At 38.1% G+C, this 126,798-nt stretch overlaps 3 protein-coding genes and 1 long non-coding RNA gene across 4 annotated transcripts; 3 read left to right on the plus strand and 1 right to left on the minus strand.

The window, feature by feature from the left end:
- The first annotated feature begins 8,967 nt into the window (after positions 1–8,967).
- Positions 8,968–59,126, plus strand: RUNDC3B (RUN domain containing 3B). The gene is made up of 11 exons (XM_058041925.1): positions 8,968–9,294; positions 15,943–16,058; positions 24,076–24,209; positions 26,258–26,343; positions 29,360–29,449; positions 32,579–32,659; positions 34,285–34,453; positions 39,080–39,237; positions 55,469–55,615; positions 55,982–56,097; positions 57,107–59,126. Exons 1-11 carry the CDS (start codon positions 9,191–9,193, stop codon positions 57,250–57,252), a joined length of 1,347 nt encoding a protein of 448 aa, XP_057897908.1. The 5' UTR covers positions 8,968–9,190; the 3' UTR covers positions 57,253–59,126.
- Positions 59,127–60,864: 1,738 nt separating this feature from the next.
- Positions 60,865–75,566, minus strand: SLC25A40 (solute carrier family 25 member 40). Its single transcript, XM_058041937.1, has 10 exons — positions 75,382–75,566; positions 74,518–74,577; positions 73,243–73,349; positions 71,426–71,493; positions 69,692–69,816; positions 68,309–68,482; positions 64,945–65,054; positions 64,549–64,630; positions 62,849–62,929; positions 60,865–61,126 (listed from the first exon to the last, which is right to left on the minus strand). Exons 1-10 carry the CDS (start codon positions 75,521–75,523, stop codon positions 61,011–61,013), a joined length of 1,065 nt encoding a protein of 354 aa, XP_057897920.1. The 5' UTR covers positions 75,524–75,566; the 3' UTR covers positions 60,865–61,010.
- Positions 75,567–76,670: 1,104 nt separating this feature from the next.
- DBF4 (DBF4 zinc finger) lies at positions 76,671–90,649 on the plus strand. The gene is made up of 12 exons (XM_058026799.1): positions 76,671–76,835; positions 77,924–78,102; positions 79,521–79,715; positions 80,823–80,873; positions 81,415–81,484; positions 81,614–81,690; positions 83,141–83,171; positions 83,448–83,490; positions 85,143–85,271; positions 87,726–87,840; positions 88,147–88,274; positions 89,416–90,649. The coding sequence occupies exons 1-12, from the start codon at positions 76,790–76,792 to the stop codon at positions 90,479–90,481; spliced, it is 2,130 nt and encodes a 709-aa protein (XP_057882782.1). The 5' UTR covers positions 76,671–76,789; the 3' UTR covers positions 90,482–90,649.
- Positions 90,650–98,713: 8,064 nt separating this feature from the next.
- On the plus strand, positions 98,714–118,209 carry LOC131089737 (uncharacterized). Its single transcript, XR_009115268.1, has 3 exons — positions 98,714–98,724; positions 114,536–114,612; positions 117,841–118,209. It is a non-coding gene; the product is annotated as an uncharacterized LOC131089737 (long non-coding RNA).
- The last annotated feature ends 8,589 nt before the right edge of the window (positions 118,210–126,798 follow it).

Here is a 126,798-nt window from a genome sequence, read left to right on the forward strand (position 1 = left end):
AGCAAGGTATAAAAAGATAGAGCAACTTACAACATGGAAATGAGGGTTAACGTAGGAAAAGTTTAATAACTGGAGCAAAGTAAAATATAACAACTACAACAATAAAAATAGTATCAATAATAATGAAAGAGAGAGGGAGATAAAACCCAGGAGAAATTAGTGATGCACAAGATAGTTGCTCACCACTCAGTAACTGATGTTCAGCCTGTCCCTGTGCTGCGATCAGCTCCTCCTAGCCAACTCCCCCTCTTACAGGACGTTCTGTGGTAGGAAATATTCCTTTGGCCATCTCGGGTCAGTTGTCTTGACTGTGCTCCCCCTGCTCCCAGCTCCTTGTGCAGCTCTCCACTGGCAGAACATAAGACACTAAGAAGTCCTTGACTTAGGATAAGCATTACTTAACAAGAGCGAAAACATCAGTGAGAAACATCCGAAGAAAATGAACTCTATCCTGACCAAACCCAGGACAACATGTCAGGATACAAACAGACTACACCAGAATACGTGCATTCCTACCTTAGTCCCACATACCATGCAAAGTGGGAGTAAGCATGGTTTCCTAATTCTAGACTCACTGACAAAGGTGGTTGAGGTAGTTCAGTAAAGATAGCTATAGCCAAATGTACCACCATGCAGGCATTTTTCATTGTATTTTTCAGATGCAACTTAAACCAATAAATTTATTTGAGACAGGAAACATATATTCCAGGGAAAATCATCAAGGAATTATGTGGAAGCCTGTGAAGAAAAAAAAGGCACGTGTTGCTGTGAACTTCCAGTTCAAGGTAAACTGAATGGCCCAATGGGACTTTAAAAATAGCACTAAAGCAAAAAGTGAAAAATTACAGGAAGGTTTGGGATATTGCATCATCTTGTCATTGTAATGACCTATGAGCCCCAGCTTCTCCCAATTTCATGTGATTTAGAGCTATGCCTGGGAGAAAAAAAGCCTGCCCAATGTTTTAACTGAAGAATAGCTACTGACCCTATCTAAACACATGGAAAGAGATTAATGTTGCTATAGCAACTCAGATGGGAAGGAATGCTCAATGCACTAATAAACAAGCAAGAATAAACCACTACTTTGCAGAACGGCAAGGAGGATGGTGAGTAATGTCGCATAATTCCCACTCAAGTTTACAGTCTAAACTGTAAATGGGATGAACTAGCTCCAATTATAAACAAAGCAGGATCTCATGTATATCAAGATAAACTCATAAATGGGAAATAGCCTAAATAGTTCCAGTTTCAATTTTAATTATGGCAAGGTAAATAAGCTAACAAAAGCTAGAATGTCATAAGTGCTGCTGTTAAAATTTAAGAGTACGTATGGGAAGTCTCACCAGAATTATAGCCAGCAGAAAGGCTTTTAAAAGATGCAGCATAAATTAATTATTAAGTTTGGTCTTAGCGAAGTCTGCCTGTTCTTATTTTTATTATTAACTATGTCAGGTTCAAAATTGTGACTATTTGCTTGCATAACAAAGGAAGTAGTAAGCACCCTGCTCTTTATTGATAATAGACCTTATCTGTAGTGACAGTGGAAAACTCTTTTGCACCAAAGACAATGAAACATTAGATACATGTCTCCACTACTTTAAAATTGTGGTAAACAAATGTGAGGGCAGAACATATAGACTGCTTTTATTAAAGGGCCATTGTAACACTGACCCAGAAATGGATTTTGTGTGACTGAGTACAACAAACCAAGAGTTTTTATGGGTACCATTTTTTTTAGAGGGAGTAGAAATGGTGACTGGAATTTTGAACACAATTATGTAGAAACTTTGAAACCTGATACAGATACACGTATTTGTTTATTTGTATATCAGTAGAAATTGTCAGAAGATTGTGCTCCGTGTAGAGAAATAAGTAAGCCATGCTTCTCATCTAAATAATTTTAGGTAGACATTTACAATGTTCACCTATACCAGCAGAATTATAATATCCAGAACATCAGCACCCTAGGGCTAACTGGAATCTTTATAATTAAAACATTAAGGAATCACAGAAAACTGAGCAAATAGCTGAAAAAGAAAAAGAGTCACGAGTAAGCACCAAGTAGTGAAAAGACATATTGCTTCAGAGAATCAACAACCACTAAGATCAGGAAAGAATGAAGAAACCTTGAATCTACTATGGTAATTTTAGAGGAGAGTCAAGCACTGTTACAAGAATACAATATTTTAGCCATAAATCATTATCTGTGTATTAACTAGAAATCTTTTTGTTACAGCTTGCAGTATGTCTTGCAGTGTGTGACATTAGACCTGGGGCTATCTGGAGCTGTTGCAAAAAAGACCAACACAGATTTTGCAAGAAAATCACAAGACTGAAGCAGGGTGACAGTGCACTTACCTGTTCTGAGGCAGTACCCAGCCTTGAGCAGGCAGAGTGTGAGACTGGGTTCAGAATCACAGAATTACAGAAAGGTTGAGGCTGGAAAGTCATTTGGTCCAACCTCTCTGCTCACACAGGGTCCCCTACAGCCTATTACTCAGTTTTGCATCCAGATGGCTTCTGAATAGGTGGTTTCCCTTCCAGGGAAGGAGACTCCACAACCGTTCTGGGAAAGCTGCTCCAGCGCTCAGTTACCATCACAGTAAAGAAGTTCTTCCTTCTATTTAAGGTGCAATTTCCTGTGCATCAGTTTCTCCCTGTTGTCTCTTGTCCTCTTCCTTGGAACCACTGAGAAGAGCCTGGTCCATCCTCTTGACCCCCTCCCTTCAGATACTGACAGACATGGATGAAGTCTCAGTTGTCTCTTCTCAAGGCTGAACAGACCCAGTTCCCCCAGCCTTTCCTTGCAAGAGAGATGCTCCTGTCCCCCGATCATCTTTGTTCTCCTCTGCTGGACCCACCCCAGGACCTTCAGGTCTCTCTTGTACTGATGATCTCAAAACTGGACACAGCACTCCAGATGTGGCCTCACCAGGCTGAGTAGAGGGGCAGGATCACCTCCCTTGACCTGTTGGCAATTCCCTCCCTAATGCACCCCAGGATGCCATTGGCCTTCAAGGTCACAAGGGCACTGCTGGCTCATGGACAGCTTGTTGTCCACCAGGACTTCCAGGTCCTTGTCCTCAGAGCTACCTCCCAGCAGGTCAGTTCCTGGCCTGTACTGATGTGTGGGATTATTCTTCCCCACGTACAGGATCCTGTATTTGTCTTTGTTAAATTTCAAAAGAGTAAGAGCCTGAATGAGAGATGCAGGACTCCAGGCAGCTCTTCAAAACACAGTTTATTACATCCAAGACAGTCCAGGGCGACAGAGCCTGTGCCTACAGCTGTCAGCTCCAGCTGCAGGCAGGCCTGGAGACCCTTTGGTTACAATACATTATATACTTTTCTTTGCTGAGCATCTTAATACAGAAGAACCAATCTATACCTTAACTTTTACCTATTGCCTGTCATAACTGCTATAATTACCATATTCATGTTACTATTCTCCAATCACTAAAAGTTAGGATGTTACAGTTTAAGCTAGAAGTTGTTTTTCAGTTTTCTTGCAGTGGAAAATTCTGAGACCTTTTTTCTACTTGCAACATTTGCTGGCTTGTTTGCCTGTGCTATCTTTCTGCTTGGTAAAAACATCTTCTTGTTTGAGGTGGGTTTATCCTTTCCTCTAAGTTATAAAAACCTCTTCCAACATACCCTTTGCCTTCTTAGTTATCCAGTGAGACTGGCTCAGCCATTCTTTTCCTCTATATCAAAACAATCTCTATTTCTTCTTCAGATTTTAAATTCAAAAATCTTTCTGCCAAGTATACATATCTCTGAAACTTTCTTGTCAAACTTTTATCCTTCCCAACACAAAATGTTCTGCTCTGCCAATCCCTCCAGCCTGTGAAGGTCCCTCTGAAGGGCTGCATGGCACTTCAGGGCATCATTCACTCCTCTCAGCTTCGTGTCACCAGTGAACTTGCTGAGGAGGCATCTGCCCCTGCATCCAAGCAACTGATGAACAAGTCAAACAATTCCAGTATTGAACCTTAGGGGACATCACTAGTGACAGTCCAACTAGACCCTGTGCCACTGCTCAAAACCCTCTGAGATCTGCCATTCAGCCAGATCTCAATTCACCTCACCATCCACTCATCCAGCCTGCTCTTCCCGAGCTCGCAAGGCATGGGAATTGACAAGAAGCTTGCCAAGGCAGAAGATTTTTATCAGTAAATATCCTAAGCATGATATAATAAATATTTGCTTGCCTTGAACCCAGACAGAAATACACTAAACCAGCAAACCCAGCAACAACAAACTAGCATTTTGTAATATAGCTAATCATACAAGATAATATGAAACCACAGAGGGACAGAGACTTGGGGTACAGTTTCCCAAAAGTGATACAGAAAATCGTTCTCAAGTAATAAAATCTGAAAAACAAGAATTAAAGATGCAGAACAAGCAGGAAAGAAGCCTGGCAAAATCAGAACAAATTCTAGTCCTAAAAAAAAAAAAAAAGAAAAGTTAAATTATTGGCAGCAGACAATCCTCTGCTTGTTTTGATTGAGAAGGGGTGTGAAACATTAAAACTTCAAGGATGGGAAAGCAAGAATGGAGAGAAAAATCATTCACCTAAATTCTACCCATACTGAAGAGCTCTTAAATCTGACCACCCCAACATCAGTGATTGAGATGCCTGAGAATTACAACAGCAATAGCCACAGCATGCATCTATTCATTGCAAAACGGGATATATTGCTCCTGTATCTGTAGGAAAATCATGTCAAGGTTTGAATTGCATACCCACGAAAAAAAGGGATCTTAACTTACATTTTTTATCTTCTATTACTGATCAAATGAGGCCACCAAGTGGCAATGCAAATATTTTAAATCACAAAGGAAAAGGGTAATAACTTTTAATAACATAACTTTAGAATATGTAAAAACAATAATCAAGAGAAATGAACACAGATCAAATTTTATGTGCCATGTCATAAAGCCATTTTTCTCACAAGTAATCTCATAAGCATAACTTTCAAAAGCTACAGTGTTTAAGTCAAGATGTCTTCAAATATTGCTTTCTTACTCATTTCAGGCAAGCAACCTTAAACCAACTTGAGTTTACAAACTCAGAGATTGAAATTTATATCCTTCCAGTCCTAAATCACAAATATACTTCATATTTCAGCGTTTCATATTACTTTTCCTTGGCCATCTCTACTACAATTATATAATTTTGTAAAATTCAGGTTTGTTCTTATTCTCCTTCTGTTCATGACTGTCACCCAAGTATGCTCTAAAAAGGTATATGGTCCTGTGCTTTCCTCAATTCCTTTCACTCCTTCCAAAGAACTAAGTATCAGCAGTATGCCAAAAAAAGAAGGTGGGTGGAATTCCATGTTCTAACATGCCCTCAAACCTTCCTTTTAAAGGCTCCTGTACAGATTAAGATATAAGGATAAGTGCCAAAGTACAAGATCTACAAATAACCTGAAAAAAATCTGAGAATTCTCGTAGGATAGAGCAATTTGGAAAAGTGCAACTACAACTTCAAATTATACCTATCATGTTTTAGTACAAAGATGTTGGCAAATCATATCTGTAGATACCCAGATATGCTGCCAAAAAAAAAAAAAAAAAAAAAAAAAAAAAAAAAGCCCAGCAAAGCAAAAAGTAAACCCAAACAATTTCAAACCATGACATTAAAAAGAGCAAGTGTGTATGCCTCCTACATATACAGAATCACAGAATTGTTCTGGTTGGAAAGGGTCTCTGCAGATCATCTTGTCCAGACCCCTGCCAAGACAGGGTCACCTGGAGCAAGAGACACAGGAACATGTCCAGGTGAGTTTTGAATGTCTCTGGTGAGGGACACTCCTTGACCTCCCTGGGCAGCCTGTGGCAGTGCTCTGCTGCCCTTGACATAGAGAAGGTTCTTCCCTTATGTTGAGATGAAATGTCCTGTGGTTCAGGTATGGTTCATACACAGAGCCAGGCAGCTGGCTGGAATCCATGAGAATCATTCTGAACTATCAGTATACTCAAAATGACCCTAAAGTGCAATAGTAAAATATATCACATCTCACACCAATTTGTGTTTTGCTCCTAACTGAGGGAGTCTTATGTGATAGCTTGAGATCATTTTCTCCTGCTATAAATGACAATACAGTGCCAACTTGTGGACTAATCCTGGTCAGCAGCTAAGGCCCACACAGTCACTTATTCACTTCTGCTCAGTGGGATGGGAGAGACAGAATTGTACTGGAAAAGGAGCAAAACTTGTGGGCTGAGTTAAAAACAGTTTAATAAGTAAAGCAAAGCAGTATATGCAAGCAAGGCAAAATAAGGAATACATTTACTGCTTCCAATGAACAGGCAAACCTTTAGCCACTTCCAGGAGAGCAGGGAACAGTTACTTGGGAAGTGTAACCAAATGGTGTAACTCAAATGTCCCTGCTTCTTCCTTCTCTCCCTGAGTTTTTACCACTGGACACAATGCCCTATGGTATGGTTCCTTTTATCAGCTGGAATCAGTTGTCCTGGATGTGCCCCCTAACAGCTTAAACATCTTTGCATCAAGAATCTTAAGTGCTTAAACATCTTTGCATCAGGAATTTTTCCCAATATCTGTCTTTTGTTGCAGCTTTTGGCAATTGCCCCGTGTCCATTTGCTCTGCACTCCTCAGAAAACCTCTTCCTCTATCCTCACATTGGATAATTGAAGGCAGTAAGATTTTTCCTTAGTCTATTTTTCTTACTGAGAGGCTTTAAAAATTCAAGACTTACCACTCTATACTTCCTGATAAACTTATTGAGCTTTCCAAAGCAGCTGATGATATTAAAATTATTATTTTTTTATTCTTTTGAAGTCTTCTAGTACCTTTTTACATTTTCTACTTTGATAAGACAGTAGTGGAAGATAAACTATGTTTGAAAGAAAGCAACAATTTTTAAGGAAATCCATTTACTTGAGGACAAAAACCTATTAATATTGAAACCTAAGGTTTGGTCCAGCAGACAAGTCTGTTTCAATCTTAAATCTCTTTCAAGTATAAAAATAAAAACTCGCAGTTTCTGGGGAAAAGGTGAAGAGAGAAGATACTTCTGGTTTTGATATATGTAGAAATCTTTTTTGTTAAATATCAGTAATTATCCAGTATGTTTATCATCAGTTCAAGAACAATAAACCTGGCACCTGAAGTTGCTCATCTGCAGAGATTAAATCTACTTCAGCCTTAGCTTGGATTTAATTGCAAGTTTACTCAATCTGCACAAATCTCTTAACAGAAGCTACAGAAACAATGGGCCTTAAAAAACCTCTGAGAAGAGAAAGAAACCTGAAGGCTTTTAATTTCTGAGAGGCAACAAGTAACACATGCAGCATTTCCCCCTGATAGTTTGAAAGAAAAAGTAAAGAACAACAGCTTGTTTCAATCTTGTACTGGTAAAGCCACCTAAAATTAATTTTAAAAGTATTATTCTTGATTCCAGTGTAGAAAGGATACCATCTTCAGATTTACCTATGCCTCTACTTCTTTATGATGTTTCTGGAGCACAGAGGAAGAGAGGCAGAAATAATGAACTACCTTACAGTGAATTTGAATGGTAATATGCTTGGGAAAAAAAAAACACTCAAGCAAAGAAGATTTACTTTAGAGAAGGCACCACAGTTTATTCACCATTTCATATCAAGTTCAATGAAGATAAAGATTAGGTCAAATTTACTCAGTTACATGTTGAGAGAGGCGAGAAAACAGCATATCAAGTAATATATGATGATATTGGATGTTTTGGTAAGTGGTAATACTAGAATCAATTTATGAGATATCTTCTGATAAAAAAAGTTTATATGCTACTACATTTGAAAAATAGCCACCTATATGATAATCTACTTTTCAAACTTCTTATGTCAACAAAATTCCTCTTCATGTAATAAAATTGTGCTGGACACGCTTCTAGTTTGACAGGAACTGTCAGAAATAGCTTCATATCTACAAGGGATATTCTCCAAAGAAACCAAAATCCAATGGGGTTTGCATGTCAGTAAACAGAAATTTTTATGTTTCATTTATAGGAATGGGTAGGTAGGAATTTAACAGAACCATTTAGGAGTATTATGTATGTAACTCAGTAGAAGGAAGAGTTGTGCCACAATTTATTTCACCACTCACTCTCATTGCAAACAAATAAAGTTTGTAAATCAAACAAAATTATTTTCTTAGGCTGAAAGGGAACTTCCTCCCATAGAGGAAGCAAATCAAATTAATCCATACCATTTCACACCTCCCCAGCTAACCAGCCAAATCTACTCCTTCACAGCCACAAACCACAATTATTTTCTGCCGGGCTTTCTTCTGCAGTGCTTTGTCTTCCTGTCTTCCAGTGACATGAACGTCACGCAATTCTGATGCCAAGCCAAAGCCCTGTAGCCAGAGCTCTTCCAAGCATGTCTTAGCTCAGAGCTGGGGCAGCCGTAGTTTGGGGGCAAAGTGTATTCCCACAAGCATGGCCTGTAAAGCTGATATATTTCATAAAACATTGTCCAGCACTGCAACAGACTGCCCAGCGAGGTGATGGAGCCACGTCCTGGAGGCATTCAAGAACCGATGCGGCACTTAGTGGTATCTAGGTGACATCGTGGTGTTCAAAGGTCGGACTCAACGATCTCAGAGGTTTTTTCCAACCCTGTGATTCTATGATCCTAATTAACGACTGACAGCATTTCAAACACTAAAAGCTACAACCAGGGAAGGTCTCACATTCGAGACGCCCGCGGGCTAAGCAGGGAGAGAACTGATCACAATTAAAGGAAGACCACAATTTCACGGACGCTTGCAGAGGCGCACGGCTCCCTCGCGGGCCCCCTCAGGTGCGGCTCTCCCCTGAGGAGAGCCCGCCGTCCCCGGGAGCGCCGCCAGGCGGCGCCGGCGCCGCGCCCCCCGCGCGCGCTGATTGGCTGGCGGCGCCGGCGCTCTGCGGCGCTGTGGCGGCCCGGCTGCCGGGAGCGGGGGGGCCGAGCCGCCCCCGCCGGGGGACCCCGCGCATCCCCGCCCGACCCGCCGCTGCCTCGGGCGCGCCGGGACCGGGCGGCGGGAGGAGGAGCGGGGAAAGCACGGGGGCCTTCTCATCCGCGTCCTTCTCGTCCGCGTGCCGCGGCGGCAGGCGCAGCATCCTGGAGAGCGGGAGGCCGGGAACAAAGGCTCCGCGCCAGCACCGGCGGCTCCACCTGCCCTGCCCAGCGGAGATGGCGTCCCTCGGCTTAGGGGGGCTCAACATCTCCGCCCGGAGGAAGAGCGTCCCGTCCCGCAACGCCGCGGTGGAGAGGCGGAACTTGATCACGGTGTGCAGGTGAGCCGCGGGCCGGGGCCCTGCCCCGCCCGAGGGGACCGTGCCCCTCGCTCCCGCCGCAGCCCGCGGGGCCCGTCCCGCCCCCGCTCCGCACAGGCGGGTCGGGGCCAGGAGCGCGGGGGCGGCCCCGCCGCAGCCCTGTCCGGGCAGGGAGGCCGGTGCCGGGAGAGCAGCCTCCTCCATCCATCCTGACTCAGCTCCTGGGAGCGTGTCCGGGTGGCGGGGAGTGCAGCGGCTCGCCGGGCAGTGCCTCTGCTGCGGGGCGGCAGTGGCCCCTTCTGAAGCGGGGGACTGACGGGTTTGTTGCCGGCACCATGCTTGCGTGCTCGGGCCAAAGGCGGTGCGGAGCAGGCAGGGCAGGGTGAGCGCTCGGCTGCGCTGGACTCGTGCGGGCACGGCTGCTGTAGCTGCCCTACAATTGACGGTCCGGCCGCGGGTCCGGTTCGGAGTCAGTGCGGTGAGGATCGGAGTTAATGGGATGGATCCAGGGGAAGAGATTCGGGCCGCTGACCGAGCGCTCCTGCGAGCGCGCCGGTGCCGCAGGACCATCCCGAAGAGGCTGCGCTCCGGGATATTTTTATCTGCGAAATCTAGATCAGGAAATCTGCAGTACTAGAGCTACTGTATTCAAATTTCTTTCTTTCTTTCTTTCGTTCTTTCGTTCTTTCTTTCGTTCTTTTTTTTTTTTTTTTTAAGCATCTTAGTGCTGAGCTTATGCAAGCTTAATAGCAGTTCTATGACGCTCTATTTAAGCGTTTCCACTGCTGTCACTGTGGAATTCATGCAGCATTTCCAGGTGTGCAGCAGTGACCTGTAACGTCATGGCAAACTTTTAAATAGGTGGATATGCTGGTAGCAATGGCTCCGTTCGGTCGTTTGTTTCAATTGCTCAATTTTGACGTTATTAAAGTAATTTGAATATTGTCTGGGAAAGGTTTTCAACAGATTCATGAGTGTTATGACATAATTTTAGTTGTCACAAGTCTTACTAAAGTGACAGGACAACTATTAGATAATTTTGTACCATCATCACTTAATGCTGCAGCAGGGTTTTTAAAAACCCATACAACCTCATATTTTCCACTCTCTTTTTGGTTTTTGTTCTCTTATGGTATACTGTTAGCAGGTTTTACAAAGGTTGACTGTATCATCCATCTCTTGAATTTGCTTCAGTATTCCTTCCAGTCATAGTGTCTGTGTTTGAGTAGCATCAGCACTATTCTGTCTTTTCCTGGGCTTGTATGCTTATCTCTACTCCTGCCTGTGAAAAAGATACACAACAAAAAAAATTTTAAAAAAGTTTTTTATCACACCTGCTGAAGCAGCTTAAATAATAGAAATAGAAGTTTTCAATTTCAGCTGTTTTTACAGGGATGCAGATACTGCCAATCTGTGTGCTCAGGAAAACACTGGTTTTATCAAGTAATCACACAATTGTAGAGGATATAAACAGTTCTTTTTAAAGAAATATATTGTATTCTACAGAACTTGGGGCTTTTTTTTTGCCTCCCAGTTGAGAAGAACTCTTCTGTACTCTCTGCTGTTACATTGGGTGGTTTTGGTTTATTTGATGTCCCTGTCCTGAAGTTGAAGTGATGGTGTAATATATTTAAAAATGCCTAGAAATCTGAGAGAACTCACTTAAACACATATTAAAAAAAAGAGCTACTGCAGAAACTGCTTGAGATTGGTGTATTTTTATTGTTTTCAGTAAAGCGACTTAATTTTGCTGTTCTTCACACAACTGGAAGTTCTCAGTTTGTGAATACACATAAGAATTTGAAAAAAATATTGAGGAGGGAGGATTTGCATTATTATGATGTATGTGCATTTATTTATATTTTTATTTTGCCAGTGTTAGAGTGTTTAAAATATCTCTGTGCTTTACTGTAGTTATTACACATTTTCTATTCTAGAAAACTGTTACCTGTTAGGAATAGCCAAGTTAGTATTGAAAAGTGTAAAATAATAGTCCTTTCCAATCAGAATTCTATGAAAATAAGAAATTGTTCTGGTAAAAAATAGCTCCAGTCAATTGAGTCAATCAAATGTAGATGATATGGACTGTTCCCCAGTGAAGGGGAAAAAGCACAAGGAAGATACTCCTCTGAGTTGCCATCTGTTAACAGTCTCTGATAATTTAATGAATTATTTTTGTCAAAGCTTCAATTTAGTATATTTTTACTTAAGAGTTATACCAGACTTTAAGGTTTTCATATTTTCTTACAGTGATGTTATCTAACTCCTCCTGCAGATGTGGATAGTTTCTTATATTTACAGTTTTGGAAGGAACAGTTTATTTCCACTGAAATGTTGAATGTCACTGTAGCCATGGAAAGTGACATAGATAGTTAAGTTCCACAAACCAATTGCATGTGAAAGTGAATGACTGTGGTTTTGTAACTGCACAGCCCTGATTTAAATTGGAATAATTCTCAGGACTTTTTGTGAGTACATAATGCATGTTCTAAGTTTTTTCTCTCCCCTTACCTGTTTTCCCTTAAGTTTGATCCCTTTCATGTTCCAGTAAGTGGCACTGAGATTTTTTTACAAGTTATAGATTGTTCAACTTGGTTTAATCTAGTCTTCAATAGGATCCATATAGATACAGAACAACTGAGACAGACCTCAGAAGTGACATTCATGGCTTAAATACAGACTGTTAACACAGAATTGAACAACTATTAGGAAATATGCTTTTAAAACAGTGATTTTGCTAATACACATAAGACCTGATGCAGTGACATTGACCCTTGGCTCAACTGTCTGGTTTCATGATTGCCATGTTTAGCCTAAGGCATATTGTTTCATAATCTTAGGGATCATTCTATAGTAATAGTTTGAATTCTTTAAAATAGTATTTTAATGACACTTCCCAAATTGCAAGCTAAATAGTAATGATAAAATCTGCTGTTTTGGAAATAAGATGTGGGATGTACCCACAAAATGTTTGGCTTTGGTTTGGAGTTATTCAAGAAACTTGGGAGACTTCTTGCACATCTTGCAAAGTTGTAGTGGAACAATGTACCCTAGAAAGATTGGTTTAAGTCTTTCTTATTCAGGAATGTCTCAATCTTACATAGTTCATAAGGTCTTTTTAAGGTTGGGAGAATGTTACTGTTGCTACATCTTCTTTTTGGCTCAAGCAAGTGTAGATTCGTGACAGAGAAAATGTGTAATAATCCAAAAACATCAGAGCTCATAAAGGTAATTTAGAAACATTGATATTGAAATCTCTAATTGCAGTTACTGCATTAAAAAACAAGTAATAAAAGTTGGGGAGTAAAAGCTGTTGCAGTAACACAATGAGAAATGTTGGATAAAATACTTTATTTTTAAAAAGTCTTGAAGCAACAGGTGTTATAGCAAGAGAAGCTACATTGCTCATCTGCTCTTGCACTCCCCTCAGAAGTTAATCTCTGATGTGTAAGCAGACTGCTGCTCTGGAGTGCAGTGCTGCTGTGGCAGCCCAGTGGAGAAAAGATGGAGTGAGGTGGTGCTTGGGCTTTTTCCCAGGTAGCAAGTGACAGGATGAGAGGAAAAAGCCTCAAGTTGCCCAAGGGAGGTTTAGATTGGGTATTCAGAGAAATTTCTTCACAGGAGGGGTGGTCAGCCATTGGAGCAGAATGCCCAGGGAAGTGGTAGCATCACCATTCCCAGAAGCGTTCCAAAAAAGTGTGGATGTGGCACTTAGGGACATGGTTTAGCAGTGCTGTTAATGGTTGGACTCCATGGTCATAAAGGTCTTTTCCAGCCTTAGAGGTTCTGTGAAGATGGGAGCAATACAGGGAACCAAGGAAACAGCTCGAGCTATTTGGACCTTTTTTCTTCATAGCCCTTGTGTACTTTAGACCTGACCTTCTGTTTCTTGGCTTTCAGTCTCCATGTGGCTCCACATAACTGTTCAAGGGCGTGGAATTTCTGGTCTGGGGCCCCACACACTGGAAACACCTTCAATGACTGAGGAGAATTGCTTACTTAGTGCTTACAGTGTAACCTTTCTTCAAAGGCATAACTTCTATATACCCTTAATCCTTTTTCCAATATACATGGTAAACATGGTGAAATGTGAATATCTAATATGCAAAACGTGCTCATGACTTTTAATTTGCACTTAAATATGTTTGCCTCTTTGTAGTATTTAGAGAAAAAAAGATAGCAAACCAGTATTTGCCTAAAGGGTTTTTTTTAAATCTCAAAAAAATGTTTCTAGTGAATCAAATTTTGCTTGGTAGTGCCGTTATCTTCCTGGTTTGTAGAAGTAAGTATGTACTTGCACTCCCTTTTAAGTTCTCCTAAAAGCCAGTCTAACCCAAGTTGACTATAAAAGTTTAGGGTTTTGGTGAAAGGGTAGAGTAGACAGATTAAAATTAACATTTCTGATGTTATGGGAGTAATATGAGCACTTAAAAAGCACCATTTTGATGATGAGCTCTTAGACTGCCTTTTATAATCAGACCCTAGATATATAAATTTTTTTTTTCTAGTATTTTTTCTTTAAATACTAGATATTTTTTTTCTTCAGTCAAGTAGCAGAATGCTTTAAAATGAAAAAAAAAAAAAAGCTTATCTATGATTTTTAAAGTGTTTGTGAAATTGCTCTTAAGTGTTTCTTCTTGAATATATCTCAATTTCTGAATAGGTACTCTATACAATATTAATTAGTGAACTTTCAGGTATGACATTGAATACAAGAGAAGTAGACATTGCTTTATATTGTACTCTACTTGATTTTGCAGTTTATGGATGATCTTGTCTCTGAGTTTTATGGTGATATTCCTGCATACAGGGCAGTACATCACTCTGCTAACTCACCGTCTATTTGTGTATGGGTCTATGAGTGCTGTGCTGCACTGGATCTTTTTCAGACCTGCATGGTGTGGGAGGACTCATCTTGTTACAGTTAATATTAGCTTAGTCATGGCATTGCTATAGGCATTTGTTTTTCAAAATGAACGCTTTTTTTTTTAATCAAAAATTTCTCAGCTCTGATATAGCTTTGAGGAAGCAATAAGTTCTGCCATTAGAAGAGTCAATGGCATTGACTGGTGGGCATGCATGTCTCTCACTTACTCAAAATGGGTTAAAAATATGGAGGAGTTCAAAACTGAGTCATAATTTGGCACTGCAGGAGAAGCTTCCTCCTCCACCCTAATTCACTCCTAATTCCTGTTCTGCAAAAAACTCTACAACAGTAGGAGGCTGCAGGAAAGGCAAAATAGGGAGTTGTTATTCAGAAGTTTACTGAGTAAAACATAATTGAGTGGAAACTCTTGAGCTGTGTGCCAGGTCAGTTTGAGCACATTAGTTTTGTGCATCAGAAGGCTGTGCTGGCTCCACTAGGCAGGTACTGCTGTAGTGCTGAGCATTTCAAACTACTACAGGTGTCAGGAGCTTCATTCCTGCCCTTGCTTATAATGCTGTGCTGCCTCTGCAGCTGTGCCATGGAAGTGCTGTGTTGAGATGCTGTGAAGGATCTTTTTTATGAATGTATCTGTATTTAAGAGTCACTTCTCCCCTCCTTTCCAGTACTGAAAATCTAGAACAGTTCATAGTGAGCAGCATAAAAAGCAGAAGTGGCAGAGCTGAGGAAGCCAGCGCTCGCTCAGGTGTGGGATGTGGGAGGAGCAGGCAGAGTGAGAACATCCTGAGTTGATACTGTTGACATCTGGGTGTTGTGAAAACTATCTCCTCAGGCTGCAGTATGGCTTTATTAATACAAATAAGATTGTTGCAAAAAAACATAGTAAATGCTTCAGATTTAATACCTTGAAGTTTGAGAAATTTGTCTTGAAACTGAAAACTGGAAGAACAAGCTGAAGAAAGGAAAATAAAAATGGATAATGATAAAATATTATGAAGGCAAAAGAAAAATAATTTTTGTCATATTTGTTGAGGTTTGAACTATCCTCTGAATAAGAGTAAAAGTTTGTATAAATGTAACTAAACACAGCAGGCTGGCCAGTTGACTAATTACATCTTGTCTGCATTTTACAGTGACTTGATTCAGCCTTTCCAATTTTAGGTGTTGGATCATTGAAATGGAAAGCTTTTCTAGCATAATAATGAAGTAATACAGTGCTGAATAAGGATTACCCTCATTCACAGGGAAATCAGCCTAAGTGAATGCAGATTTAACAATGCATAAAAATTCATTGTTTTATAATATGTCTAGATTATTTTTGCATTAGGATGAAATTAGTGTTCTCATAATAGGATAAACTTTGTATTTCTGATTATTGAACATAGATTTTGGGAATAAAAGGAGCCCTGAAAAAATGTCAAGCAAAAGTGTTTGTGTTTAGGATTACAAAGAAACTGATGTTGGATGCTTTTGGGTGCTTGTTTTTCTCCAACTGTGTTAAAATAGTTCAGAGAAGAGAAAAATAATTAACTCATTTCTGTGTGGAAAGGGTGGGGATTTTTGTTTTCTTTCTGTTCTAAAGGCTTTATGCCTGAGATCAACAATGCCAATTGCGCTTCCATGCTATATCTGAACATTTTGTGTGCTCCTATTGCTGTGACCGAACTTGATACATCAAGGTGGGTTCTGGTTCCTTCCTCTTGGTTTACACAAACTACTGCCCTACTGTAGAGGACTTCTAATTATTCATGTAATTTATGATTGTCCCATATTTTTTGCTCTAGGTTTTCAGTAAAAACTCTGATTGACCGTTCCTGTTTTGAAACTATAGATGACACTTCCCCTGAATTTAATAATTTTGCAGCCATTCTGGAACAGATTCTAAGTCATCGACTGAAAGGTATGTTAATTAACTTCCTTATTGATGATGATTTTGCCATGAGAATTTGTTTACACAAAACCAATGTGCATCTGTATGAACTCCTTGATGCTGAATGAAAGTATTGGCTTTCTTTGTGGGTCTGTCTTATTGCTGTTACCTTCCTGATTTTCTGCATTGCTATGGAAAAGTGAAAGCAACTATTTCTGTGAAACATATTTCCAATGATCTTGTTGGAAGCCTTCTGGGCTGGTAATTAAGCAAGTGAATGTTGCCATGGTGCTGAGCTCTGTCTGCTTTTCTGCTTTATGATAAGGCTGTGTCCTAAGAGTCTAAAAGACAATTATATTATCTGCTTCAATAGGAGCTACAGAGTGTATCTGGTGCTGCTCCCATTTCTTCCTCCCTTCCTTGCTTGCTCTTGTTGCCTTCTTTTCCAGAGACTGTTTTTAGGTCCTTTCATTCTATTGCCCCACCCCTTTAGTGAAGCTGTTTTTTCTGCTGGAAATGTCCTGAAAGAGATTGCTTTTTAGAAAGGTCAGTTGTTGATTTTCTTCCTGTATCAAGTTCTAGTTCCAGATAATGTCTGTTTGCATTTTCCAGTTGTTCTAGAGGAAGCTGCTTTGCTCAGAGAACAGTGTGTGCTTTAGTAGTAGCAGTCACTAGAAAAGGACCTAGGATGGGTCTTCTCTTTCCTCAGTTCTGTGTACAGTTTCTGAAATGATTTGAGGATTATGAAGAACATCATAATCATCTAAATATAGATGTGTAATATGACAATCTACTCATTTTCATACTTTTTAATATTCATAACCAAGCTTTGTGAACAATACTGTGTGTAGGCTGACATTTGAATAGCACAATTACTACCTGCTGTGGTTCTGTCAGAGGAGGAAAGAAATGGTGCGCAGTATGGTAGAAACATAGGGTTTGTCACATTGTGACAAAGATTTTTGGAGTGATTATGGGTACTTAGCAGCTTGACTCTGCAGGGAAATTGCTCTCTTTTCTCCTTCTCCTCCTCCTCCAGCTTCAGCAGTATTTGTACAAAAGTCATTGTAAATTCTTTTTTTTCACCAACATTCTTTTGCTTCACAGTCTTTTATTCAGAGCAGGCAGTACAGAGAAGAAGCCTTGACAAGTTGGCAAATGGAATTTGCAAGTAAAAAATAATTTCAAGTAAGAAATAGAGAAATTCAAATAGCTAAATTTTCTTTCAGTCTTCCCCTTGTAATTGCTAGTATAGTTTTCTATGTTTACAGAGTTAAAATTACAGAAAAAGGTGGGAACTTGTGGATTGTGTTGCAAATGAAGAATGCTTTGGTAATAAGCTAGTTGACTGCTTGTAATTTTTAAAGATTTTAAAATAATAAGACAGAAATTGAGATAAGAAATGTACTGTGACACTTCACATTTTAAAAGGGCATGTATTTTACAACTCAGGGCTTGAAAGAAATTGTATTTTATTGATGGAATTTACTAATATATTCTGAATGCATACTTAGTGTCAGTAGGAAGAGACTAAATGTAAACTAGTGATTGCAGTGAGTTGTATAAAGTGTTTTGAAACTGGCAGAACATACTTGATCAGTTAGTCTATGGTAAGATAAATAGCTTCTTTGTATCAAAGTTGTCAGGATAATCTCATGGCACTATAGTTAAATGGATGATCCAAATTTGAGAGTTTAAGTATATTACTTTAAGGCCATGGCAAACAACAGTTCTTAATATTTAGCTTCCTTTGGAAGTACTGGGTGAGGAAGGAAGAATAAAAAAAAAACCACTTTATGTTATTAAGTATGAAGTTTGCCTTATTAGAAAACTTTTACTGCTAACTCTTCTGACGTTAAATTTAATGTATTTTTAAGGAGCAAAGTGTAGTCTTTATGGAATATAGTGACGGTTTCTGTTTATTGGTTTCATGCTTAATTAGGATCCAGACAAAAAAATCCAAACCCAAAATGGCAGGAAGAAGGATGGTTATTTTAAAGGGAAAAGAGTTCAGCTACAAGGATTAGAATTTTATGCTTTTCCTAAAACCATTGCATTTAAAAATTCTGTAATAGTAGTTGTCCAAGCCTTATCTTCCTAATTGTTCTGGAAAAAATGGTTGTTGTAGAAACACAAGGACCATGTAAAATGGATTTTTGGTAGGTACCTGATCTGATGCTCCTGGTAGCAAAAGGGTAATGAAATAGCATTTTTTATTTAACCACCATGAGTGGTTTCGTTGTTTTGTTTTGGTTTTTTTTATATTCACTCTCATTGAATAATTAAGTTTTGGAAAGTTTTTAGAATGTCATCCAGTCCAACCACTTGCTCAAAGTAGGGCTGTCGCAGATTACTCATGACATTGTCCAGTTGTAGTGAAAAAGTCCATAACATTTCTTAAACTCAGTGCAGTTTGCTACAGATTTTTATTTTCCCCCTTACTGCCCAGCTTTGACTTTGCACTTACCTTTTCTGGCTCTGGGGCCTTGTATAGAGCCAGACCAGGAAGTCAAACAGGCAGAAAACTGATGACTTTCCCCATGAATGCACTTTTTAGCCCAGCTGCTCATATTCTTAAGAATATTTTACATATGGATATTTACTTAGTAGTAAAATGAGCAAACCAGCTCACTACAAAAGTTCTGTAAATGCTGCTTGAATATATGTATCTGTTTGTGTGATACAGAAGACTTGGCACATATGGCACCAAAATAGTGCCAAAAAAGGTAGCATAATAAGCTATGGCACTGCCTTACAACTACATGTGCTGCCAATAAGTATCAGTCAGGAATAGGCCACTGTTGACAGTAAAAGCAATCTGAATTGCCCTAAGGATGAGAGTTTGAGCAAGCTGTACTGACGGGTTTTTAAGGGACTGCCTTAAGCTCTGGAAAGGGGAGAGCTGTTTCCCTGTGCTGTGTAACACTACATGTGCAGTGTGCCTGCTACTTCCTACAAGTGCTGGAGGTATTGAGGACATGGAGTCAACCAAAGATTATAATGAGGAGTTTATAAGGCATGTGTTCTTCTTGTCATTGGAGTAAACTGCAACATCCCTCCTGGCAAGATGTGATACTACTGGACAGGGCAACTGAAAGTCTTGAAAAGGGAGGAGAGAAGTAGTAACAGAAAAAAAGACGAGTGACTAATTACTTTTATTTCTTCTTATAATAAGCTTTTTCATGGTTTTACAATACAGCAGAGATTAAGTGTTACTCTTGGAGGGATACAGGGACAATGTATTTGAAGGTCCAAATAAGACCTATAGTCCTGAAAGGGGTTTTACAAATTTGTGTACGTGTGTTTGATAGCCTTTAAAGCAAGGTGAATCATGTCATGTTTTTTCTCATACAGTTGTTTGGAATTTTTTCCATTCCTGACCACTCTGTACTGTGGAGATGAAGCTGTATCTTGTAGTGATCTGTGTGGTTTCTTGTTTTCATTTCTGGCCACAGATTTTTCAGGTATATTTCCTGTAAGTGTCTTTTTTATCAGGTAGTGCAGAAATGGTATGACATCAAAGGTGTTCAACAACAGTACTTGGGATTTGATCTCAGATATATCCAAGCTGATTTAAAACCTGAAGTAGTTTCAAAATTATGTGTATTATATCTTTACTATATAACTAGGTTGTATTTTTTCTACCTTTTCTTATCACTTTAAGTTAGTATTAAGTGAGTTATTACTGAAAAACATGAATAACTATTGTAGATTTCTATGGCCATAATCTCAAACATATCTCTGAAGACTAGTCTCCTGGATGTATTTGCTGCCTTACTATGTTTTCAGTAATATCCTTTGTGCAGCAAAAATGTTTGATATCCAAACTGCTAGCCAGTATGTGTGTTTAGAAATAGTGTCAGGCGTCAGTGTGTAAATGTATCTAGTGCATTTTGCTTGTGACTTGTGAAATTTTTGCATATCATGGTTACTGTGAACACATTTGTTATCTGTACACTTACTTGCATTTGCCACCATGAGGACACAGAAAATGTGCTGTACTGTGCTATTTTGACATGTTCACAGCTTTGTGTACCTATTTTCCTGTACGTTCAGGAGGCACTATAAACATGTCAAAAGCTTCTGCTAGGATTGTCCATGGAAGCTGATTTTATCTATCCAATTTATGTAACTCCTAAATTTCAGGAGTTCTTTGAGTCAGTAAAATGCCGCTTGTAATGCTCCTTGTTCTGAGAGAAACAAGTCTCCTGGATTAAATAATTTAGGTAATGGTGATATAATGGCAGTGAAAAAGGTAGGTTAAGGATATAAGAACTAAAGGCACTACTATTTTAAAAAGACAAAATAAACATGTGGTAGCCCTTTATTTGGTGCAATAATGTTGTTAGCAGAATAGCTTTTATTATTAGATTTAGTATCTATACACATATACTGAGTTATTCTTTTTCACTAAGAAGAAACAGGAAAGCTCTTGTGTAATTTGTGGTTTAGTTCATTCTTCTTGTATGGAGAAAAATTGTAAATGAACTCGTAATTGTCTTGGAGGACTGAGTTTATGAACTGCTCTAAGTATTTAATGACCAATTCTGTAGGCTCAAAATAAAGGTAGGTATCTCAGAAATTCCTCAAAGATCATGCCAGTTTGTTAGCAAGAAGTTGTACTAAAACTTACTTTTTATTGGATAGAAAAAATTGCTGCTAACTAAATAACATAGTGAAATAGGGAGGAACCTGTCTGTACCTTGGAACATCCTAGTCATTACTTCTTTGCAACTGTGGAACTTTGTAAATTAAATTGGACAGTAATTGGATAAAGATCAGACTGTTTAATCTTATTTGTGAAGAATTTACTGAGCATGAAAAGGATCTGCGATAACTGTGGATGTTTGTGTCTAGCTGTTGAAACAGAAATGGGTTGATACAAGTAGGTATGCAGCAGTTTGCAAAGATGTGGTGAAAGCAAAAAAAAAAAATCGTAGTTTGTTTCTATTTTCTTTGCAGTTCTGTAGACAGGAATGGAATTTATTTGAGCAATGTTTAATATTACATATGCAGCTTCCATGTTTACCTAAGAATTTTGTTTGGCTGACAAAACCAACATCATTTCTGTTGGAATACCTTGTCAGCTTCTACATCTTCAGGTGACATATGAACTTCACAGCAAAGACCACATGCTCATTGCCCTATGCACCTGCTGAGAAACTTCCTCTTTCCTTATGACGTACTTTGACAGAATGTAAGTTCTACACTAAAACTAGCTTTCAATTTTATTGCGATGTTTTAAAATTTAGATATTATTTTGAAATAATAAAACAGCCCAAGTTGAAAGGGTCCTTGGAGAATCATCTGGCCAATCATTTGGGGGTGGGAGTCTAGATGAGAATATCTGGCACCCTGTCCAATCATATCTTGAAAACGTCCCGTGATGGAAACTCTGTCGCCTTACTGGGGATGTTGTTGCAGTGACTTTTGGTTCTTGCTGTAAAAAAATTTCTTTCGTGGGATGCAACCTCTCCCAGTGCAACTTGTGTGTGTTGCCTTTTGTCTTCTGTGTGGCTCCTTGTGAGGAGGGAGCCTTCACCTTCTTTAAGTACTGGGGAACTGTGATGAGTTCCCCCACTGAGCCTTCTCTTCCCTAGAGAGAAAAAACCTAATGCCTTCAGTATTTCCTCATGGGACAGGTTTAACAGCCTTTTGAACATTTTGTGACATTCCTTTGGACCCTCTCCAATCTGATCCTGCCCTTGAATTGTAGAGACCAGAACTGGACACAGTATTGCAGGCAAAGCCTGACAGGTGCAGAGTAGTGGGAGCTGTTTCATTTCTCATTCTTGAGACCTCTCGTGGCTGTGTGCATTGAGTGCGTTAAGGGCCAAATAAATTTCACATGCTGAAAGCTTTAAAAATTTAGTAAATCTATAGTTTAAAATCTTTTCTGGTATTTCTTAAAATACATTCTCACTATTCTGTCAGTCTTTTCCAGCATTTTTCTGTGTATAGATAGATTGAGAAAGTTTTTTTCAGATTATACTAATTATGAGAATGTGGGCAAGATTTAAAGTTGTAGGAACAGAATAGTGAAATATAGGAGACCTTTGTTTCACAAAAGGTGCTGAGCTGGCTGTGAGTTTCAAGTGAAGAAAATTCCTGCTGAAGTCTGAAACCCATTGCACCCTCTCACAGAGCTGGAATGAGATGGGAGCCCACTGTAATGTCAGAGTATGTTGAATTATGGCCAGCTGGCTTTCTTGATCAGTGTAAGCCAAGTAAGTGCTGGTATGGTTTTCTGTTGTAAAGTTATTTCTTGTTTTAAATGATCATGTCTTTTTCAGGTGTTCATTTGTAAAAGGAATTGCCATGAATTAGGAGCTTCAAAACACTGGAGTGAAACTGTTTTTTGCTAAATATATTCTGCTCTTAAGATAGTTTGAAAAAAACCCACAAAGTTAATATATCGTATGCCTGCCTTTATTAGTTAGAACTGGAACTGATGATAGGAAGTCATCTTTACACCATAACTGCATTTAATTTTGTAGATACAATTTCTAGGGCAGAAATGTTTTTGATTTGATGAAGAATATGAAAAATATCTGTAGCTTTTTCTGCTCTTAAAATGCTGTTGAGTTTTTGTTGCTGTCCACTAAACTTGGCATTTCAACAAAAATTGTAAGTTTGTAAAATTCCACTTACCTTGTGGAATTTCTTTTATTTTAGTCCTCAGAGCTGAGCAGATCTAAAACTACAGTAACTGTGGCACCTTGGAATTCTATTTTTTCTTTGTCATATTGGTTATTATATATGAATTCTTCCTGGTTGTGCCTTTTTTGTGGTTTTTAAAGTCTTTTATCATGCTTTGAATTTAATAAATGTATCTTTGGTCAAGGAAGCAGATGCACCCTCTAGGGGAAGAAGAACCTGCCACTTGAATTTCTTCAGCTCGTAGGGGACGGACCTTTGATACTACTTTGGTTATGCTTGAAGCTAAGCCTAGTCATGTCAGATAAAAATGCATATTCTGACTTTTATTTTCAGTATGTATGATTTGCAGTATCGCTCTAATATATTCTTTCTTGAAATCTGAGCTTTCTACAGAAAAAGAGTAAGAAATCTTTCTCATACATTAGTAAAGCTTCATAAGTGCGATTCCATCTTGAAATAAGATAAAATCAGCTTAAAAAGAACTCATTTTATATGGAGACGAGATTTTGCACATAGCAATGCTGGACGTCACCAGAGGGCAATATTAACCTTACTTGTTCCATACCTGTTTGCAGGTATGTCCAAAGTGAGAACAGTGTGCTGTTCCCTCTGAAAAATGGGGTTGAGCTGTTGTGCTGCTGATGAAATTTATGTGGAGATGTTGCAAGTGTTATGTAGTTTTGCCTTTCATTTTCTAAGTGCAATACATAGCAAACTGGAAAAAATGTGAGGGATTTTGGTTGTCGTTCCAGAAGGGGTAATGATCTGCTCAATTATTTTCTCTCACCTTCTGAGGGAATGTTTTGTGTATGCTCAAAAGAAATTGTGATTGCAAAACTTTTTTGCTTATGCATCAGCTTCCCTTCAAATGAAAGTACCTTTTGAAAAAATACAATCTGTTCCTAAAATAAAGATAACACTACCACAGCAAAGAGGTGTTTTATATTTTTTATTTATATAATTTTAAGAACAAAAATCTCTCTACTTGACTCTATTAGTGATAATATGCTGCCTATAGAAAAAGCATAAATAAATACTTCTTGCCTCATATTTTTAAGTCACAAGTTTGTGCTCTGTTGTGATTGAAGAGTTCTGTGAAGGACTCTTGGGTATTATTTTAGCATAATAACAAGAAAAAACCCAAGAAAATACACATATATACACAAAGCCCACCCTAAAGTTCTCTTTGTACATCACTTTTAAACCAGGATGAACTGCATAATGCAACTTTTTTTACATCTGTGGGTCAGTTTTCAGAAGGAATTAATTTATACATTGTATAAAATTCTTTCAGTAAAGGCAGTGTATTGGGGAGTATTTAATTCCATTTATCCCCAATAAGCAGAGAGGGAGGTCCATAAATCTGTGTCTTGTGTTTTGATTGAAGGTCAGATCTCCTGGTTTGGCTATGAAAGCCCTCGCAGTTTCTGGGACTACATTCGCGTCGCTTGCCGAAAAGTCTCCCACAACTGCATCTGCAGCATTGAGAACATGGAGAATGTTGGCTCTTCTAGAGCTAAGGTAGGCAAGAGAAAGGCTAAAGTGACTCTTATTACATCTGTAATTTTTGACATTTCTGTACCTGTAAAAATACCATAGTACTTAGCTTGCTCTACATATTTTTTCATTGTTCAAATTTTTTTTAACGTGCCTAGTAAATATTTGCTTTTAAAAAGCCCCACTTTTAAATCAAAATGCATTCCCTTTAAGATTTCTTACTCGGTATGAAAAATTCTCTCAATTCAGTGATTGTGTTATGTTATAAAAGGATTGTCCACAGATTTTTTACTTTACATAATTTTTTGAAAACACAGTTTTTTAAGGGAAATTAAGTTCTTCTGGACACGCCTAAGAAATATTAAAATTGTAGAAATTGGGTGATTTTTTTCTTTTCCCTTCTAGTAATTTTACTTCATGTAGAATTTATGCACTGATAGAATAGGTGTGATCAGCTCTTAAGATTTATTTTGTAGATCTATCTGAATTCTGAGATTTTGATAGATATGAATATTTAAATTCAGTAGATAATAAGATGCAAGGCTGTTTTCTGAAATATTCTTACAAATAAATAAATGCTTTCTATTACTCTGTGGAATGCTTCATGCCAAACAGTAGACAGAGAACCTAATTTGAGCAGTGAGTGTGGAGAATGGTGTTGGTTTTTAGGGGAGTATTTTGTATGTCTGGATATGAAAAGATGGCGAGCATGTTGACCCAAATACCCATCATGTGCATCAGTTTGACTGGTGTCCAAATAAGTGTCCTCCTCAGCCTGGAAGCCTCAGCAAGGGTTTTCCTGTGCTAGTTGGCTCTGCTTTCACTGGAGGTGCATAGGCTTTAGTTCTTAGCTAAGCAGCATGGTCGGTTTCATGGTTTCAGTCATGTTCTAAATAAATGCAACATAAAGGCAGCTATCCAGGTAAATATCCTTCTCATTTCAGTGAGATTTAATTTAGTTTCTATGTTAAGTTTTTTGCTGTGCTGATGGTATTTATGAAAGCAATTTTATTTATCATTTCATAGAATCTTGGAATGGTTTGGGTTTGAGATCTTGAAGACTAGCTAGTTCCAATCCCCCTGCTGTGGGCAGAGACATCTTCTTACTCTCTTTTAGCTTGAAGCTACTCCCCCTTGTCCTGTCACTACATGCTCTTGTAAAAAGTCTCTCTCCATCTTTCTTGTAGGCTCCCTAGAAGGCCACAGTTAGGTCACCCTGAAGTGGGATTATAATCTACTTCTGGTTCTGGTGGAATGTCTTGTATTCAGCTAGATGTCAGTAAACACCAAATATATTAAGCATAAAGACATCTTACTACTTACATAAGTGTTTGTAAGTTTATGTGGTTTACAAGAAATGTTCCTGGTGTTCTCAGAAACACAGTCATAGCTGTGGCAGCCATTGAAATGTCTCCCCCTTGTAAGGCACAATCTTGTGCACCAGACCTACAAACACAGCACAACATGCTTTCCTAAGGGTTATTTTTTAAAGGTATTGCTGTTGTTTATGGAACTGTTCCAGTGAAGTTTTGCTTTTGAACTCTGAAGGATTTAGGCCTCTTGGATTTGATTTCATGTCTGTATTTTATGTACATGTTGTTAGTGAGGGGAAAAAATATTGTACAACACATTTTTTTATGTAAATCCCTCAAATATTTGAATGAACACAGAGAATCACTTTGAGGACAAGTTGCTGCCACTTTACTGCGGAAACAGCTGGATGCTTCCAATGCCATTGGTTTTAAAATGTAAAGCTTTCTGCCCTGATATGCTGCCTCTCACATACATGAGCTTTTCAAAAGGCTGGAGCACATGATTAAAGATAAAAACCCTCCACCCTCTCCTGAAAATTTTGGATGACTTTATTTCACAATAAACTTTGTGTCCTTGTAAGAATGCATTTTTTGTTTTCGTTATTGCTGTAATGAAGTACATCCTAGCAACTATTTCTGTTTAATGTTATTTTTGTTAATCAGTCATTTATTCAGGTAAACCAATGGCATTAGTTTTCAGAGTGTAAAACTGTTTCTTTCTGTAATGCTTAAATATTTGATACCTGTTTTGTCTTGCAGGGTCGAGCATGGATAAGAGTAGCACTTATGGAAAAACATTTGTCTGAATACATTTCCACAGCTCTGAGAGACTTCAAAACAACCAGGTCTACAAGAATTTTATTTTTGCAATATTTTAGTAAATAAGGATGTCATTAATGAAAGACCTATAACCTAGTGAAAGGTATTTAGAGCTGGTATGGATTTGGTTTTAGCATGGCTAAAACTGGAAATTTGAAAATCTTCTCGTGATTTAAAAAATGTGGAAATAAGCCTGGAATTCTTGAAAAGTCAGAAGCAAAGATAACCTTTCTGAAGTAGGAGCTAAAGCTGAAATTGTGGTGTAGTAAGGATAGATGTAGTGTTCCTTTCAAAATTAATAGAAAGACCAAAGACTCAGTGAAAAATAATTTTTATAGAGCATCTTTTGAAGAAAAAAGAAAGACAATTCCAGAAACCTCTTGAGAACTGTAAAGCAGCAGAATTAGTGATCAGGCATAGCTAGGATTCTTGATATAATAAAAAAATGTGTAACAGACTTTTTTTTTTAGCTTCTAATGATAAAATCAGAGATGAGAATATTCTTTGTGATAGAGAATACTCTGGCAGTTTTTAATTGGTTTTAGATAGTGTGATTATTAGATGCTATTTTATCTCATAACAAGTATGTCTTAGAGATTTTTGATGAAGTCATCTGAGTACAAATGGATCTGTAACATGTACTTCGTGTTGAACTCTAAAAGTTTAGACATAATGAATGGGCTATTAAAACAAGAAGAGTTTTCTCTATAAGAACTTCTGTTCATTTAGCATATTGTTTAATACTGTTTGTCCAGAGATCTCCCTATAGTTTGCCAGTATTAAGCTGACTTTGAAACACAACTGGGTAAACATCCCATTTCATTTCAGTTTCAAAACCTGTTGTCTTATTTTACCCAGATTTGCTTGCATTTACAGTAGACAAGAAACACATAAAACAAAGAAAATCTGGAAAAGATTTACTAATGCTGCTTCAAATTGAAAAGTCACATGGGTTTCTGAGGAGGAGATGAAGAAGAGTAGGGTCACAGATTATGTAGTTAAGTAGTACATTCTTTGTCCCTGTTTCAATAGTGTAGTTTTTTAGTGGATAGCAATGGTCTTATTTGATTAGCAGTTTCAAATTCATTTATTTGAACATGTTAATGTTTAATATATTTGAATGTTCTTTCAGTGGTATATCTTTTTGAAACAACTTCTCTTGCATTCCAAACATAGTAAGTGCAAAGTTTCTTTTGAAGTGATATTTTAAAATACATTTAATGGAAATAAAAATTACATTTTCAGATTTTGATTGTATGGATTTCAAAGCCTCTAGCAACAATGGACAAATTTTCTTTTCCTATGTGGGATTTCAGATACCTAATAACTGACCTGGATTTTGGGTGATGCTTTGCATCATTTGTTTAGCATTTTAAAACATATATTTTACTATATGCATATTTAATAATTATTAGTATAAACTAAATTTCTTGTGTTACGTGTATATGACATACAAGATTATCTATCATGCTGATAGCTCTTTCTAAACTTCACTGTTTTGTTTAGCTTCCTGGAGTTAGTACTTGAATGAAGCAGCACATTCTTAGTGCTGTGTGTGCATATTTCACTTGGAAGAGGGGTTGGATTAAGCATGGGCACAGAATTATTTTTTTAACTGATTGGTCAGGCTCGTAAATTATAGCAGGCTGGTGTGTTGTGAGATGTCAAGTGTATATCACTGAATGAAGGTTTGTGGGTTTTCCAAGGGGACTCTTGGTTTGGCTGGATTGCTGCAGCTGTCTTTAACCCTGGCACTGCCAGGCTAATTTCTGCATCTCACCATTGAAGGTGTGCCTTGTCCTTTTTGTGTGATTTCTCCCAAGGCACTATTTTACAAGAGCTCAGTGCAGATTGGTACCTGGCAGTGATTTTACAAACACCAGTGGAATGGCTGGCAGTCTGCATGTACTGGGGCACTGCTGTTTGTTCACAAATAAGAGTCACTGTGCTGAATCAGACTGGAGTCCCTCTAGCTCCGTGCTCTGGCTCAGCCAGCCTAGCCTCCTAGTGCCCTTCCTGAAGGGAGAGCCTACAGAGCTGAGTTTGTACTTCCTAGCCTCATTACTGGGACTATAATCTCTGTCTTGTGAGAGGAAGTCTTACAGATTTATTCCTTCTACTGAGAACATCTGAGATCTTGGACAACTCATCTCTGTGTAGTGAATGGATGTTTGTTACAAAGCTGCAAAAAAAGTGGGATTTCTCACAGCATGCATTATAACACAGCTCAATTTCTGGAGCTGTGCCTCAAAACATGTATTTTCTGGATGTTCACCATGCAGCCAACTGGAGCTCTCTCTGAACTACCCAGAAGCTTTCATGCAATTCTTAAAACAGATGGAGTTTTGGTAGGGCAGTGTTGCTGGTATTTGTCTGGTTGTAGTCAGTAATCTGGCAGCTTCCTGCACTCATCCCTGCTAGAATGTAAAGATGAACTGTGCATCTCAGTTCTTACTAAGTGACATTTCAGCCTTGGCTCTGGTACTGAGCACCTCTTGGTTTCCCTCTTACCACATGTAATTCTCAGGGGAATTCTGATGGCTTTCCAGCATGCGTCTTCCCAGCATGCAGTATTTTAAGAAAAGGTAAACTAACTGAAAAATAGCTGATTGGTGAAAATACTTTTTTAAAAAAGACCACCTACTAAGAATTAAAATTGAATGTTGAACTTTAAAGGAACCTGCAAGTACAATTGTGAGAGAGAATTTATTTTCATGTGATGGAATAATTTCTTTATGTACATGACACAAATTCTTCCTTTCAGAGGTAAAGTATAACAAACCTTCATAATTTTTTTTTGCATTTTATCCATCTTGTTCTTCTAGTTCATAGGACTAATATTGAAAATTCTTTTTGCTTATGTATAAATTCTTCTGTGTTTTAAGATTGTGTTGTTTTGTGCTATGTAGTCTATTAGTTTGCTTTCTTTGAAATGGAATATGAATGCCTCTGAGGTTCATGAATTGTTTTAATTTAAACAGGATTTCTTCAGTTTTCTGCTAAATATGAAAAATAGCTGAATTAATTTCTTTTTTGTTGAAGGAGGTTTTATGAAGATGGAGCAATTGTTCTTGGTGAAGAAGCAAATATGCTTGCTGGTATGCTGTTGGGACTCAATGCAATTGATTTCAGGTATTGTATTTGTGTGCTTCACAACAAAATGCTCAGGGAAAGTACTTACAAATCAATGTATTATGGAAAACATTCTTAAATTCCTGTGGTAGGTTGAGAGGCAAAACTTAGGTTGACGATGAGGGCAAGGGAGAGATCTTGAATGGTTCTTCTAGATAAGAACCAAGTTATGCCTTTAGGTAACTGTATGATTATGGGGTAGTTTTTTCAGGTATCAAAATCTTAAAAGTAAAGAAGTATAATTGCAGAAGATATTTCAAACCTATTAAATGAAGCTTATAGACATGACACCTTTTATTTTTAAACTGTAAGGAAAACTGTGTGATTAAGTACTTGGTTATGTCCTGGTACTTGAGGATAGCACTGTAACTGCACATGTAGAAGGTAATCTTTAACTTTACCACTTCTAAATTCGAAAAATATAACTTACAAATGACCATTTAATATCAATTGGTGTTAAAATTGCCTGCAGCTGAACTACTTATATTAATTGACCTTTGCAATTTCTAGCCAGGCTTTTGTGGGTTTTCCTATATAATTAATTCTGTGATTTTGAGGTAACAAAGGTACAAGCACACGCTAGATAATAAACAAACCAACACAGCGTGCCTATATATGTACATATATTAAAAAAAAACCAAAAAAACAAAAAAACAAAAAACAAACATCAGCAAGATATAAAGATTGCAGTGCCTGTAAAAAGATAGAACCTGGCTGATGCAAGTCCTTATTCATATGCCTGATTGGGCCAATTTAGCCTCAGGCAGAGCCACTGGCGGAGTTTCATAACCCAGCACAAGGAAAAGGAGACTGATAATGCTGTTCTTCATTCTTCTGTCAGTACACTGTTAGTATTTACCTTGCAGTAGCATTAATGCTTGTCACAAACCAATATAGGAGGCAAACTGCCAGAAAACAGAATGGATGCATTGAGTGATTGACCATTGCTAAAAGGCCCTTCAGAGATTTACTGCTGTTTATGTACCTCTGTGCCAGGCTTGTTGGACCCTTCTTTCAGCCAGCTAAATTTTTGAAGAATGAAAAAACATCCCCAGTAAGAGGACTGGGTACTTCTTTTTTTTGTTAGCTATTATGGTTCACAGAAGCCTCCTATTAGTGGCAGAGATTATGGGAGAATAATGCTTAGAGAAGAAAAGGAACAAATAAGAAATGGGCAGTGTTTTCCCTTTCTGGTGGTAAAGAGCATTTAGTTCCACTGGCTATGGAGCTGCACCTGGATGGAGAAAGGGGGAAAAAAAGGAAAAAACCTAAAAATGCAGGTCTTGATGGCTGCTGAACCATCATGGAGTCAGATAAGTGCCAGTGTAAGGAGGGGAATGTCATGTTTGCATTTAAGAAAAAAAATGGAAAAAATAGGGAGAGGTTGAAAACACAGAATAGCTTCTTTTTCCAGCATTGTGTCATTAGATTGGCTTAACTACATCCTCAGCATATGTCCTGGAAGAACAGAAGTGTGTTGCAGGATGATAAGAGTGCTAGTCTTGTGTACAGCAAAACTCAAATCTTACCAGATTTTATTAGTTTAAGCTTTACATAATCTGAAATTAAACTGCTTCTGTATTAGCCCTGTACTTGGAAGGACTGCAGCTATACATGAATAAGCATTGCAAGATTAGGTCTGCATTATGTAAATCCTCTCATAAATAATCATCAATTGACTGTGTTTGTCCCTCAAAAGCCTCGGTGGTACATACTAGGGTATGAGGGCTTAGTTGTATGACTACTTGTTCTTTCTTTGTCCTCTGATTTCTAGTATAAAGGAACCTGTTAATGGTATTCAGACTGCTGATTGGCTCTTGAAGGCATTTACATTTTGTCAGTGCAGCTTTTAAGAGTCTACGAATTTTCTGTGCAAAATGGGAGCTTAGTACTACAGGAGTGTTTTTATTGTGCCACACATCCCAGAATGGTTCAGGCTGGGAGGGACCACAGTCTGATCCAACCTCTCTGCTCAGGCAGGGTTATCCTAGAGCACATGGCACAGGACGGTGTCCAGATTGTTCTTGAATATCCCCAGTGACGGACTCTACAACCTCTCTGGACAGTCTGTTCCAGTGTGGGTCAGTGCACAGTAAAACAATTCTTCCTCGTATTCAGGTGTAATTTTCTGTGCATCACTTTCTGCCCCTTGACTCTTGTCCTATTGCTTAGAACCACTAAGCAGAGCTTTCATAGTATTGTGATTTGAATGGCTGGGAAGCTGTATCCATTCTTTGCATCATATATATGAGATTTTTTTTTCAGTTCAGTATCTCTTATAAATGTTGACTAGCTTATCTATGTGGAACTGTAAATGTGAGTTTGGGCAGGAGATGAGCAAGCTTGCCTGAGAACGTAATCTGATTTTTTTTTTTCTCCCCTCACAGCAATATGGAATTAAGTAATAGTGCTCTTGGAGGACTGCTTTTTCACTTTCTTGTTTTTCTTTTTATCTTGGGGAAAAAAACCAGCAACCCTCAGATGTACTTCCTAAATAGCACTTAAATTTCTGCATTGTCAAAAATGGCACTTTGCGATTCAGTTAGCAATAGCTGTGACTAACTAGAATCTGTTTATCAATAACAGAGATAGGAGCAATGAGGAATATGAGCCTTGTGGAAGCAGTTTTGTCACTTCTGTGATAATTAAACATAGTTGAAATGCAATAATTTATTTCCAGTAAAAAAATACAGTGTAAATGAAAGTTTTATAAAGCTACAGCCATTTAAGAATATTTTCCAAAAGTTAGGTTCACTTACATTCTTCAGCTTCATGCACCTCAGCACCTGTAAGTGTCTGAAGGGAGAAAGACCCTGAAATATTTTTGAGAAAATTACTTTTTACTTAGTAGAATGGTTATATAACTACTCTGCAAAACCTTTAAATTATGTTAAATGTAGAAAATTCCAAGCTTGTTCATAATTCTTCTATTTCTGCTGCTTCAATTAGCTTTCTGGTTATTCTCTTGCCATTTCCCCGTATTATTGAGAATAAAAGTGAATGTTTAAAAACTAGGGTTTATAGCACCAAAAAATTACAAAAAATGAAGTTTCAGGTTGGTAATATTCAACTGTCACTGTAATTTAATTTTCTTGTAATAAACTTATTGTTGTTGCTCTGTTTTATCAGTTTTTGTCTGAAGGGTGAGGGATTGGATGGAAGCTATCCAGCTGTCATAGATTATACACCATACTTGAAGTTCACCCAAAGGTACTTCTTAGCTTTACTCTGCTTTTTAAAATTTTATTTCATTGGCAAGATTTTATTTTTTATTAGGCCTCTTATTTTTCATTTCATATGCAAAATGATATTTATTTCTCAGTACAAACCTGTACACTCAGCTACCTCATTTTTTCCAACTGTTGGGATTGTTACATGATTCATGAAACGTGAGTCATGCTAATTGTGTTTCCCTGATTCAGAATAACAGTTCAGTGGAAAATGAGTGCTGCATCTCCTTTGATGATCACCAGACCAAGCTGTCTTTTTTCTTAGGCCTTTTCTGTGTAGCCATAAAATGAAATAGATATTTTGTAAATAAAAATAATATATAGACTGATAAACATAAGATATGACATAGACAATATAAGCCATTAGCACATCACAGAAAGTCGTGACCAGGCTATGTAAACTGATTTTTTAGCTGCATTTTGCTCCTCTGATCAGCCTTATGATTAATAATAAAAAGAATTCTTACTGTCTAATAAATCAAGTAGCAATTTGACATCAGCAAAAAGCATGGAAATTAATTATATGTTTTCTGTTATGAGGTTTACGAAAAGGAGAGAAACAGTTAGGAATAGTTAGGAGTAGCAGTTAGGAATTGAAGATGTACAACTGAACATGGAACATCCTAGTTACTCTCTTGAAGTTCTTACTAGCTTGCATGTTAGTCACAAATTGTGATTCAGTTTGTACCATGGGAGGATCACAGGGTTATGGAAATCACTACTTAAAAAAACCTAGCAAATTCTGTTATTAGGGGGAAATATACTTGTAAGAGAAGATTTTCAAGTGGGTACTGGTATAAATCAGAATCACAGAATTTTTTGTGTTGGAAGGCACCTTTGGAAATGACCTGGTCCAAGCCCCTGCCAAGACAGAGTTGCCTGTAGCAGGTGACACCTGGAGCAGAGAGGGACACTCCACAACTTCCCTGGGCAGCCTACACCAGTGCTCTGCCACCCTCCATGTAAAGAAGTTCTGCTTCATGGTGAGGTGGAACTTCTACTGTTTTAGTTTATTGCCATTGCTCTTCTTCCTGTCACTGGGCATCACTGAAAAGAGCTTGGCAGCATCCTCTTGACACCTGCCTTTGAGATATTTATACACATTGATGACATCCCCTCTGTCTTCTCTAGACTAAAATAAATTCTTGTCTTTGAGACAGATGTCTGCATTCTCTAGCATGCATTGATTCTGGAAGATATGAAGATATTTTAACAATGAGTCTACTTACTATGTAGGGAGATACATTCTGTGAAGTAACAGGCAAAGGACCATTGCTATAAACATAGATATACGTTCTGATTTAAATTGATCTTGTTTTAATGACAACCACTTTTTTTAGTTTCTGCTTTTTTTTTAAGAAACAAAATCTATATTGTAATGCATTTACCCTTTGTACTAAGGAAAGTAGCTCACATACAGTTGTCTGACTTGGCAAAGATCACAAGCAAATTTTTGTCCACTTTTTAGGTGGTCATAGAAACAAATGCTTGAAATACAAGTTGTGTTTAGCAAACCATCATATCCCAATGTTTCTTTTTTTTTTTTTTTTTTTTGTATTTTTATGAGCACAGCTTTTGACTTGGCTAATAAATATGATTCTTCAGTTCTGACAGTATCAGCAGTGATGAAGAAGAGCTAAGAACGCTGGGCAGCAGTGGCAGTGAAGGCAGTACTCCAGAGAACATTGGTCCTCCTTTCATCACAGATGAAAGCAGTTGGTACAACAAATGCAAAAGGGTAGAGCAGAAGTACCGGCTTGCATTGGAACAGAAGGTAAAGGATTCGTTTTGTGTGGGGGCTATGGAACCAAACTCATCACCAGCCAACTGGTGACATATCCATCTAAGTAAAGGCAGGAAATATATTATTAGATGCTGTTTAGCTTCATGTAAGTGGTCCTAAATTTTATGATCCTCAGAGTATCCAAGCATCTTTGCTCACTGATTTAAGGGAAAAGAGGCTTGATGAGTTGGGGAAGAGAGTAGCAGTAATTCAGAGATCAGATTTCACAATCTAATGTCGAAGCTTTGGCTTCTTTATCCAGTCTTGGAGTTACAGACACTGTATCTCTAATGCTGTTAGGTTGTGAGCTTAAAGTTCACATGAATTTTCTCTTCCTTAGAAGTCTCAGATTTTTATTGTAGGTAAACTGACAGTTGAAGGCTTTTTGATGATAGTGATGTTAAACTTTAACACTTAGTCTTGAACTAAACAAAAAGGATCAGCAAAGTAATCTATTTAGATGAAAGGTAAAACTATCTTCTCAGTGATACTGGGATGTGTTTTTAGAAAATAGGTAGTTTTACAACTTGATTGAAGCAGAATGGGAAAGGAAAATGTGAAAGGATGTGGATTTTAATCTAGGTGACATATTTAATGTAACTACAGAAACCAAAGGTGCGTTTTCCATCTACCACCCAACATACCTTAAGTTAAAGGTGAAGTGAAAGATATGTCAAAACCTTTTAGTAATTTAGCATTTTCAAAGCAAATTACTTGTCAGTTTTTCATAACAGCATTATTACATCCACAGTAATTACAATGCATATTAGCTAGTAGAGAGAGAAGAGGGCAGGCTCTTCATGCACACCAAAGTAGTAGTACACAAAAAAAGAAAGGAGGGGTCAGGAAAAATTACAGGAAAAAATTAAATACACCTGGTTAAATTTTTAAAAATAACTTCTATTAGTTCTGTTTTCCTAGCATAAGAATTTGATTTTTGTGAAACTCTGAATAGAGTCAACCATATGAAGGGCTGCAACCACACAAGGATGCTTGAAAGTGCAATTATTTCCCTGAATATGGTATAGGTGGAATCAAATTTGATTTATTTTAATGCACTTGAAAGAAGCTGGAGTTTTTCTAAGTAACAGGTGAAAGAGTCAGATTTACTATGGGATGGTGGATATTTAATATTTCTTTTTATTATATTTTTAAAATTATGCATACAATTATTGCTTTTGTGTTTTGGGTCTCTCAGAGTTTGTTTTTGAAATATAACCCTGTTGCATCCAGGTTTCTGGTCCAATCTTCTCAGCTGGTATGGTGTCACTTTCCATATGGAAAGAACTTCTGTGTGTTCCTGGGGTCTTTTCTGGTAACAGAGGGCATTTTCTCTGCTTATATAAAAGCAAAGCATGCTGTTCAAAAGGAATCTCTTCAAATACATAAATGAAAACCTTTCTCTTGAACCTCTAGAAGGAATTCCCATCCTTGCCAGACAAAACATAGGATGAGTTTGAGTGTACATTTTTCCCCACCATGAGGAGAGTCTTGTCAGTCTGGAGAAACATTAATGAGAACAAAATAGGTGAATATTTATTTTTCTTGATATATCCAGGTTGTTAATTTCCAAAGATAGTCCATCAAAGTTGTGACATTCATGTGTAGAAACATGTAACCCACATCCACAGTCAGAATCTCTAGGAACCTTTGTCTGCATAAGCACAAAGATTGTCAATGGCTGTAACAGCAAATGGTGGTTTTGGTTTATTCATGAGTCCAAGATCTAGAACCATTCCCATTCCATGGAATGTTATTTCTGGTAACATTCTCTTAATGAATTGCTAACTTCTATAGGTAACTAATATAGAGGTGAATTTAATTCAGTTGTAGGATAAATCTTTGGAAATTTTTGTTCATTTAAACAATTTTCAAAATGGTAGCTACTCTGACAGTTGTTGACACTTTCCTAGTTGTCCTCCTTTGGAATGCCTACTTACAATTGCAGCAGCAAAATAACTTACTTTTCCTACAGTCAGAAAATTTTCTGTTCTCTAATTTTCATTTGGGGATGGGCCTGCCAAGTTTTTATATGATTCACTTCATCTGTACTGCATCTGTTCTATTACAGCTTGAACAAATGACCATTAAGATGGACTGTGTAATAGAGCTCCTTTCCCAAGTGTTTCTCTCCCTTCCCTTTTTTCATGCCAATGAGTTGCACCAACGACTGAGTTGCACTCAGTGCAGTAGGTGGCAGTTCCTCAGAGACTTTTTATTTGAACAAAAGGGCTTTCTGACATTCTGTGTGTTGGAAAACTGGGTGTTTGTGACAAGAAGACCAAGTTGTAAATAATGTCTTTAGTAGCTGATACAGTAGGTCTGATGGATCCTTCTTTTGCTCTATTGTCATTCATTTTGCCCGAACAGTGATAAATTCCTTTTGTGCCTGTGGTAGGGATAGGGTCAGGTGTTACTTCAGCAAGCTAAATCCTAGCATTGCTTTATTGCTACTCTCTGCAGGTTTAGACCAAGACTCCTTGAGCATGCTACTGTCCCATCTTGTGTACTTGACCAAAGCAGATGTGGAGGAAAGAATAAACACAAAGTACATGATTATGCCCCATTTTTCTTCTAACGCACTCTTAATCAATGTATGTCAGCTGAAGGGCTGCCTGAAGCTAAAAGGTTTGTCTGTGTAGTAACCTCAGATAAATGTCTCTGCCAAATACTTGTCAAATATCCCCTCGATTCCATGTAAAATTTCACCACCCAAACATTTTTTTTGGCAAAGCATTCTGTGAATCTACCATCTGTTGTGTGAAAAACTATCTCCTATTCTGTCTTTCGAAATCTGGTTCCTAAGAGCTTGATTTCATGGAGGCTAGCTCTTGCTTTTTAAAAGTTTAGGAACTGTCTCTTCCTTTCTGCCCTGCCCAGGCCACTCTGGAAATATGACAACTTTGTCTTTTCCAAGTTGTCTCCTGTCCACATCAATGAGTCATACTTTACACATTTGTTATTTGTTCTGGAATGGTTTAAGCTGTTCACTTTTGAATAGTAAACTCTTAATTATTTGTGTACTGTTTATTCTGCAAGTTTATATGCTTGTGCTGATGGGATGTGCATCTCCATGTCATTATTTAGTGTACATAGGATTATGTTTCTGATACTGGTGCTTCTGGTCTAAAATGTTTCTGTAAAATGATTTTTTGGGGGTTTTTTTCTGTTTTTTTTTGGGAGGGGGTATGTTTTTGAGAGACAGGACATTTGTTATGTTGTAATGCAGCATTTAGTACTTTCAAAGTGCTAACTTAGAACTCCAAGGAATATATACTGTAGGAGTCAAGATAACAGTAATACTTGATGAGGCAGAACTAGGCATACTGAAAAGCTCTCAAGATTCCTTGGAACTTGTACTGAGACTAAGAAGTCCCTGTCAAATATAAATACACCAAATGGATAGAACTATATTTAACAGTAGGATCACAGAATAGTTGTAATCACGTGGCATCTCTGGAGAATGTCTTATCCATATCCCCTGCTCAGAAAAAAAAGTAGACTAGAGCAGGTTTCTCAAGGCCTTTTTCAGTCAGGCTGTGAGTATCCTGGGGAAACACATTCCCTAGCCTGTTTGGACAGGCTCGTTTACTGGGGAAAAAAGGAATGAGGAAAGAAAAGTTTTCTTTAAATAGTTTCCTATATGCATGTGTTTCAGATTGTGCCCATTGCCTCTTTTCACTGGCTATCACAGAGAAGAGTCTGATTCCATCATGCATACACTCTCCCATTAAACACTGATGCACATTGATGTGATTCTTTTCCCTCTTCTCTTCGGCCCTGAACTGAGCAATCCCAGCTCCTTCTGTTTCTTCTCATCCTAGAGATGCTTCAAACCCTTAACAGTCTTTGTGGTGATGAATTACACTAGTAGCACTTTGTTACCAGCTAATGTGAACCTGTTTTCTTAACTCAGGAGTTGAGAACAGACACATCCATTCTGTGTCTCTGAAAACTACCTTGTTTTTAATACCTTTTTTAAAACGTGGGCATGTTATAAACAGTTGCACATTTTTCCACAGGTTTCAAGGAATGTGCACAATTTTACTGTAGACTTATGTTATCTGATTTTAATTGACAATTTCTAAGAAGTTACTAACACCTGATGTGCTGGAACCTTTTTTGTCGTTTTAATGTGTAATTCAAAATTTCGAAGAAACTTTAAAATAACATTGGATATTTTATTAATAGTAATTCTGGATCTCTAACTATAAAGATCCATGTAGACACAGTCTACTCTTACCCTTGTGTATTATCTAACATCCTGCACCTGTTCAGTTGTAGAATTCTGATTTGTTTTCTTGTACTTGTGACAGTTGTTTTTGAAAGATTAATTAGTGTTTCTTGCTGGTGGCTTTCCTGTCTCATTTTTTCATCCATTTTTCTACTCCTCTGCAAGAGTATAAATAAGTGTATGATTTTCCTGTTGCCTACTAGGAAATCTCAAACAAATCTAAAGTCAAATTACTAGTCTGTTTAAAAATAAATAATTAAAAAACCTACAACAAACCCAAAATAAAATTGTATATATCATAAACCAACAAATATGAACGTGTATAATCTAAAGTGGTTTTGATAGTGTGTTCTTCAAAGTTTTCCAATAACTTACATTTTCAGGGTTATCTTGAAGAATTGGTACGACTCAGAGAAAACCAGCTATCTGAATCTGTCTCACAGAATAAACTGCTGTTACAAAGAATTGAAGATATGGATCTAGCCCATAAAATGGAGAAGGAGCAGCTGGAATATATCATTGTGGAACTGCAAGACCAGTTGTAAGTTAGCATAATGGAGAAGCATTGCTACAGCAGCATTACTTAAATTATTTAAGTTATATAACTATACAATATGTGGAGTTTCTAATCCTGTGGAAATGAGTCAACTTCTTAAAGAAATTGATGTATTTTAGCTTTTTTTTTTTAATCTGACAAGTCTTAGATTTGGGAATGGTTCCCTGGAAACCATAGAATAATTCTGAATAATTCTGAGATTAAATATTTATTCTGAATTCAGAATAATTCTGAGATTAAATATTTAAATTTTTAAAATCTGAAATAGCTTACAGTAACTTGCTTAAATTTTATACACATTTTTATAAAATGTTCTTTATATTTCATTGCTTCTAGTTTTAAGACTACCCCTAAAAGTATTGAAACCAGCTACCTTGTGAAGACCATTTTTTAAAAGTTAGGCAAGAGGGGTAAAAAATATTTATTTTCTTTGGCTAGATTTTAATTTATTTGTGATGGCTCAGACACGGTAGAAGTTAGTCTGATAGTCCTAAAACTATTCAAACTGGCAAAGCAGTTCACTATCACCTTTTCTTCAATGTAAGGCAAAATGCTAAAACAGTAGAAGGCTTATTTTTTATTTTTATAGCATATGTGATTTCTAGTATGATAAATATTGGAGTATCTTACGATCATTATACAGTTTATCCTCTCAGCCCTGTCTGTTGGGTGGGGAGGAACTCTCCTTTTGCAGACATTGCCACATTGGATGGGTCTCTGAGCAGCCTGGTGTAGGGGAAGGTGCCGCTGCCCATGGCAGGGTGTTGGAGCAGGATGATCTGTAAGGTCCCTCCCAACCCAAGCAGTTCTGTAATTCTGTGTTTGAAGACCCAGGCAGATGGAAAACTCAGTGATAGGTTGCCATGAAACTGCCATTCAACTGCAGCAGTTGAATGTTCTCTTCATAACAAATATAAAACAAATTGTTTTGCCTTAAATCTGGATGAATTTGTTAGTGTCTGAGCCCTGGAGTAACACGGCAGCCTTCTCAAACAATCCACGATAAAGAGAATAAATGAAGACACCCTCCAAAGGGTGTCTTTACTATGAAGTAAAATATTTCCAGCTTGTAATCAAAGCTTTGGGGTTTTTTTTCTGCTGCTCTCTCTCTCATAATGGATCATTTTATTACCAGTGCTTGAAATGGATTTTATGAAAGTGTTCAGGAATACAGATTTGGTATTTTATTTAAGCCAAATGCAGAGTTGATTAAGAAAAAAAGATGTTTTTCCAAGTTTCTTTTTTTTTCCTTCTAATTGACTGTAAGGTTTTGAGACATACCTGTTCTTGAACTCTTCTCTGAACTTGCTGATATGCCTAATGATTCATGTTATACTGCTTTGGCATCCCTGGTTATTTGGGGGATGTGAGGGAAGGTGTAAACTTATTTAAACCTACACTGATGCTGGAAATTTTGAATGCTCATACCTGCTGTTAAATTTTAGCTGAGATCTATGCAGTCAGACTGTTCTGAAGATCTCAGCCTTTCAGGTTTGATTTTGTTTGATGGCTTTATTGTGTAAAGGCTCAAATTGTGGAGTAGCCTTGTTGTATCTTGTCAGTGCTCTTGTATATCTGTTTGTGAGACGCTGCAGTCAGGAGTCTGAACTAATCTAGATATTTGGGGTATAATTTTACATTTTTATTGCTGTGAATGTAGTGTGCCTGACAGGTGAGGGAGGGGAAGAAATATTCCTAGCAGATTTATAATGGTCAACATCAGTCATAATTAGCTTATTTTAACAATATTTGGTATTTATGTTGGGTCTTTTATTCCAACCAAAGGTTGGAATTCTGGCAGCAGAATGTGTTTTATCAGTAATATGTCTGTAATGAGGCATGAGTTCTGGCCAATTGCTTTTTATGGTCCAGCCATTTTAGAATGATGTTAAAGCAATACCAAAACTTAGTGTTTTACTCCCTACCATCACTGGTATTTTGAAGCAGTGAATGTAAGTTGTAATCTGAATTCTTCATCAGCAGATAAGAGCAAATCTGGGACTGTAATTCTGCCCAAGGCATACTGCATTGCTGTTTGTAAAACACTTTGAGATTGGTTTAGGATCCTTTGCTGTGTAATTGAAACTATTATAAATAAACATTCTATACTTCCTTTTTGATGATGCTCTTCTATTCTGCTGGCTGCAGGCATGAAAAGCTAAATGTTTTATTTGTCTTGTCAGTGGACTTGACAGAATCTGAGTCTATATCTATTTCTGCCTTCCCCCACCAAAAAAAAAAAAAAAAAAAAAGAAGGTGAGGAATAGAGGTCTGACTTTGTTGACAGTATAGGCTGTTGCTGTTGCTGAATTGGAAACCAGTTAACCCAGGATCAACAGATCAACAAGGCCTTCAGGTTAAACATTAGATAAACATTAGATTTCCTACAGAGAAGCTTTTCTGTATGCGTGTTCACTAAGGGGGCTTGCTGCAAAGCATGAAATAAATATGGGGATAGGACATCAGAAGAATTTGGAAGGAATTTTTCTTTTACAGCTGCTATGCTTCATGTTCTGCAATTTTCAGTACTCTTAACTTTGTCTCACACACTTGAATATTCAAACTACAATGAATAACATGGTTTCCAATTTAGTTAAAAGATCTCATCCATTTTACAGATCTTATGAATACCACTGTCTGGAAAATGGTGAAGCTGAAAATTTATTGTTTAGTTATTCACAAGAGTAACTTTTTTTTTGTGTCTCTCAGCTTAATTGCATTCCTTAGCAATATGCCCACCCATCTGGGAATGGGACCTCTGACTTTGTTGGCAGGTGTCTGATGGCAAATCTAGGTGGAAAAGTGAATCTGCTATAGACAACCTGATTATCAGTTCAGCACACTTAAGCTAATACACAGCTCATCAGGAAGAAGGTTCAGGCTGGACATTGGCAAACATCCCTTTACCCAGAGGGAGGTCAAACACTGCAAGAGGCTCCTGGAGAGGTGGTTCATGCCCCCAGTCCATCAGTGTTCAGGAGTCATTTCAATTGTGTGAATTGCAATAATGATGAGCCATTCAGGGCCTTCATTTTTTTCTTCAGATGTCATCACTGTCATGTGTTTTTTTCCCTAGGACTCGAACACTACAGAACAGTGCTTTTGGCTCCACTCTTCTCTAAGAATAGTGCATTTTTACAGTGAGGGTGAGGCAGTTCTAAAGGCCCTAAAGTACATAAAATAAACAGCTCTGAAGTTCTTGAAAATGACAACTCACAGGAGGACAGCCAGGAGAAGCCTGTGATCCATGGCATGCCTAGATGAAGAAAATAGTTCAAATTCTGTAACATTCAAATTACAGAATTATCATTTGATGGGATAGGGATCCCAAAGCATCAAGGAACTGGATCCTGGAGTATTTGAAATGTGCAGAGGCAGACATTCCTGCCTCCTCTGTGTTTCTGGAAAGAAATGTTGAATGTCTCTTGAAGCACAGGGACATTTGATTGCACACCCCATCAGTAAAAAAAATTCTAAGAACCACTACAATATAGGTATAATTATTTATAAATTATATAAATATACTGTTGTGCTAATATATTATTTGCATTCTTAAACATACAAAAATAGAAATTGAAGAGTATAAGAAAATATTAAATAAACAATTTACCTTGTTATGTAAATGTTACATGTTACATTTTTAAAAATTTGTTAGCAGTACAAGAAGGGTTTTTTCCAGTACCCCAAAGGATTATCTTCTGCATCCCACTTTGAGACCACTGCCTTGAAGGACTAGTTAGCTCAGTCAAAAATATGACTGGGCAAAATCTGGAACCCATTGGCCCACAATATCCTTGCATTAAAACTCTTTAGCTCAGCTTAAACAGGCTTTTTTCCCCCCTTAGGGTGATTCTTAGTCTTTCTTTTGACTAACACACAACCTGTGTTACGACAAAATCTGCTTTTGTTACTTTCAAGTTCAGATTCTGCATCTGAAGTTGATATTTATATATGTTAAATATTGATGTATGATTACAAGAGAGATTCATTAATTTCCTCATTGGCTCATTTCCTGCATATTGACTCTCTGATAGTATAAAAATTGATCTCACTGATGTTATAAAAGTTGATCGTGTCAACATGCAACATCTTTTTAAACAAAGTGAAAGGAAAAAGGAAAGCATTGTATGCAAAGCAGAAAAACTCTCAAAATGCTTTAGAAGTTTTTTCTTCTGTTTTGTTTTTTGCTGAAATGAGAACGGTGATTTGTGTAATGTTTACCACCACAGGTTTCCTCCAAAAGAATTTTTTTAAGTTTTCAGGTTGGTGTGCCTGGTGTAAGAAGTTGTGGCCCCTTTGTCCCCACTGGTGTAACTTTTTAATCAATTTATCACATTTATGGGAAATTTATTTTGTACATTCAAAATAACATGTATTATGTACATACGACTATGCTATATTTTATACCACTCTTTTTTATCTCCCACTACTGTTTCTTTGTAGATCCCTGTCTTGTTATGGTGTTCTGTGGAGGGAAGAAAAGTTAGGGGGGAAAAAAGTCAGTCTTCCATGTTTGGAATTCTGTTTCTGGTTAAGGCATAGATAAGCATCAAATTAAATTGAAGGGACACTCACATCTTATACTGTATTAAGCTTGACTGTGGAATTAAGAATTTTTTTAATGTGTTGTCATATCTTGAAGATAGGTTTAATTTGTCTGGCTGTTCCTTCAGAATTAGCCTTTTCAAGGTCCAAACTATGCTATTCCTCCATTCTTAATGTCTTAATAGAATGTAATATTTGATTATATTAATAATACTTAATATTTTAATATCCAGCAATACTACATTTTCTATCTGAATAATACAGCTGTATTTGTAAAGAGAGTAAATTCGGATGTGATTAACTCCAGGCAAAATTGGCTTCTCTGTTTCAAACACACCATGACCTACCAGGTCTGTTATGGACTACATGAAGGAAGATACACTATATTCTCTGTTAGCAAAGATGATTTCTTTTCAGTGAATGGTCATGCCCCATTTGGTTAAAAACTTGCTTATTAAAATAGTATCTCTGCTTGTCCTCGCTTTGTCAAAATGCTGTTTGTAAACACTCTGGAGTCTGCAGCATGCTGCTGTGAGCAGGCAGGGCAGGGTCAGAGGGGAAGGCACAGGGCTGTGGAGGATGCAGGCTGTAGCTGGGCTCTCAGGGCTGTGGAGGATGCAGGCTGTAGCTGGGTTGTCAGGGATGAGGCTGTGGAGGATGCAGGCTGTAGCTGGGCTCTCAGGGACAAAGCAGAGAAAAGCTTCTCCAATGAAATGAAAGCAGGAGGGTCTGAGCAAAGGCTTTGAAATTGTGTGTTGTGTCTCCTTATGAGTAAAACTTTAATGTGGGTTGCCTGGCTTTGTAATCCTAGCTCAAAACCTAAATCATCTGGAGAAGAAGGGAAGCTGGATCAATTTTTTTTAGCCCTCTTGCCTTCATTTCAGATAGTCCCTCTTTTAAGGCTTTTTTCAAAGAAACTGAATTCTTCAACTGCTTAAGTACAGTAAATCCAATTTGTTGCAGCTACTTTACTTCCTCACTGAAAGGAAGTTGAAGATTAAATTTTAATCTTTGATCTTGGTAAGTTTCTTTCCTAGAATGTGAAAACTGAGAATGCTAATCCTTTCCTTTTAAGGCTTTAATGGATCCTGCTATCAAACCCTAATTCACATTAGCCATGCTTTTATTTGTAATGCTTCCTGTCTGTCCTCTGCTTCTCCCTCAAGTTTGAGCAGCACTTTGAAATCCTGTTTGGTTGATTTTCAACTTGTCTGCATGTGAGTTTTGGGTTTGTTTGTTTTTTTTTTTTTTTTTAACATCACAGAAAAAAATATTACATATTCTGATAAAACTTTTTTTTAGGCAGTGTTTTGAATTTTTTTGGTGTAACTTTTTTTTGCTGCAATATCGTAATCCCATTCTATTTTACAAGGGTGTGACCTGACAGCAAGAAGGGAAGTTCTGTTTTTAGTGAGGTGGAAACCCAAGAAGACATGGGTGTTTCCTTTTTTGCAAATATAACTAGGAAAAGTTCAGCTGGGCGTAGGACATAGAGAGATTCCTGCAATTCAGAGAGAAACATACAGGGAAAGGTACAGAACTATGCACAATTGAACAATTTGCAGTCAAGCTTACAACATGATTATTCTGTTCTTAGAGTCCACATGGGTTTATTGTGCAAATGGAAACCAGAAGTCTCTAGGCTGATAGCAGCCTGAAGGAAAGAGCTTACTCTACAGGATGCAGTAGATAGAGAGGCATTTATTTTTAACCCCTCATATTTTAGTATCTTATTCTGAACTATTAAAAGGGGGTGTTAAAAGGTTTGTTTTAAAATAAACCTTAACGTTCTAAAAAAAGTTTAAAGCTTTTGAAGCTATTGGTGTCTTCGAAGATGTGTTGGAATATTTACAGGAAAATGTTTTCTGACTCCCGAATGAAAAATATTTTTGTAAAGAGTCTGCCTTCTGCTCCCTTTTGTTCTGCACTCCCCTTGGTAGGTTAGAGACCCACAGGGACTTTTCTTTCCCCATTTTGCATACTTAATGACATTAGCATGGCAATGTGTCCCCTTCTGGGAGTCTAATGTGTAATACTAAAATCTGTTTTTATACTGGCATCTTTTCTCTCTTCTCCCATAGTTTCACTTCTGTGGATAATGGTATTGCGTAGAAGTACCAAGCAAGAAAGCTTTAAATAAGTTACTTGGACATTAGCACCTTATGCATTCTGAAATCCAGAACATTTGTCCAATGTAGAATTAAAAGATTGGGAACAGGGAAAAGGAAAGCCTTTCAAATTAATAATAATTACAAGTATTGAGCCTCTGAAGGCCTCAGTACAATGCAAATGATGTGCATTCATGATAGGAAAGCAGATTGTGTGGATTATGAGTTCCTTCCTCTGTCAATATACCTGAACTGTGGCAGAAGAAGAGTACTTGCTTTGGCATAGCAATCCAGCACACATCCGTGTCTTCCTCTTCTGATTTCACAAGAGAATTGTCTCGTGTGTGGAACCTCAGGTGAACTTGAGGCTTTGTTGTCATAAAAGAGTTTGAGTGACTTGATGCTGCAAATGGAGGGATTAGAAAGAAACAGATAAAAATTATGGTAAGTTAATCATGGTGCATAATCATTAACTGCTGGATTGCAGTCACAGAGCCTGAATTTGATTTCTTTGTGCTTCATCTGTTTAGATAAATAACCTTGCATTACCATTTGCTTCTGAGAGTCACAGGGTTTTGTGCTTAATTTCTTAACCTTCATATTCATCTGCTGTACATTTGCTTCTGTATTCCAAAAAATACTGATGGGAAAAGCAAATATTTCATATTGCTTGTACATAAATGAGAAAAGTTGAGCAGAATTTAATATTTTCTAATATTTTTAATGCTAGTTCTGTATTTGCAGACATTATTTTATCATTGATATACTGAATATCTCTGCAATTCGTCAGACAAAAGAAATTGATGTTTAAATTATCCTAGCTTCAGATTTATCTTATTAGATTTATTGGTTTAAATAAATCAGACCAGGAATTAAGTTTCATCAAGTAGGAAAAGAGTGCAAATTCCTTTTATACTTTCAAAACAAAACTATAAGTTTCTCTGAAATACAAATAGTTTGTCCAAAAGAAAGATGAGTTACAGATCAGTGTGCATACACATGATTGCAAAAATGTTGGAGGTTTTTAAAATTATGAATGATATTTGTAAATTTAGGTTACAACTTGTTTTTCGAGTTTTAACTTTGTGTCTTGTGTTTCTTCAATATTTTGTTAAAATAAAGCACAGTCTAAATGAGTTCCAGAAAGGCTTTAAATAGATGCAGGGAAATGCCTGAAGTTATAACCTAGAAAATACAATCAGTGTGCTCCCTGATTCCTGAGCAAGAAGCTTGTATTAGCTGCTGTCCTCTTTTGGCTAGCAAGTGGTTGAGATACAGACAAGTGCTGTTACTGTTGGCCATTGAGATGTTCTTATGCAACCACTTAACACTGTAATTTTTCATTTTGTTGATTTCCAAATTATAACTCAAATTATGTTGGCAGAGATTCTGTTTCTAGTGTTAATATCTGATTGTGGATTTTTGCTTGGGTTTTTTTTTTCATTTCTTTGCCTCTGAATCAGACTTTTCCCCTCCTCTTTTTTTATTCTGCAAATTCTAGGATTTGGAAGCTCCGCCTTACTGTTTGCATAGTTTGGCAGCTTTATTAATTCACATTCAACTGCCAAGAAGGACTTATATTACTCAAGGCTTGCTGCTAATAATTTAATTTTTTGTTTGTAATTAAAACCTCTGCATTTTGAAAGAGATTATATATGCTAGTTTTGGCAAATGCTTGTCTGTGTGTGTAGAAGATTAATCTTCCAATTACCTTGTTGGATATCTCTCATGAAACTCTTGCTGTCTTAATATGCTAGTGGAATTTTAAAGAAAAAGTGGTCATTCAGTCCACCTGAAGTTACTTAATCATTTTGCAGTTGTTTATCCTGTTTTTACTTAATTCAAAGGAATCAAGTTAAAATGATAAAAAACTTTTTGAGAATACCAGTTTTCCTGATCTGTTAAGAAGAAAGTTCTTGATTTATTTTTTTCCCACACCCTTGTAGAAATGTTTTTTTAAAAGAATTTCAGCTATAAACAGATATGTTGTATTTACATCACTGACATAAGAGGAAAAGAATCCTTAAATGACAAACTGGGCTTGAGATGATATTTACAGAAGGCAAATTAGACAATCTGTCAAAAAAGCTTGTTTGCTACGAGTCCTTCATTTCCCAGCAGAGATGAGATGACGGTTGAAGAACTGAAATCTTCTCCTTACTTTTTCAGTAGTTTGGTTGCTGATCAAGTTCATCATTCTTGTTTTCTGTCAAGACCTACTGTCTGGGAAATGTGCTTGTGTTGTGCCTGCTATCCTCCTGCAGAGAATCAGGCCTGGTTATTTGTCCATGGACATGAAGAGTGTCAGTCACATGCTGCAGTGCCCTTTTAGTGAGCATATGCAAAGTTAACATATTATGGTATGTTTTGGTCCATTCTGGATGTTCAGAAGCAAAGTCTCCACTGCAGTTAGCCTAGAACTCAGGAGTTCCAGCTGCTGGTATTTCTGACAGTATAAACTCACTCAAGTTATCCAAAGGTCAAGAAAATCAAAGCCTGTATAAAATTGATAACTAATTTTGTTAGGATATAGTTCAAGATCTCTCTAAGAGACAATAAAAGAGGATTAAAAAAATGCTGAAGAAGCTTCAAGGGCATCTGTTCTGTGGCCCAAATAGTGCCATGGCTGTGACACATGAAGATCTGTTGGTCAGTCAGAATTAGAAAATATGTTGCAGTAGGACATTCCTGCCTTTTTTCACTGCAGCAACTGCCTTTAGGAAGTCTGCTGGCATCTAACTGGTTTGGCATCTGGTTTGGGGAATAGTGTGTCAATGTACAGGGCACAAATCTGAGACAGATGCTGTATAGCAGCATCAAAATCTACTGGTAAGTAACTTGTTTTCATACCTGCTGATCTAATTTCTCAAAGTCCAATGACATACCAGTCCAGACAGCTCACTGCTCTGCTAGAGTACTGACAGCTTGGGAGTTCCCTTTTTATTTTGGAGTTGCTTTTACAGATTTTAGTTATATTCATGTATGCTATCAATTTGAGTTTGCATTCCATATTCCCTGTCCTAAATAAAGGTTTTTAAAGCTTGTTCTTATGCAAATGTTTTTATTTTTTTTTAAGCTTTTATTTTCACTTTTCACTACTCAGGTAGTTCTTGAACTGGAACACCCATCTGATGTAATTCCCTTTCTTAGGGAATTAGTCTGTTTGGTTTATTTCCTGTCTTCATCTGCTGGTAGGAGGGCAAATTGCCAACTGGACTGGCATTTTCTGGATTTGGAGAAATTAAACTTGCAGGTAAGAAATTACTGGTTTTTCATAGGTATAATTGGAAACAGAACTGACTTTTGTTTTGTTGAACAAAAAAAAACTTATGTAAATGGAACTTGAGGAAAAGGCTTCCAGTGAGTCTGTATTTGATGCAAGGGAAATTGAAAATCTGGTATAGCTGAAATGACACCAGAAATTCTATGTGGTTATGGAAAGGCTTTTCTCTATTAGCTTGGACTAAGCTTGGATTGAATTTTATTTACTTATTTATTTTTAAGTTCCCATAGGTAATATAGTTAGAGTATAGTAGTAAGTGACCAGCTGTAATCACTGATATAATTTCTGTTGTGCATGCAGGAACCCAACATACAGGTTGTCTTATGTCCCTCTGTCTCACTGTTAAGTCAGGTCACACTTTCAAGATGCAGAAGTCTCAGATGTGTTAATTCAAAGCAGTAATTTCTTAATCTCTTGAGAGGCAGCTGAGCTGCCAAAAGCAATGCTAGTGCAAACAGAAGTGTTTCTGGGGTTTTTTTTTAATTTAAAATTAAATTTTAAAAACATAAACACAAACAAACAGAACAACAAAAAAAAAAGCCTAGTAAAAAAAAAAATATTTTTGATGCTTCATTTACACAGTGGCCCCTAACATGATTGTGCCAGAACTTAAAGGCAGCATGGATGGAAATGGGCAGTAATTTGTCAATTGCATTTTTTCTTTGTGTGTGTGTACTGTACAAAAATATATCCTGCATGTGCTTAATACTCTCAAAATGTTAGATCATTAAATAAACGTCTCAAAATAATAAAAGTTGAGGAAATCTGCAAGTAAATATTCTGGAGAGTACCTGACAAACACAGGACAACTGAACAGTAGAGGAGAAGGATGTTTATTGGAAGACTTCACCAGTCTTACATTTCCTAACTTCTTAAATACACAATGAAAGTCAGGAGCATGCAGAGATATTTCTGGGAATAGCTGCGTAAACCTGATTAATGCTTTGGCTGCTTCTGTTACTCTTGAATAAATGTAGGTAAATTTACAGGCCTGGAGGGAGCATATGTATCTGCAGACACTTATTTCCACCCTGGGAGTATGTTAGTATTGATTAGTCCCATCAGTAATAGGCAGGAATTCTTTAGCAGGATGTTTTTACTGAACAGGTTTTTTTTGTTTTTGAACAGGAGTCTAATTTTAATAGTAGTTCTTGGTATCGAGAAAAAAAAAATACAAATGTAAGGCAAATATTGGTTAGTTTTTAATAATGTACTTTAGTACTAAGATGGTCTCATCTCTTTTTCTGGTTGTTTTGCCAAGGAAATTATTACTTGCAATAGTATTTTCAATTTGTGTGGAGTTTTTTCTTTTTTTCAGATATAAAATATCCCACCACAATTCAAGTGGCCTAAATGGTATCCTGGGACAACATGGGAGACTTTGTATATTATACTTCCCATATATATATATATATATATATATATATGTATATATATATATATATATGTATTTATTTATTTATATGCATTATGGAAAAATCTATGCTGTGAAGTAGTACAAAGGGTATTTGGTCATTTTAAAATAAATGCCCTGCTTTCAGCTGGGATAGAGGTTATTTTCTTCCTAGTAGCTGATACAGTGTTGCTTTTTGGATTCTGTTTGAGATTAATGTTGGTAATAGACTGATGTTTTGATTGTTGTTGAATGTTCTTTCTCTGCTTATCTCTTCACTATTTCTTTATTTTATAATGTTTACAGAACTTGAAACCCTATATGAAGTTATCTTACACAAGTGTTGTTTGGGGTAAGGATTGCTAAAGGTACATCTGTTAACTTTCTGCAGATTATGGAACAGCTACTGCTACTTTTTTGCCAACATGATTGTAAAGAGATGGAAATAATTGTAATCACAGAGGATACCACTTAGTTGGATGAGAGAGGGGAAGCTCACAGGCTCTCAGGCAATCAAAAATTTTTTCATGGCTAGATTACAGAACGTACCATAAATGGATTTAACCCCCCTGCTCTCATAATAAGTTCTTACATAATCCTCCTGCACTGCACAAAACCTCTGCAGTCCCACTGTGTCAGTCCAGGATACCCTGTTCAGCCATATCTCACACACTGCCTGTCTTTCATCCAAAACACAGCCAGACAATCTCTTATCCACTGTATTCTCCATGTACCAACTGCCTTCCTGAGATTACTGCTTTTAGCCACTGTTTTTATCTTCTTTTCCAGACTGAAGAAAAGGAGTTAACAGCTTGGTGTATATGCTTGTTTTCTCTCAGGTTTAATTGTATTTCCTTGTTTTTTAACTTCCTCCTTTAGTAAATCCTATTATCTCTCTTACTTAGCCTCTTTTCATTTTGGAGTGTCCTTGCTTTTACTCCTATATTAAATGGCTTAACATACTGTCTGCAAACCTTATCTTGCATCATCCTTAAATCCTCACAGCTACAAAACCAATAGAACCATATTTTATTGAACTTTATTGAAAAATAGAACTGCATACTCCTTCGAGTCCTGGTGCAAGGAAAAGTCCTGCCTGAAACCCTGCAGCACCTCTGCACAGAACTGGCCAGCCTGGTTACAGTGTTTGCATTCTGGGGAACAAGAGCACTACTGCAGAAATTCAATATGCCTTGGATAAAATAAGTTGTTGTCCTTGGAGAGTTCTTAACCTCTAGAAAGTGTTTTTCTTGTCTGAACAAGAACAGGACAGCACTAGATAGCCTTGCACAGCTTCTTTTCACATTGAGTTTTGAAATTTGTATTTGCTTTTTTCATTAAAACTTGATCATATTTTCTTCCTTTTTAACTTTTTCTGTATCAAATGCTTTTGTATCCACTTCTTTTCCTGTTTCTGAATACTTTTGTAGCAGGATCATTTTTCCTCATGGTGATTAGGAGTGTGAGGATTCTGTATGCTGTGTCCACATGGCACTTAGGGACATGATTTAGTGGTGGACTTGGCAGTGGTGGGCTTATGGTTGGACTCAGTGGTCTTTTCCAACCTAAATGGTTCTGTATTTCTGTGCTCTTTAATACTTTCACTCTACAAATAAGTTTGGTTAAACAAAAGCAGTGCCAGTTTTTGCATATCAAGAGAGTTGCTGTCTGCAGGCAGTGCCTCTATAATGGCTCTCTGCTGCAGTGGAAACTTATGAAAAATGTCTGCAAAAGAGCTAAGAGCTAAATAATCTACAAAGCTGGTAAAATAGATAGTAACTAATAGCATCTGGTGTGAATATTTTGTCTAAATTTTATTGCCTATGCTACTATTTTAGATATATTTGATACTACACTTGGACTGATTTTATAATTTCAAATCTATTTTTACATATTTTTAAAGATTCAAAATAAAAGCTTTAAGAGGACAATATTTAGTTCTCAAGTATTTAAGAGGAGAATATTTAGTTCTCCTCCAGTTTATTCAACTTTATGCCTGGTTTTCTTCCTGAGCATGGTAGAGTGGTTTAAGAAATGATTAACTGAAACTATCTTTAAATGTTATGTTAAAATTCCTGGGAAATTTTGGTGACTCTTTGCTTCAGAATTTCTTTGTTCACACAGTAGGATGTAAAAATTTGTGGAATATAGAATATAGAAATATTGGATATATTCAATATAGAAACCTATGTCAAATGCAAAAATTCCACTATTATAAGGGACTTGTCTGTATTTGTGTGTCTGTGATAATGTGTCTGTGATAGCTTACAGGGCTTGTCCAAATGGAAATTTGCATGTCCATGTTACATGTGTGAATTTGTATTTAGACCCTGTGCACATAGTTGCTTCTATAAACTGTGTCCTGTTTTGAAACTCCTGTGAAAATATTCAAGATGTCCTTCTGAATAAGGAGGTGATTTAATGTACCTGGCAAACCTCAGAAAAACTTGCTATCTCTGTGTTTCAGTTTTCTCAAATCAACAAGCTCTGTGTAATGCTCAGTGTTCCCAGGGGATTGGGGTTTTTACATGGGGAAGTGAATACCATGCAAGGTACTTGAAATTATTGAGAGCTTTGGGTCAGCAAAGTGGTTATTCCTGAAAACCTCTTAGGAGGGTGAGGGTGTGGATCCCTGGGTAGAAAGGTTGATTCTTTACCTGTATGAATACTGAGGGAATTAGTCATCCTGAGAGAAGTTTCTTGAAAGTAGTTTTAATCACATTTGTGCTTCATCCTCTTTTTGTGCAATAAAACTCAGAATCTGTCTCCTCTGTGAAACTCAGCTCCTAAAAGTTCCTTACTGAGCTTACTACTGTCTTTGTTTTGTGGGAAATTTTGGCTCTTTGGGCTCTGTTATTTGCCCTTACAGAAGTTCCTGTCTAAACAGTTCAAGTATCACCAGAACAAAAACTTTTTTGTAAAAAAAGACCTGTTGACAATGTTATTGGAAAATTCAAGTAAATGTGTGTATGCCATGAATAGTTATTTAATTTGCTGTGCAGTTGGCATTTTGGATAGCAACATGACATTTGGCTTTGAACTTCTGAGTACATTTGGAATGGAGATGAGTAAATTAGCTTTTTGCTTCGGGCCAGAGATAGTCAAACTCCTTGTAGAGCAACATTTTACTATTGTCTAGTATTTTGTGGATTGGAGGACTTACAAAATCCAATTACAAAATGCTCTTGCTTTTAGTTCTAATTATTCTACAGCAGTATAAGGGCAGATCAGAGGTTGCCTTGTGCTATTGGAAAAGCCTGATCTTGTCTTGGAGCCTGAAAAACTAGGTACTTTCCTTATTTCAGTATGACTTTTGGCAGGTGATTTCCAATACTGGCATATTAGCTTCTTCATTTCTAGAATTTTAGAAAACTATTTTGCTTCATTGGGAATATGAGGCAAAACTAATTTGAGCATTTAAGGTCTTCAGTTTACACTTTTTAATATCAGTTATAGTCATAGTTACTAGAAATTGTAAGGTGATAGAAAACTGAGTAACTAAGTGCTATATTTTGCATGAAAGCATACAGTGGACTTGACATGTCTGTTTTTTAGTTCATTCTGGAAAAGTATTGAAGGGGGGATGCAAGGGTGTTCAAACTGCAAAAAAAAATTGGTGTTGTGGGAAGCATATCATATTCCCAAAGTGGGCTTGCAAAAGAACTGGCCTGTTAATTACCATTATGCTGGCAGAAAGAACCTTCTAAATGCAGTTGCCTTTCTTTATTGCTTTTGTCGTAGGATTCAAATGTCAACTTTTTTTTTTTGTTCCAAAATATGTCTCAATATGTTTCTAAGTTGCTTCCCTTAGGAAAAGCGAGCAGTTTAAGATGCTTTGTGAAAATTGCAGTCTGTTGGTCACTTGAAATAGAACATCTGGATGGTCACTAGTGGTGTTCCCCTAGGCTCGGATTTGGGGTCAGTCCTGTTTAACATCTTTATTGGTGATCTGGATCATTCTCAGTTTGCAGATGACACTGAGTTGGGTGGGAGTGTTGACCTGCTGCAGGGTGGGAAGGCTCTGCAGAGAGATATGGGCAGACTTGATCAATGGGCTGAAGACAGCTGCATGAGGTTCAGGAAGGTGGAGTGCCAGGTGCTGCCCTTAGGTGACAACATCCCCTGCAGTGCTACAGGCTGGGGGAGGAGAGGCTTGAGGGCTGTTTGGCAGAAAGGGGCTTGGGGTGCAGGTTGGCAGGTGGCTGAACATGAGCCAACAGTGTGCCCAGATGGCCAATTGCATCTTGGCCTGTATGAGGAATAGTGTTGATTGCTCTGTTCTCAGCACTGGTGAAGCTGCACCTCAAGTACTGCATTCAGTTTTGGGCCCCTCCTTCCAAAGAGGACATGGAAATGCTGTGTGTCCAGAGAAGGGCAGCAAGGTTTGTGAAGGGTCTAGAACAAAATCCTGTGAGGAACATCTCGGGGAGCTGCAGGTGTTTGGTCTGGTGGAAGCTCAGCAGGGACCTCACTGCTCTCTACAGGCTCCGGAAAGGAATTTATAGTGAGTGGGGGTTGGTCTCTTCTGCTGTGGCTGCAGTGACAGGACCCAAAGAAATGGCTTTAAGATGAGACTTAAGAGGGGAGATTCACATTAGATACTAGAAAATTTTTTTCGCTGTTCAGGTGGTCAGGTGGAAATAGGTTGCTCAGGGAGATGGTGGAGTCACCATTGGTGGAGGTGTTTAATACACATCTGGGTCTGGCACTGGGTGATGTGGTTTAGGGGTTACAAGGCAGTGCTGGGTGATGGTTGGACTGGATGATCTCGAAGTCTCTTCCAACCATGATGATTCTATGATCATCTATGTCCTGTCTTTCCTTTATCTTAAGGAATTGCATGTAATAAACTCTTTTTTTTTTTTTTTTTTTTTTTTGTATTCACAGAACTGTGCTAAAGAATAATGACTTGAGATCAAGACAAGAATTAACTACTCACCTCACCAATCAGTGGCCTTCCCCAGGAGCTCTGGATGTCAATGCTGTTGCCTTGGACACTCTACTCTATAGAAAGCACAATCAACAATGGGATGAGTAAGTATCATATTTATTTTGACTCCCCCTTAGAGGAACAGGGAAACTGACAATTACATATTTCCTTCAGCATACTTTGGAACATATCCTACTGGATATAGTTACCAGTGAAAGATCACTGATAACTAAAATCAGTTTCTCTTGCTTTCCATAAAAATTTTCTTCCTTTGGATTAATTTTTTTTAAAAAGGCAGAAAAATAAATCATTGCTTTGGGAAAGAACTGGCTTTGGAAATAAATAAGAATAGTGTTTAAGAGAAGAAAGATTAACTGCATAGGATTATTTTACAAAACTTTTTAAGGAGAGTTGAAGATACCTAGTTAGATCTTTAAATGTGTTGCTATCAAATATTACTTGCTTTGCAGGAAAAGTTTTCAAAGTCTGGACCAACTTTCAGCAGAAGTCAGTCTTTCTCAATCCTCTCTGGATCCAGGTCACTCACAGGATGGGAAGCAAGATGGAATTAACTTGTTAAATGAAGGTACAGAGCCAGTCTAATGTCCTCCTTTAATTTTGTTCTTCATAGTTCTGGACTTCAGTACCTGTGAGACAAATTGTCAGCGTGAAGAAAATACACATTGAAAAACATGTTTTTCATTGTTATGCCAAGTGTTTCAGTTTCCCTAACAACCCTGCTTCAAATTAGTTTGGATTTATGAAGATATGTACCCCACTCCTCTGTATTTAAAGCTAAGCTTCAAATGTCTTGCACATCTGTTCCTTTTCCATCACAGAATCAGTCAGCTTCATTACACGGGGGATCTGCTGACATCTTTCTGCTCTAACTAACTTCTTGTGTTTCCTTTTTTTGGTTTTAAAAGAATGATTAAGTGCATTGGATTTTCAACTACACTTTCATTCTTACATCTTAACATTTGTCTGGAGATGCAGCCTGACAGTGTTTCCATTAAAATAGAGAGAGGAACGTGATATGAACTGTCTATATAAATGTGATATATGCACACACCCCTTTCAAACCTGGATGCTTATCAAAGCTTAGCTGCTCCATCTTGTGGGCAATTCTGAAAAAGCAGGAAAATGTTGGAAGAATTGTGGAATAGTAGTATTTTGGGTATAGAATGTAAATTGTTAAAAAAAGAATCCTTTCTGTATCTCATCAATTCTAAGCTTTAAATAGATTTGCCAATACAAATCAAGTTAGTGTTACATAACTGCTAAAATGTCTCTTTTTTAAACATCAAGGATAATTTTTTTTTTTTTAATTGTAAGCAGTATTAAAATCTAATTTAATCCAAGACTGTTTTCAGGCCAGCCTGTAAGGCATGGGTAGAGATCTCTGTACCACCTGGATAGGGAAGGTGTGGTGTAAGTTGTTTTCCCAGTCACATTTATGAAACATGCCTGTGCTGAAGCATACCATGGAATTCACTGTGTGTAGATTAAACAACTTTTTCTGTTCTCTCATTTTTTATGGTGAACTAATCTTGTGCTGCAAAAACTATTAGATGAATTCTTATTTTTCTTCGCAGGAAAGGAAGACACTCCATCATTGCTTGGTCTTTGTGGCTCTCTTACATCAGTAGCAAGCTACAAGTCTCTCACAAGCCTGAAATCAAGTGAATACCTTGCAAGTCCCACGACAGAGATGACAAGTCCAGGCTTAACACCATCCTGAGATGCACACAAGAAGGAAGAGCTTTATGTTGTATGCATTTGATTTATGTTCCATGAGATGACTTGCAGTGAAGACTGCTAGTTGCGAGTTAAAAAATAAGCTGTTTTATTTTTTCTTGTCTCAGATACCTTTATAATTCACCAATTTGGTCAGTTTTCATTTGCTTCTTCTTTCCCCCAGAGGATTTTTCAGATATTCTATTTTAGTCTGGAATTATTTTAATCTCTTGTTCAGGTACAGAATATATAATCTGATGTTTATGACTGGTTTTTAAAATGAAACAGTTGAAAATGAGACTCATACTTAAATGCCATCAGCTTTATTTCTCCTTGCACTAGCCTGGACTGGCTCTAGCCACTGTACTCTGCAGTGCTTTAAATATTTATCAACTCCTGCAGAAGAGACAGGGAATCCTGAACACCAGTTTTTGTAGGAAAAAAATACCTAAAAATCCAGCTTTTCATCTGTGTATGTTGTGTAGGACCTCAGATAGCATATTTAACCTATCAACAGCTTCTCTCAAGTTGACTCAGTGTTAGGTTTTGCATTCCTGTTAATATGGCACTTAGGAGATGTCCCAGTCACACTGAAACACAAACACTTGAAATTGCATGTGAATAACAAATGTAACTTGATCATATAAATCAAGCATACATAGAGATTTGTAAATGGTGAGCAAACTCACTAAAAATGCTTTTAAGTGGCCTGGGTTACAGATAATCTAACATTATACAAAAAGTTTCTTGCTGAAAAGATGGGGGCTACGGATGATGGGGATAAGCACCTTGCAAAGTTTGGATTCTGTGTTTATTGGCAAGATCCCAAGGACAGTGAAAGAGGGGAAACAATGTAATGACTGTATTTGTGTTAAAAGACTTTTCTCATCCCTGTAGTAGTCCAGTAGGTATTTTTCTTGCTTAGGTAATGCAGCAGAAATTCTCTTGAGTCAATTTTCTCAAAGTATTTGCCATTGATTTAAATTACTGATAGGAGAAAAAAAAAAGGGAGACATTTTTTAAAATGTAACTAACTTACCAGATTACCCTACAGTTTCAAAGTTTGCAAAATAATTTTTGAATTGCAAACTATATTCTTAATTCTTTGTAAGATACAATAGATCCTTTATCTATGAATTTTGCTAATCAAGGTAATGCTTATCAGTATGATTAGTAACTTTTTAAACAAAAGTGAAATGCATGTAAGTATGTTGTATTTATAAGTGCTAGGGAAAATGCTTTTTTGTGCCAAAGAAGTTTCATAAATTGTTTACATGAGTAGCTGCAATACAAGACAGATTTTTAATTATTGCTTACTCCTAGGTGTTTACAGTATGTCACTACACTCTGTACAGGATTAGTTGATTTGCCTCTTGTGATGGTACCTTGGCACTACTACTTTAAACTGGGCATCATAGGGTGGGCTTGAAAGAGAGAAGATTCATTCTTGCTTTAACTGAAATATTTAGTTTTTTTAAGTAGGAGGCTATGCATTTCTGGAACTCGAGGCACTGTTGGATTTAGCTAGAGGATAAGAATCCATCTCCTCAACTCTCTAGTCCATGCTGCTGGAGGACACTATATCCATGGCAGGGTACACAACCACTGATGCTACTTTAATGCAGAATTTTAAAGCAGTTTAACAAAACCACCAGGTCCTTCAAGCCCTTGTGTACCCACACAGGTAATTTCTCTGTAATAAACTCTGACCATTAAATCCTTTCATACACCTTCAGAATGTCCATTACTTCATGGAACTTTTTTCTGTTATCACATTAAGTACCTGTTTCTCGAGTAACATTATTAAATATAAATTTGTAAATTAGAGATGCCTTTTTACTACAAATAAAATGAGGGAATCCAGATTCCACATGTTAACATTCTGCATCAATGTACAGTGATTTAATCGGTCTTGTTTGCTGTTAAACACTTCTCATGCCACATCAGTGTTTTGGAGGGGGCAGTAATCATGATCTTCAGTCATGTTCACTGATGGCTCTTTTCTTAGAGCTAAATGTGTTGTTTAGCTGAAGTGTTTTATGTAGTCTGACACGTGTTTCTGGGTGTCATTTTGTGCATGGGCAATCAGTTATGTGCATCTTTCTCAGTTCTAAACATTAACCATTTTTTAAAAAATAATTTTAAACCGCCAAACTGTATGTTTTGTTGCCTTGACGTCCCATGAATGTTGCATGTAAATTAAAAATTTTGTATCATCACTAGTTACAACTTGTTGTCTCTGTTTTAATCACACAGGATAAAGTAAAACCATTCTGTAAATTGCAGCATTACTGAGTTTATAGCAAATACTTTTCTTGCACAAGGGGGAGACTGGTTTTCTTGCTCTATATCATTGTGTCATCCAATATCTGCTGCTACTATGTTCTCTTAGGCTTTATTTTGTGAATTTACATTCAAAAGTCACAGTGGAAGAACAGTGTTAAGCATCTCCTCTGGCAGCACCTCTTGCCCAATGTGGCACCTAATGTCTTTACAAGTAGAGCATTTTCAGTGTGTGAGGAATTTTCACCATGAACTCCATTTCTTGGGTAAAGCACACCCAAATGACAGTGTCTTAATGATCTGACTACTGAGTTAGTTTTGTATCAGCACCCCCCTCATTAAAATACAGAAAAAAAAAATAGAATTCAACAACTGCATTGAAAATGCATGAAAAGAGGGACGTAGTGAGGGTAGTTAAAAAATGATTTAAATCACACAGAGGCAGCTCTGATTTAGTAATTTGAGTGCCTACAGGCAAGTGCAGTGCTGCAGCTGATCCTACCAGGAGTGCAGCACAGTGGGCAGAGGGTGGCTGTGCCTGTGGCAGCAACCTGCACACACTCTTCCCTTCCAAGGGTGCAGGGCCCAGGCAGGCTGGCACACCATCACCTCTCCTTATGGCAGCAACCTTGGCCTTCCAACACAGGGGGCCCCACACAAAGCGTGCATGGAGCAGTGTGACAGTGACAACTGGCACCTCCCAGAAACAGGTGCGGGAGGGTTCCTGCAGAGCACCTGGACAGGCCTTGGCTGCAGTGCATATGTGTGCTTTAACTTCGAGTATTACCTTAAACAAAAAGCCCCTGCTGCCCTATCACTGTATGCACCATGCTCTCTCGGTGTCTAATGAACATCAGTATTTTTCCAGTTTTACAGAATTTTTCAGTTAAAATAAACCTGAAAAGCTTTTAAAATATGCACTTACACAAAATACAGAGCTGTAAATAAGAAACATGTACAGAATGAAACACATAAGAAGCAGCAAGAATAAATAAGTATTTATTGAATTCACTCTGTATAAACCTCCTTATTGAGAAATAAATATATCTTACAATTAGAAACCCAAAACATTTTTAAACATAATTTTAAAACCCAACTAAAATGCTTAGGGAAATTTAGTCATTTTCATGAATAAAATTTTACACAGTGGACGTCATTATTCTTCATTGCTATGTCCAGGTTCAATTTTTCTTCTCTCCCTCCTTTCTTTTTTCTTTTGTTCTTTCTTCCTTTATTTTTTTCTCTCCAGCTGCAAGAGAAGTCATGAAATCTTCAATGATAGTTTAAGGGTGATGTGCATTTTCTTATTCTTAATAAAAAAGTGAATTAATGCTTTGTGAAAGTTAAAAATGAAGCTTTATTAGTTACCAAATGTAACAGTAGAAACGCACTGGGAATTCTAGAAAACATCTTCACAGATTTGGATTTGGCACAACTTCCATTTTATACTTTGCCTTCATACAATTGGACAAAGAAGAATTATGGATGTTGATTCTTTTTTTCATTTAAATGAGAAAAGAAAGACTTTCCATATTCATATGTGCTGATCATTATGGCACAAGCAGGAGCAACTTTAAACAGCCGTGGAGTTATACCTGCCCAGAAGAGAAAGGGAAGTATTCACTATTACTGTTTTCAGACCCAAGTGCTGCAGTACAGTGTGTTGATCACAATATATCTATACCATAGTTTAGAGCTGGGATTCTACCTGCTCACATGCCTCAAAATACTGAATTTACCAGCTGTAGGTATTACCAGTGTAATAACCTTAAGCCCTCACCTCTGATGTCTTGTGTGGTCTGCCTGCCTCAAGTCCAGTGTGTCTCTGTCCCTTCTGACTCCATGCAGCTGGAGCACCTGGGCCTGCAGGGCTCCTGTGCTCCAGCACACAAGAGGTGGCCTCTACTAAAATGAACCCTGGTCACAGGAATAAATGATGGAATGTAAGTGTTAAATGGCTCCCATTATAGTCAACTGTGATCTTGCCAGTGGAGGTTAGACAGTGATTCAGTTTAGAGAAGGGGAATAAGGCCAAATCCCCTTGTCCGCACACAGTCAGCCCTCCACTAACACTTGAAATGCAAAGATGTCTGCTGAGAGCCAGCACAGATGGCACAGGACCTATGCAGAACTTGTGTGCCTTTGGAGCAACAGCAAGGAGCCAGGCAGGCCAACCCCAGTCATCTCAGCTACGTGTGGCCAACTGAACTGAACTGGGCCTGATCAAGAGTATCTCAAACTCTGCTACCCATGTGTCAAGACTGAAATGTGTTTTAATCTATTAACTGAATTCAGTATCAATATTATTGATACTTTGTGGTGTCTTGCATTCTGTTAGCATCCAGTGGTCTGAAATATGCAAATCCTATTACTCAGCTATGCCATCACTGTACAGTGAATAAAGCAGTTTAATCTCTTTCAGCAAACAAAGTCCTGCAAGGCTTAACCACCTGTGCAGCCATTCACACCAGGGCCCCAATGAGCCAGTGCTGCTCTTAGCAATCTCTATCTGAACCCCACTGCCTCTCCCATTCTCCTTAGCAGACCTTAACCTAGGCCTACTCTTCCTACTGGCTATGTCAAGCCTAGCAGTATACTCTATCCTATGATCAGGCTGAGCTTCCAACTCTAAATATGCCTTAATTGGAGCACTGCGGGCAGTAGCCAGTGCAGTGTGGTGAAGTCTGGTAAGTATCCTGGATTTGAATGTCTCTTGCCAATAGTCGTTTCAGTATGAGCTACAATAGGATTTTATCTCAATATTATTTTAATCTCAGTGTCTTGTCATTTCTGCCTCAGCCTGCCACAGTCATGCAGCACAGGGCCAATGTTTTCCCTTCTCTTCCTCTGGTCACCTGTAGAAGCCTTTCTTGTTGCCCTTGACATTCCTGGCCAGACTCATTTCCAAACCTGATCTCTGTCTACTTGGACCATTTCTCTGTGACAGGTTACCTGTCCTGGCTTCCTTATTGTGTCTGAGCTTGTCCAGGAGCTCCTTGTTCCTCCATCCAGGCCTCTTGGAGTTTTCACCTAACTTTCTCTTTGCTGGGATACATTGTTCCTGAGCCTGGAGGAGATGATTCCTGAATATTAACCAGCTTTCTTGGGCCTTTCCTCCCTCCAGGACTTTATACCATGGTTCTCTACCAAGAAGATCCCAGGACAGGCTAATGTCTGCATGTCTGTTGCTTTATATATGCAAACTATTGCATAGCTGACAGTGTTCACAGAAATGGAAATATAAAACTTACGCACTTTAAAATCTACAATTAAGAACTCTCTAGTCTGAATTTTTTTAGAGATAAGAAAAAATTTACCTGCAAATAATCCAGTAATCCCATTTCTAGCAGCAATTTTCCTCATAACTGCCCAGGTTGATTTTCTGTCCCTCTGTGGAACTCAATACAGTACAAGACAACAGTGAATTAGGCAATCCATGCAATGCCACAGAACGATAGTTTTAGAAATCAGAGACAGTCACAGATGTAATTGTTAGGTTTAACTCCTTTTTTTGTTAATTTTATCCATCTTATTTATACAGTATGTTAAATTATACAGTATGCAAATACACAAATTGAAACAGTAAGACATGGAAAAGACCTGTAGTAAAACCTAGAATAAGATATATGAACAGCTACTATAGTCTTTAGTGGATTGATGATACAGGTGAAAAAAGCCAAAGTAGTTTCATAGAATACATTCATCAGGAATATCCCACAGCCCTTGGAAGCCAAAAAATATTTATGCATAGACAAGAATATCATCAAATATTTGGAGAGACAAAATGTAAATGCACAGTCAGTGTCTAACAGTAACTGGATTTGGAAAGAATTAAACTGGCACAAGTTAAAGATTACCATAATAGAATTTTAAAAATATAAATTAATCTTATTAATACTAACCTAATAAATATATGGCAGACACATGTTTCGAAGTGGTGTTAGGAGGAATTCTTACATTCATCAACACAGGAAAAGAATTAAAAACAGTAACTATTTATATTTAAAACTTTTTAAATACTTGTTCTGCAATCAAATAATAATAATTTCTTTCAAGAATTACTCTAGGAAAAAAAAATTAACTGAGAGAATGAAACCTCATGCCAAAAAGTGAGCACTTATTTTCTAAGCAGAAACTATTTGGATACTCAGCCTTTTTAATGGTCTGTGTTCTTAAAGCCATGATATAATATTTATTTAGGTTAATGTAAATCCTTCACTGGTCCACATCCCGAGCAATGGAAAAGAAAGGTATTATATACAACTTCAATTTTATAAAACAGAGCAGTGCTCTACTGACAAGAACAACACAGAAACTTCCTCTTTCATACTTTAAAGATGTTGGAACATTCATTAATATGCCCTCAAAAATAATTTTTTTGAAATCTCATGAAAAGAAGGTGAAAAACACACAACCTGAGCACAATATTTCTCTTTCTACTCTAATACCTATCACAAGAATATTGCTATGTAGGAGCAAGTGGTAGTGAATGTTATTTTGAAGACTTCTTCTATAGATCACTGTTCACCTGAATGTTTGCTATGAAGGTAATTTTTTGCCTGTTTAAATACAACTCACTTCAATCATAGAGTACTTTGGGTTTAAAAGAACCAAAGAACCTTTATTGGTCATCTAGTCCAACATTCCTACAGTAAGCAGGGACATCTCAAATTTGCAATTGGTATGCCTAAATGTAATAGCTTTGGATTCCTTTGTTTCAATTTTATACCATCTTATTAAGCTAAATTGTAGTGAACTCTCACCTTTTCCCTCTTCCATGCCATTAATGAAATATGGTATTCTCCTGGGAGATAAAATGTATCTTATCTAGATACTGCAATTTGGGGAAGAAAAAATGCCTGAGTGATAAAATGTTTGCATATACTTTAGAAGTGGCAAATATTTACAATTCCTACCACAAGCCATACCCAAACACTAGGTTTTATTTTTTCAAACACTACAGGTTTATTTTTATTTTGAAACACTAAAGGGTTTTTTATTCTTACCAGCAACTTACTTTTTAAAGCCTCATTCTCCCAAAGCTGAGTCTGCCTATGTGTTTTCACTACATCAAATGGCTGAGTTACAACAGCTGCAATCTATCAGGAAATCAGTTTTAATGTTAGTGCACAAAAAATTAAAATTTAACTCTAAATTTTTAAATTAAAGTGCACACACAATTTAAAATTAGATTTGATATTTCAAGCACATTATATTTTAAGTCCTTTATGTCAGACCACTGTAGTTTATTCAGATTTTTTTAGTCAGGTTGAATGCCACACCACATGTGTTTAAAGTACAAGCACCCCAAAATATACAACATTTCTGAGAGAATAATCTAAAACCATAAATTTTAAAAATAGTTTATTAGTGCTAATAAAGAACAGTACTAGAAATGAAATTATATACTTACAGAGCCAGATGCTGCTCCTGAAGTAAAAGAAACAAAAAATGTGGGTTCATGTGCACCAACTTCCTTGCACATCATCTTCTTGAAACGTTCATAATTATACCAATACATTGCTATGATTACAAAAAAATAAACTTGCATTACAACAGATTTGTATCTCAAGTACAAAAATTCCTATATCAAGTCCAGATGTAAGAATTCTACTGTGGCAATATAGCAAACAGAAACAAGAGCAGAAAGCATAATAAGTGTCCTATGTGATAACCCATGGACAGATTGCTGTGTTCTCCTTGTTCTCCATATCCCAAATTTCTTCATATGATACAAATTAGCCTAATCAGTTTGTCATTCCCTTAGGTAACCCCTACCTTCATGCAATCTAAACCAAGCACCATAAAACATTCAATTTAAAATAAATCAAAAGGTAGTCTTCTAATTACTCGCTATGTTTTCAGGCATATTTCACAGATCTCAGTAATTTTGTAAAAACACATTTAATACAAAATGAAATGTTGATCAGGACTGCCTCATACTTTTTTGAGGCACAGTATAAAATTTATTTCTGAGAGAACCAAAAAAATATGATTTTGCTCCCTGGGGAGCAAATAGGCAAATGCCTCTCTGGGGACTGTCAAAGGAAAGTCCAGCAAACAACTTTCAGGAATAACATCTGTTTCTGTGACCATCTGCTGAACTGAAGTGCACTTCTTCTGCTTTCTAACTAAAACTTCCAGTGATATACTACTAGGCTGAATTAGAGAGTAATTCCTCATGGCAGTTGGTTGACTAAATATTGCAAATGACAGCTCCATATCCTGAAAGGTAACCATGTTCAGAACTGAGTTCTGGAGTTTGTGCCAGCAGAAAAATTGCACAGCATTTCCTTGCCTTGAAGACTACCAGCACATATGCCTGGCCCCCAACATTTTACAAAACTAAAGGTAGGCAGTATGTCAGAAGGCATTCTGAGGATTTGAGGAGAATGTTGAAATGTACAACACTCTAATTTAATATAAATTATCTAAAGCCAGAATTTTCTTAAGAACCTACAGGACTCATTTCCCTGAATACCATTTACATGTATATTGTCTGTGACACTGCTTAAAGAAGGACTCAAATATTATTATTAAACCAGTTTTTGTGTTTATAAGCATTCATAACTTAAGTTTTGTTCAGCCCAGCTAGCGTCCCAAGAAACATGACTGAAACATGGCATGAACACTTGGGCTAGGAATAGAGCAGAATTCTAATTATCCTGTGCTCCTTGAGTCATGCTGTGCTGTTTGCCTGTTTTCAGTAGGACCTGCTTTCTCAACTCCATGTTACAGTGATTTTAACTCTTGAGATAGCTGACTTGAACTCCCTGCAGCAAAGGTGCAAACTGAGAACACCAGAGATTCAGCTGCTGTTGGGCATCATTCAAACTGAAGAGCTCAGACTGGAGGTACAAAGGGAGGACACCATAGCAGGAAAGAGCACGTATGAGGAAGAAATTACCAGAAAACACAGTTGGAAAAGGCATTAAGCAGTATTAAACAACCTTAGCTTTACATAAGCTGAATTTTGTGGCATTTGGGGTTTTTTTTTTAAATACATTTTCCTCTACTCATGCTGCTACTTGCCTGCTCACTATTGGCTGAGTAGTTCTCAACATGCAGCTACTGCCTTATAGGTTAATTTGTGCCTCTACCATCATGCCCACAAAGTACTGGGCACAGATGAGTGAGTGGCCACTGGCTGTGCAGGGAATGCCAGAGCAGTGTGGAAACAGATTAAAAATCAACAAGCCTGGCTTGGAGCAGTGGAGGAACAGCAGGCATGGACACAAGAACCTGAAAAGTGCTAAGAAGAATGCACATCACCTTAGTGCCCTCTTCCTTGTGCACTCCCTCTGATCTTCCCACTCTGTTAAAAGCAGCAGGGGAAAAGAAGCTCACAAGCTCCAGCCACACTGCTACAGACAAAAATCAATAAAAGAATAAGAGTTTCTACTTGAAGTCAGACAGCAGGAATCAGATGAAGAATTTGAGAGTTCCCTTACAAACCTTAGAGAACAGCCTAAGAGAAAACTGCATTTGGCAGAGAAGAAAAATAAGTAAATCAAAAATAAAAATTGAAGAGGAAACACTTCAGACAAAAGATTCAGATGAATTCTGGCAGTTGTCTTTAGCCTTAGTGAAACCATGTTTTTATAGGGTGAGAAGCCTTCCCTATCACAGAAGACTAAATAAGGTCCCATCGAGGAACTGGATCTTTAGGCAGGAAATACATTCCAATCACAATTTTCAAACACCTTCCAGTAGCTAAGTGAAAGAGTACAGAGCATTATAAATTCTGAAAAGAAGACAGCTCAAATAACTTGGTTCAGTTTACTCACTTAACTACCAACAGCAATTTTAAAGTAAATATCCTCATCACACCCCACTTATGTCTCAGTTTGGTTCACAGCCAATTTAAAATTTACTCTGAGTACACACATCCTCTAACAGCCCAAACCAATGACTGGCCCCCAGTCATTGATTGGAAACACAAATTAAATTAGATATCAGATCATCTTAAGAGTGAAGTAAGACAATAGAGATAGCAGGTCAAATACTTCAAGGGTTCTCTGACTCCAAAACCAGGTTTGAATAAGAATCTTTCCAAAAATAGGTTTGAAGAATTTTTCTGGGCCAACATAAAGTGTTTAAAGATTCCTGGTACTACCCCAATGACAGAAACTGCTTCAATGACAACTGATGTCTGATGATCCAAAAGTATTCTGACAAAAACAGGCCTTAAAGGGACAGGGGCTTGCTGGTGCTTTAGCAGTCTCCCCTGTACCATCTGTCCCAGTTACCTTAAGGAACAGCCCTAAGACCAGTTATGCTTTGAATCAGACTTTTCTTCTTCGAGGCTTTCAGCTTTCGAGTCTTGCTAAAGAGTTTTTTGGAGCAGGTACACAAATGAATTTATCTTGATTTAAAAAAAAAATTTAAAAAAAAAATCTTGAAGACACTACTGTGTCACTCTCTGTACATGTTTCCAAAATTATGTAAAAGAACACTTAGATAACAGCATGTTTATCAGCCAGTATTTCTATTACAGAGAAAATTTCCAGCTGAAACTCTTCAAAAGCAGTCATTGTGTAAGCTAGAGATGAGAAGAAAGTCTAAGTACAGAGAAAGGGAATGTAACAATGAATCCTATCTGGTATCCACAAACAAAATGGGGGAAAAAAAATCACATCTTCAGAGAATTTATAAATAAAAACACTCAAAAAAGACAAATCTCAGTCATTCCTAAAGCCAACTATTAAAACTACTTAAAAGCACAGAAAAATAATATAAAAACATAAACAAAAACCTGCATGGGAAATAAACCTTACCTGAGAAAGGTACATCTCTCAGTATAGTCGAAGCCCAGCCCTGCCACAGGGAGAGCCACCCATCCACAGTCACTTTGGTGCTGACACGCAGGTACAGCTGCTTGTAGGACGACCTGCGACACTGCAGTTGGGTTTTGATCAGCTCCAGGGGACTCACCACAGTGGCAGAACCAACTGCAAAGGAAACATGGCTTTTTTAGAAAAATCAGTATTTAACAGTTCAATTTCCGGAGCATTCAAGTCATGCCTCACCTTACTTTATATATTTGATTCTTTTCAACTCTTCCATTTTCCTTGAATTAATTCCCAAAAAACATGTCTATTCACAGTACCTACATTTCCAATTTAGGGTTTTTTTCAATGCTTGCATATTGCAAACAACGTAACATGTTGAGAATCCTCATTTTCCAGATTTAACACATAAACAGGCTGAAAAATTTCAAGTACTTAAACTCAATTATTTTCATAGCTATTTTAAACTGTAACTTAAGAAAGCGATCTTGATGTTTAAGGCTTCCTTTTGTGTTAAGGACAGAATTGTGGTTCCAGATTTAAGCTTTTATTTCTAAGCACCTTTGCCACTCTTATTTTAAACTATCAAGAATGATTAGCAGGCAATCTGTATCTGATGAAGTAACTCTTGCATCTTGCACATTGGTCAGGGAGTCATTATTGAGTCATCATTAAGTAACAAGCTACCATCACACATCTAGCAGACATTAAAAATTTTACTCGATCCAAGAATTTTTCTTCTGTTGCTGGAATAAGATTTTACACATGAATTTAAAATCTGGAACAGCCTAATAAGAACAATGTGCTACACCACCACAAAATAGCAATTCTTTTTCCACTAGTCTGCCAGTGCCCCCAGGGTTGTCACAGGTAGAGCATGGAACTGCATCATCAGACCTGTCTACAAAAGCCCTAAAATATATTATCTGAGTTAATTCTACAAAAAAAGACAAAGAAAAGGATAACCAAAAGTAAGAAAATATACAAATTCCATCCACATCATACAGCAGTAAAACCAGTACAAGTCCAATTTTCATCTTTGTTATAATTACCTATGTACCTTCCATGATAGCAAATAACAATGTTTATTATTAGATTGATGGCAGAACAGACTTAAATGAAACTGTCCTTGGTAGAAATCTAGAAATATAAAATTTTGAACAAATTAAAAATGTAGTAAAAGTGTTTCAGCAAAACCAAATCTCAGTCTTCCAGGTTACAGGGTTTTGTTGCCCAAAAAACACCGGGTAATGACAGTAATCCTTCCTATCCCTCATTTAAACCCACAGCATATTTACTTTAAATAAAAGTCAAGAAAATAGCATAGAGGTATTATGTTCCAGTTTTCTCTTTAAACAGAGAACAACTTACATCTGCTTAAGGAACCTGCAATAACTGGAATGTGCTCATCATGCTTTCCTGGTCTACTTTTCAAAGCTTCACACAGCTGATCATAGCAGGTAAAATAGATTGCTGTGGTAGGAATTGCCATTATTCTAAAATATAAGAGAAGAAATTTATATTAATACCAGGAAAGCAGGAGAATAAAGTCAACTATCTTGTATTGATATTTTACTTATATTTTTAAAAAAGTTAAATTTCCAGCTGTGTGTAATGGATTAATTTAAAAAAAAAACAACATTAATCCCATAGCTTTGATTCATGGCTTGTAGTTCAGAGTTTCAAACCCACACATTTCCCAGGTTTTCATTTCATTAGGGAAAATGGTAAGTAAAATGATGGTTGATTATCTCAGTCAAAATCTATTCCATACCAGCTACAGAACTATTTTGGTAAAGAATGGCAAGTGAAAGATCTGAAAATGAAGAACCCAAACAAAATACTACACAAGTACTACTAACCTTAACTTTTATTTATGTAACAATTGGATATTATGCTCTTGATCAACAGCCATGATATTCATTACTTGAGAGACAATGTAGTATGCACAAATATAAGCTTTTTCCATACCAGCTTAGTACAGGCTGTAGTGGCAACAGGTAGATTCAATAATCATTCAGTGTAGGGGTAAAGCACCACATCTTACTATAATCTGGCAATTACACTTCTGTGCTATGTCTGTGCCAATACAGCATGCACCACCATTAACAAAAACCACTGAGGACTGTCATGCTTGGAAAACCAACATGGCTTAGTTTATATCTTCCCTTCTACTTGTGTGACTTTCTCCAGTAAAGAAGTTAGCTCTCTGCTGGAGAACAGAACATGTGCTTTGTAAAAAAAATGAAGTGACTGGAACAGTTCAGTCAGGTCCTAAGGTTTATATTTTGAAATTGCCACATACTGGAGGGTAAACAAGGCTGAACTCCACCATGCTTTGCTTTGTTTGTGCCTATACACTGAGCACTGTCTGCAAATCAAAAGTGTACCAGTGCTTCCCACTGGGCACTTCACACTTTGTGCCTTCTTAGATTTGAAAACTTTTTTGGTTTATGAAGGAGAACATAATTATAGAGGTCTTAATTTCTATCTGTACTAGGTTAATATGAATGAAGAGATAAAACAGTTTGGGGCTGTTAAACCTAAAGAGAAGACCAGAAGGAGATCTGATTGCTGGGTTTAAATATGTAAATTGCTCTTGTAGAGAGAAAATGAATTATCTGTTTATCCAGATAGAATAAAACCCCAAAGTTCTTTGAAATGAAGATGATTACAAAAATTAAGTGAGGGTAATGAGGTGGAACACCAGAGTGTCTGGAAACAGCTGTGCTGCTGATAACAAGTCATTAAGTAACAAGATACAACAGGAATGTGTTGAAGACTGACCCTCTCAAGTGACAAGGTCCCATCCTGTGATTCGATGATGCTATCAAAGGAATAGTTATAGTAGGAAAAAAAAAAAAAAAAAGAATGAGAAGTCTATTGATCCTGCTTAAGTACTGAGAATGTATCAGGAAATTCCAAAATCTGGTAAAAATTATACTGTCCATAGACATTTCTGATTAAACGGATTAGTCTGAAACTTCATAATTGACCAAATTTTTAAAATAACTTAAAAATAAGCATAATAATTTCTCAAAAATAATTAAGTAATTTTTTTAACAATAACTTACAGCATGTTACCAAAAAACCCATTCAACTTACAGTGTTGGGGGAAGCCCACTCCACAGCGACTTAATTCCCTCTATTCGAATAATTTTCACAAATGCATCCTAAAAATACCACCAGGCAAAGAGCAATAGTTAGCTACAAACTTTTGTAGTTAGGAATACATTTTAGCTGGCAGAACACAAAACTAATGTCTTTAAAAGTATGTTTTTAAAATGGCTTAGCATTGTAAGATCTCAATTTTATAACTGCTTACACAAGCTATCACACTTAATCTGAGCTGAACAGAGTAATTTATGTGCCTGAAATTAAGAATTTCCTTCCATCTTTAAAAAGGCAAAGTGCTAAGTGTTAATCAGTGACTGACCGCCCTGTGAATAACTATTTTCAGTACTGATATGGTATTGCCACAATTTGTGGAAACTTCCCCAAAAATCCACTAATTTTTTTTTCAATATGTAGCAGAGTTTCTAGGAGTGAAATAGCAACTAATTCTCACAGATTCTTCAATACTTCCTCTGACAATGTGACCCCATACATGCAATGGGGTCTATACACTATACCACATACAAGCTTTCAATTATTATTACAGCCGTCCTGTATATTCCCAGGGGACTGACAGCACAAGAACACTAAACCTTGAGGATCATTCAGCTGAAATCACAAGCAAAACCACAAACTCTCTAGTGTCAGGATATTAATTTTCTTAAAACATCTGGAGAAAGAGGTTGGGATTCAATGGATTAGAATATGCTTAAGACCAGACATTATTACAGAGCCTCAAAAGACAGTCTGGCAGACCAGAGAAAGGATTTAGAGGAAGAAAAAAAACCCAAATAGCTTTAGAGGAGACAGCCTTGATGGACATATAGTGTGAGGTAAAAAGTTGAATGGAAAAAACAAAAAAATGGTTTCTTACAACAAACCTGATAAGCTTTGAAAGGAAGCCCAGAATCCCTAGAGGTCCTAACATGGTTTGACAAAACAGACACTTTTTTACTAGCCGGTTAATATGTTTGTAACCCAGCTTCAACAAGTTTACAAAACAGGAAGGGATAGATGAAAGTTAAGATTCATTTTTAAAAAAAAAAGAAGTTATATGATAGTCATTCTTCTTTAAGAATCACCTTTTATGGCAAAACTAGGCATAAATTAATGTCTAACAGAAAACTATTTAACTTTCTAAAATTACATAGCAAAGGTAACCGAAAAAAATCACACTTGTGAAGTTATTAATTTAAAAAAACCTTTTAAACTGAAGACACCTTTTGCATTAACATCCCATTCTCAAGATTTTAATTCTGAAAAATCCTTGATCATAGGTTTAATTTCATAGCAGAGTCAAAACAAAATTGATTAATGAACCAGCATGACAGTATCTGCCAGCAAGTCTGGTTCAAGTGTTTAGGAAAATGCCACTCCTACAAGTCTAGATACTTGACAGGATAGAGATTCTCTGGATAGAGAACTTGACACATGAACTTAACTTTAAACACTATCTGCATTAGTTCAGCTCAGAAGCATATTGGGAGATGTGTGGCACAAGGGATGTAAGCAGGAAAGACAAAATTATTACCTGGAATCAGCAACTACTGCTAATATAGCTGAAGTGGAGAAAATGAAATCATAAAGCCAGTAACGTGGGAGGAGAGCTGTGCAGCTGCCTCCTTGCTCATCTTAAGGAAGGAATAGTTATTTTTTTGCAGACAGTAGAAGGTATCATCAATCAGCAGTGTAACCACATGAAGGCCCTCTCAAATAATAGATTCCAGTGGAACCCGAAAAAACCCTGAAAACTTTAGAGTATGCTACTTAAAAATGCACACTTTTATATAAATGTAAAATGTTCTTACCAATGTCCCTTTGAAATGCCCAGGTTTTTTATACCAGGCTTTGCTGTCCCCATTTTTACAAACATACACATGATCCATATGGCCACTGGAGTTTACAAGACACTTTCCTAAAAAATGGTGTATAAGAACATAGTTAATGCTTATAAGATTGTTTTTATGAAGCAGCAATTTTCAAATTGGATATAATGTCAACACAGATTTATCTCTGGTTAGACACAGAGGGGCAAATAATTTTGGTAAGTCAGTAATGACAAATTAGGTCAAAGGAGAGAGGATACAAATGTACTACTCAGACTGCCCAACTAAACAGAACTGCCTTCACAAGGCTCCAAGAGACATGTTTAGGTTATATTACCATCTGCTGAAAGGCAAAACTAATACAAGACCTGAACGTCACTATTGTATGTAACTGTGAACATCTTTCAGACTTTTAAATCTTTTATTAAGTAGCCTCAGCATCCACTTCAAGTGGAGGTATTGTATCTTATCTGTATAATTATTATTGTTGTATCTTATCTTGGTCTGTATTTATACTAGATCATCCCCTCCATTTGTTTTTCATTTCTCCTACATTATGTACTTTCAACCTGTTTGATAAAATATTATTGCCATTACAAAAACATACTTCAAGCTTCACATTTGCACATTTCTGAAGGCTTTAGAACTTACTCAAAAACAGGATAGAAGGCACAAGTATTTTTCCTAATTTAATTTGCAAGTGTGACTGCAAATACTCACCTCCACATTCAACATGAAAAACCAGTCATCTTCTTTTCTTTTAAATCTCATATACTAAGTACAAGTAAATAGTAGGAACCATTAGCACATCTTTGAGAGCACAATATCTTCATCTATTTAGAACCCAAGTGGCAAGTGACTTGTTAAGACTTCTCCATTTCAAAAATCTCTGGATTCTGGAGGAGATGAACTTTGATATAACATCCTGACCACATAAGCCCTCTGAAGAAATATTTATTTATTTAGTAACAGCTTTTTATTATTCGACTCAACTCAGTATTAGTTGTATGTTCTGCCATAATGAAAACACTAAGACAGGGACAAAAAGCCTGTTTAAAATGATATGGATGTATGGGATTTCTTGCTGTTGTGTCATAGTACATATGGTGTGTTGCTTTTCCCCCACACCCCCAGTTATATTGGAGAAACAGACTCAAACATTCTGCACCTCAGCACAGCACTATGACAACTATCAGCTAAATACAAGAGCAAAAAGCAAACTGTGTCCCCCATTACGCTACACATTTGTTTGTTTACCGTCATGGAATGGATTCCTTTGGGCTTGCAGTCGAGTTTTGATAACGTCAAGAGGAGTTACTAAAACGAAACAGAATGAGGCATTTAGAAACACCCTGGATGCCTTGGAAATGTGGAAGCTTACAGATGCCTTATTAAGAACTTCTAGAACCTTTTTTTTGTTTCCAAAGTTGGAGGGGAAACACCTAAAAGATTTTACAATGTCATCAAGCAGAGAGAAAAGGGATGTCAGCAGACAAAGACAATGCTATCAGAGACAAAGGAGAACTACACACCTTATATGGTTTGCAAGATATCAAATCTGTCTTTTCTAATTTACTAACAGCTGCATAAGCATGAAATATTACAAATACACAAAGCTCATTCAAAGACCACTGTATCATGTTGTCTAAAATTGCTTCTATAAGTAGCATACCACAAGACATACAAGATCAAATTTTGGCCTCCGGCATATAAAATAACACAGCATTTTCTTCATGTGTTTGTTCTTTTTCAATTAACTGACCATAATACAACTTAAAAAAAAAAAAAGTTAAATTTATTATGTACTTTTCTTTTTTCCTGCATGTAGCCAATATGTAAAACACTGGGCTTCTTAAAAAGTAAGTGAAGGTTGAGTGAACACTTCACTGTTTCCACTGCAGCCCTTACAACTACCACAGGCTGAGACATGCTGAATGATGCAGTGCCTGGGCAGCTGGACCATCCTGCTCTGAATATATCGGCTGAGGGCTCGATTCCACACATTAGGGGAAACATACACAAGCAGACATCATGCTGAGTCAAACTGAAGAGTAATTACTTTGTAAGAGTCTCTCTTACAAGTAGTAGAGAAGAAGTGGCCAGCTTCATAGATTGCCTTACCAAATAATGATGTAATTATAGCTCCACAACAAGAGGCTATTGCTTGCTGAACAATGGTTAGTTTTTGTACATGGATACCGCTCATTTCAGCCATGGCTTCATCCCCAGACAAGAAAAAACCTGTTAAGGAACAGAAAAACATATTGTAAGACTACACTCAAAATTTGCAGGAAAAAACTCAAGGGATAAATATTTTCAATTTTCATTACTAAGTTATGTAGAAACAGCAATATTACTTTTCTACTCATGTAGAAGCATCTCAGTAATTTTTGAGATATTTTGAGCCATGTTTTGCAAGTAAGCTTTCTAAAGACAATAAATCTTCAAAATCCTTCCTAAATGAATTACAACATTTACATGTTCTTGCAAACCACATGAAATGCTTAACATTTCATTTTATTGCCTTTAACTGCAACAAAGTATTTACAAATGGTCCTTAATGCCAATAATCCTTACAAAGATAAACTCCCAGCCTCTAGCCCATAAACTGAAGCACTGCGGAATAAACGACCCAGCCCTTCTCTTGCTCCTATCTCTCCTGAGAGAACCCCCAAAGGTCTCCTGGCTGCCACAGCCTGCTAGTGATGACTGTGCCCTGGCATGCTCCTGGTGTAATAGGCGAGGACTAGCTACTAAGGATGACACCATCAAATGTTAATTCCTTGAACGAATCCTGCTCTACGGCTGCATAGGCACGGCCACAGCAATTTAGGAATGCAGTCACAATATGTGCAACTAGCCAGGACAGGAGAAGATAATAAAAGAAGATAATAAAAACACTTCAGAAAATAAAGTCTCCAAATAGATGTGTGTCTTTAAAAGTGCACCACTGTGCTTTAAGTGCAGCCTTAACTTTGTTAGAAACACCGATCTAAGCTCTTCATTGACTTCACAAGAATGTTTTGTTATTTTCACTACGCTTAAAGTTAGATAAAAAAAGATTAAGTTGCACAAACCAACTCTGGCCTCTCAGGTGCTAACAGCTGCAACGGTGGGTGGGGATATTGTTTATTTTTCGCGTATCTTTAACTCGGAAGGGGACCGCTGCCCAGAATTGCGTACATACCCGTTTACCGGCGGCGCCAGCCGGGGGCAAAGGTCTCCACAACTCAAGGACAGTCCGGGCTGCAGCGGGGAGAGAAGAACGCTGCCACTCCCACAACTCCTCCAGAGCCAAAGCAGCCCACCTCCGGCCCCACAACCTCCTTCCCTCCTTCCCTCCTTCCCTCCTTCCCTCCTTCCCCTCCTTGCCCGGCCTTCCGCCCGCCCCTCGGCGGGAGGGGCCGGCCCGCGCGGGCAGTTGGTGAGGGCGTAGCAGCCGCTGCGGCGGAGGCGGGAAGGCGGCGCGGAGTGGCTGTGCGGATCGGGGCTGCCGGCGGAGCAGAGCACGATGTGACTCCGCGGGAAGATGAAGCCGAGCGCTGCCGAGCCCGCCGACAAAGGAGCGCGTCCCCGTAAGCGGCGGGGGGCTGTGGGCAGCGCGGGGGAGCTGCCGCCGTTCGGGCCTTTCTCAGGCGGTGCCGCCATCCCGGCTGGGGCTGTGAGGCGCCGCCGCTGCGTGCCGGGCTTGGGCCCCGGGCTGGCGCTGGAGCGGGGGCGGCTGGAAGGCCCTCGTGTATGACGGGAGTTACTCGTACGAGCGTGCCCCTGGTGTGTGGGACATGGCCGGGCCGCCGCTGGGCCAGCTGCTCCCCGCGGGCTCCTCTGGTGTCTGTGTGGAGGGCTCCTTAGGCCCAGGGTGTGAAAGCGCACCCCCTTTGCGGGAGAGACTCTTCGTTGCTGTTGCAGTCCTGTTAATGCAAACTTTTCCAAACTTTTGATTATCCCTGAGGGGTTTAATCTGCGTGCTCCAATATTAATTCCAGTGTTTAGAGTGTTAATTTTGAAACTGTCCTGGTGTGTGTGTGGTGACACTGTATTTAGTCGGTGATCATTACAGAATTTTCCTTGCACATTTGCTTATCATCTATTCTGTTTAGATTCTGGATCAGTTGCATCAATCTCCTAATTTTCTTATTTTTCTAGATTTTTCTGTCTTCCAGATCCTACAAATTGAGTGCTGTTCATCTGTTATTTACTGTGCTCATAAGCCCTAGAGGATTTTGCAGCACGAGTAGTGGTTCTGCTCCCTTTCCTACCTGGGACTCCTTCAGGGAGGGAAGGAATCCATCCCTATCGGAGGGACTGTTTTGCATGTTGCCTTTTTGTCTCCAGAAGAGGCCTGCTCACTTCCTGTGGCAGCTCTCATTGTCTTGAGCTTCTCCAAAAGAGAAACAACTAGGATTAGGCAAGGGAGGAAGAAAAACCAGTGTAAAACCAATATGTGTAATTGTGCTTTGTGCAACGTGGTCTAGTGAAAGGTGCCCCTTTATGGCAGGAAGGTTGAAATTAGATGATCTCTAAGGTCCCTTCCATCCCAAGCCTTTCTATGGAAGCTTGCTCCATCCATTTCCATAATTCAGGAATTTTCCCTTTCAGAAATAAAACCAAAGTCCAGTTCTGTTTAAATTGCCTGTTTGGTTTTTTTTTTTTCTTTCCCCAGAGGATGCAATTCAAGCAAAACCAGAAAAGATAAGATCTTCTCTGAAGAATGTGAAGAAAGACACGGCAAAACCGGAGAAACTCAAATTTAAGCCGCTCACTGGGAAAGTGTTTTACCTCGATATCCCATCAAATGTGATCTCTGAAAAGTTAGGAAAGGACCTCAAAGAGCTGGGAGGGGTAAGTTAATAATAGAGACTTATATGAACCTAGAAGGAAATGTGCACATGTGGAATGCTTTTTTTGTGTTCTTTGTAACTGCATTTTAATGTTACTTGTAGTTACCTGAGATGGTGTGTTATTTTTCTATCTTTGTCTTAAACTTTAATCCGAATAAGGAGCTTATCAACAAACTATTCTGTGGGTTTTCAAGAGGAGCTGCTTTCCTGATTGGAACAAAAGTTCTTATTAGGCAGTTTTGTTTTCAGGTTTTCACCTGGCTTAAGATTTTATCCAAATTCATAAGGTTTCATTGTTCAAGGTGATTTTTCTTCTGCTGCTTCTGACTGTATTGACATGTTTACATGTTACAACTCACAGTGTTCAGCTGAACCTGAAAGAGACTAAAGGAAGATTTTTGTATCTGTTTTCTGTAAGTCAGCAGCTTCACTAACAATGTTTTGCACAGGGTATCTTAGTGACTGTTTTTAAATACTCTTAAACAATAAATTTTATAAGCACCTTAATAATTTTTTCTTAATTTTCCTTTCTGTATGGAGGGAGCTCTTTGATACAAGCAAGTACAGAATACTTGTGTGGAGGGCACTTAGAAGTGCCTCTCTCTGTATATCCTGTTTCTGTAAAAGATCCATAGAGCAGAATTTAAATGCACAGTTTCAAGCTGTGTGATTTGTGCTTTCCACAGTGATGACTGGAAAAGAGGAAAATACCTCAAAGTGTACAATCTGACATGAAATAGCAAGGCACTTGGCTGTTGGTCACACTGTAGGTGGTAGTGAAAGAGACTGAAGGAGCAAAGTGGAGAAGTAAACTCAGAATGATGACATTTTTATATTGCTGAGTATGAGAATATGAATCTACTTGAAACTTTACCTTTTTGAGAAACGTTATGGACACTGTAGGTGTGAAACATGATAGCTATCCTGAAATGTTAGTTTTACTGCTGGTCCTAAACTCCGTAAATTTATGGCTTCTTGAAGACTGTAAATCCCATTTGCAAACACCTGTCTTCAAGTTTTGTTGAACACTTCTGTGTAATTTCTTTTACATAAAATTAGAGAGTTGTTTTCCTTTAATATGTTACTCCTTAATGCAGTGTTTGCATTCTTGTAATTGTAAAGTATTACAGGTAGGTAGTATAAAATTGTAATAATCAGAACAAAGCAAAGCTCTTTTAATAGTTATTACAAAATTAAGAAATTTAAATTACAAATTAGAATTTGTGACTGGTAAGATGCTAGTATAACTTAATTATCATTGTTATCCAGATATGTAGAAAATATTTTCTTGTTAACTCAGTGTTTTTGAACTTAATTGTTTTAGAAGTTTTATCACTTTCCTTTAAAATAGTCAATGTAAAATTGAGTTACCGATCTATTGTCCTGAAAAAATTACTTGTTTTATATCTTTATATTTAGAGAGTGGAGAGTTTTCTTAGTAAAGATATCAACTATCTGGTGACTAATAAAAAGGAGGCAAAATTTGCACCAACTCTTGGCCAGATTTCTCCTGTTCCTAGTCCAGAATCTGCACCTAATGGAGGAAATGGTTCACCTCATCCTAGCAGCCGAAAAGATCGACATGATGGCAGTTCATTCAAGATAGCAGATACAGTAAGTTTCTTAGTAATAATACTGCAAATCAGGTGCAATCCATGGGATATGCTCCTACAGTTGTTCTCTGATTTTGTTTCCTAAAGGTGGCAGCAATTCCTTGGGTGAATAGGGATTTTTCTTTGAAACATTCTTTTAAATTTATTCAGGCTAACTTGTTAAACTTAACTAACTCAAAATAATGCAGCAAATTGGTTGGAACTTGTTTTAAAAAGGATTAATTTTTGCAAATAAGAAGAGTATACTCAAATATGTTCTAATTTACTATGTCTGACTTACAACACTGATGTTGTGTTTGACAGCTGGATCAGGCACGTGATGACATCCAGTGATTCCTGTCTCTTTAGCAGCACAGCCTGTTAAAATTTGGCTGATTTGATGTTGTTAATGCTGATATCTGCAGAAATGCTCTCGGATAGTAGTAGGAATAAAATTGAGCATTATGAATATTAAGTTTTTCTTACCTCTTTCTTAGGGAATCACATTAATTGCAACAGTTAGTATCTGAATTTATGCAGGTTTATGTGAAGTTTCTTACATGGGCAAGTCTTGTGTCCTTTCAAAATACAGTTGAAAATCATTAACTGTACTATATATATGGTTCTTGTGTAGAAACATGACCAGGCTGCAGGCTGGTCTTTGTGTTGCATGGGAGAGGTCACCTTATTTTGCAAACAGCCTGGGTAGGTAAAGGCAGCTCATTATGAATGAACAGCAAAAAGTGGAAAAAGGAAATGCAGTCGTGATTGAAAAGCACAGGATAAGACAGAGGCTGTGATTATATTCATGAATATAATTTTCACAAGCCCAGCTGATGAAACCTCATCTTTTAGTGTGTCACTGGCTGCTTATTCCCACCATGTGCTTTGTTCCAGCACTAACATTGCAGTGGCCTTCTTTGGCTGAAAATGATTACTTGTTGGGGTCTTCTTGGTTTTGGGTTTTTTCCTTTTCACTGTATCAACCATAATCCTGTGAGAAAGATACACATTATTGAAAAATTGGCAGTAGAGTGAGCAAAAGGAGACCCTTGTAGCTAATGTGTATTTGTTAAGAGCAATGTGAATTAGCTCTCCTCACTACAAATGTGTTTCTGTTTTAATGTAGGTACGTATGAGCAGAGGAAAGTCCTTGGTTGAAAAGGCAATCAAAGAACAGGTAAGCCAAATAATCAGCAAACTTGTGCTTCAGAACTTTGGTGGTTTGTTTTTCTAGAAAACAAGCAGTTGCATAAGTGGCCTTAGTGGTTCTAGAGAGAATTCAGTCATGGAATACTCAGGCAGAAGTTGAGGGATTGTCCTAAGTGAAGTGTCAGGTCTGTTTTCGGGCTACTTCTGAAGAATTGAAAATCTGTGGAGTTTTAGGAAAAGTAGTTAAAAAACATTTGTTAGGATTGCTAATGTAACTAACATTTGAGAGGTGCTCATGAAGTTAATGTATATATTCACAGTCTTCGGATCTTGCTGTAAAATGTGACCATAAAGAACAGTTTTGGTTTTCTGAAGGTTAAATGTATTCTTTTGATGGTGAGGTGCTGTAATACAGAGAAAGACAGAAGAGGAGTCTAGGAGAGTGGTATTCTTTTGGCTAGAAGCAAAGCACCTTCATTTTAATCACAGCTTTCATATAATATATTGTAATTATTTTAAGTAATTACTATGCATTGTTTAAGATTATTAATGTAGTTTATTGCTTGCAGGACTTAATCCCCTCTGGTAGTATACTATCCAATGCTTTGAGTTGGGGAGTGAAGATACTTCATATTGATGGTAAATATTTTTGCTGACTTCAACGTGTAACATTCATTTAATGGCTTTTGTTGAATTTAAAACATTAGAAGTTATGTCAAACATGCAAAAATTGAGCCAACTGAGTATAATTCTCCCACTTTTTGCCAGATGTTAAGAATTGCATTGAACAAAAGAAAAGGGAGCTCTATCTAATCAAAAGAGCAGGCAGTTCTTCTAAAGATGTGGTAAGTGCCTCTCTGCCATTTATAAAAATGCCATTTGTTTCGTTAGCTAAGAAAACACAAAGTACTGAGGACTGCCTACTGTGAAGCTTGTGGATTTTATTTTAATGAAGCTATTGCTCATTTCCAGTTTTTCATAGACTAGTATGTCTTGTGAATTGATTTAAAAACCATCTTGGATAATACAAAGTATATGCTGTATATTTCAACATTGTTTAAAAATAACTTTATTAGTAGCATTGATTCTATAGTGTGTAGAGCTGTGCTCTTACAAAGGGTATCTGAGAGTCAGAAGTGCTGAAGTGTCTGAAATTTCCATTCTGCAGGCCTCAGAAGTAATTAATAAAATGTATTGTTGTTTTAGTATGTTGTAGATGGCAGCCAGGTTGCCTTGTATAATTTTCCCTGTGACACAGTGATTAGAAATTCTTTCATTTTGATGGGCTATTTTGAAAAATCATAGTTATGTTTCCTGGAGAAGCTGTCTCTATAAGGAATCTGCAACTCTTCCTTCACAGAGAACGAGCATAAAGCATCTTGAAGCTAATTTGCCAAGTATGTGAAGTTGGCAGAAAGGGAAAATCCCCTTTTCTCAGGTTTTAGTCTATGATGTAGTTAGACAGTAAGGCTTGTAGCTCTTGTGTGCTCCACCTGCAGTTGCTCTGTAATTTGCACAATTGTCTGGTTTAGCCACGGAGCCTGATAAATAAACAGAACCAAACTACCCAGCATGTGTTATATTGTTTTGGAATGTAATATTGGCTAGTTCTTGAGGCCTCATAAAATCCTCTGCCAAATCATCACTGTGTACATGGATAGCAGGTGAGGATTTTTTGCAAATAGTATAAAATGAGTTTATACTTTTACCAGAATCAATTCTATTTAACAGCTGATACTTGAATGTAACTTCACATTTTTCTGAAGACAAAATTATTCTTCTGCATTTTAGTCTTCATTGCTAAAAATAATAAAAGATGCAGCCTATGTAAACCCATTCAAATGAAAACAATTGTTTTTATTGGAAATACTTGCTGCTCTGCAGGTTTTGGTGGCATTTTGCAGCTTGCAGTTAATTAGGATTTACAAAGTGTTGTAAAAATGTTACCTGTACTAAAGACTGAACTTTCAGCAATGGCAAGGTATTTTCAGGTGGAGGGAGTAAATGTATAAATTTACCTGTGTTTCTTTGTTTTGACTTGATTTTAGAAAAAAATAAATTGAGGCATTTGAAGGAGAGCACTTTCTTTTCAGTGTAGCAAGAAATATTTCTTTGGGAAACATGTTGTCTTGTTTCAAAGTACTAATGAGTTTAGTTTCCTTAAAAATTCGTCTTGAGTGTGTGAGGTCATGATAACACAGGGAGACTCTCATAACTTAAATTATCTACAGCTAAATCTTCAAGTACAGTGCAGAATAATACAGTGATTTTACACCATCTCTCTTTTTTCAATAGGGAAAACACGTTACTGCTCCAAAGTCAAAAAGTAAGTACTGCAGCAATTATAGAGGTTTTTGCCTTGATTTATTTTCTGAATGCTCAGAAATGTGCTACAGTTCTTCTGTGGTCAAATGTGGTGCTGTACTCCAATTTGTATGTCCAAGAAAAGCATGTAGAGAAACTTCATGGAAATCAAGTTTGTCAAAACCTGTACGTAAAGAGTCCTAAAATAAAGTCTGCTTATTTATTAAGCTACTGGAGCAGCTTGATACATGATGAAAAGTATTTCCCTATTGATTTCCTTTTCTCCCCCTTTGAGCAGGTAGACTGAAAAGTCCATTTATCAGGGTGGAAGATAGGAGTTGGTAAGTGTTCTCTTCATGCATTTAGTAATGTGGTTCTCAAACTGAGTAATACAGAATTACTTCAGGAAGTGTGTCCTTAAATCTCAATTCCTTTCAACTTCCTGACTTCAGATGTCAAGAGTACTGAAAATGACATACAAATGCCTTTAGCTGCCAAATGAAATTGAGCAAGTAGAAGTGTAGTAGGGAATATTTGCAGTAAGGTGAAGGAAGCGGCAAGTTAACGCGTAACTCCAGTTTGTAGATGATGAGAATGGATTCTTTGGGTTACATCCTACCAAGGAATGAAAGGGAATCATGAACCTTTACATCTTTCCTTAGATCCAAAACTTTGCATACTGAATTCCACTCCTGTAGTTCCAGCTCACTTACATTCATCTCCTGCTGAGACTCTTTAGATGTAAGGAAAGTGAAGATGTTAGTTAAAATAATAAATTGAAACTAGGTTTAATTTCCTGTTCAATCATTTCTTTTTAAAAGGAAAAATTAAAGGTTATTAATCTGATTTCAATATCCACTCATAAGAGGTCTGATACTTTCAGCCTTGAAAAGTTTTACATCTTTCTGGTCCTGTAATCAGTCTTTGTTGTGTAAGAAAATGCCAGTTAGCCAGAAGTTGAGAGAACAATGAATTGTAAAAAAAGTTTGGTTCTGCACAGCATAATTTGCACTTTTAAATTCCTAAGTAACTTCTGAGTTATGGTGTTGTTTGTAAGCACTAAATTCTTTGACCTGATTTCTCTGACACTTTCCTGTTTTAAAAAAAAATCATCTAAACCTGGTTATACACTGTAGGTTGGCAATAGGTATGAGGGACGTGGGGATAGTGGGGAGAACTGGACCAACAGAATTGTACGGATAAGAAATTCATATACAAATATATGTGAATTTCATAATGTAGTGAAAACACTTGAAACACTTCTAAATATTTATGTAACATAATGTTTTTTAATATTGGTGCAACATAAGTAACAGTTCAGAAGCAGAAGGTGATGCTTCATCGGTGTATTATGTTTTCCAGACCTGCTCTTGTAGTTTTGCCTGGGTAGCTTATAATAGTAATGTGGGGACAAAAATCATACTGAACTCTGCCATCAGCATTTCAGTCAACTGATTATTCAGTATGTGAATTTTTGACATGTCCCATTTTGGAAGTCTTTGATCTGTTCAGAGCACTGGTGTGGTTGCTAGTTCTGCTGTCTCTGAATGTACAGAGTGGTGTACAGGAATATTGTTTTTCTGTAAAAGGTCTATTTTAATATTCTGAATGGTGAATTGAATTTTTTTTTAAGAAAATGCTAAAATAAATTTTAAAAGCATTGGATGTTGGGAACTACTGTCGCTACTTCTCAGGAGCACAAATGCAGTGTTGTCCAAATTGTTCTTGGGTTTATTGGTTACCCAACTCACAACAACTAATAGGCACACAAGTCATATCCCAAGGAATGTGTAAGACAGCTCTGGAAACTGAAGGAAAGTATCAAGGAAGAAATTAATTACTTATTCTAAGATATGTATCTGTTTAGCATTCTGTATGTGTCATGTGTAAAAGAGAAACACTTGTTCAGTATTTTGGACCTGGAGTAATGTATGCAGTGAAGCCCTTTTTCCATTTTTGATGGTTCTCATGCACTTGTTTTGTGTTAATGCAGCCAGTACCGACCGTTTTATCTGCAGTTACTGAGTTTTCCATTTCTGAACTATTGTGTTCCAAAGCCATATAGTCCATTTGAGGTGGATAAGAAGTATCCTGGTCAAAAGCAAACTCAGTCTAAGGAAAGGTTTGTTGAAAATTTTATTTTATTGAGGTGTGGGTAGAGGAGAGATTTGTTCTCTGAATTATTCCATGACTAAAAAAATTTGTGTTCTAAAATAATTTCTCAACTTCTAATTTTCTGTGCTATGTAATACTATTAGACTATTAACCATGTCTCATCAATGTATCTACTGCACTGTTGGTGTCTTTCTATCTGTGCCCTCTTTATCCTGTCTTTAGTCCTTTTTTTGGGCACACAGATGCATACATCCAAAAATGTGGCCTTCTCCTTTCACTGTGGGTCAGCATAAGAGATTTCTTTCCTTTCTCCCACTGGTTTCTTCTTTGTCCTCATCTTGGATGCTGTTCAGTAAATATTTCACAGGAAGTGGGTTTTCTTAAGACTTCTTTTGTGTTTGTCCATATAGTGCTGAAATAAGCAGTTGAACTTTTTAAAGCAGGGCTATTCAATCACAGTGCCTACCCATTGTTTATAAAGACTCTTGATAATTCAATATATTGTTATATTGATATATTGTTGATAATTCATAGAAATTAGATAGACTGCTAATACAGCTTCAGCTCTTCAAAGATGAAAAGTGGATGCCAGCTTCCCAGTGGAATTGCAGCTGGCTTTACAGCAAGTGTTTATGTAATACATTTTGGCATTCAGGCCTGATTTGAGCACTACAGATGCAATTAGAACTTCAGCAAATCAATTTTATGATTTGAAACTGTTTAAGAGTCGTAATTAACTGGTTTTTGTGAATCAGTGGGGTTTTAAATTTTTTTAATACCTGCTTTTTTCATTGACTTCTAAAATTGATTAATGTGGGAGATGAACTATATTTATGTGGAGGGTAGCTTTGCTGTATGTGGAACTTTCTGTATTTAGTAAGTTGCTGCTTTTCTGTCCTTGTGGCTGGAGACTTACTGAGCTGTGATACCTGTTTTCTTTATGAAGTGGCTTCTCTGCAGTTCTGTCCAGTCTTGACCATAACACAGTGCTGGAGGTTTCAGCTGATATTGCTGTGATGCTTTTTTTCCTTTTTTTTTTTTTTTTAAATTGCAAAGAAGATAGCAGTATGAAAAGAGAAAAAACCATATATTGCAGGGGTTACTGCTGTATTAATAAGGCAATTTCTGATTGTGTCTCTTCAGAGGATGTTGGAAAAGCCCATTCTTTTTAAAGCATAAAAAAACCACAAAGGCAGTTTCTGTTTGGATGGATTAAGGAACATGATATATTTAAAAAATCAGGATTTATATTTGAATAAATATTCCTAATTAATACTTCACGTAGGCACATACCAAAGAGATGTTTAGGTGGGAGAATGGTCACATTCACCTGCTGAGTATGAAACAATGTCAGTTTTGGGGGCAGGGGGAATGTTCACTTGTTTTGTCTTTACCTGGAAGAAAAACTTGTTGAAGCAAAGTTGTTAGTTCTGCTTGCTTCTGCATTGGGCAAGACCTGCAGACTTATTCAGTCTTCAGATGATGCATTCTATTACTTCAGTCCTGCTTGCCTGGTTCTCTCTGAGTTTTACTGTTTCCAGAGGGAAGGTGTGAAGGCTGGTGTAACAGTTAACAGTTAAAGCACACTTCAGAGTTCCCTGGCCTGGGGAACCCAAGAACTGCTGGGGCAGGATGTTAACAATATTTGCTGTGCTTTGTAAGCTAGAGATTTTTCACAACAGATTTTTAGATGTAGTCCTGAGCTTACATCTATGCAGATACTCGGTAAAATCTGTCTGTGATTTTTGGCTAAACAGGGAGATGGAACTATTCCTTCAAAGTCAAGGGAAGTAGAGTTTGATGACTTTGCTTTACTGCTGGCATGTCAACTGTAGGTGGTTCAATAGTCGATTGCAGCAAGCAGTAGCTCTTCCCAGATGGGGATTCTGAAGATCCTGGAGCAGCTGTTGAAAATCTCTTCATATTTTAATGTCCAGGCAGAACTTTAGGTTCGTTTTTTTGCATTCTCACTTAGCCTTTACCTAGAAAAACAGGACAAAATGGCATTTGGTCAGCATATTCTAATTATGTACAACCAACCGTAGGTGTTAAAATATTTTTTTTTTTTTGCTGTTTCTATTTTGTGTATTATCAGCTGTGCACAGAGACTTCTAAATGTCCTTTTGACTTTTGTTTGTTTAGCAATTTTGTATTATTTATTCTGAGTGAATGGTAGTAGTATGTCTATACTAACCTGGATGTTCTATGCTTACATACAATTCCACTGGGTCTGCCTGTCTTCTTGCAGTAAATGTTTCTGGGTTTTGTTTGTTTGATTTTAAATCTAACTATAACTCTTCAGGTTTTTTTAAGCGTTGACTAAAATAATGTAAATAGTTTAAGGGAAAATAAAGGTTTGTTTTGGGAGTGGTTTTTTTAAGAGGGTAAAAATGAACCTACTGTGAGGGGCAAGTTGAGCACTTAGTTCCGTGTTTAAGACTCATTAATATTCTCTTAACAGAAACAAAGTAAACAGTGACAAGGATTGTGGAATGCCTGCTCAATTTCCTCAGAAGGACAAAAAAAGGAGAGGATATTGTGAATGTTGTGGGAAGAAATATGAAGATCTGCAAACAGTATGTGAAATGCCAAGTATATGCTTTGATACCATCTTATCTCTTCAATGTGGTATCACCAGAGGTTTCTCTGTAATTTTTTAATTTTAAAATATTTTTCTGAATAATCAGCAAATTAGTATTTTTTCCTATGTTAGAAGCAGCAATTAAGAATTAAAACCTATCTCTGACAGCTGTAGGCACTAGTAATTAATGTCTTAGAGATGCTGGTAGTAAAATGGTATTTACTTGCTCCTTGTTGTGCTGTGGATTTGTTTATTGATATCTGTAATGTTAGATTTATTTCATGTTTTTTCTTTATTGCAGCATCTTGAAAGTGAGCGGCACCGAAATTTTGCACAAAGCACACAGTATAAAGTTGTTGATGATATCATCTCAAAGTTGGCTTATGAGTTTGTTGCATACAAAGATGATGAGACAGGAAAAATAAAAAGGTGAGTTACATATTGTAAATTCTAAAGACTCTGTGAGTCAGAACACTGAACATAATGATAGTTTTGAAATTCTTGATCTGAATAGAACAGGATAAATTCATATTTTCAAGGCTGAAATAAATTATGGAAATTTTCTGTGATGTTGTTTGTGGCAAATCAGTTCTGTAAAGCAAAACTTAGGAAAAAAATTAAAAGTGCAGATAACGTTAGAGAAAGTTGAGACTGAAAGTTGCCAGAAGTTGTTCTACTTATGTTCAGCTCCTGTAACACAAAATCTACTGTACTGAAATATTGCTAACAAAGACAGCAATGTCTGGACATCTTGTTCTGAATGCTTTGTCTAAGGACAGCATATTAGTTCAATCTGGTCTCCTTACCTGTGGAAAAACTTCCTACCTGTACTCTAAACCTCTCTGCTTTTGTGCTGCCTGTGGAGGACAGAGAAAGCAAAGTTCCCTTCTTTGTGCTCAAGAGCTTAAAAGGGCGAGAAAGGCTTGTTTGGTGTCTTGGGCTGTAGGCACCAGGGTCTTTTTATGTGAAGCAGTAACACTGTTCAAGGTTGCTCTGATTGTTTGGAAGTGAGTCAGGAGATAAGGAATAACTTTCTTGTTTATTTCTTCATTACTTGCTTTTTTTTTAATAAATATGTTCTTAATGAAATCAAAGGAAATGCAAATAGAATCAAACAAGTGATAGACTAATGAAAGCAAGCCTTTATTTCTTTTGTGGTTTCAAAATACTCAGAGTTGTTAGGCTTGAAATCCTGTCAAGAAAATCATATTAATTTTGTGTGTAAATATCATAGAACATTTGCAAGTATTTATAGTAATTGCATTATATTAATTTACTTCTTTTGTTCTTAATGCCACTGTAAATTGAGATTTTCTGAAGTACTAGACTACACTGTGTGTTTTTAAAGGAACGTCATGAGCTGTAGAAATCAGTAAGAAAACATCAAAACTATAAGGCACTCTGCTTGTGTAGAAATAGCATGTTGCTACCCTGAATGTATCTTTCCTTGAGGAGTCAAAACAAAAGCCCCTTTGTCAGTTCAGCTGCTTTTAAAGAATCAGTTGTATATCAAGTTACGTTGCATGGGGATTTTTATGTTTGCTAATATTTTTAAACAATTTCATTGTAGGACAAAATGTAGCACAGGATGTTTTTCTCCTATTATTGGAAAGATAACCAGACCAGATGAGCTGAAAGAGCGACTGAAAAGGCAACGCATTGCTTTGAAAACTTACTCCTGGAAGGATACTGCAATGCAGGCTCTCAAACTGGATTGCCAGACTGCAGAAGTACAACCAAATTCTGTGCCAATACCTGCCCCTGTTTCTGCATCTGTCTGTTCAGTTCTTTATTCTCACCCATCACAACCTTCAGAACTAAAAAGTAAATTCAGAATTAATAATGAAAATAATAAGACTGATTGCTCCTGTGCTGTGAAGTTACCAGAGACTGTTGTATCACCAAATTCCATACAACCACCCCTTCAGAAAACTGACAAAGTGTACACAGAGAACTTGTCTCAGGCTTCTGAGCTGTTCAGCAAGGAAATACTGGAACCAGATGAAAGTAAAAAGAAGGTACAGTGTTTTCAAGAAGGAATGGACACTTACAGTTCTCATACCCAAGTTACAGATTTTAGTGAAAAAGACAAAAACTTACTGCAGCAAAAACGAAAATTAAATAATTCAGTAGTTCTACCAGCAAAGTGTTTGAAAAAAGCAGATGCCAATCCTACATTTGTCAAGAAACATCACGATGTATGTGATAATCATCAACAAATGCAGCACAATGTCGTTCTGGAGGCTGAGGTATCTGATCCTGCTGTGAACAAAGAACTTAATGCATCAGCTGCCAGCACTGCCCACAGTTCACCGTCTGGAAAGCTGCACAGAAAAGTGAAGCTTAATTTGAGGAAGAATAAAAGAGAAACTCAAAAACAGAAAGTGGAGTTACGAGTAAAGAATTCAGATGGACTGTCTGTTCCTGAAGAGAAGAGAAGCACTTGTAGCTCATCACTGCAGACTCTATTGGAGTTATTTCAGACAAGTGAAAGAAACTCAGAATTTGGAGGTTTTTCAAGTTACACTGAGAACAAATGTTCAATGAGCATAAATGATACATGTGAAGGGCAGAATGCAAATGTTTTGTGGTCATTATTTTCCTCTTCATCCTCATCCCCATTTTTTGGATTTTAATACTGTTTTATTTAATATAATGATTTTTAAATTGACTTGAAAACTTAAGATTCTATTCATGAAGACTTAAATTGCTGTATTATATGTACAGATTATTTGGTTTTCAAGTTTTTTAATGTAAAAGCTTCTGTATATGTAAATAAGAAAAATAAAACTGTGTTTGGCTTTGGTCATGTGTTTTGGTTTTTTTTTTTTTAAAGGTACTGCTTTATTGTGTCTGGTAAAAGCCTCTGACCCCACATTTGGATTAAATGAATTTCTAGGTAAAGCATGATGCTGCTGCATTTAGATAGAGTGCTTTCCTAAACTCTATAAAAACAATGATACATTCCAAGTAACCACATTAAAAATAACTGGATGTTCCACTGCAAGTAGGCCGTTACTCACGGATTGCTGATGTTTTGCTGGCATTTGGTTGCTTCCCTTTTCTGTTTCTTCTGCTGCTTTAATAGAGAACACAGTAACAAAGATGCATTACATTCTTTGACTACTCTGATGTATTATTATTATTAAATTAAAACTACTTCTATTGTGTGTTTCAGCTAGTGAGAAAGCAGTTAGATGCGTGTGTTTTCATTGGGGGAAAACAAACAAGAAATCAACAGGACAGGTAGGTTTCTGAGCGACTTGGGTCATTTGTTTGATTTTTCTTTCAGAGTAGCCAGCCTGTGGGATTGGCTGTACTCCTAAACTCAGAACACAAGTGAGAGTTGGGAAGACTTTTTTTTAATAATGCACATCTTGACCAGGGCTGATTTCTTTCAGAATTTTCATATCTGTAAATCATGAGAGGGCACAAATATAAAATTACAAGAGACAAATCTTTATTAATACATGTAGAGTGCCTTAAGGTCATATAAGCGATCTCAACCACAGAAATTACTTTCATTAATTTTTGCATAAATTATTTGTTTGCATTTTCATCTTTTGCCCATTTAATATTTTCAAATTCAGTGCTTTTACAGTTAAAGTGCTTTAATGTTGCAGGCTATTGTATGTCCTTTATAGGCTGTTTTCTGTGAGGGGTAGGTAAAGCTGCCTGAAGTGCAGGAATAGGTGAGAAAAATTATAAAAAATATTTCTTTTACAGGGGATATGAATTGAAAGCTTAATGACAGTAGCTGCTTAGGGTGTTACTGTCACCTTTAAAGGTGACATCCCTTATTCCTCTGTTAATGTAATTGCATGTACAGTCTGTGAGAACTGCTTTTGGCTTCTCCAAATTACTGGTCACTTCTGGCTTGATTTATAGTTAATTCTGATCTGGTTCACATCCAGAAAATATAGAAAGCCATTACAGAAATGAGCAAAATTAACATTTTAAAGAGGACTTGATCTTGAATGTACTGATCTGTATTTATTTTTTGCCTGCAAATTACCGGTATATAGTACTCAAGGAGTGGGACTGGAAAGTAAAAGATTGAAGCAGCTACTTTGTTCTTCATTTTGAATGACACTTTAGTGATTGCTTTCTGGTTCAGTGAGTTCAATATATTTTAGGAACAAGTGTTGTGACTGTTTTTCTTCTATTGAGATAATTTTGTTCAGTTGGAGGGTTTTTTTTGTCGGGTTTTTTGGTTGTTTTTTTTTTTTTGGTTTTTTTTTTTTTTGGTTGGAGTTTCTCTGGGTGTGGGTTCTTCCTAGCTTTTCGTTCAGTCTTGAAAGTAAAAGTTAGAAAAATTTGCATTTCCCCCTAAAGCATTGCAGCAATCTGCCTGTAAGTATCTTTCTTCTGCCTCTGCTTCCATCCATGGGACACACGATCCTTAGCTGCCCTGGTGGCCTCCACCTGTGCATGGCTACTGATACACATAAAGATTGCTGCAATAAGAGTGAATGTCACCGTTAGTAAATCTACTCTTCTGATAAACAATGTGTGTGTTTTGCATATGATTAAAGGCAGTCCTAGAACATGTTAGCTCAACAGGCGCTGCTAAGACAAGTTTTGAGCACATTGGAATATGGCTTTAGAATCTTGAAGGGAAAAAAAAAAATTGAGGTTTGTCATTAAAATATGAAGACTATTCATTGTAACCCAGAACAAGATTAGGAGAGTTGCTGCTACTGGTTGCAAAAAGCAGTTCTAGTCATGACGCAGATTTTGTTTACTGGTCACTTTAGTGTGTGTTAGTCTCCTTTGTTGTATGTTCACTTGGTATCACAAGCCACAGTAAGCCTATTAACTATTTCTAGAACAGATTTGCTCAGCATATTTAATTATTTTAATGTATTTATTATCTTTTAAGCTTGTTTAAAAAAAGCTCCCACCATTTTTACAAAAGTTTGAATGTGTTTGTTGCAATTTGAAAAAAATAAATGAGGATGGGTAGTTACTAGAACATCTGTCTCTCTCTGATTTCCTCATAGAGAAGAGAATTGAGTATTTTTAAAATATGTGGCAGTGATTGTGAGAAATGTCAAACAGTTCAGACAAAGACTGCCTCTTTGGTTACTAAAACTGCACTTCTAATGGCGAACCTTGATTTATCTGCATGTATTTGTGATAATTAAATATTGAATAATTACAGTTTGAACCTTCTTCATAAGGATTTCTTCAAATGCACTTCATTTTTGAATTGTCTTGCTTTCTGTGACTGAGGAGCAGAAATGTTGTGCCTGTTCAGGTAAGTTACAGTGTGGCTGTAAGGAGGAGAGGAAGCAGTTCCCAATCTGTGTGTGTGTGCACAGGGGTGTTCATACAGACTACTGTGGGGATTAGCATTGCCAACACCACTCACACACGGGGAGGTTCTGCAGGGACCTCTGAGGTTGAGGCACTCAGGTAAGCCCTGTGCTCTGCAGCAGCATCTCTGTGGGCAGCTATTGCCCGATGATCAGCTGCAGAACACTTGGCACAAAGCAGGAGGTGACTGTAGGGCTGGCTTTCCCCTTCAGCATTGCAGGCAAGTTAGTTACAACCTGGGGTTTTGGCTCCTTAGGTGTACCTGTGAGGGTGTGTGCACCTTCATCCCACACCTGAAGAGGCTCAGCTCTGACACACTCAGCTAATGTAGCTGGTGATGGTGTCTGTGAAGCTCTTGTGGCAGCCTCTGAGTGAAGGAATGTTGAAAAAATGGTACCTGCTCTTAACTAGTGGGGCATGTAGACATGGGACAAAAATATGAATCCCTCCATGTTCTCCAGATGGAGAATCTTTGTCCATGTGGCCTCTGGGCCATTGGCTGATAAGCACCAGAGGCTGATAAAGACTGTTCACACTGGGCTTTTTTAATCATGTTGACAGTTGGTACCACAGAAGCATCAAATCACCGTCTACCTCGGTCTTACACTGAGTACTCAATGGTGGAAAGCACTTCCTTGCCCCAGTTTCATTCTCTAGATGCTTAGAATCTGAGAACTTTAGGGCATGCAATTAAATTGTGTAAAGAATTATGGGAAATTCCTTAAATAGTGAAGTGTAAGATAAAACTACAATTAAATGTGATCGAGCATTCATATCCTTCTTGCATGACTAGTTTGGATGTTACTTGCATCACAGCAGGAAATGGTCTCCCCTTTATCCCTCTCATTTTTTCCATGATGCTTCATCTCATGTAAATATTCTGCTGGAAAATAAGCTATTTTCTTTCAAGTGCTTACTGCCACTCAGATTTAGCTGTAACCTCTATATGCATCTAATCATCACTCTTGAAGACAAATGAGGGCAAATTTTAGCAACCAATTGATCCAGAGCAATTGTACAACTTCCTTATACAGAATATATGTAGGTGGACTAGAAAATTAATACCAAAATTTATTTCTTAGCACAGCTAGTCCTCTGGACCCTGTAAAAAGATTATTTATGCTTGTTCTTAATAGCAAAAAGAAAAGTAAATCCTGTTGGTAATAGCACAGAATCACCACTGATAATCTGAAGCAGGTGAAGATAAATGTGAGTTAAGTCCATTAACCAGTTTACCATCTCTAAAGGTGACATAAGATGAACAACTTGGGTTTTTTTACTGAATTCTGCAAATGTTGCTTTTTAGTTCTTTGTTTTAGATAGTGCAGTTATCAAAAATAAATGCAGAGCACTCCAGATACAGCACTATAAAAAGATTTGGTAAGGAAAGCAGGTGTTTGGGTGTAGTCAAATTTAATTTGGGATAAAGAAGTTAAAGATAAGAGGATAAAGAAGTAGATTCAGGTGGCTGTCTATAATATTTTTATTTGTTTGGGGTTTGTCTTGGTTTTGGTGGGCGTTTTTGGGGGGTTTGTTTTGTTTTGTGTTGGTTTCTTCATTGTGTTCTGAGTTTTTTTGTTGAATGGAGATCTCACTTCAAGATTCAGTATTAAGTATTTGTTGAGTATGTGGATAGCTGGGCACAAACCCCAGACTTTGACTGTGACCTTCAGTACTACAGGCAGTGGAGAGGGTGATGCTGGTCTCCTCTCTGGGAACTAGAGATGGGACGCAAGGAAATGGGAGGCAGCTGCAACTGCTAATGTTCAGATTGAACATCAGGACCAGGCTCTTCACTGAGAGGGTGGTTGGGCACCAGAACATGCTCCTCAGGGAAGCAGTCCCCAAGTCAAGAGTTAAAGGATTGGATGATACCATTTTGTGGTGTGTTTTTACGTAGTCCACAAAGAGAAGGGAGTTGGACTTCATGAGTCTTACAGATCTCTTCCAACATGAGGTATTCCATTAGTTGCTAGAAGAAGAAAAAAATCTGTCCCCTGATGTGAAAGAGCTCGTGGCTCAGAGGTGGATAGTCTGCCACAGTCCACAGCAATGTTGAGGAACTCCCAGGAAAGTAAAACTAGGAAGTGAATCTCAATGTTGACTGCCTGATTTCCCAAATTAATGTGAAATCGCCACCAATAAGATTTAAATATTTCTCTGTTGTAGACATCTTTTTGTCAAAATCCTTTCTTAGTATTTTTTTCCCTTCTGAGAAGATAAGAAGCCTCAGAAACAAAATGTAAACAATGGTTATCTGCTGCTGTAGAATGCAACAGGTGGATCCCTGATTGGTCTCACGTAGATGTTTAGAATTAGTAACAGCTCACGGCAGAGCTAGCTCCCTCTCTCTGTCCGAGCCACAGACCTTTGTTTTCATTCTATTCTATTCTCAGCTTAGCTAGCCTTCTGAGATGAAACTTTTCCTTCTAACCTTTTTAGTATAGTTATAACGTAACATATATCATAAATTAATAAATCAAGCCTTCAGAACATAAAATCAACATTTTCATCTCTTCCCTCGTCCTGAAAACCCCTGTAAACACTGTCAGATTTCTCTGAAGAATTAAGCCTGTCAAATCATTCATTTCTAATCAGTGTGTACAATTAAGAAGGGATTTCAGGCATACAGATCAGGATTTACGTCCTTCAACATAGATTAGATCCTTCAACATAATAGTGATCTAGATAGTGACTTTGATCCTTCAACACAATATAGACATTTTCAGCAATTTATTTAAGTTTTCTTTCAAGAATTAATCTTTAGTGTTTACCACAGAAGTGATAAACAAATAAGCCAAAGAGTAGAAGATATAAATGAGAGAGTTTGCAAGGAGAGGAATGTAAAACCTTTTTCAGCTGTGTTTTGGCTAATTGCTTCTAGCACACACACTTTTTAAATGCTTTTATCTTTGTATTAGTTGGCTGTATTTCTAAAGAAAAAAAAAAAGAAAGTTATAAATATTATTCTTAAAATTAGTGAAGGGTTTGACCAATACAGAGTTTGCATACTAAAAAAAGAACTGCATTTATGAAACATATGTATCATACCTCACCATACCCACGGAGGACACAGACTGGATAAAACTCTGCATTCATGGTTAGCTTAAAGCAGCCAAGCTTTGGCTGGCACTGGGTTGGTGAACCTTCCATGTGTAACACCTACACTAAATCTGAACACTGGTGAGCAAGAGAAAAAAGAATTCTGTGATGTATGATCCAGGAAATGAGTGTATAACTGTACTGTGTATCTGCTGCTGAGTGGTGTAAAGTATACCCAATGTCATGGATTCACACAGAAATACTGACAGAAGCAGCTGTGAAATAGTGTGCCAGTGGGGAAAGTTTGGTCTGACTGAAGTAACTGTAGGGGTTGTCTGCAGCCTGAAATGCAAGGAGTTATGACTTTCGTAAGAAGATTGAAGCATCATATTGTAATACTGATTTTTTTACTTTGCTATAAATAGTACTTTCTCATTCTCTTTATCCAACTCACCCATGGTCTTCTTGACGCCCCACACAAGAGTTTTATAAACTAATTTTGCATTGTTTCAGCAGCTGCTTCAGGACTTAATGGATACTTTGAGGTAGTATTGCATCTTGCCTGTAGTACCTGACAGCAGTATAAGCAGGACAGCACAAAACTTGCCACTTTCTCCTCAGAGTTACTGTATATTTCCACATGCAATACTCTTCTGTTATCTTCACCTTCTTGGACTGTCATTTTGGCTGTCTTCATATCACAAAAACAAACTCTGAGAAACTGAATTTCCTCCATCTATCCCCTAATTGGTTCCTTTAAGAAAATTATATATGTAAGTAAGACAAGCCCTACAGAGAAATGGGGCCAGGAGCGCCGGCGTTCCCTGTCGGGTGGCTCCGGGGAGCCGCTGTGCCCGGAGCACGGTGCTTCCCGCGGGGAGCCGTGCAAGGCAGAAGGGAAACGCTCCAGAGAGCAGAAATGGAGGTGCCAGTGTCCTGGCTGCTGTCGGTGCAAGCAGTGCAATTAAAGTTGATCTGCATAATGGTCTTAAGATATTTTGTTTGTTTGTTTGCTCTTTTAATCTTTGAGACTGCACTGAACAGCAGCTTTCAGTGGCATTATCTGTGATGCCACCTCCTCCTTTATTATGTGTTTACAACTGGTACAAGCCTTGCAGTGGGTAGTTAGGCTTCGTATTCTCTTGCCTGGATCGGTAGCGAGCTGCATCGGCCGCTGCCCTGCCATCCCTCCTCCTCTCTGCGCTCACCTCAGCTGCGTGCCATGGCCGTCCTTGCTATCGCCCCTTCCGAAAGCGGCGGGCAGAGAGGGGCCTCAGGCGACCGCCACTCTTGTCCCATTTTCATAAAGATGTGTTGTTAAGGGAGGTGGGATACGTCGTGCTGAGAGGCAGCGCTGCTGCTCTCGGCCTCCCGGTAGGTGGGAGTGTAGAATTGGGTTGCAGACGCAGCCAATCCCTCCGCTGAGGGTGAATTATTCTCGCGTTTCAGGGAACGGACATCGTGGGGACTCCTTGACACCTCGGCCTCTTGCTTAGTCCAGGAGAACATGTTGTAACGTGAAAGGAAGGATTCTGCCTTGTAATCCTCTCGTTGTTAAAAGAGCGAGGAGAGAGTAGAAATTTAAGAAGGGAACAAAAAATGTCGTAGAGAATGAAATTAAGGTTTGCTCAGAAAATGAGCACGTAAAGGAGGAGAGAGGGGCTGACGGCGGTACGGGCAGGGAGGGAGGGAAAACGCCCCGGCTGCCTCCCCGGAGAGCCCCCGCCCTCACCCGCAGCTGTCAGTGAGGGCAAGTTTTCGGCGGGGGTTCTCTCTCGCAGCCCCGGAGCGGTGCGGTACCGGGGCGGCCCTACGGGGCGGGGGCGACTGCGGAATCCCTGCGGCGCTGCCCGGGCTCCGGGGCTTCCCCTCCGCTCTCGCCCCGCTCCCTCACGCCCTGGCAAACGACTACATTTCCCAGCACTTCCCTCTTCAAGCGGGCTCTGCGGGGAGCCTCGCCGGCTCTCGCCATCTCCTCCGCTGGCAGGGGGCTCGGCGCGGCGGCGGGGCGGAGCTCGGCAGCCCCGGCCCCGCGGCAGCCGCGGCCCCGCAGCCCCCCCGCCCGTGCAGGCGCGGAGCCGGCGGCGCTCGGCGGCGAGCGGGGCGGCGGGCAGCGCCATGCGGGCTGCCGCCTGCCTCCTCTGCCTGGCGCTCGGCGCCCTGACAGCGGCCGCAGGTGAGTGGCGGTGGCGGTGGCGGGGCAGCGCCGCCGCGCTTGGGGCGGGGGCGGCGGGGAGGGGGGGGACGCTGCGCCGAGGCTGCTGCGGAGCCCCGGGAAACGGAGCCCCCGCTGCAGCCTGCGCGCCGGGGGCGAGGGCGCAGCCGGGTGACAGTGCCTCTCCCCTGCGCAGGAGGCGCCGGGCCGGCCACGGCGGCAGCGGGGCGGCAGCGGGGCGAGAGCCCCTTCGCGGAGCGAGAGAGCATCAGGCCGCTGCGGCTGGTCTCCGGCGAGGGCGGCGGCGGGGCGCGGTGGCCGGCGCTGAGCACGCGGGTGCGGAGCGAGGCGGCGCGGGCTCAGGTAAGCGCCGGGCGGGGGCTGAGGGGCCGCGCAGCGGGGCCGGCAGAGCGGAGCTCCCGCAGCCTCCGCCACGGGGGCTCGCAGCGCCGGGGATAACGCTCGGGGCAGAGCGATGCTCGCTCGGCTTCCCGCAGGAGCGCGGGGAATGCCCGTCCTGGGCAAGGGCGCTCGAATTGGTTAAGGTGGTCCCCGTGCCTGTCAGTGCCCTCTCCCGGGCGGGCACGGCCCGCTGCCTGCGGCCGCCGGGGCACCCGAAATGAAAGTTGCGGTGCCTTTGCGACAGCGGGGCTTGGAACGCTGCGGCTTCATTTCGGCTCGTGGCTGAAGCGTGGGCAGGGTGGGTTTGTGTTCTGGGGACTCGGATGTGTTTTTAAAAATAGAAACTGTGCATCGGAAGGGAATTGCTTGAAATGTAACATGTGAGCTAAGCACAGGATTTAACGTACATATTGCCTGCTACCCAACCCGGGGTGTATTTTCAAATTCCATAGAATCATAGAATCATTGAGGTTGGGAGAGACCTCTAAGATCATCGAGTCCAACCATTAATCTGGCTCTATATGTGTTAAAAAACATATTTTGATCATATGGAGCCCAATCCCTATAACTTTTAACAACTTTATTTTGTATTAAAATACTGTGATTTTCATCTTGACCACTTTTGTTTGAGGTGGTACATGGCTGTTACATCTGAAGGAAAGAAACATTAAGTCCATATTTTATTAAATGCAGAACATAAAATCTGAACATTTGAGGTAACTGCTGACATACAAGATGAGTTGCAGGCCTCTGTTTCCTCCTTTTCTAATGGACTATCGTGTCTTTAAGAAACAAAATAGATGAAAAATTGTCTCATATTTCTCTTTTATAATCCATGAAGTATAAGAACCGACAACTTGCATTCTCCTTGTTTTGTTAAGTAATAAACAAGATCTTCATAGCATATGTATTTGCCTCTGAATGTAACTTACTCTATGTAAAGGTTTTCAGATATGGTGACCATACTTGCGGTACAATAAAATACTGTTCTCAAAGTTCATAATGCTTTGTTCAGAGAGGAAAAAAACTCCTTTAGGCATTTCAGGATTCTTTGAAGACCCCCAAAAAGTCACAAGTTCACACACTTTGTGACATGTCTGTTTTAAACTTAGTAATGGTTGCATTTAGCTTTAGTATTAGGCTTAAAACACTGGTATTACAGAACAAACTGCTAATTAATGGGTTTCATTTTTCTGAATGTCTCAGCTTTTACTCACCAAATATTAAGCTCATAAAATTTTCAAGTTATCCTGATCTAGTTAAGTTGTTAGTATGAATATTAGTCTAAGCAGAAAAAAACTAGTAACATGGATGGTTTGGAAAGGGTTAAATATTTTTATTTCACAACAACCTCCACAGTAAACTAAAGTTAATGTGTAAAAGCTCTGATGTAAGTGTAGAAGTTACTACAGCTTTTCTTCTTGATCAAGAAGTTTCCCCACTGCTGCTTTAAATATTTCCAGCCTCTTCCATGGTATCTGGTGGTTGTTACTCATGGAAGGATACAGTAGCTGACAGTGCTTTGGACAAAAAAAAATTGCCAAGCAGGCCGAAGGAACCGGAGTGAAGCAGTGGAGACTTTCTGTGATTCTGGCACAGAGCATGGTCACATCCTAATTGCAGGATATCGCATGCCCTGCCCGGGATCTGAGTCAGCTCGCCGGTGATGGGCCAGCAGCAGCGCGGCTGCCTTTGCTGTGCTCCGGTTGTGTGGGAGCTGCTTTCAGGAAGGTGCTCGTCAAAGTTATGGACTAGCTTCACAGAGTGAACATTATTGGTGCTTTTGGGTGTCTGGTGAATGTCACATGAAGTATAAAGATGCTGGATTCTCCTCCCACATGAAGAGACACCTCATGCCTGCCCTGAAGAGTTAACAGTCAGTGGCGTATAGAGAGTAGGGAACAGAGGTGTCCTCTACATCAATAACATTTCCATATCTCTTTGACTGTTTTATGGTTAGATACACTCTTGCTGTCTCCATGTTCTGTCCATTGCTAATAGTCTTTGAATAGCTGTGTTTGAGAGTTAAAAAAGCTGGTCTTGAACAGAGGTTTCAAACCAAAGCTAATTGCCTTCTGGGTTAGTTAAGGGAGCATGCTTCTTTGAGGCGGTAAAAGCATTCGAGAAGAGTCCCTGGTGAGTGAAGGACTAGCAACCATGTCAGGAAAAACAAAGATTCCTGAATGGGAAGGTGCATTCAGACTAGCCAACAGGACTGCAGTTGAATTAATGTAAAACAATGTAGTTGGATTTGAATCGGATAAAGATAAAAGGGGTGCGGGGGGGAGAGAGAGATGAGCTGGAGAGAAGGAAGTCACATTAAATCGGATTGGATTCCTTTAATTCCTGGATGAAAGCTTTAGCTGCAGAAAGGGCAGAAGTTGAACAAGAAGGATGCAAGCCTGAGTTCAGAAATGCACAAAGGCAAATGAAGATGATCATACAGAGGAATGCAGAAGAAAAGCATGGCCTTTGCAGATCAGGAGTTTTAGAACAGGATCATGATGGAATTGAGCCAAAGGATAATATGAGAAAAGGGGATGAGAGGAGATAATTGAAGGCAGAAGTGACTGGGATGTGATGGATGGCGGATTTCTTAAAAGTAATGGTTTGTTTTCAGTATTTATTGAGGTTTTTCTCTAGCAACTTCCTCTGTTTTGTTTGTTTTGGGGTTTTTTGGGCCACTGCCATCAGAGTTGAGTGACTTCTCTACCTGCATACTTTACTATTAAATATTAAAGGAAATAGTCTATATACTCATCTTAGAAACCCAGAATGTAATTACCTAAAAACATAATTAATGTGCTCACAGCTGTGGTTGTCCAAGATTGCTGAACCTCAGAATACAGCACAAGGCAAATGTTGTAGGCTATTACATCTTCTTGTCATTAATGTTCTAATGTACAATATATAGTGGACATTGGAGAATTCACGTGACTTGGGGTTTGTGCTTTTAATTCCATTGCAGAATGGAGCCATTACTGGTATCTGTGACACTCCTGTATTTCAATTTCTCTGTTCCTCAAAGAGCGCCTTTGGCAGCTGCTTAGCACTTAATGTATAGAATAATCAAGATAAGATATAGCTAAAAATACACTAATATTATATTGTCATTAATGCAATCCAGGATCATCTTAGCAATGGACACCTAATTTGCTGGTGCATAAATAAGTGTATTAGAAGATGAGAGTCCTCTATGTCAGGGACATTCAGTGAAGGCTAATCTAGTATTTTTGTGTTTAAAAGAAGGAAAGTTCCCACCTTTGACATTTTTAAGGAACCTTTTAACTTTGTGCCTTAAGCCATATTTTGGTATTGTAAGAAGCACATGAGAAACCACAAATTTTGTAATATTTTCCTTTAGTCAATACTGTGCAGGCATGTTCTTTGTTAAAATGTGGGAATGTGTAAAAATCCCTCCCCACTGCCTGTATTGCCATTATCCATTTTTAATACATCTAAGTGTTACATGGAAGTTTGTGAGATTTTCTATGATTTTCTGTGGGAACAAGGTTCTGACCTGCTATGGACAGAGATTCACTCCTCTCTGCTGGTTGTGCAGGACATCCATGTTATAGCAATCTCTGTTTCTCAGGCTGATTTTCACTTGCTCATTGCCCGTTGTCATTAAGATACATTGGATTCCTTCGAAGAGAGTAAAAGGGGTGACCTGGTTGTAGGGAGAGCCTGGAGGGGCTCGAGCACTGAGCTGCATCTGGAGGCAGAAGTGCATGTTGTTTGTAGTCAGAGTGAGTCAGTGGTTTTCAGTAAAGAACCTACTTGTCTTCTGCAGCCTGCGTTGTTTGTGACCAAATGATACCATTGCACACATCTATTTGGAATGATGGCTTGCAGATTTCTTAAAGTATTTCTTATTGCTAATAATGAGTTTCAGAGGAGCTTTGCTCTGTCATGCTGAGTTTGCATAGCTCTGCTTGCTCTTGGATTTGAAATCTTCATTAGTTATTTGAGTGTTGTCTAGTCTTTGCTATTGGATTCTCTGATTTATTGTCATCTCACTGAAGTCTTCAGACAGGATATCCAACTTCTTTGCAGGTGCTTCTGAAATTGCTGACTCTTCCTTTCTGTTCTGATGCTGTCAATTTCTGTTGGTATTGTAAGTTACTGTGTTGGGTAGCTCCAACGAACAGTAATTTTTTTTTCTTAAAAAAACAGCTCTGACTGTTGAGTGGCTTATAAAATATCAAGAGTTTGGAACTGATGGATGGTGACTGCTGAAAAAGAGGAGTGTCATCAGAAATTGCTTGATTTAAAAAATTATTTTCTGCCCACTTAATCAAATGATTTGAAGAAATTTAGGCACAATTTTTGGTCATCCTAACAGAAAACCAAAGGGAAGGAGGCTAAAGTGGGAAAGGGGCTATAGTGAGTAATAACATGCATTTGGTTTATTGCTGAATTTGGTTTTCTTCCTGCCTTGTTGCCTTTTAAGATTTGTAAGGCATTAGGAAAAATGTGTGTGATACTTTACTGTATGTTCAGTGTATGCAGTTCTGCAATAAGATACTTCACCAACATGGCAATTTTTTATGAATATGTGAATGATGGTTAAAGTATTCATACTCTAGATGCAGGTCTTACCTTCCTGAAGAAGAAAAAAACTGCTTAAAACTAAACTTTACTATAGATTGTGTATTGAATGATGTAAGGACATTGAGGGTTTCTTTTGATTTCTGAGATACACCTTTTTATAAAGAACTCAAAATGTGTTTTAGTATTTTATAGGCAAAGAATATTTCATATTCCTAATTTATCCTTCTTTGCAAGCTCATATCAGGAAAAGTCTTTCCCTGCTTGGTAATGAGATTTGTTATGACAGTAAATGTATAAGTCCAAAAAATCATCCAGCAAAAAATCTGTGGTAGCTGCTGCTTCAGAGTTCATGTTTTGTGTTATCTTCTCATGCTTGTGCCATAGCAGCTGCAAAAGGGAGATATTCCTAAAGCTATGGCTTAGCCTCATAAAACAGGCTTATATACAGCCAAAAAGGATCATAAAGGCTCAGATGTAACAATTTTTATAGAAAATATTTTCCCAACATTTGTTCATTGCATGATTAGTGTAGTGACTGCAAAGTCTGACAGAGGAGTGCCTTCCAGCTCTGGTGATGAATGTATCTGTATCCTGGTCTGTGTTGGTGCCCCTGAGTGCAGGATCACACTGACTATTCTTTCTGCCACAGTTTCACTGTGTGTACCTGTTTTGGGGCTCCTACAGTAGCTAATCAGCTATATCAGCTATAACACATGCATGGTGTAGAAGTGTGTTGCATCCTGAGCAGTGTCTTGATAAACTGATGAGATTTATCCATGTTCTGGAGGAGCTACATGTGAAGTTAACATTCACTCTGAAATGTTTGCCACAAGAGCATTATGGGCTTTTATGTTAAAAGGTCATGGTAGATATATTATCCTGCTGGTAGTCCAGGTCCCTTTTGTGGTTTTCCCAATAATCATGCCAGTCTTTAAGTGACTCAAAATGAACAACTTTTTTAGGGCTTTGCTTCTGAAAACATTATCACAGTTATCCTGTCAAACAGTGCTTAAAGGTCAATCAAACTGTATAAAATCTTCAAAAGCCTGATAAGGTTCAGGTCTGTAAATTGTGGGTCCTTCCAGCTAGCACTGGCTCAGTGCTTCTCCCTCACCAATTAGCTCTGCTGAGGTTTGTGGTCCTTCCACTTATTGGTGCCTTCCGCCGGGTTTCCTCCCTGGAGAGGATGGAAGATGAGGATCCTTGTCTTCTGCTCCCATGGGTTTGAGCCAAGGCTGCCTCTCCCAGGCAGACTGTTCTGCTTCAGGGGAAGTAGCTCACATGTCAGATGATTAAGTTGCCAGCCCAGGCCCATGTGTATTCTCTCAGTCTGGATAACTGTGGATGTAGAAGGTGAAATCCAATACTGTCAGAGGATCAAGACTGGACACAGGATTTTGGTGTCTTCCTATGCAATCTATCTTTCTCTTCATCTAAAGATATGGTTCAGTGTTTTCATCACTAGATAATATTTTTTCAGTATTGTTTTTTCTAGAAACAGTGTAATTGTTTCTTGCATGTTAACCAAAATTGCTGTATTCAGTGTCTCCAAAAATTACCGTGACTCCCATCTTGTCTTCCATTTCTCTAGTTTTGTCTTATTTAATTGATCTTAAACAATGCCAAATTTGCCCTAATTGTCTGTGGAAAACTTTCAGACAAGAGAGCCTTCAGTGTCCCTCTAATTCCCTTCTTTCCTTTGGCTTGCCAGTGGTCTCCTAGATAGTGCATGGATACGCTGTTCTGTGGAGATGTCTTTTGGAGCACATACATGATCCCAGAGATCTGTCACATGAAATTTAACTCTTCATAGCTGCAGATGCTCCCTGAAAGTGCTCTTCTGGAGCCACTGCAATAGTTGCATTAATCTGCAGAGGAGAAAACATTGCTGCAGGGGTGAACTGTGCAGCGGCAGCTGTGCTGAGCCACAGCCAAGCGTGGATGTGGAACAGCATCACTCTCCTCAGATGGAAGCATGTTCAGTGCAGATGAGAGCTTTGGACACTGCAGATTACATCTGTGCAAGCTTTTAATACTTCAGTGGGAGGACTGTGTGAAGGAAGGCTTATGTTTTTTTCCCAGATACTTTATTATTAAGCTGAACAGAAAGGTGGCTGAAGTGCACGTACACGCGGTCAGGCTGGGTTCTGCCAGGCTGTGGCATGCACTGCCGTGATGGGGGTGGCCATTTGGGTGAGTCCAAGTGGAAAAAGTGGAAAGTCAGTGTCACTTGAAGTTGAATAATTATGAAGAAATCACAGAAAGTGGCCAATGACATAGACTGGTTTTAATTGCTGAGTCACTAGGAGTCCAGCTTGAAAATTTGATTCAGTTAAAGTAAGTTAAAAGCATGGCATTGTTGCTGTACGTTTGCCCCCAGACAATGAAATTTGGTGATTCATCTGGTAATTTGACCAGCTCCGGTTTCTCTACCCAGGCTAAATTCACTCTTAAGTCTTTCTTCCTTGTTTTTAAGTGAAATGGGTGTTACCAGACCAGAGAACTGTAGCAAGGGACTTGCTTTATAAAAAGCATACTCCAGAACGTGGTATTAATACAAAGTTTAGAAAAATTTGTGTGGGTAAATGCCTTCTAATGAAAGTGTGATGTGGAGGAATGTGGAAGCTAGAGCCCTGACTTACAGCTCAAAAATTGCCCAGAAGAATAGCAGTATGTGGGAATACACTCTGTTCCAGAAATGTCTCCTTAGAGTATTTCAACTCCTGCAATTCTGTGGGAATGAAAAAAAATCTATCCATCAGTTGTTTCAGAAAATATATACAGTGAGAATGTTGTTTCATTTTGGTCTTCTAGGCTGTATCAAGGGAAAAGCAAATTTTTGAAATTTGCTTTTCTTGCACTTTTCAACTTGAAGCAGGACTTTGATACTTGAATGTAGAGGGTGAGTCATATTTAAAAAGTATTATCTGTGGAATTGATTGAGCAATGTATTGGCATGCTTAAGAGTCTGCAAGTTTTGTCAAGCTTTTTGTTAGCCTCTAATACTGACAGGAGGTTGGTAAACTTTCTGTTGGTGCCCAGAGTCCATTCCTGGGAAAAGTTAACCTTGTTGGTAGGCTTTAGGTGCCAAAGAGTGCTTGTTACTTCCAATGGGCAGAGCTAATCTTTTGGTGGCAAGCTTTCATTTGTATGTAACCTAAATGGAAAACCAATTGAAATTGTTTGGAATATGTCACTGTGTTGCTGAAAGAAGGTTTGGTCACTGATACTGGTATAAAGGAGCAAAATTAGTGTGGACTCCTTGTACTACAGTTGAATGCTTTATTTGTAATGTAAAGGCAGCTTAATGTAGATTGTAACTTACTTGTAGGTTTCTCTCTTAGTGGAATTCTGTTCCTTCATTTCTGAAGACTACAAGAGATGCTGAAAAGGGGGCCTTTAAATGTTATTGATTCCTTTCAGATCTTGGAAAACATGCAGCTAAAAATGACCTCAAGGCACCATCTGCTTCAGCAAAGGAAATGCCTTCACTCCTCCTGACTGTTGGATCCGTTGAGTTTTCCTTCTTGCCTAAATGGTGCTCTTGGACAATGGTCCTTTCTCCAGAGCGATGACACAGAGATGCAGATGGGTTCATGCTCGAGGGCTGCCCACAGCACGTGCCTTGCTGCCCTTGTTTTGTCCTGTCCCCTGCAGATGGGTGATGTGCTGCCTGTTTGCCTCTCTGCTGCAGCTGGGCAGCGTCTCGCTTGGGTTCTGCCCGCTGGAAACTGCCAGGCAGAGGGGTATTGTACTGAGGATGGATTGTCCTTGCTGGAGGCCTTTCCCTCTGGTCTCATCTTTCTTCACAAAGTAGTTTCCCCCTCTGATTGCAGCCAGGTCTTGGGCTGCTGAGTGATACAGATGGAATACATTGCACTACTGCTGCTGTAGTATTTTTTCTGACTCCTAGGCATGGCAGTACATTGCTTTTCCTGTTAGATCTGCCTTTTTCACTACAGTCACTGTGGGGAGCAATGGAAACTGGTGTTTCTGGGTCACAGGGTGAGTCTTTGGTTGCTCTGCACCCTGTCTTAGTTTAAGGAGTGTGATCTTCAATGGTCATCAAAATTTTGTATGCATTATGGCAGGAAAAGATTCTGAACTTTTCAAATTTTCATTCATGACTTTTCTTTGTTTTCTGTATGTAACCTTGTACTTGATTAATCACACTTATAACAACCTATTTGATCATATTTCCCCTGGCCATTTGATGAAGAATTTTTTTTAGTGTGTTTTTAAGACATGAGATTGAACAGTAACCAGTTTTCTGGTTTTGCCCCATTAGTGATGCATTTAAGACCCCTGGCACTCTAGTTGGATGTAACCTTTTATACATGAATTCTTGCTGCTTCCGTTTCAGAAAAAGGGGAAAAAATTTGACTTCCCAAAAGCTCTTGAAAATTGACTTTCCAAAAGCTCTTGCCGTTCTTCCTTTCATAGTGATTTGAAGACTTGCAGTAATTAGTCTCATAGGAAATCAAAACTTATAAACAAAATTTCAGAATCAAATTAACATCATCATCTACCCTTAAAAGCACAACGAGTGTGAGATCTGGTGCCACAGGGCTTTACTGGTGCTGGAAGCAAGTGTTGGATTGATTCTTGGGAAGCAGCATCTTGCCCATTCAGTTGCCCAGACTTGTCCTATTAGATGTGTGAGATCAAATGGTAGCTCATGCTTAACTTGCTGGCAGTGACAGCCCAATAATTTTCCTCTTTTCATTGTTCCACTTAACATTTAACCTGGGTGAATTTTTGAGAAAGATGCAGTGAAGGTGAGGAGGGAGAGCAGGAAGAGAAGCTTTCAGAAGGATCCATGCTGGTGCCCAGGCAGGGACTCTGCAGCAGTGGCACCTGTGTAACGTCTTGCATCAGTTTGTGCTGGGGCTTTTATCCCTTGTGCTCTTCCCCCATATATATTGCGTAAATTCAAGCAGTGTCTGTGTTCAAACACACAAATATACAAAATAGGGGGGTTTCTTTGTAGGGTGATTTTTTTTTTCCTACTGGGAAGACTAATTACTGGCATTTTTGAGGTACAAGTGGTTCTTGCTTCATTGATACAATGATGTTTATATGGAGAAAAGCTATTTTAGGTCATGTTTACGACCACAAGGAACTGGGCCCTGGCATTCCACTCTAGCTGATGGTGTTTAGCTCTCGCTGTGCTCCACCCTCACTTGGCATGGAGAACAGATGTGTGATCCAGGACTTAAAAATGAACATGCATCTGTTAAAATATATTCTTATTTCTAGCTTTGCTTCAGAATAAATAACTGATTTACTAAATGTGCCCCAAAGAGGTAGTTGTAAAAATGTTTTTATCAAACCATGATCCTGTTCTGCAGTTTCTTCATTAAATATACTCCACCCCACCAAGTGCACCAAAGATATTTAGATTTATGCATTGGATAAAAAGAGAGAGCTTGCATGAAGAATGTCAAATATTGATGATTAATGCAGTAAATGAGTACCTATAAATATCATGAAAATGCTAGGGAAAATAAAAAGAGAGATTTTGCAGTTGTTTAATATGCTATGATATGTGGATCCAGTTCAGTGATCCTGAACTTTTGATTAAAGTCTGATATTTTCAAATGGCAATAGAGAAGACCTGAGGAAATAATTCTGCAGTTATATTTTATTGTGTATTTTTGAAAAAAGATTCTTTGACTTGGAATACATATTTTTTAATATTAGACCTAGGCTAATTTTTGAATTTTGTCTCTTGGAATAGTTTTATTTTTTTTCTTCCCAGTACATGTAAAAAAGTAATTTTTTGAAGAGATCACTTATTTTACACAAAGCAACAATATACTGCATTGCTCTGGATTTATTACAACAAAACTGAGGCTGAAAATGTTCTTTTTAGAATGTGTACATTTTATGTATCCTATTATAGAGTGCTAATTGGCACTGTATTTCTCTACTTTGACATAAATTTATTTGTAATGATTATTTTCAAAACAGCAAATGTAGATAAATCTACATAAGATTTTAGTGTATTTTTCATTTAATTTCATGACTGTATTTATTTTGATTTCCCACTGGCTTATCTGTGTCCTTACTGAACTTAACTTACATCATTTCATACACACTTAAGGGACTGTCAACAAGCTGAGGTTTCTATTCTGTGAAATGGGAGAGGGGAAATTAAATTAATATCTAAGGAATCTATTACTTAGTAAATATGACTGACTCATGAAATTTCTGCCATAAAATCTCATTGTTCTTACAACCTCTGAAGCACACTTTTAAAGTTTTTTCTTCCTGTAACATCCTGTATTATTTTATCCCTTGATTTTCTTGATGCTTTTCTTTCAAGTTGACAAAATTGATCAGAATCTTTTAATTAGAAACTACAATGCTATATATAGTAGTAAATAGAAATTTTTTACATCAAAGGGCCAACATATAAATAGGATTTTCTCCTCAATTTTTTACAAGATTTGTTCATTTTTGACAGAAATTTTTGTAATCTCTTCCAGCAAAACTTATTTAAAAGCTAAATCTAAGTGCTTTATTAAGGATACTTCTCAAGGAAGAAACATGTAATGAGGAATTGCACATTGCATCACAACAAATTTTTAATTATCTTTCCTTATTTTTTGAGGAAAAATATTAGTCATCATATTACTGTGCTGCTTTCAATACTCAGCTAATTATACACAATGTGAGGAAAATGTCTACATTTTCCCCTTTAAAATTCTTGTGAGTTTGATTATTCCAGAAAGTGCATAGCTTGTAGATGTTTCACTGGTGATTAAGATATTTGCCCTATTTGAAATGGAAATCTTTGAGATGTATTTAAGGTTACCTCCGGAGCAGTGCCCTGATGTTGATCTGCAGTGATGTGTGCTGGTTGTAGTCGATGTGTTTGTTCCCTTTGCAGATGCTCATTCTTTGGGGCCAGGGTCTGCAGAAATCTGATCCCCAGCAGGAGTACCGAAGGGATATCATTATTATGCTGTTTCTTTGTAGTGGTAAATAGTCATATTTGGTACTGATTGTCCATCTCCTCTGTTACTGCAGTGATCCCTGAGGCATGGAGCAGGTGATTTAAAATAATTGGAATCACATTGCTCTTGGTTTGGTAGGAAGGTTTGCATACCACTTTTGTTTTTGTAGAATTCAAGCTTTTAATCTTTGCTTTAGATAAAATATCTTTGTGCTTAGTGATTTGAAATAATCTTTTCCACTCCATTTACTCTTGATTCCTTTCAGACTTTCACTGACATGCTTAGACTTCACAGTCTTTAACAGAAGTTAGATCTGCATAGTTGCATTAGGTGCATGGAGTGTTCAGTATTTTCTGTAGTGGGCTTTGCAGGTCAGGGCAATTATGCACCACTAGGTACTGCACCTGAAGCAGCTGATTTCAGAGCTGTTATTGGTATTTTTCTTCTTCAGTTGCGCGACATAAAAATTTCAGAACCTTTTGATTGTGTCGGAGGCATTGCATTGCGCTCTTCCATTAAGTTGTTCAGTTGTTCTTTCCTGGCTCTTGTTCGTGTCCTGCCCTGAGTGCATCTTCTGGTGCATCTTCTGGTCTCCAGGAGCTCCCCTTTCCTGACTCAGTTGTCAGCCACTGATGTGTCAAGTTGATGGTTGTTGCAAAAGCCTCACATTTTCTGAGAGAGTTCCTGGGTTTCAGAACTGAATGATGTAGTTTATTGTCTTGCTTTGGTGGTTTAAAGAAGGCTTTGCGGGTGTTTATCTTGTTGCTTCTGCTTGACTGAGGTGGTGTAGTATGGAAAAGTACTCATTTTCTCTCTTTGGGTTCTTTTACTGATGTATGTCCATGAATGTGAGCTCCTTTGCAGCTGGCCATTTTTCCTGTTCACTGAGCAGGCAGGTAGAGGCGCTTAAAGGTAATGCAGACCCAAGACTTTTAAAAATCCATTTCTTTATTTTGTGGTTCTTAAGCAGATATTTAGAAGAACTGTTAAACTAAAAAATGCATTGTCTGGAATTCTTAAGGTGCAGTTTTTTTGTTACGGTAGATGAGATTTTTAGCTGAAAGGGAGAATCTGTCTTCCTCTTCATTCTCTCTTGGGTGTCCCCTTTGACTTCTTTCTGTTGCATCTACATTGTGGTTTATTTAGATCAGTTTATTTGTCTGACAAAAACCAGACAAATCTCCAGGTGGTGATTAATTTTGTGCTGCTGATCTGACTTGCTGGCTAGCCATGAGCTGACAAGGGAGAGTTGGTGGGAGCACATTGCCAGGATGGGGCAGAACTGCTCATTTTTGGCAGCAGCCCACAGTGTGCAGCGTGAAGGTGCTGTACAAACATGTGTCAGGAAGGGATGCAGTTTCTGGAAAGGAATGTCAGGCTATCCAGAATGTCTTGGTATCTTGGTAGGTTTGAAATGCCCTTGAGATACACTTGATTGCACTTGAGCTTAAACTTAATGGTAAGTTTCTGGCTTGGCATCATGTATCTTGGGGAGTGGTCACATCTGTGTAATGTTTTTCATATTAATTTATTCATACATATTTTCTCCCTTAAATCCACATTAACAGTTTCTGTCAGGGAACAACTGTGGTCCAGGGTCACCTTAGAAATACATTAGCTTGTAGTTGTTTATCTTAGAGATGTGTTCAAGAGAGGAAATCTCCCAGACCAAATCGATATGGTGCAATATACCTAGCAGTTAAAAGCCAAACCAAACCGAAACAATAGAGTAATTTTTGCTCTGATGGGCTCTGAGGTGGATATATTTTAATGACAAATGTTACATTTAATATATGTGCATTTAGAAATACAAGCTAGGCTTTTTATATTCTTTCTTACTCACTAACTCTCTTCTGGTACCAACATATGGTCATATAGAAGACTTGGTTGTACTCTGTGTAGAGATCTAAATGATGGCATATGTGGCTATGTTGTTAACAAGCAGGAATGATAAAATGCTGTAGAATGTTCTTTGCATTTAATAATGTAATGATGAGAATCAAAGGACTGGGCTGTCCTTACTCCTTTGATCAGAAAGCAGTTGCTGCAGTGCAGGTGGCTGCATGAAGGTTAGCTAAGGTCAGCAAACGGGCTGCAGTGCAACAAGGGAATGACAGAACTGCCATTGGTCCCTTGTACCTTACTTGATTCTTGGACTGTCACATCCTGTTTGTGAACAGCAGCCTGAAAATTCACATCTAGCAAGAGAAGATGAAATTTTAAAATAATTCAAAGCAGACTGCCGCAGAGGTGGAAAAGAAACAAAAATGGTAACGTGATAATTTGTTGATGGTTGTTTTTGCTGTATTTATGGTTGCACTAGCTGCTGCAGGCCAGAAGCAGCTAAGTGATGGTCCTGCATGTGGGTGCCATATGTGCTGTGGGTGTCTGTACATTCTGTGGGTGTCATTGCAGATGCCAGCTGGATGTAGATTTTTTTGTTTGTTTATTTTCTTTTTAATTTCTTCATGCTTTCTTTTTGATAGAAAGTAGGCTTTTAATATTGATGGTAATTAACCACCTATTATTTACCCAGATAAGGTGAACTATATGTAATATGTAATTTTCACTTGGTGAAAAATGATACATTTGTTCAAAAAAAGATGATAAATTATCCATAAAGAACCACTTAGCAAAGACCTGGTGGCCTGTGTTACAAAGCAGGTTAGATGTAGTGGAGATAGACAAAAGGGTATCTGACACTGAGTTATATCTATTGAGGTGCCTTCTAAGGAGCTTTCCAGTTTTACTGCATCCTTCTGAAGTGTAATGTAAATGTGTAGAGTTTCTTTTCATGCAATTTTGTGTGCAAGTCCGCAGTAGAGACACAGCCAGGTGTTTTTATAGAGGGCCCTCAGCCTGAGCATCCTCTAGTAAGAGAAACTGTCTTAACTTCTGGGTTTTTAAAAGATTCATCTGTTTATATATATGCATTCATGGTTGTTGTCTTTTTTATTTATTAATGCTCCTGCTTATATATGTAGACGGAACAAGAAAATTTTGCTGTAGGGCAACTAAAAGATGTAATAAACAAAAATGTCATGATTCCCTCAACTTTCCTTTTCATTGCTGCTGTTCTACTCCAAGGAAGCTGGTATTCTCAGCTCTTCTGGATTTAATGCCTATTGAAAGCCTGCCAGGAGTTTTAGAAAGAGTTAATTTGATGATTCACATTATCCCATCCTGTCCTGTGTTTCCCAGAGTTTTCAATAAATCATTTGTTACAGTTGTACCATCCTGTATTATGTTTATTTGGAGAAGTGTAGTTTAGAGTTGTAAGTGGCTCTTCAGCGTTTCCTCTTAGGCCCTCCGTCTACATGCTTCAAATCTTAATGTGCACATTTCAATGGAAAGAAAATAGGAACAAAGTTGATACTGTTCCAAAATGTCTCCAAGTAGCTTTCTAATTAATTAGTTAAATAACATGGCTGTTCCCTTTCTTGAGTGTTTTCAGGTCTAGAAACAAGTGTTGCATTTCTATTGGATAGCTGAGTATTTTCTCCCACTACTACTAAAAAAACCCTCTTGTTTCTGGCATTTGGGACTTACAAAGTGTTCCCATGTTTGTCTGCTATAGGACTGAATTAAAGGAACCATTTGGGGAGAGTATATGGTAAAGAAAAGAAGAAAAGAAAGGAAGCAAGCAAGCAAGCTGTTTCTCTACCACCCGTTTTTCTTTGGTTTTAGTAGCTGCTCAAGGGTTTGGAGTTTTGGGAACCTTTTAGAGGGTTGTAAGTCAGAGTTTTACAGAAAATACAGCTAATTATATTTTAACCCATTGCTATCCCCTGGCAGTATGAGAGTCTGTGTGAATGAACAGTTTCTTTCAGGCAGTGTTGGTGAGATTTGTGAGCACAGCTGTCTGACCAAGCCAGCCGTGTCTCAGCTGTTCTCTGTGGTCTGTGTCCAGAGTCACTGTCAGGAACCTGTGAGCCAGGGAGGGCTCACCCCCCTTTGCTGGGAAGTTTTGCCCAGGATGGGAATTTGAAGAGCTGTTTCCTACCATAGATAGGTCAAGATGGGGGGCTGCTCTGAGCCACAGATTGTGCTGTTGAGAATTCTTGAATAAAGTCTAATAGATTCAGAAAACTGATCTTTTATTCATTATCATGGACTGCTTTGTCTGTTTTAATGCAATTTTATTTCGTTAATGACATATTTTTACTTAGGGTATATATTTGGTTTCTGCATTTTCAAACCAGTACAAAAGGTTTTGCCATGACTTAATAATAATACTAGTCTTTTCCATATTGCAGTCTACCCACATTGCTCGAGCCAGCTTCCAAGTTGATGCTTTTGGATCATCTTTCATCTTAGATGTGACACTAAACCAGTAAGTAATGACTGTATCTTACACTACATTTGTCCAAGACCTGGTGCCTGTGAAATGGAATTTTCCAGTGGAGTTTTTAGAGGATGTATTATTGCCAAAATATGATTTTAGGTATTGAATTATTTTGTAATGGTATATTTTAGGTTCTTTTGTTACTTTCTTGAGTAGCATTGTAGGCTTTGATATTCCCATTGTTACCACTTGGTACCTATTCCAGTATAACTATCAATTTAGTAGCATAATTTCACTTCACAGAATCACAGAATGGTTGAAAGGGACCACAGTGGGTCATCTGGTCTAACCATTTATCCATGCAGGGTTATCCTAGAGCACATGGCACAGGATTGTGTCCAGATGGTTCTTGAATATCCCCAGTGAGGGACTCCACACCCTCTCTGGACAATCTGTTCCAGTGCTTGGTCACCTGCACACTAAAGAAGCTCTTCCTCATGTTTTGGTGGAACTTCCTGTGCATCAGTTTCTGCACGTTGCCTCTCGTCCTATTGCTTGGCAGCAGCAGGAAGAGCCTGGTCCATCCTCTGGGCACCCTCCCTTCAGATACTTGAAGACACTGGTGAGGTCCCCTCTCAGTTGTCTCTTCTCAAGGCTGAGCTGGCCCAGCCTTTCCTCCTAAGAGAAATGCCCCTGTCCTTGAATCATCTTTGCTGCCTTCTGCTGGACTTGCATCAGGAGCTCTGTGTCTCTCTTGTTCTCAGGAGGCAGAACTGGACACAGCCCTCCAGGTATGGCCTTGCTTCTGCCAGGTTACCCTAAAGGCAAATTACAAATTTCACACAGAACATCACAGAATATTAAAAGGGGGATCTCCCAATAACTGGTAGCTCTGAGAATTTGAATAACCAAGCATAAAGTACTGAAGATACATCAATTGCTCAACAGCTAATCCTCAAAAAACAATGAATACTTGGGAACTAAGTTTCTCCAGATGTGTTTACAGCCTTTGGGAACAGAGAAGCATTATAAGGCAGTAGCACTGTGAACTTCAGTCCACGAGGAAAGATTGAATAATAGTAAACTTACAGTGAAATCTGGTGTGTGGCTTTCACTAATGAGTTTTTGCAGTAGTCTTTTAGCACAGCTATTTTAACATAGGAGTTGCTTTGCTTTTCTGTCCTGAAGTGAAAAGAGAATAAATAATAGAGTAAATAGAAGTGTTTTGTTAAGTAATTCAGCTCCTAATAATTGCACATAATGTTTTGTGGTTTGGTGTAAGAGTTTGCATGCAATTGCTGCAAATTTTTCTGCTGTAAAGATGAACTTCAGGTTGCAATGACACCCACTCAAATATCAGGTTCATTTTTTCACTTGTAAATAATCTGGAAACAGTGGCAATTTCTTTGCATGCACTGACATTAGTTAGAAAGCACATGTGAATCCCTGCTGGCTACAGACAGTGGACACACTGTGCTGCTGGAAGGAGAAGGCAAGAGGCTGCTTTAGAAGTATGATTTTACAACAACTATGTTTTAAAACAGTTATAGAGGAAGAATTTCCTGCTGAGAAGCACCAAATTCTTGACACTGAAATGTTTCTTGGAAGTAGAAATTTTGTATACACATTCATATATTACTGAGAGTAGGCTGCACAAACCTGTTTGAATTTGGCAGGTTGATGTTGTGGTCACGGTTAGTTTCTAAAACATCAGTATTGTCCTTACAGTATAAACTTCAGGTCATCTTAAAAGAAGTAAACACATTTACTAATGGTCTATGAAAAGAGAAGGCTTTGATTTTATGAGCTGCAGCTTTGTACGTGTCAGAAAACTTCTAGGTAGAATTTTTGTTTATGCCCATAGACACAAAAACTTATGTTTAACATTTTATCTGTTTTGAGCTGAGTGCCATTTTTATGTGATTCCTTTATTGTCTTGGATGATATTGCACATGTATGCGTATGGTAGGACTGTCAAAATGCATTCTTATTGTTCTTGAGAGTGCCAGAATCCAACTCAATATTAAAGAGATTCGCTTTTTATAATATGAAAGAAATTCTATCACAAATTGTGCCAAATGAATAGAAGAAAGCTGCAAAGAAATCAGGATGTTTGGCTGCTGTCCTGATATCTAAATCAACTTCTAAACTACCTCTGCAATGTCATTTGCAGATCATCAAACAAAAAGGGGGCCAGGTATACCAGAGCAACATTTAAAATGTCATTTTAATTATCATTCCTGTGAAAAAATCTTTCATTCAGAAGGTTGTAAATATTTTTTTTCTTTTCTTACTCTCCATATTATATTCTGTGTGTATATTTAGACCATAGTAGCTCTATAGTTGAAAAGTAGTTAAATTCCTGTAAGCAGCAAGATGCAAGATTTCAGTTATCCTCTGCAAAAAATATCAGTTTAGTATTCATAACTGAACCTCTGCTAATATCTAAAGCATGCTGAAACAGGCTCCTGTTGTAAAATTAGCTCCTATGTGTAATACACATTTGAGAAATGTTAAAGGAGGTATGGGAGACACAGGGGGAGAAATAATTTAGAATACAAAGGTTGTCAGAAAGGAGGGCCATTCCTTGCCTATATCAGTCTCCTTCCTTGCAGCCTTCATGTTGTTTACAGCTTAGTGTACCTGAGTATACCTGAGCATCATCTGTAGTTACAATATCAGTGGAGGTCAGTCACAGCTTTGAAAGTGTTCATTCTCCCGTATGGTTCCCCAATTTATGGAGGGAAAAAAGTTCAAAATTAAAATGAGAGTAGCAAATGGGGAGCTTAAAAAAACCCCAGAAATTAAAATATGCTCCTAACTCCAGATGTTTTTCTGCAAATATTTTTTCTTCTTGTGCTACTTTCTGTGTGGGTGTTATTTTGTCTATTCTTTTCAAATCCATATTTTTATCTGTCAGATTCTCTGTTCCCTCTGCTGCATTTGCCTGTGCTGTTTTATACATACTCCTGTTGTGTACCCTATTTTATTTTAGATTCTGTTGTGTTTGTGTATTTTGTATCTCTGTTCTTATTCAGTTCTCTAGGGTCACACATTTCTTTGTCATCTTTTTCCATCAGGAATATTTGTCCACTTAGCCACCACCATGGGTACTGCACAAATTTCTTATATTTCTTTAACTGTTTCCTTGTCAACTTTCTGTACACTCACAGTTGAGGCTGGCAGGAATGTTGATGGTGTCCTACTTTTCTCTCTTCCCCCATTGCCTGATTTTACCTCTTCTCTTCCCTTGCTGATATTGATTTGGGGTGTTAGTTGAAGCAACTTTCCCTTCTTCTGCCACCTCCCAGAGCGGTGGCCTGCAACCAAAGGCTCACTGATTTCTGCAGTGAAACACGCAGCGAAGATACAGGAGCTGGGCAGGAAAATAAAGAAGTGGACCTTACATCAACATTTCACACATCAGGAAAACTGAGGCACAGGATAGGAGCATTCTGCAAGTCCTGGGTGCAAGTGAGAGGAAGGAAATGAAAAAATTTCCAGCTGGCATTTCCAGTGGCAGTTCAACACTGAAATCTTATTTTCCTTATTTTGGATCTTAACCAGTTGTGAATGCACATTTGTTCACATTAAATGCAGATGTAAAATATCCTGAAATATAATCTGTAATGACAAAATAAAGTAATAATAAGCTGTTAAAATTACAGTGTAGTTTCCCTTTTTTGGTTTTCCTTAGTGATGGTGTGTTTTCTCCATCTCCATCTTTTATACATCCCCATTCTTTCTCCCTCCTTTTTTCCCGAGTTGCCATAGTGCTTCTACAATGAGCTTTTTTCTAAGATACTCTGTTTCTTTCTAACTTTCCTTGCCTGTTCAGCTGGCTGTAGCATTTACAAAGGAGCTTTCAGATCAAATCAGCTGTATTTTTAGGAGGTTCAATCCCTCAGGCAGAGGTGAGGGATGCATTGATGTGTTGGTGTGTTTATGAGTGTGTTGCCTTGGTGTCCGTACGCGTTCAGGGCTGCATCCAATGGAGTTTTCTCTGGCTATCCTGGTTATTGCTGCCTCCAGCAATAGCAGAGCCAGCAGCACAGGCAGGTGCTGCTCCAGCCTTCCCACCCTCCACAGGTGTCCAGCCACTGACCCAGACCTGTGCAGGGGTCCCACAGCAATGAAGTGTGCTTCCTCATTTCCTTATTTTAATTCCTTCCCCTTAAAGTTTTTAACGCTGTGGTGGCATCTGTGGCTCAGCAAATGGCTGTTTGTTTTTTAATATAGAATATTTCTTCTTAAATGTAGTCACACAGCAATTTACACTCCCCTCTTGTGTGGTAACTCTGTGATTAAACAGCAGAGCTCATCAGGACATGGAACACATTTCTGAAAACTTCTTTGAATCCCTTTTGCCCATGTGTATCTGTCTTAGAGCACCTGAGGCAGGGCATGTTTGTTCATGGGTGAAGCAGCCGAGACCTGATGTCATGATGGCCCAAAGCAAGCTGTGGTCATGGGCTGGGTTTGGAAGGAGAGTGCTGCTGGCTTGGGAAGTTGGAAAAACTGTGGGTTTTGTGCTTGTCTGGAGGCTGGATGGGCTCTGACATGGGGGGATCACCCCAGGTTCACTTAGTGGAAACCATGATGGGCAAGAAAGATGATGCTGCAGCATCACCCTTTGTATAAAGGCTGTGGTGTCCCCATCATGGAGACAAGCAGAGAGTGTTTCTTGAGTGTGAGTTTGAAATGTGGTCACTTCTGAGATGCAGTGTGGTCACCAAAGGATTTCTTGGCCTCCAGAAGGCTCCCTGGAGCATCTGACCACCTGTGAGTGACTTGGCTTCTCATGTTATAACAAGAGGAGCCCTCTCTGATCCCTGATCCTGTCCTTTTCTTTGTGAGAGTGAACACATTGGTAGCCTGGGATCTTCAGGTTTGTGGTGATGGGGAAGTGCTCTGAAGTGCTCTATTTATGGTCACAAGCATAAATAAGGATTTCAGCCTTGTATTTAGTGCTTCAGGACTGCACCGTCCTTCCTGGTGACAGTCAGTCACTAGGAGGGAGCAGAACCATCAGCTGCTTTCTCTTCCTGCAATTCAAATTTAATTCCTTTGGTCCATGTTTTAGTGGAAGTTTAATCTATACAGAAGTAGTAGGCTGGGTGAGATATGATCAGAAACTTTGCCACTTGAGGAAGCTCACATGTCATCTGTTCCAACTGCACCTGCCCATGTCCTGAAGGAGGACCAGCACACTATAAATTGATGGTTGTCATGATCAACTACTTTCAGAAGGCTGAAAGATTACATATGAGGCAATTTTTAAAAACTCTTCAATAATTCTATTTTCTATGTGGAAAATAAATACCCTTTTCTCTTAGTTTATTAAAAGGTAGGCAAAACTAAATAGCTTATTCAGAAAATATTGATAGATTTTTTGTATATGTCAGTCTTAATTTCCATTATTTCTGGTTAGTGATACTGCAATGTTCCTGGCACCCCAGAAATTGGATTGTTTTGCTTTACCACAGAATGTGTTTTGCAGCTACTGCTGAGAAGGATACAGACATTCCTCATGCCTTGTGGGGAATCTTTATTAGGAATGTCTTTTAACTAGGGATTTGCAAACCTTACAGGATCAGACTGTAAACTTCATCAGAAAATTCTGAAAAGAGAAGCAAAATAAAAGTCATCTTGACAGACAAGTGTCATCTTTTTCATGAGATAAACTGCTGAAACTTTGCCTGTAATTTCTCTTGGCAAATGGTCTCCAACACTAATATCAATGTGTCATGTAAGCTGTAAATGAAAAACATATTCCTAAATTTGCTCTAAATTGCAAACATTTGGCTCTGTGGAATTCAAATGGATTAATTTCCCCAAGTGGTTTAAAAAATGCAGTTGCACTGCTTGTAACTCCTGTGGTTTTTGGTGGGTTGTTCTCCTGTGCTGCCCCTGTGAGTCTCGCGCTTCTCCTGGTCACCCGCAGGAGGGGAGTGAGAGAACCCGTCTGCCTTTGCTCCTCCACAGTGCTCTGTGCTTTCTGGTCTCTGTCACTCCTGTAGTGATGCCTGGTAAATGTTTGGGCTCCTCCACAGTGCTCTGTGCTTTCTGGTCTCTGTCACTCCTGTAGTGATGCCTGGTAACAGCTTGGGTAACTGTGTGTGGTGAGTGGTGGTCAGATCAAATCTGAGGAGGATCAGCTCTTCCTCTGAGCCCTTTTGGGCTCCCTATGGTCCAACTCAATCCCTTATTAGTTACTTTAGTGAATGTCTTGGCTGCACACAGTCTTGGTTTTTCTCACTAGTGGCTGCAATTTACTGGGGTCAGAGGAGTTCAAGCTATGTTCACTTTTCTTGTTCATGCTGTGTTCAGGCTATGGAGTCCCACTTGGATATGATCACATTTTAATAATTGATTCTTACTTAAAATAATGACCTCATATGGTGATATGAGAGTGCTCTGAAACTTTGTTATTTATTATCAATTTATGTGTAGGACAATATAGACTGGGCTCAGGTCTTCTGAATGAGGTACTGAATCGTGTTCTGCACTACCTTTGAATTATTTGTTAAGTAATGTTTATTGTGTGCTCTGTGATCAGGACCCCAGCTGACCCAACAGGACTATTCTTTCTCAGCCCTCTTTTGAGGCCATCCCCCATCCCACTCTGTGGTGGAAAAGCTACTATGATCATAAGTGCAAAGTTATGCAGGCTTGAGAAACACTTTCTCGCTGGTCCTGTTGCTTCATTTCAAGTGTTGATTTTGTTGTTTGGGAGGCAATTATTCTGTTTATTGCTAACACTAATTTGTACAAACTGTTTTGAATGACTTACAGGTATTTTATGCTTAATGAAAATGTTGATTCTGCAGAGATATCTGGCAACTGAAACTGTTTGGGCTGAAATACAAAGAAAGATAAGGAAAAAATTCAGGATTTTACTAGAGTATCACTAAACATCCTGACACTGGGGAAGTTGCTTGGGGTTATGCACTTAGACCTGTTTGTAGCATCATCACTCAGGGTTCCTGCCTTTCATTTGTTTGCTCATTTGTTTGTTTGTTTCATTTTTGTGTTGAAGAAGGGTTGAGACTTAAGAATTTGTCAAAATATAAGTTGTTTTGATTGCTAATTAACCTAACCGATAAACATTTGAACCATAGTTTCAGTCTGAAAAAGCTCTGTAGCATGGAGTTCTCCTCCCACCTCAGTGTGTATAGTGTATCAGTTCTTTTTGTAATATTCAAAGTTTGACCTCCTGCATCTCTGACAAAATGGCACCTTTTAAGACCTTTAATAATTTCTTTGCCTTTTTGATGACCTCCCCAGTGTATCAGTATTCTTTGCTGAATTATACATTCACTACTGCCTTGTCTGTGCCATGTATAAAGGTAGCATAGCTTTCGCATTTCTTATTGAAATCCTTCTTTCCATTGTTCCCAAAATTTGCCCAGGATTTAATTTTTTTATTTTTTTAAACTTCTGTTTTCTCACTGTAGAGTTGACTATTTAGTAAATATGAATTGTTCTTTAGTCTTATTGTATAATCACTATTACTTTTGAATTTGTAACCCCATGCAAAGAAATCCCTAAGTTGGAGAAGAAGAATTTTCAATAAACCTATGTCAATTATCTATAAGTATTTATCTTCCTTCAGTTTGTTTTGTACACTGTTCTATTATGCTTAAAACATCTCTCAAAAGGATAAATTGCTTTGATAAATCAATTATATTTTTTATGTTATAATTTAGTTTTAGGTTAACAAATTTCTGTTTCCTATTATTTCTACATTATTGTCAATAGATTTTTTGATTTATTAAAAGCTGCTGGTAAACACTGTTGAAATCAGAACAGATTTGTTGCTGACTTCAGTTGGATGTGAAAAGTTAAAGTGATGTCTGTGAAATTCCAGTGAGTGCTTTATTGGCATCCTGCTTAAAGTGAGGACAAAAGGTAATTTGTTTAATTTACCTGTTATTTCCAAGGGTGTCACTGTGCATCCCTTCATAAGATACTTCCCTAACCCATGAAAAATTTTATGAAAGGCCATTCCTTTGTTTTCCCCTCAATGGATGTGATAAAGAGTATTTTACTGTGTTTAGGCAATTGTATTTACTGGAAGCAATGTTTGTTGGTTTAGAGTGATTAAAATATATGGAACTATCAGCATTAAGTAAATTGCCTTTCCACAGTCTGAATTTTTCTGACACAAAAATAATTAAAGAGAATGTATTAGTGTATATTTGTGTGTGTTTGTGTAGGGCAAAAAGAGATTAATTATCCTGAAGAGATATTATCATTCTATTAGCATAATGTTTTTCATTCTTGATGATATACCTTAGATTACCAGGTCATTTAGGAGAAATATATTTCACACACACATATACAGAGATACCTCATACCTACAGATCAGTCAGTGCTATATATCAGTGCTATATATCAGTGCTGTATTTAGTGTGTTTTAAGTAAAATGGCTCAAACTAGGGAAAGAATCAAATAATGTTTTAGCACCTATGAATTTATCTTTTAAGTGTCAAGTATCTCCAAGTGACTGTAACTTTAACAGTCAAATATTCTTTGGCCATTGTGAGAGATTTTACAAGAAAAATCGTGTTTTTTATTTAGCCTGTAAAAGGGGCTATGATAATTTAAGTATAATTTCTGGATTTACTTTTCCTCTGAAATGGAATTATGTCTTTATATTCTAATATCAGTTTAAGCACCAGAGTTTTAACTTGAATGTTTGATTTGTATTTAGATTACTGCCAAATCCATAAATAATACAAAACAAACCCTTGACCTTTCCAACTAGTTCTTTATTTGGTTATGATTTAACAGCTAGAATACAATTCATGTTTACAAAAGCAAGTGGCAGCCATAGCCAAGTTGGTCTAATAGGAGCAATTATTTTTTCTTACTTGCCTCCTGCCACTTAGATTCTCAGACCACCATGGCCACACCACTACTATGGCCCTGTGAATTGGTACTTATAAATAGAAGGCAGAGTAAAACACAGGAGGAGGGTAGTAAAGAGGAAAAAGCATGAAGTGGAATGTGAATAGCAGGTATTTTCTCTACTATCATTTATAGGGCATCTCTTCCCTGAGTCAGCAGCCTTCCTACTGATAGAATTTCCTTCATATGCCTCTTCTGGTGCTGTCCAGCCACTCTGCCCTGTTTTTCACTTTCTCCTTGAGAACTCCTTTGGCATCATGACCTTCTGTAAAAATAACACTTACAGAAGCAGAGGAAGTGCTGAAGGACTTTTAGCTTGGGGCTTAAATGCTTTCCTCAGCTAAGCAGTGAAATGAATTGAAATTTACTTTTCTAGACAAGGAGTCAAGGGATGCATAGAGCTAGGAATGAAGATATGAAGAATGAAAATAGTCAAAATGATTACACTTTCTGCTGGGGAATTGGAGGACCTAATGGATGTCTGGAAAAATCATCAGCATATAAACTCTTGGTCTTTAATTCTGTAAGATTATATGAGAAATAGGTTATTCAGCAATTTTCTATTCAGGATAGTGGTTCTATCTATTCAGAATCTGAATCAACAGGTTTTATTAAAACAACGTGTTGTTAACATATGGAATATCTTAGGTAGCAAATAACAGTGCACAGCTTGCACACACAAACTCTGCTGTGCCTAAGCATTGGACTTGTTTGCTTTCTTTGCAATGTCTGATGAAAGGTGCATCTTTGAAGCCCACAGCTATTTCTTTCTGTGGTTGTGTGAAATTTATGTAACGTTTTTAGCGTGTTTTGCTAATGAGATGTGAGATGGATGTGCCCATGTTTCCTCACTCAGTGGCTGGAACAAGCTTCTTCTGCCAGACAATCTGCATGGTGTGGTCTTTAATGAAATTTTTTGCATTTGGCTGGGACCTGCTAGTGGGTAAAGCTGCATTTGCAGACAATTGTGTCACCTTAGTGCAGAAAGAGTTTCCTTGAAGAAAACCACAAACAAATCAAATTCTGCACTTCGGTTTTAAAGGCTTTGCACACAGTGCTGCAGTTTTCTCCCTGGCTGTATTAGCATGAGAAGCAGCAGGTAATAACCCCTCTACATGGGTAGACTTCTTTCCTTTTCCAAAACATGCAGGAAAATCAGGTTTTCAAACCCCAAAGCACCAATTATCAAATGCAAATCTGTCAGGACACACCGATCCTGCTCGTTGCCCTGTTTCCCAGGGGTGCTGTGGCCAGGGGAGCCAGGAGCTCCGTCACCCAGTGGGGCTGTGTCCTGTCCCACTGCTGCTGCTGCTGCCAGCAGCTGCTGGGCTGAGCCAGGGCCAGGCCTTTGTCACAGGGCTTTCACCTGGAGGATGCATTGCAATTGTAGACTGGCTCGTGGTAGACAAATATTCCATTGGTAAATCTCTTATTTCTTCATTCAGCCAAAAGCTGCTCTGTTTATGTGCTGTAGATGAGGGTTTGCTTGGTCACGCGATACTCTCACATTTCAAACCCCTGGAGTCTTGATACTTTGCAGGCCTTTGAATTTAACAGTTTGTGATTCATTGTTATTGTGATTCTTCTGTAAGGGCCCATCTATTTCTCTGTTTTTTCAATTAAACTAAACTCAAATTTTCTTTTTAAAGAATTTTCTGATTTGAACGGAATTCACTATGTCTCTAAAATTCTTCAAATATCTAATTGCTTCCTATTTGGTTTTAGTTCTTTATTGCCCAAGGAGTATGATGAAATAGTAGTAGATGAATAAAGCAGTGAGAGATACTTTACTTGTGCACCTTATCAAAGGAACTCCATTTTAGCTTTTCTCTTTCTTTTCAAGTATTCTAATGATGGATTATGGAATATGCTTGTATTACTATGAAATAAAAATGAATTCATGTAAGCCAGAAACAATCCCTTTATCAATTGACTGAAGTACTGGTTATATAATAATAGCTCTATTTCTTTAAAAAAATGACAAAACAATGTTAAAAGAGTATTTATCTTTTGTCCTTTTGCTGTTCCATTTACTTTATTTCTAGCATCCCAAAGGAAATAAAATTCTGTCATCTAGTGTGATATACAGTGCGATGATGAAGGGGAATCATCTTGTATTTTTATTAAAGATGACCTACAAAGACATATTTCTTCTAAATTAGGCTTTTGCCCTTTGTTGAGATGTAAAAGGTCATTTGAAAAGAAAAATCTTTTTTTTCTCTTGATCTTCACTTCTTTGTCCAGAGAAACAGACCCACGTAAAATCTACCTTTTATAATAGCTGAATTTATTTTTACCCAGTATTGTTTACCTCATATCAAATCTCCTTGTTCTTGCTGAAGAATCTATTGGGAAGGGTAGAAACACAGGAAGAACTGCAAATATGTGGGCTGTGCCCATCTCCCAAAGTAAAACCCCTCCTGATGACATATTGAAGGTTGGCCTAAATATCAAAGATATGAAATTTGCTTCAAAAGAATAACATTAAAGCATTCATGTCCAAAGGGCATGACAGATTTTTGACTCTTGGTTGCATGTTATCAGATATACCATAGTGAGAATTCTGACACTAAATCATGGTAGAGATAACTAAATACCTCACCTTAAAGGGTATTTCTCTACAAAGCAGTTTAGTTAGAGCAAAACTGTGCTCTGTCTGACTGTAAATGTGGTAATTCCATGTGGCAGCCATTCAGCCTTCCTTTCACAGGGACAGCCTTGGTGGCGACAGTAAAATTACAATTGCCTCCCTGCTTATTATTGCTCTTGTAATGAATCACACTTTCCATTTGGCCTGTCAAATTTAGAGAGTATTCAATGAGGTTTTGATGAGGGAAAGGAGAAGAAAAGAGCTTGATGTAAGATTTCTATAATAGAACGATGCATGTTTTCAGAGCAAAGACGTAAGGAAATCCTAATGTAGCTCTGCTTCCTAAAGGGACAGCTATTTCTACATATCATTGAAGGGACAAAAAGCTTTTTGTTTTGTAGCCATATGTTTTATCATTACCTCTGTTTTTGCTTAATTATAAAAGCAAGAGAATTCTCCCAATGACTTGAGAGACAGTAATCCATCCAAAGGCATCAGACTGTCAATGCATTTGTGCCTGTGTCAGGTGGCCAATTTGATTACAGAGGAAACTCCTAGAAATTAAACAAGGAATAAATTTTGTGTATTGTACTTCACTCCAGAAAGCAGCTCATCAGTAAGTGCCAATAAGGAAATGTGAAGCTGTAGAGAAACAGCGAGATCAAGCTGAGTATGATACTGTAACAAAGCTGCCAAGTCCAGCTAAAGAGATTAATACAAATGCATTTCCA

The sequence above is a fragment of the Melospiza georgiana genome, chromosome 1 (assembly GCF_028018845.1).
Source record: "Melospiza georgiana isolate bMelGeo1 chromosome 1, bMelGeo1.pri, whole genome shotgun sequence".
In the NCBI taxonomy this organism is placed as follows: Eukaryota; Metazoa; Chordata; class Aves; order Passeriformes; family Passerellidae; genus Melospiza; species Melospiza georgiana.

What these genes read in the sequence shown, in the direction of transcription:
- RUNDC3B (XM_058041925.1), top strand. Translation starts at nt 9,191, where the DNA reads ATGGCGTCCCTCGGCTTAGGGGGGCTCAACATCTCCGCCCGGAGGAAG. An exon ending in AGAGACTTCAAAACAACCAG is followed by an intron (nt 26,344 to 29,359) that starts GTCTACAAGAAT and finishes TTTTTGTTGAAG; the next exon opens with GAGGTTTTATGAAGATGGAG. An exon ending in GGCTTGCATTGGAACAGAAG is followed by an intron (nt 34,454 to 39,079) that starts GTAAAGGATTCG and finishes TTACATTTTCAG; the next exon opens with GGTTATCTTGAAGAATTGGT.
- SLC25A40 (XM_058041937.1), bottom strand. Translation starts at nt 75,523, where the DNA reads ATGTTTTTCTGTTCCTTAACAGGTTTTTTCTTGTCTGGGGATGAAGCC. An exon ending in GGCATTTCAAAGGGACATTG is followed by an intron (nt 71,494 to 73,242) that starts GTAAGAACATTT and finishes TGGTATTTTTAG; the next exon opens with GATGCATTTGTGAAAATTAT. An exon ending in GATTACTGGATTATTTGCAG is followed by an intron (nt 61,127 to 62,848) that starts GTAAATTTTTTC and finishes TCTTCTGGGCAG; the next exon opens with GTATAACTCCACGGCTGTTT.
- DBF4 (XM_058026799.1), top strand. Translation starts at nt 76,790, where the DNA reads ATGAAGCCGAGCGCTGCCGAGCCCGCCGACAAAGGAGCGCGTCCCC. An exon ending in CGACAAAGGAGCGCGTCCCC is followed by an intron (nt 76,836 to 77,923) that starts GTAAGCGGCGGG and finishes TTCTTTCCCCAG; the next exon opens with AGGATGCAATTCAAGCAAAA. An exon ending in ACCTCAAAGAGCTGGGAGGG is followed by an intron (nt 78,103 to 79,520) that starts GTAAGTTAATAA and finishes CTTTATATTTAG; the next exon opens with AGAGTGGAGAGTTTTCTTAG.